This window comes from Lepidochelys kempii, chromosome 14 (genome assembly GCF_965140285.1).
Source record: "Lepidochelys kempii isolate rLepKem1 chromosome 14, rLepKem1.hap1, whole genome shotgun sequence".
Lineage (NCBI taxonomy): Eukaryota > Metazoa > Chordata > Testudines > Cheloniidae > Lepidochelys > Lepidochelys kempii.
The window spans coordinates 50,199,911-50,332,492 of record NC_136393.1 but is presented as its reverse complement, the minus strand read 5'-3'; the positions used below and the strand labels follow the sequence as shown (position 1 = coordinate 50,332,492).

The 132,582-nt window shown below is 64.1% G+C and overlaps 4 protein-coding genes across 4 annotated transcripts in view; 1 reads left to right on the top strand and 3 right to left on the bottom strand.

The window, feature by feature from the left end:
• Window positions 1–16,872: 16,872 nt before the first annotated feature.
• TNXB (tenascin XB) lies at window positions 16,873–106,847 on the top strand. The gene is given in 58 exon segments (XM_078848394.1): window positions 16,873–17,811; window positions 19,930–20,044; window positions 22,189–22,411; window positions 22,413–22,567; window positions 23,040–23,142; window positions 23,180–23,517; window positions 25,531–25,643; window positions 26,023–26,176; window positions 26,437–26,712; window positions 27,542–28,303; window positions 29,112–29,444; window positions 29,738–29,972; window positions 34,754–35,073; window positions 36,417–36,710; window positions 38,325–38,618; window positions 41,457–41,750; window positions 43,254–43,547; window positions 45,242–45,535; window positions 46,514–46,807; window positions 48,229–48,522; window positions 49,590–49,883; window positions 52,065–52,358; window positions 53,578–53,871; window positions 54,837–55,130; window positions 57,539–57,832; window positions 58,793–59,086; window positions 67,081–67,374; window positions 68,438–68,728; window positions 69,760–70,053; window positions 75,949–76,242; window positions 76,964–77,257; window positions 78,123–78,416; window positions 79,459–79,752; window positions 80,721–81,014; window positions 82,408–82,701; window positions 83,693–83,986; window positions 85,079–85,372; window positions 87,653–88,063; window positions 88,881–89,168; window positions 90,612–90,902; window positions 91,811–92,104; window positions 93,775–94,068; window positions 96,247–96,534; window positions 97,076–97,363; window positions 97,973–98,278; window positions 98,878–99,195; window positions 100,384–100,506; window positions 100,943–101,086; window positions 101,563–101,682; window positions 102,019–102,162; window positions 102,505–102,635; window positions 102,846–102,978; window positions 103,393–103,478; window positions 103,480–103,545; window positions 103,652–103,748; window positions 104,860–105,021; window positions 105,670–105,833; window positions 106,269–106,847. Coding segments are annotated over 58 exon segments (15,348 nt in total). The 3' UTR covers window positions 106,350–106,847.
• Window positions 106,848–109,522: 2,675 nt separating this feature from the next.
• On the bottom strand, window positions 109,523–118,394 carry CYP21A2 (cytochrome P450 family 21 subfamily A member 2). The gene is made up of 11 exons (XM_078848393.1): window positions 118,310–118,394; window positions 117,807–117,896; window positions 117,371–117,525; window positions 116,668–116,763; window positions 116,156–116,263; window positions 114,863–114,949; window positions 114,435–114,490; window positions 114,270–114,387; window positions 110,991–111,160; window positions 110,433–110,536; window positions 109,523–110,292 (listed from the first exon to the last, which is right to left on the bottom strand). Exons 1-11 carry the CDS (start codon window positions 118,392–118,394, stop codon window positions 110,012–110,014), a joined length of 1,350 nt encoding a protein of 449 aa, XP_078704519.1. The 3' UTR covers window positions 109,523–110,011.
• A 3,682-nt stretch (window positions 118,395–122,076) lies between these two features.
• CENPA (centromere protein A) lies at window positions 122,077–130,648 on the bottom strand (the record flags this gene model as incomplete). Its single annotated transcript, XM_078848452.1, has 4 exons — window positions 122,077–122,788; window positions 123,088–123,165; window positions 129,692–129,795; window positions 130,450–130,648. Coding segments are annotated over 4 exons (516 nt in total), but the record flags the coding sequence as incomplete, so codon positions are not given.
• Window positions 130,649–132,032: 1,384 nt separating this feature from the next.
• The window catches only part of LOC140904581 (proteasome subunit beta type-7-like), a 4,922-nt gene continuing 4,372 nt past the window's right edge, over window positions 132,033–132,582 (bottom strand). Inside the window, exon 8 of the mRNA XM_073327009.2 lies at window positions 132,033–132,232. Within this exon, the coding sequence (XP_073183110.2) occupies window positions 132,121–132,232 (112 nt within the window). The 3' untranslated portion in view covers window positions 132,033–132,120. The remainder of the gene's footprint in view (window positions 132,233–132,582) is intronic.

Sequence of the window (132,582 nt, the reverse complement as noted above, 5' to 3'; positions counted from 1 at the left end):
TGCTAGGGGCTGGGCTGCGGGGGGGCGGGGGGGCAGCAGGGGGCTCTCCCCTGGCGGTCAGGGCTGCCCCATTGCCCCAGGGCGGCACTGGGGGGCTGGGCTGCGGGGGGCGGGGCAGCAGGGGGCTCTCCCCTGGCGGTCAGGGCTGCCCCATTCCCCCAGGGCAGCACTGGGGGGCTGTACCTCAGGGAGCGGGGAAGGGGCAGCAGGGGACACTGTGCCCTGGGCAGTCAGGGCTGCCCCGTTGCCCCAGGGCGGCGCGAGGGGGCTGTGCCGTGGGGAGCAGAGGGGTGACTCAGTGGCTGGGCGGCGAGCGCCGGGATGAGCTCAGGGTTGGAAGCGAAAGGAGCCCGTGAACTTTTGCAGCTGGGCCGGGCGATGGATCCCAGATGTGGCCCGGAGCCGGGCGGCGGGGTGGGGGGGGGAAGGAGACCAGCCCTTATCCTGGCTCTCCCTCACGCCCCTGGCCTCCTCCGCTGCTCCTGCTCCGTCCTCAGCACCAACCCCCAGCCAGGACTCCTGGGTTCCTCCCCGGCTCTGGGAGTCGAGTGTGGGCCAGGACTCCTGGGTTCTCTCCCAGCTCAGGGAGGGGAGTGGGGGCTGGTGGGTTAGAGCAGCGGGGCTGGGAGCCAGGATGCCTGGGTTCTCTCAGGGAGAGGAGTGGGGTCTAGTGGTTAGAGCAGGGGGAGACTGGGAGCCAGGACGCCTGGGTTCGCTCTGCATGGTGCGCTCCTCAGCAGTGCCCCCTACGGGCAGGCTCCCTGCACGCAGGGGCTCTTGGCCGGCCGGGCGTCCATCACCCAGGGCTGGGTTCCCTGGCCTGAGCCTGCTGGACCGTGCGGGGTTTGGGTGCAGGGCGGCCCGGCCCCCGCGGCTCCGGCCCCGTGATTTACGGCTGCTTCCCATGGAGACGGAATTCTTTTGCAAGGGAGAAAACAAACACACAGACACGCAAGAAACCTCCCTGGGGACCCCGCTCCAGCACATCGGCCTCGGCACCTGCTCGTGCCCGGCTAGACACCCCCACCCCGGGGTCGCTCCCTAGGGCCCCCCGACACGTGCTGACTCACGGTCTGATCAGAGGCTTCATCCAGCAAAACACGCAGATCTGACCCACTAGACCCCCTCCCTTCCCCGAGGCAGGAAGAGAGTCCTGGCTCCCAGCCCCCCCCCCCCCCCCCCCCCGGCCAGGGAAGAACACAGGAGTCCTGGATCCTGGCTCCCAGCCCCCCCGGCATGGTAGAACCCGGGAGTCCTGGCTCCCAGCCCCCCCGCCAGGGTAGAACCCAGGAGTCCTGGCTCCCAGCCCCCCCGCCAGGGTAGAACCCAGGAGTCCTGGCTCCCAGCCCCCCCGCCAGGGTAGAACCCAGGAGTCCTGGCTCCCAGCCCCCCCGCCAGGGTAGAACCCGGGAGTCCTGGCTCCCAGCCCCCCTGCCAGGGTAGAACCCGGGAGTCCTGGCTCCCAGCCCCCCTGCCAGGGTAGAACCCAGGAGTCCTGGCTCCCAGCCCCCCCGCCAGGGTAGAACCCAGGAGTCCTGGCTCCCAGCCCCCCCCGGCATGGTAGAACCCGGGAGTCCTGGCTCCCAGCCCCCCCGCCAGGGTAGAACCCGGGAGTCCTGGCTCCCAGCCCCCCTGCCAGGGTAGAACCCAGGAGTCCTGGCTCCCAGCCCCCCCGCCAGGGTAGAACCCAGGAGTCCTGGCTGCCTGGTCCCTGGCTCGGGCTGGATTCGGAGCCAGCCGAATTCTTCCATGTCATTAGAGAAACAACAACAGGGAGGGAGTGACCCTGGGGTGTGGGCCAAGCGTGAGTCACGTTCGCCCCCCTCGCCTCCGTCCATCCGTCCGTCCATCCAGGCCCCCTGTGGCTGCCAGGCCTCCCGCCGGCCAGAACAGCCTGTGATTCCAGATCTGCCCCCGGGGGCCGCTCGGAACGAGCCCTCGGGGGAGGCCAGGGCAGACGCGGGGGCTAGAGAGGGGGAAGGGCTGAATTTCCACCCAGCGACCCCCGCAGGAGACGCAAAGCCGGGACCTGTCCCCTCTGGGGGGCGCCGGCTCCCATCTGCCCCCAGGGCGGGGACTGGCTGGCTCGGGGGGGCGGGGAATGGGGCAGGGGCCTGTCTGTGTTGGTGCTGGCTGGTGGGGGGGGTCTCCGGGGGTGACGTCACTTGAGGGACAATACCTGAGCAGGTGACCTGAGCGGGGGGGGGGGGGGGACACCTTCTGCCCAGGAAGCTGGACAAAGGCTGGGGGAGAGGCTGGAGTGGGGGGGGGGCTGGGGGAGAGGCTGGAGTGGGCGGGGGGGGGCTGGGGGAGAGGCTGGAGTGGGGGGGGGCTGGAGGAGGGGCTGGAGGGGGTTCCAGTCTGGAGCTGGCTGTGGAAACGGGGCAGGGGAAGGCCCAGCACTGAGGTCCAGGCTCCCCCCCAAAATGGACCCAGCTGAGGGGTCCTGTTCTCTGCACCTACAAGCTCCGTGTCAGACCATGTCCCTGTCGTCTAATAACCCTTCTGTTTCCCCGGCGGGCTGAGAGTCCCGGGGAATCGCGGGAAGTGGGGGGTGCAGGCCCCTGACTGCCCCACACTCCGTGACACCAGACCCCTGCCTGGCCGCTCCCAACCAGGCATCCCCTCCCAGCCCCCATTAGCCCCCTGGGCCCCTCAGCCCCACATCTCCCTCACCCCCCAGGGCAGACTCGCCAGCTCGGCCTCCCGTCCTCCTTCAGCCTTTCCCGGGGTCGTTTGCCCGCTCGCTGGGCGCCGGGTCCCATCTCCGGGTCGCTCGTTTGTTCGCGGCCTTCACTCGGGGGCTCTTCAGTTCGGCCTTTCGCTGGGTCTCCCTTGGGGTGTCCTGACGCATGTCCCTCTGTCCTGCCCGCCTGGGGCCGGTTTGCCGCTTCCTTCCTTCCTTCCTTCCCTTCCTCCTTCCTTCCCTCCATCCTTCCTTCGTCCCCCAGCCTGGCACTGGCTTCTCGCTTCCTCCTGCCTTCCTTCCTTCCCTCCCTCCATCCTTCCCTCCTCTGTCCCCCCAGCCTGGGGCTGTCTTCCTCCTTCCTTCCTTCCTTCCTTCCTTCCTTCCCACCTTCCCTCCTTCATCCCCCAGCCTGGCGCTGGCTTCCCGCTTCCTCCTTCCTTCCTTCCCTCCATCCTTCCCTCCTTCCTTCCTGCCCTCCATCCTTCCCTCCTCTGTCCCCCCAGCCTGGGGCTGTCTTCCTCCTTCCTTCCTTCCTTCCTTCCTTCCTTCCCACCTTCCCTCCTTCATCCCCCAGCCTGGCGCTGGCTTCCCGCTTCCTCCTTCCTTCCTTCCCTCCATCCTTCCCTCCTTCCTTCCTGCCCTCCATCCTTCCCTCCTCTGTCCCCCCAGCCTGGGGCTGTCTTCCTCCTTCCTTCCTTCCTTCCTTCCTTCCTTCCTTCCTTCCCACCTTCCCTCCTTCGTCCCCCAGCCTGGCGCTGGCTTCCCGCTTCCTCCTTCCTTCCTTCCCTCCATCCTTCCCTCCTTCCTTCCTGCCCTCCATCCTTCCCTCCTCTGTCCCCCCAGCCTGGGGCTGTCTTCCTCCTTCCCTCCTTCCTTCCTTCCCACCTTCCCTCCTTCCTTCCTTTGTCCCCCAAGCCTGGAGCTGGCTTCTCGCTTCCTCCTTCCTCCGTCCCCCCAGCCTGGGGCTGCCTTCCTCCTTCCTTCCTTCCTTCCTTCCTTCCTTCCTTCCTCCGTCTCCCCAGCCTGGGGCTGCCTTCCTCCTTCCTTCCTTCCTTCCTCCATCTCCCCATCCTGGGGCTGCCTTCCTCCTTCCTTCCTTTGTCCCCCAGCCTGGAGCTGGCTTCCCGCTTCCTCCTTCCTTCCTTCCCTCACAGAAGATCAAAGTTGGAAGAGACCTCAGGAAGTCATCTAGTGCAACCCCCTGCTCAAAGCAGGACCGATCAGCAGGGAGGGGGGAGAGTTGACCTGGGAATGTGCCCTGGGGAGGGGAGACCTGAGAGCCTGTCACCTGAGCCAGGAGGGGGAGGGGGCCAGGTAACACCTCTGCCCCGGAAATGGTCAAAGGCTGCAGGAGGGAGCCTGCTGGGGGGGTTAGTTTTCAGTTTGGGGCTGGGGGGAGGAACGCAGGGAACCCCAGGGCTCCCCCAGAAGGACTTGACTGAGGGGTCCTGGGGGTACCCACAAGCTCTGTTTTGGACTGTGTTCCTGTTGTCCAATAAACCTTCTGTTTTACTGGCTGGCTGAGAGTCTCAGTGAATCCCTGGAAGAGGGGTGCAGGGCCTGGACTCCCCCACACTCCGTGACAACTGGTGGCAGCGGTGGGATGTACTGCACCCCGTGAACAGCGCTTCCTGCAGTAAGTGACTGGGGAACAGTAAAACGAAGGGGGATTGACGGGGACCAGGCGTGCTGAAGATTCAGAGAGAGACGGTTTCGGGGGGTGGTTAACCCCTGGGAGTGTGTGACCAGAGAGAAGGACTTTTGCCGTAACAGGGTCCCCCGGGGGATCGCAGCGAGCGGTCCCAGGGGTGGACGAGTCTGCAGCTCAACCCTGGCAAAGAGGTGGTGACCTCAAGAAGGACTGGCACACGAGGAGTTTTTCCTGGAAACCTGTCACGGAGTCCCTGGGCGATGCTCTGGAACTGCTCCCCATGAAGCCAGTCAGGACTCTGGGGTAGTCGCCTTTCTGTGAGCAGCCTGTCTGCAGGACACACAGCTCACACAGCTTCCCCCTTCCTGGGTCTGACCTCGGAGCATTCAGCCTCCTCTGCCCCTCTGTGCACTTCCCCCCAGCGAGTCCGCTCAGGCGGGGCTCCTGGGGAAGCCAGAGGGTCCTGCACCCCAACTTCGCAGTCAGACGGGACTCTCAGCCAGCCAGTAAAACAGAAGGTTTATTAGACGACAGGAACATGGTCTAACACAGAGCTTGCAGGTGCAGAGAACGGGACCCCTCAGCTGGGTCCATTTTGGGGGGCAGTGAGCCAGACAACCACGTCTGCCCTTCACTCCATGTCCCAGCCAGCCCCAAACTGAAACTCCCTCCAGCCCCTCCTCCTCTGGGCTTTGTCCCTTTCCCGGGCCAGGTGGTCACCTGATTCCTTTGTTCTCCAACCGTTCAGCTCTCACCTTGCAGGGGGGAAGGGCCCAGGCCATCAGTTGCCAGGAAACAGGGTGTCGGCCATTCTCTGTGTCCGGACTCCTGCACACATCGGCCCTCTAGGGCTCTGCAATGATCATACACCCTTACCCCACCCCCTAGATACTTAAGAACTGCCTAGGGGAAACTGAGGCACCCCCACACTATTCAGAGGAAACATTAAGAACAGTCCCACTTCGTCACAAAACCGTAGAAAGCTGCTCAGGCCTGCGAGTGGCCAGCAGGGAGATGTACGCTAAACGCCTGAAGAGCGACCTGGTGGAGCTGTGCAGGCAGAGGGGGCTGCGCATCGGGAGGTCCACCAAGGAACAGCTGATTGCCCAGTTGGAGGAGAGGGATCGCTTGGATGACCCGATCCCTGTCCCTGAGGGAAGCCGCCCGGCGGACGCAGCGTGGGCCCTGGGGCCTGACCGGGCTGGGAGGGGTCAGACTGCTGCCGAGGACCTCCGGAGACCCTTCCTACCTAGGCCTGGGGGAGGGGAGGGGTTGGGGGAAGCCCAGTGAATGCCGAGGGCACCCTGACCCCAGCACCCAGCAGGGGATCCTCCCGGCGGAGCTCCCCATCCCTGGAGCGGATGCGGCTGGAATGGGAGAGGGAGATGAAAATGAGGGAGCTGGAGGATCATGAAAAATGTCAACATGAGCAGGAGGAGAAGGAGAGGGAGCGTCAGGAGAAGGAGAAACAAAGACAGCATGAACTGGAGCTGGCCAGGCTGAGGAGCAGTGGGGCCCCGGCTGCGGTGAGTGCGGGGGGACCCAAGACTGCAAGGAGCTTTGATAAGTGCTTCCTGGCCCAGCGGAAGGAGGGGGAGGACATAGATAGCTTCCTGACGGCCTTTGAGAATGCCTGTGAGCTGCACAGGGTTGACCCTGCAGACAGGCTCCAGTTTCTCACCCCCTTACTGGACCCCAAAGCCGTGGAGGTGTACAGCCGGATGACAGGGCCGGAGGCAGGGGACTATGAACTGTTCAAACAGGCCCTGCTCCGTGAGTTTGGGCTGAGCCCCGAGATGTACCGGAGAAGGTTCCAGAGTCAGCGTAAAACGCCTGAGGTCACCTACCTACAACTGGTCAACCGGATGCAGGGATATGCCCGCAAGTGGACAGCTGGGGCCCGAGCTAAAGAGGACCTGCTGGACCTAATCGTACTGGAGCAACTGTATGAACAGTGCCCGTCCGACCTGAGGCTGTGGCTGGGGGACAAAAAGCTCGAGAACCCCCAGCACGCAGGGCAGCTGGCCGACGAGTTTGTGAACAGTCGGTCAGGGGGTAGCCGGGAGGAGCCCCAAAAGAACAGCCCCCCCCGATGCAGAGAGAGAGTCACCAGGGGGCCTCCCAGCGGGGAAATAGGGAGAACCCCCTCCCAAGGGGAACGCCTGGCGTCGGGCCCCTCCGACCCGCTCGAGGGGACCAACGTGACCTGAGCTGCTATCACTGTGGCCAGAGAGGCCACGTACGGTCCCAGTGCCCCGGGCTCAGGGACAAACTGAGCAGACCCAACCTACCCAGGGTTAACTGGGTAGGGACTCAGCTGGACGAGGGGCAGACGACCCAGGAAAGGGGGGCTGCCAGTTTACCACCTGCTCAGGAGGGAAGAGTGCCCCAGGCCAGCTCCGCCAGAGGGCTGGAGGCTCTGGACTCAGGGTGCTCGGTTTACAGGGTGGGCGCGGGGCTGTCCCTCCGGAGAGAGTGCCTTGTTCCCCTGGAGGTGGATGGGAGGAAGGTCAATGGATACTGGGATACGGGCGCGGAGGTGACGCTGGCCTGGCCCGAGGTGGTGGCCCCAGATCGGGTGGTGCCCAACACCTACCTGACCCTGACGGGGGTTGGCGGGACCTCATTTAAGGTGCCCGTGGCAAGGGTACACCTGAAATGGGGGGCCAAGGAGGGCCCCAAGGATGTGGGGGTACACCACCATTTGCCCACTGAAGTTTTGATGGGGGGAGACCTAGAGGACTGGCCAAGCAAGCCCAGACCGCCCTGGTTGTGACCCGTAGCCAGAGCCGGCGAGGGGCACTGCACCCTGACCTCGGGGAGGGTACCACACCGGAGGCGCAGGACCCTACTGTCACGGAGTGTGGGGGAGTCCAGGCCCTGCACCCCTCTTCCTGGGATCCACTGAGACTCTCAGCCAGCCAGTAAAACAGAAGGTTTATTGGACAACAGGAACAGTCCCAAACAGAGCTTGTGGGTACAACCAGGACCCCTCAATCACGTCCTTCTGGGGGAGCAGGGAGCTTAGACCCCAGCCCTGGGGTTCCCTGTGTTCCTCCACCCAGCCCCAAACTGAAACTAAACCCACCCAGCAGGTTCCCTGCTGCAGCCTCTGTTCACATTCCTGGGCAGAGGTGTCACCTCCCCCTCCCCCTCCTGGCTCAGGTGACAGGCTCTCAGGTCTCCCCTCCCCAGGGCACCTTCCCAGGTCAACACTCCCCCCTCCCTGCTGAGTCACATCCTCACAGGGGGATGGAGAGTTTTGCCGTGGCGTATATTGATGACATCTGTGTCTTTAGCCAGACCTGGGAGGACCACGTGTCCCAGGTTAGACAAGTGCTGGACCGACTCCAGGGGGCTGGGCTGATTGTAAAAGCGGAGAAGTGCAAGGTGGGGATGGCGGAAGTATCCTACCTGGGCCATCGGGTGGGGAGCGGCCGCCTAAAGCCGGAACCAGCCAAGGTGGAGGTGATCAGAGACTGGCCCGCTCCCCACACCAAAAAGCAGGTCCAAGCCTTTATTGGGATGGCAGGATACTACCGAAGATTTGTGCCCCACTTTAGTGCCATCGCGACCCCCATCACGGAGCTATGCAAGAAGGGGAAGCCAGACAAGGTGGTCTGGACCGAGCAGTGCCAGGAGGCTTTCCGGGCGCTGAAGGAGGCTCTGGTCAGTGGCCCAGTTCTGGCAAACCCAGACTTTGACAAGCCCTTTGTGGTGTTCACCGACGCCTCCGACACGGGACTGGGGGCGGTGTTAATGCAGGAGGATGAAAAGGGGGAGAGACACCCCATCGTGTACCTGAGCAAGAAGTTGCTACCCCGGGAGCAACACTACGCGGCCATCGAGAAGGAGTGCCTGGCCATGGTGTGGGCCCTCAAGAAACTAGAGCCCTATCTCTTCGGGCGACACTTCACCGTCTACACCGACCACTCTCCCCTGACCTGGCTGCACCAGATGAAAGGAGCCAACGCCAAGCTCCTGAGATGGAGCCTGCTCCTGCAGGATTACGACATGGACGTGGTCCACGTGAAGGGAAGTGCCAACCTGATAGCGGATGCGCTGTCCCGGAGAGGGGGCCCCGAACTTCCCCAGGTCACTGGTCAGCGTGACCCCGCTCAGTTCAGTCTCGAAGGGGGGAGAGATGTGACGATGTGACTCAGCAGGGAGGGGGGAGTGTTGACCTGGGAATGTGCCCTGGGGATGGGAGACCTGAGAGCCTGTCACCTGAGCCAGGAGGGGGAGGGGGAGGTGACACCTCCGCCCAGGAATGTGAACAGAGGCTGCAGCAGGGAACCTGCTGGGGGGGGGGGGGGTTGGTTTCAGTTTGGGGCTGGGTGGAGGAACACAGGGAACCCCAGGGCTGGGGTCTAAGCTCCCTGCTCCCCCAGAAGGACGTGATTGAGGGGTCCTGGTTGTACCCACAAGCTCTGTTTTTGGACTGTGTTCCTGTTGTCCAATAAACCTTCTGTTTTACTGGCTGGCTGAGAGTCTCAGTGGATCCCAGGAAGAGGGGTGCAGGGCCTGGACTCCCCCACACTCCATGACAAACCCCGACTAAATCATCCCAGCCAGGGCTTTGTCAAGCCTGACCTTAAAAACTTTTAGGGAAGGAGATTCCACCACCTCCCTATGTAACGCATTCCAGTGCTTCACCACCTTCCTAGTGAAAAAGTTTTCCCTAATATCCAACCTAAACCTCCCCCACTGCAACTTGAGACCATTACTCCTCGTCCTGTCCTCCTCTACCACTGAGAACAGTCTAGATCCATCCTCTTTGGAACCCCCTTTCAGGTAGTTGAAAGCAGCTATCAAATCCCCCCTCATTCTTCTCTTCCGCAGACTAAACAATCCCAGTTCCCTCAGCTTCTCCTCATAAGTCATGTGTTCCAGACCTCTAATCATTTTTGTTGCCCTTCGCTGGACTCTTTCCAATTTTTCCACATCCCTTCTGTAGTGGGGGGCCCAAAACTGGACACAGTACTCCAGATGAGGCCTCACCAATGTCGAATAGAGGGGAACAATCACGTCCCTCGATCTGCTCGCTATGCCCCTACTTATACACCCCAAAATGCCATTAGCCTTCTTGGCAGCAAGGGCACACTGCTGACTCATATCCAGCTTCTCGTCCACTGTCACCCCTAGGTCCTTTTCTGCAGAACTGCTGCCGAGCCATTCGGTCCCTAGTCTGTAGCGGTGCATTGGGTTCTTCCATCCTAAGTGCAGGACCCTGCACTTGTCCTTGTTGAACCTCATCAGATTTCTTTTGGCCCAATCCTCCAATTTGTCTAGGTCCTTCTGTATCCTATCCCTGCCCTCCAGCGTATCTACCACTCCTCCCAGTTTAGTATCATCTGCAAATTTGCTGAGAGTGCAATCCACACCATCCTCCAGATCATTTATGAAGATATTGAACAAAACCGGCCCCAGGACCAACCCCTGGGGCACTCCACTTGATACCGGCTGCCAACTAGACATGGAGCCATTGATCACTACCCATTGAGCCCGACAATCTAGCCAGCTTTCTACCCACCTTATAGTGCATTCATCCAGCCCATACTTCCTTAACTTGCTGGCAAGAATACTGTGGTAAGAATACCTTCTTCCTTCCTTCATCCCGCAGCCTGGCGCTGGCTTCCTGCTTCCTTCCTTCCTTCCTTCCTTCCTTCCTTCCTTCCTTCCTTCCTTTGCCTCCCAGCCTGGTGCTGGTTTCCGCTTCCTCCTTCCTTCCTTCCTTCCTTCCTTCCTTCCTTCCTTCCTTCCTTCCTCCCTCCCTCCCTCCTTCCTTCCTTCATTCCCTAGCCTGGCACTGGCTTCCTGCGTCTTCCTTCCTTCCTTCTCTCCTTCCGTCCTTCCTACCTTCCTTCTTTTCTTTCTCCGTTCCCCCAGCCTGGTGCTGGCTTCCCGCTTTCTCCTTCCTTCCTCTTTCTTTCACTGGCTTTTCCCTTGTTTTTTTGTTCGTGTGTCCCCCCCCCCCCCCGCCCCGGAGGTGACCTCACCCTTTTCCCTGTCAATGACTAAACCAGACCCGGGGGCCGAGCACGACACCCCCCGCCCCTCGTGGGACAAGACAATGGAAAATCTGACCCCCCCTCCCCATCCAGCAGGACCACTGAGCCAGGAGCCGTCGGATGTCTCAGCCCAGAGCTACTGACGGCTCCGTGCTGCCAGGGCCCGCGCCAGCCCCGGGGTCGGGGCCAGGGCCTGGGCGGGACGGCGTTTTATTATTCTGTTTATTTCCTCGCTCCCCCTGAGTCAGCACCGACCTCACTCCCCTGCACAGGGACAGGGGGGCACTGTGTGTGTCTGGGGGGAGCCCACGGCTCATCTGGAAGGGGCTGCGGGTCAGGAGTGAGGGGCACCGGCAGAGCTGGGGGGTCAGGGCCGGTCTGACAGGGGTGCGGGTCGGGGTGAGGGGCACCGGTAGGGCTGGGGGGCAGGGCAGGGCTCACAGGGGTGCGGGTCGGGGTGAGGGGCACCGGCAGGGCTGGGGGGGCACGGCAGGGCTCACAGGGGTGCGGGTCGAGGTGAGGGGCACCGGCAGGGCTGGGGGGGCAGGGCTGGGCTAGCAGGGGGCTGTGGGTTGGGAGTGAGGGGCACCGACAGGGCTGGGGGGGGCAGGGCTGGGCTGACAGGGGTGCGGGTCGGGGTGAGGGGCACCAGCAGGGCTGGGGAGGCAGGGCTGGGCTGGCAGGGGGCTGCGGGTCAGGAGTGAGGGGCACCGGCAGGGCTGGGGGGGCACGGCAGGGCTCACAGGGGTGCGGGTCGAGGTGAGGGGCACCGGCAGGGCTGGGGGGGCAGGGCTGGGCTAGCAGGGGGCTGTGGGTTGGGAGTGAGGGGCACCAGCAGGGCTGGGGAGGCAGGGCTGGGCTGGCAGGGGGCTGCGGGTCAGGAGTGAGGGGCACCGGCAGGGCTGGGGGGGCACGGCAGGGCTCACAGGGGTGCGGGTCGAGGTGAGGGGCACCGGCAGGGCTGGGGGGGCAGGGCTGGGCTAGCAGGGGGCTGTGGGTTGGGAGTGAGGGGCACCGGCAGGGCTGGGGGGGCACGGCAGGGCTCACAGGGGTGCGGGTCGAGGTGAGGGGCACCGGCAGGGCTGGGGGGGCAGGACAGGGCTCACAGGGGTGCGGGTCGGGGTGAGGGGCACCGGCAGGGCTGGGGAGGGCAGGGCAGGGCTCACAGGGGTGCGGGTCAGGGTGAGGGGCACCGGCAGGGCTGGGGGGGCAGGGCAGGGCTCACAGGGGTGCGGGTCGGGGTGAGGGGCACCGGCAGGGCTGGGGGGGCAGGGCAGGGCTCACAGGGGTGCGGGTCGGGGTGAGGGGCACCGGCAGGGCTGGGGGGGCAGGGCAGGGCTCACAGGGGTGCGGGTCGGGGTGGGGGCACCGGCAGGGCTGGGGGGGCAGGGTGGGGCTCACAGGGGTGCGGGTCGGGGTAGGGGGCACCGGCAGGGCTGGGGGGGGCAGGGCGGGGCTCACAGGGGTGCGGGTCGGGGTGGGGGGCACCTGTGTTTGTGTGTCACACTGATCAGCAGGGCTGCCCCGTTGGTTGTGTTACACAGACAGACCCCGTCGTGGGGGCCGGGGGGGGGCCGTGCACTGGCCCTGAAGGGAGCCCCGGCAGTGGGGGGCCTGTCTCTGCCCGCACCCTCCGGCTGCGCCCCGAGCCCCCCGCCGGCCGGGTTGCCTCATCGCTCTGCTATGGCATCTGGATGCTCCAACATCTGTCGCTGTGATGCAGATGTTTGGTTGCCGGGGCGACGGCCGGAGGATGGGTAAACAAGTGCGGGAACTTTCCTTCCGTCCTGACCCCCTTCCGTCCCCGTCCAGCGAAAAAACAGCGCGGGGGGGGGGCCCTGGGTTCTGTCCCAGCTCGGGGTGGGGAGTGAGGTCTGGGGGGTTAGAGCAGGGGGGCTGGGAGCCAGGACGCCTGGGTTCTCTCCCCAGCTCGGGGTGGGGAGTGAGGTCTGGGGGGTTAGAGCAGGGGGGCTGGGAGCCAGGACGCCTGGGTTCTCTCCCCAGCTCGGGGTGGGGAGTGAGGTCTGGGGGGTTAGAGCAGGGGGGCTGGGAGCCAGGACGCCTGGGTTCTCTCCCCAGCTCGGGGTGGGGAGTGAGGTCTGGGGGGTTAGAGCAGGGGGGCTGGGAGCCAGGACGCCTGGGTTCTGTCCCAGCTCGGGGTGGGGAGTGAGGTCTGGGGGGTTAGAGCAGGGGGGCTGGGAGCCAGGACGCCTGGGTTCTCTCCCCAGCTCGGGGTGGGGAGTGAGGTCTGGGGGGTTAGAGCAGGGGGGCTTGTAGGCAGGACTCCTGGGTTCTCTCCCCAGCTCTGGGAGGGGAGTGGGGTCTGGTGGGTTAGAGCAGGGGGGATGGGAGCCAGGATGCCTGGGTTCTCTTCCCAGTTCTGGGAGGGGAGTGGGGCCTGGTGGTTAGAGCAGGGGGAGCCAGGACTCCTGGGGTCTGTTCCCTCTAGGCTGCCTGGCCTGGAGCTGGTGCCCATCATTGGCGGCTGGGCCCACGGCTCCGGAATTGCCCCGTGTTTGTGCTGATGGCCCCAGGGGTGATGGCCGGAGACGGGCGCTTGTTTCCAAGCTGTTCGGTGTCTCGGACCAAGCGCCAGGAAACTGTGAGGTGACTCTGGCTCACTCGCTGCCACGCTGGGCAGCCGGGGGAGGGGCAGGGGCCTGGCACAGCCTCTGGCCCTGCCTCAGTTTCTCTGTCTGCAGCATGGGCACGATACCGATACGAATGGGACACGGGGCTTTCCCCCTCCAGGGAACGCTGGCTCCAATCCGGCCTTGCTGCTGGGGATCTGCCGAGTCCTGTCAAACTAATAATTATTAAATCATTGTGACAGATTTCTTCTGTTCCTTCCGCTGATGTATCAGACAGGGAGCCAGGACTCCTGGGTTCTCTCCCGGCTCTGGGAGGGGAGTGGGGCCTGGTGGTGAGAGCAGGGGGGGGCTGGAGCCAGGACTCCTGGGTTCTCTGAGCTTGGGGGATGGGGTCCCATAGGCAGAGCAGGCTCCCAGCCCTACACGTTCTAGGTGGCAGATGCGTTACCTGACCTCAGGGTCCTGCCCCCTCTTGGCCCATAGAGGGCGCCCCGGGCCTTGGAAGCCTGCTGAGAGCTGGGACCCAGAGAAGTGTGGGGGAGATCCCAGGGCAGGGAACGTCTGCACCAGCTTGCCCCCAACCAGCTCCCCTGGTGCCCCACAGCCCCGGCCACCCCCCAGCTCCGCCGGTGCCCCTCACTCCCGACCCGCAGCCCGCTGCTAGCCCAGCCCTGGGTCCCCCCACATGCCGGTGCCCCTCACTCCCACCCCACAGCCCCTGCTAGCCCAGACATGGGCTCCCTCCAGCTCCGCCGGTGCCCCTCACTCCCGACCCGCAGCCGCAGCTCGCCCAGCCCTGGGTTCCCCCCCCACGTTGATGCAGAGACCGATCCTTGTACTTTCTCACACTCTCCCCCCCCCGGGGGGCTCATTAATGTATTTTTATCCATGAGCTCAGCCGGCTGCACGTCCAGCAGCCGCCAGCCCAGCTGGACCCGTGTTCCGACCCGGGGGGGGGCGGCTCTGACCTCTCTGCCCTGCCCCCACTGATCTCCCAGAGACCCTGCCCCTATCCCTGCCCCCCCTCCCCCCGCAGGGGTTTGGGATGTGTCTCCCCCCCACTGGTTTAAGAAGGCTAAGGTCATTCCCTTCGAGTCCCCCAAATCCCTCCCCCATCCCAGCCCCCGATTCCTCCCCAGCTAAGGTGATGTGGGGGGCGGGGGGGTCACGGCCGCTTCAGTGGGTTTGTTTTTATATCTCTGCTCCCACGCTGGGGGTCTCTGGTCAGGTGACTCATTACAAGGTGTGACAAAGTGGGGAATTTTCTTAGTGTTCTGCAGGCATACGGTGCGTGCCTCAGTTTCCCCGTGTGCTGCGTGTGTAATGACGGGGGCGGGGGGGTTGTTGTTGCAGGGGACCAGGTGTGACCTCGCCTGGCAGCCAGGATCCCAGACACCGGCCTGGAGATGGGGGACCCAGCGACTGGTGACCGGGAGGCCCCCCCGCCCCCCAGCTCGGGAGCAGCCGGTTCTGGCCAGTGGGAGGACAATGGGCTGAGGTGACCTGGTTACCGGGGACGGAAGACAAAGGGTGGGGGAGGGGATATCGGATGATCAGCGAGGTGGGGCGGCTGGGCCGGGGAGACAGAGCAGCCAGAGCCCCCCTGGGTGTGGGACAGACCTAGATGCGCTGGGCTGAGGGGGGCCAGGCCTGAGGCCTGGAGAGTTTCCTGTGGTGGGTTCAGACGCTCAATAAACCCCCCTGGGTGACGCTGGCTGAGAGTCGTTGCGGGCTGGATATGGGGGTGGGGGGTTGCTCCCTCTGGGGGTGGGGCCCCGGGGGCCCCAAGCAAGGGGACTCCCTGAGAGGCCCCCGGCAGAGCCAGGTGGCTGGAGGCTCAGAGGTGCGGTCCTAGGAGGTGGCAGGGCCCAGGGTTGAACCCCAGAAGGCGAGCGGCCCCACGAGAAGGGCTGGCATCCTGAAGGGGGGGGTCCTGGGGCCATCTGGAGCTGAGGCACACGGGGCCTGGGGGCCCGGGACACGAGGGTCTCACACTGTTTATATGGGCCCCTCGTCCGTATCTTGGCCCCACTCGGCTCGGGGCACCCCCTGTTCCTCTCTCGTCCTCATGCTCGCTGCCCCAGGCCTTCCCTGCTGTCCTTGGCCCTGGGCCACCCGGCGCACAGAGCCCCGTGTGTCTGCCCGGCCCAGCCCGGCCAAAGCAAACGCCGCGGAGCCGCGGCCAGATTCCGGGAACCCCTGGCACCGGGGCTGGGATACGGAGCTGCCGCGGCATCACTGGGGCCTTTCAGCCCTCGTGGGGGGCGCACCCCACGGCGGGCGGGTGGGGGATGGGGACTGGAGTCAAGCAGGCTGGAGGAGATTCCGGGCTCCGAGCTCCCACCCCAACCCTGTTATTAAATTGCAGCTGCCTCTGGGTGGGGGACGGCAGCCCCTTAGCCTCCTAGAGCAACGCTGCTCCCTGCAGCACGATCCCCCTGCTGAGCCCCCCGCAGCATGACACCCCCTGCCGAGCCCCCCCTTGCAGCATGACACCCCCTGCTGAGCCCCCCAATATGACACCTCCTGCCCAGCCCCCCCTTGCAGCATGACACCCCCTGCTGAGCCCCCCAACATGACACCCCCTGCCGAGCCCCCCCTTGCAGCATGACACCTCCTGCCGAGCCTCCCCTTCCCCCGCAGCACAAGCCCCTGACCCGCAGCCCCCTGCCCTCCCCAGCTCTGCCGGTGCCCCTCACCCCCAACCCGCAGCCCCCTGCTAGCCCAGCCCTGGGCTCCCCACAGCCCTGCTGGTGCCCCTCGCTCCTGACCGTTGAACTGTGGTTGGCAAGGCTAATGCCATGGAATGAAGGCGGCTGTGGGTTGCCGTGGGGGGTCCTGGGCCTTTTCCCTCTGTGGGTTGGCCGAGGCCGCTGTGGTCAGGCAGCCGAGGGTAAACTGGCTGAAGCCCGCGTCCACCCTGACTCTGGGAGGACGGGGTCATGGGGCCGTTCACCCCAGGGGGCACCAGCTCAGGTGCAGGGTGGGGACTGGCTGGCTCAGGGGGCAGAGAATGGGGCCCGGGGCCTGTCCCCTCTGTGGGGCACTGGCTCCAATTAGTGGAACAAGTTTGCTGGGTCTCAGGTTGGTTTGTAGCCGGGGCAAACGCCCCAGTCCCCACCCGGGCCCGAGGGCCCCCTGCAGAGGGGTGGGTGGTTCGTGGCCATTCATAACCTCCCCAGGTTTCCAGACGCCTTGGAAGGGGGCTTTGTGCAAGGGGGGACCCCCTGCCCCTCATCAGGCTCCCCCTGCTCCGGAGGGATTGTTGGGGGTCCCTCGGGTTGCTGAGCCGGACTCTGAGACAGGGCGAGGAGGGGCCATGCGGGTGTCGGCTGGGGGGAGACTCCTGCCCTGGGACGAGGTGCGGAGGGTGACGGGGGGAGGGAGATGGAGCGAAGGAAGCTGGACACTCAGGAGGCAGCGCCAGGGAGAGATGGAGACTCCTGGACCCGCTGGCCGCTCTCCTCGGCCCAGACACCTCCAGCCCCCCGGCCTAGTCTGAGCTGGGGCCTGCCCCCTGGTCCCCCTGCCAGACCCCAGATGTTGGGGAGGTGGGAGAAAGGCCCGGGGTGGGCGTCTGGTGTGTGCGGGAGGAGGCTGCTCCCGGATATTAGAGAGACCCGGTGGGGGCCAAAATAGCTGTTATTGGACCCACTTGTGCTGGGGGGAGGGGAGGGCCTGGAGCCGCCTGGCTGGGGTCATGTCCCCCCCCCCAGCCCCCTGCCCGGACTGGGCCCAGCAAGCCCAGCTGGGAGACAGGAGAAGGTGGCGGGGGGTCCCAGCCGGGCCGGGGGAGGCTCGGGGCGGGACCGGCCAGCGGGGCGGCCCGTGGCGGGGCGGGGCAGGTTCGGGCGGACGCTGACCCGGTCCGGCCATGACATCACCCCCCCCCGCCCCCCAGCGCAGGGAGCGAGGGGACGAACCGTGTGTATGAAAGTGCGAGCGGCCGCCCCGGCCACACCCGCCCCCGCCACCCAGCCCGGCCCGGCCCGGCCCCGGGGCGCAGAGCGCAGCGCGGACAGACCCGAGCGCAGCGCGCAGAGCCCGGAGCCCCCGGCCCGGAGCGCAGAGACCCCGGCCCGGAGCGCAGCGCGGAGCCCCCGGCCCGGAGCGCAGAGACCCCGGCCCGGAGCGCAGGGCGGAGCCCCCGGCCCGGAGCGCAGCGCAGAGCCCCCGGAGCCCCCGGCCCGGAGCGCAGAGACCCCGGCCCGGAGCGCAGCGCAGAGCCCCCGGAGCCCCCAGCCCGGAGCGCAGAGACCCCGGCCCGGAGCGCAGCGCGGAGCCCCCGGCCCGGAGCGCAGAGACCCCGGCCCGGAGCGCAGCGCGGAGCCCCCGGCCCGGAGCGCAGAGACCCCGGCCCGGAGCGCAGGGCGGAGCCCCCGGCCCGGAGCGCAGCGCAGAGCCCCCGGAGCCCCCGGCCCGGAGCGCAGAGACCCCGGCCCGGAGCGCAGCGCAGAGCCCCCGGAGCCCCCAGCCCGGAGCGCAGAGACCCCGGAGCCCCCGGCCCGGAGCGCAGCGCGGAGCCCCCGGCCCGGAGCGCAGAGACCCCGGCCCGGAGCGCAGGGCGGAGCCCCCGGCCCGGAGCGCAGCGCAGAGCCCCCGGAGCCCCCGGCCCGGAGCGCAGAGACCCCGGCCCGGAGCGCAGCGCGGAGCCCCCGGAGCCCCCAGCCCGGAGCGCAGAGACCCCGGCCCGGAGCGCAGCGCGGTGCCCCCAGCCCGGAGCGCAGCGCGGAGCCCCCGGAGCCCCCGGCCCGGAGCGCAGCGCGGAGACCCCGGCCCGGAGCCCCCACCCTTAGCGCAGCGCGGAGCCCCCGGAGCCCCCAGCCCGGAGCAGCAGCGTCTCCCCTGCAGCCGCCGCCCCGCTCCCAGGTAGGGCCCCGCGCCCCAAGGGCCGGGCACCGAGGGGGCAGCAGGTGGGGTGGTGGCGGCGGCGGAGGGGGGGGTTGCAGGGAGTTTGGAAAGTGCCCGAGCGAGAGGCTCCCCGGGCCCCGCAACAGCTGTGTGTGTGTGGGGGGGGAATGGATGGGGGGCGGGAAGTGGGGATAGACAGAAATGGATGGACGGAGAGCGGGGCGGGGGGTAGGTGGATACAGAGAGATGGGTGGGTAGAGGGATGGTTGGGGGGATGGATGGAGATAGGGAGGGATGGAGATAACGATGGGGATGGAGGATGGAGATAGGGATGGAGGGAGGGAGGGGGATAGAGGGATGGAGGATGGATGGTGGGAGGGATGGAGGATGGAGATAGGGAGGGACGGGTGGAGGGATGGAGGATGGAGGGATAGAGAATGGAGATAGGGAAGGATGGAGGATGGAGGGACGGAAGGAGGGATGGAGATGGGGGGATGGAGGGTGGAGATAGGGAGGGATGGAGGGATGGAAGGAGGGATGGAGATATGGAGATATGGAGGGATGGAGGATGGAGATAGGGAAGGATGGAGGAGGGAGGGAGGGAGGGATGGAGGATGAAGATAGGAAAGGATGGGGGATGGAGGGACAGAAGGAGGGATGGAGATGGGGGGGATGGAGGTGGCTGGATCTATTGATGGAGGGATGGAGATAGGGAGGGATGGAGGATGGAGGGATGGAGGATGGAGATAGGGAAGGATGGAGGATGGAGATATGGAGGATGGAGGGATGGTGGGACAGAAGGAGGGAAGGAGATATGGGAGGATGGATGGAGGATGGAGGGATGGAAGGAGGGATGGAGATTTGGAAGGATGGAGGGATGGAGATAGGAAAAGATGGGGGATGGAGGGACAGAAGGAGGGATGGAGATAGGGAGGGACAGAGGATGGAGATAGGGAAGGATGGAGGGATGGATGGAGATATGGAGGGATGGAGATTTGGAAGGATGGAGGGATGGAGATGGCTGGATCCATTGGTGGAGGGAGGGATGAGGAGTGCATCGATGGGGCCAGTGCGACATGATGAAGCTGGGGGAGCCGGGTGCCACAGGGAATGACCCATTGGTAACCCCTAACCCCCCCAGCACTGACCCACCCCCGCCCCCGTCACTGCCTGAGCAAAGGCAGGTGCTGGGGGGCTAGTCCCCAGCAAGCCCCATGGTACCCCACCATACCAAACTCCTGTATCTCCCCCACCCCTGTAGCCCCCACCGCTGGTGCCCCCTCCCCCTCCGGCCTGACGACCCTCCCGTCCCAGCACAGTGGCCCTGCGCCCCCCAATGTAGGGGTCCGGGGGGTGAGAATATTGGGGTCGGGAATGGAGAGTGGTAGGGAGGGCAGGGGGAGCCAGAGCCCCGAGGGAGGGGGCTGCGGGCGGGAGGACAGAGGCCTGTGTGTGTCGGGGTTGGGGGCAGGAGGGTGCCCAGGCAGGTGGGTTGGTGGGTCCCACAGATGAGCAGAGACCCGGCCGTGAGGCCAAAGACATGGGGGGAGAGGGTGACGAGCCCTGGTTCCCCAGGGGGGAAAGGCCCTGTGTCCCCCCACACCCACCGCTGAGCCAGTCCCTGACCTGGGGCCGGGTGGGAGCCCCCTAGAGGGGACAGACCCCTGCCCCATTCCCGCCCCCTGAGCAGCCAGTCCCCCCAACCCCCATCTCCCACCCCCGCAGCCGGGCCAGGCTGGGATCTGGGTGGGACCCTTATCTCCTCACGCAGGAATTTCCCCGGCCGTCAGCAACTTGCTGGGAGGGAGCCAGGCTGGGGTTGGAACCTGCCGGGATCTTCTCCAGGGGCTGCCAGGGCCACACACCCCACAGCACCCCCGGTCTGCCCCCCAGCCTCTCCCCCATGCCACCAGGGGGCTGCAGGAGGGAGGAGACCCGGGGGCAGGGCTGGGACCCCCCAGCACAGCAACCCCCAGAGTCTGGGAGGGGAGTGGGGTCTAGTGGGTTGGGGGGCTGGGAGCCAGGACTCCTGGGTTCTCTCCCAGCTCAGGGAGGGGAGTGGGGGCTGGTGGTTAGAGCGGGGGAGTGCTGGGAGCCAGGACTCCGGGGTTCCGTCCCCGTGTCTGGCGGTTGCAGGAACATGAAAGGAGCAGTGAGGGGTGTACAAGGCCCAAGAAGCAGCAGCCCCCGGGGGAGCCCAGGGGAAGTCCGAGCGGTTATGGGAAAGCCGTGAGGATCTTGGGCTGCAGCTGTAAAAATAACAAGCCACAGAGGTTTGTGCAGAGCTCAGGAAGGCCGGGCTGAGTGTGAATGGCCACTGGCTCGGCCGCAGAAACCCCACAGCCTGGCCAACAATATTCTCATTATGGGGAGGGGAAACTGAGGCACAGAACAGCACTAGAACCCAGGAGTCCTGGGCTCCCAGCCCCACATCCCATGCTAACCACTAGACCCCACTCTCCTCCCAGGAGTCCAGAACACAAAGGCCACTCTTCTTAAACCAGCTATTTCTTAATAGTGGGGGTTCCCGGGGGGGTGGGATATTGCGGGGGGGGCAGGGCTGTGTCTCGATGCCGGGGGTCCCAGTGGCTGGGACACGGGATGGGGAAGGGGCTGTGTCCTGGGGTTGGGGGTCCCAGCAGCTGGGACATGGGAGGGATGGGGCCGTGTCCTGGGGCTGGGGGTCCTGGCAGCTGGGATATGGGGAGGGGATGGGGCTGTGTCCCAGGGCTGGGGGTCCCAGCAGCTGGGATATGGGGAGGGGATGGGGCTGTGTCCCAGGGCTGGGAGTCCCGGCAGCTGGGACATGGGGGGGACGGGGCCATGTCCCAGGGCTGGGGGTCCTGGCAGCTGGGATATGGGGAGGGGATGGGGCCGTGTCCCAGGGCTGGGGGTCCCGGCAGCTGGGATATGGGGAGGGGATGGGGCTGTGTCCCAGGGCTGGGAGTCCCGGCGGCTGGGACATGGGGGGGACGGGGCCATGTCCCAGGGGCTGGGGGTCCTGGCAGCTGGGATATGGGGAGGGGATGGGGCCGTGTCCCGGGGCTGGGGGTCCCGGCAGCTGGGATATGGAGAGGGGATGGGGCTGTGTCCCAGGGCTGGGAGTCCCGGCAGCTGGGATATGGGGGGGGACGGGGCCATGTCCCAGGGCTGGGGGTCCTGGCAGCTGGGATATGGGGAGGGGATGGGGCTGTGTCCCGGGGCTGGGGGTCCCGGCGGCTGGGATATGGGGAGGGGATGGGGCCATGTCCCGGGGCTGGGGGTCCCGGTGGCTGGGACATGGGGGGGACGGGGCCATGTCCCGGGGCTGGGGGTCCCGGCGGCTGGGACATGGGGGGGGACGGGGCCGTGTCCCGGGGTCGGGGTCCCCAGGCCTGCAGTCTGGCGCTGCTCCGGCCCAGCGTGGGACGCGTCCGCTCTCTCTGCTACCCCGGCTCGTATCTCTCGCCCCCGGCGCCCTGCCAAGCTCCGGCTCTTGGACCGGCCCCTGGCCCGGCTCCAGGCACATTTTTGCTGCATGAATCCGGGTTGTTGTCACAGGAGCCGGCACCGGGGGGCGTTGGGCTCCCCACACCTGCCCCACAGCCATGCAGCTCTGGCTGGCCAGCCACCCGGGGGTCCCAGCGCCGGATCCTGCCCCTGCCCCCAAAGCGCAGCACGGGCCAAGCAGCCCCCGACCTGAACCCTGGGCCTGGCGTCCCACCGGGACCGGTCCTGCCACGGCACCTGCCTCCAGATCGCGGGTGGGGTGGGGGGCCCTGTCTCGGTGCTGGGGGTCCTGGGGGCTGGGAGGTGGGGCGGGGGGGGCTGTCTCGGTGCCGGGGGTCCCAGGGGCTGGGAGCTGGGGCGGGGGGGCCTGTCTCGGTGCGGGGATCCCAGGGGCTGGGAGGTGGGGCAGGGGGCCTGTCTCCGTGCCGGGGGTCCCGGGGGCTGGGAGCTGGGGCGGGGGGGGGCTGTCTCGGTGCCAGGGGTCCCGGGGGCTGGGAGGTGGGGCGGGGGGGGCCTGTCTCCTTGCCGGGGGTCCCGGGGGCTGGGAGCTGGGGCGGGGGGGGGGCTGTCTCGGTGCGGGGATCCCGGGGGCTGGGAGGTGGGGCGGGGGGGGGCCTGTCTCGGTGCCGGGGCTCCCAGGACTGGATTTGGGTCGCGGTTTGGTTGTTTCTCCCCCTTTGGCTCCTGGGGGTGTGAAGTTGGTTTCTGGCCGGAGTGTGAATTGGGCGCTAGAGGGGAAGGGTCTTGGGGGGGTTCCTGGGGGGGTCCCTGGGGGGGGTCCCTGCACCCCCGTCACTAACTGCCTGCCCCTCCCCCACAGGTGGGCGCCCCTCGGGCCGTGCCATGGGGCCCTGGCTGCTGCTGCTGGCCCTGGTGCAGGGGGGCCCCTCCCCCCCCCGGGCACAGGGCTCCGGGCCCCCCACCCCCGCCGGGCCCCCGCCAACGCCACCGTCTTCTCCCACATCTACAGCATCCGCCGGGGGGCGGGTGAGGGGGCCGGGGGGGCGGGGCCTGAGACCCCACAGGAGGTGCTGGCCCCCCCCAGCCAGCAGCAGCCCCCCCGGCTCTACGAGCACACGCTGGAGGGGGACGAGCAGGTGGTCTTCACCCACCGCATCAACCTGCCCCCCCCCGGCCTGCGACTGCGAGGGGGGGGGCGACGGCGGGGCCCTGCGGGAGGCGCTGAGCCGGCTGCGGGCCCTGGAGGCCCAGGTCCAGGCCCTGCGGGAGCAGTGTGGGGCCAAGGGCTGCTGCCCCTCCTCCGCCACCGCCCAGGCCGGCACAGGTGAGGTTGGGGGGCTGATGGGGACCGGGGGGAGGGGCTGATGGAGGATATGGGGGGCGGGGTGATGGAGAAGGGGGCAAGGGCAGGGACGCCAGGAGGGAGGGGCTGATGGGAAGGGGGTGTGGCCATCAGGAGGGGGGGCATGGGGAGGGGGGGACACAAGGAGGAGCATGGGGCAGAGTCAGAGGAGGGGGCCGGGTGTCCAACAGGGGCAGGGCCAGTGTGGGATGGGGCGGGGCCATAGAAAGGGGTGGGGACCTGGAGAGGGGTGGAGGGTGGAGCAGTGGGAGGGGCAACAGAGGGAGGTGGGGCCAAAGGAGCAGCGAGGGCGTCAAAAAGGGGTGGAGCAAGGAAGCCGCCGAGGGGCGGGGCCAGGAGTGGGGGGCAGGGCCGAGGCAGGCGGCGCCCCCCAGTGGGCAGCAGGCGGGTTGCAGTTTCACCCCAGCCCCGTCTCCCTCCCTCCCCGCCCCAGGCCAGACGGACACCCAGAGCCTCTGCAGCCGGCAGGGCACCTTCGACCTGGCCACCTGCGGCTGCGTGTGCCAGCCGGGCTGGGGCGGCCCCACCTGTGCCGAGCCGCAGTGCCCGGGGGGCTGCGGGGGCCGGGGCGAGTGCCGGGCCGGGCGCTGCACCTGCCCCCCCGGCTTCGCCGGCCCCCCGCTGCGAGACGCCCGTCTGCGCCGACGACTGCAACGACCAGGGCCGCTGCCAGGCCGGGCGCTGCGTCTGCTTCCCCGGCTACTCGGGGCCGGCCTGCGAGACGCCCGACTGCCCCGGGGACTGCCGGGGGCGCGGGCGCTGCCAGGCCGGGCGCTGCGTCTGCAGAGCCGGCTACACCGGCCCAGACTGCGGCACCCGGGGCTGCCCCGGGGACTGCGGGGGGCACGGGGAGTGCCGGCTCGGGGACTGCCACTGCCAGGAGGGCTACGCCGGCGAGGACTGCACCATAGGTACGGCCACCCTGCCCCCAATGCCCTGGGCCGCCCCCACCGCCCAGCCCACAATGCCCTGGGCCGTCGCGGACACCCTACCCACAGTGCCCTGGGCCGCCCCCACCGCCCGGCCCACAGTGCCCTGGGCCGTCGCGCACACCCTACCCACAGTGCCCTGGGCCGCCCCCACCGCCCAGCCCACAATGCCCTGGGCCGTCGCGGACACCCTACCCACAGTGCCCTGGGCCGCCCCCACCGCCCGGCCCACAGTGCCCTGGGCCGTCGCGCACACCCTATCCACAGTGCCCTGGGCCGCCCCCACCACCCTGCCCACGGTGCCCTGGGCCACCCCCACCGCCCTACCCACAGTGCCCTGGGCCGCCCCCACCACCCTGCCCACAATGCCCTGGGCCACCCCCACCGCCCTGCCCACAGTGCCCTGGGCCGTCGCGGACACCCTACCCACAGTGCCCTGGGCCACCCCCACCACCCTGCCCACGGTGCCCTGGGCCGCCCCCACCGCCCGGCCCACAGTGCCCTGGGCCACCCCATCCGCCCTACCCACAATGCCCTGGGCCACCCCCACCACCCTGCCCACAGTGCCCTGGGCCGTCGCGCACACCCTACCCACAGTGCCCTGGGCCACCCCATCCGCCCTACCCACAGTGCCCTGGGCCACCCCAACCGCCCTGCCCACAATGCCCTGGGCCGTCGCGGACACCCTACCCACAGTGCCCTGGGCCGTCGCAGACACCCTACCCACAGTGCCCTGGGCTGCCCCCACCGCCCTGCCCACAATGCCCTGGGCTGTCGCGGACACCCTACCCACAGTGCCCTGGGCCACCCCCACCACCCTGCCCACAATGCTCTGGGCCATCACGGACACCCTACCCACAGTGCCCTGGGCCGTCGCGGACACCCTACCCACAGTGCCCTGGGCTGCCCCCACCGCCCTGCCCACAATGCCCTGGGCTGTCGCGGACACCCTACCCACAGTGCCCTGGGCCACCCCATCCGCCCTGCCCACAATGCCCTGGGCTGTCGTGGCCACCCTACCCACAATGCCCTGGGCTGCCCCCACCACCCTACCCACAATGCCCTGGGCCGCCCCGGCCGCCCTACCCACAATGCCCTGGGCCGCCCCGGCCGCCCTACCCACAGTGCCCTGGGCCGTTGTGGCCACCCTACCCACAGTGTCCTGGACCGCCCTGGCCACCCTACCCACAATCCCCCTCTGTGCCCCACCCCTTACTCACAATCCCCCTCTGTGTCCTGCCCCCCAACCCACAATCCCCCTCTGTGCCTGCTCCCCACGTCCCTGGGCATCCCTCCCTGAGGCAGGGTCGGGGGCGCCCTGTCCTTGACCTCCCCCCATGTGGGGCAGCGCTGGGCACCGAGCTGAAGGGCCTTTGTGCTGCCTAATCCTCTCCTGACCCATGGCCAAGGCGGGGGGGAGCTCCCCCCAGATCTATATGGCAGCTGGTGCCCCCTTGCCTGGGACGTCCCGTCCCAGGGCACAGAGACCCCCTGTTAGGAGCCGCCCATCCCACAGCCGGGCAGGCCAAGATCAGCCTTGGCACCGCGCCCCCTCCGGCTCCGGTTCCCCCATAGAATCGGCCCCATTCATCCCGGCCGGGGGGCGCGGTGCCGGGGGGGCAGGGATGTGAGCCGCGCTTGTTCCCCAAGGTGTTTGCTTTCCATCCCCGCCCAGGATGGGACAGAGATCAAAGGCCCTGGCTGGATGGAGAGGGGAGGCCCTGGGTGCAGACCGGCACACAGGGCCTTTTCCCTCTATGGGGCAGGGGGAGGGGGCAGCTGTCTTGGGGGGCAGGGGCCTGGGACACAGGGCCTGTCCCCTCTAGGGGGCGCCAGCCCCGATCTGGCCCCAGGGCAGGGGACTCGCTGGTTCAGGGGGGCAAGGAATGGGAGACGGGGCCTGGCCCCTCCAGGGGGCGCCAGCCGCAGGGTGGGGGTCTGGCTGGCTGGGGGCAGGGAAGGGGGTTCGGGGCACTCACCCCTGTCCCCCCGCAGAGATCCCGGCCGTGATGCTGCGTGTGGGGCGCCGGGACGAGGGCTCCTTCCGCCTGCAATGGACTCGCCCCAAGACCCACGTGGATGGATATGAAATTCACCTCGTCCCCACGGTAATGGGGTCCCAGGGGGGGTGTCAATCATCCCCTCCCCCCACTGCAGGGGGGCTGGTCCCGGATCTGGGCCTTGGAGGGCAGGGGATGTCAGTGGGGGAGGAGGGTGTGTGACCCCCCAGCCCCCGCCCTGGGGAGCCTCACTTCTGGGAGGGGGCATTGGAAGGAAGGTGGGAAGAGGGGGTGGGGGGTCTGGATGGGGTGGGGGAGCACGGGGGGGTGCAGACAGAGGCTGGGGGGACCCCCATCCCCTGACCCATCTGACCCCCAGCAGCGCCGTGACTCCGTAGGGTTTGGGGGCCTGGGATGGGGGAGGTGCCTGAGAGGGCGGGGGGGCTGCGTCCCCCAGCCCCTGACCCCCCCCCTTTATCCCCCCCAGGGTGACCCCGAGGGCGCCGAGTCCCTGCAGCTGCCCGGCTCGGCCACGTCCTTCGAGCGCTCGGGGCTGGGCCCAGGCCAGGAGTTCAGCGTCACCGTCCGAGCCCAGCGGGCCCAGCGCCTCGGGCCCCCCGCCACCCAGAGCGTCCGCACCCGTAAGTGGCGGGAGGGACGCCGCTGGGGGGCTGTTGGGGGGAGCTCTGGGGGGCAGGAGCTTTGGGGGCTGTGATGGGAGCCCTTTGGGATGGGGCTCTTTGGGATGGGGGCCCAGTGGGGGGAGGGGGCAGTAAGGAGGGGGATTCTCTGGACTGGGAGCGCCGTGGGGGGAGGGGATGCTGGGGGGAAGTTTAGGAGGCAGGGGGGTTCTCTGGGGAGGGGGCCCCCCTTCCGCACTCTCACCCCTCTCCCCCTCCAGGGATCGACGCGCCCCGCGACCTGCGCCCCACGGGGGCCACGGCCACCTCGCTGAGCCTGCGCTGGGAGCCCCCGGCCGCCCGGCCCGACGGATACACCCTGCTCTACGGCCCGGCGGGGCGGGACAGCACCGAGCCCCCCACCCGCCTGGCCCTGCCCCCCGACCGCACCGCCCTCACCCTGACCGGCCTCCGCGGCACCACCCAGTACACCCTCACCCTGACCGCCCACCGCGGCCCAGAGCAGAGCCCTCCCGCCACCACCCACGCCAGCACCGGTGGGTCCCACGGGCCCGGGAGCGGGGCAGGGGATGGGGAGGGGGGAGAGAAGGGAAAGACGGAAATGAGAGAGGAGGACGCGTGAAGGGGGGAAAGCAGCAAGGACTGGAGTGTGGGAGCGGCGCGGAGAGACGAGCGTGTCCGTCCGTCCGTCCGTCCGTCCGTCCATCCATCCATCCATCCATCCATCCATCCATCCTTCCACCCACCTGTTCGTCCATCCATCCATCCATCCATCCACCTGTCTGTCTATCTGTCCATCCACCTGTCCGTCCGTCCATCCCTCCATCCCTCCAATCGTCTGCCCAGTTGGTCGTCCATCGTCTGTCCGCCCGTGTGTCTATAAGGGAGCCAGACGTTTCTCCTTCTCTTCTCCCCACTCCTCCGCTCAGGGTTTTTCTTTCCCTCTCTCCCACAGCGAGTGATTTCTTCATTCTGCCCAGAGTGGGGCTGCCCGGGAGCCCGGTCGGAGCCAGCGCCTTCCCCTCCCGCCCCCCACTCACCACCCGTCTCCCCCTCCATTTAGGATCCGCAGGTCACGGAGCCAAGCGGCCACGGGGGGGTCGGACTAACCCAGTTCTCTTCCCTTCTCTCTTCTTCGCAGCTAGCTCACAGGCACCGGACGGGGAGCACGGGGCATTTCCCCTCCAGCAGGTGCCGTCTCCCCCCAGGGCAGGGACTGGCTGGCTCAGGGGGGTGAGGAATGGGGCACGGGGCCTTTCCCCTCTAGGGGGCACCGGCTCTGATCCACCCCAGGGCGGGGGACTGGCTGGCTCAGGGGGGCAGGGAATGGGATCCCCTAATTGCACCAATATTTGCTCCTGGCAGCGCCGATGCCCACCCTGCCCCCGCCTGGCCGGCCGCACCCAGAGCCCACGCGCCCCCCAGTGCCCCGTCTCCGGCCGCCTGGCCCCGCGGGGAAGCCGGGCCCCCGTCCCGTCCCAGCCAACGCCTCCTCGGTCCCCAGCCCGCTCTTCTTCCGGACCATGACGCAGAACCTCACGGCCAAGCTGTCCCGGTACAACGGGACCCTGCTTCAGCGCCTGGAGAGCTACCTCCGTGCCACACGCTACCCGCTCCGCGGCAACCAAACCATCGCCACCGTGGCCAAGGCCATCTACCGCTACCTGGTGCAGAGGAAGTCCCTGGAGGAACAGGAGATGGTCTACGTGGGGCTGGGCCAGCATTCGAAGGAGCTCGGGGCCATGGCACCCCCGCAAGGGCACCCCATGGAGCAGCCCACGGGGCCCCCCGGCCGCTTCCAGATAGCCGGGGAGGTGGGCAGCATCTTCTCGGCGGGCTCCCCCGGCTCGGACGCGGGGCCCAGGGGCCACGCCAAGCCGGCGGTGGTGGCCCGCTCCCCCGGCACCATTGTGGTCTCGCTGGAGGGCATGCGTGGCCACGCGGAGCGCGTGGTGGTCCGCCACTGGCGGGCGGGCGACGGCGGAGGAGCGGGGGAGCTGGCGGTTCCCGGCGACGCCGCGGCGGTTCGCCTCCAGGGCCTGGCGCCCGGCACCACCTACCAGGTGGAGATCCACGGCCTGGTCCAGGGGCGGCTGTCCAAGTCCTATTCCTTTGTCGCCTCCACAGGTAGTCCGACGCGGGGGCTCGCCTGCTCTGGCTCAGTAACCCCACCGGCCACGGCGCCCGCCACGCGCCCGCCTTGGCTGTTCACCGATGCCCCCCGCTGGTGCTAAGCCGCTCGGTTCTGCCCTCCTCTCTCCCGCAGGCTGCTGGCTTCTGCCCACGGGCCTGGCATGGCCATCGGACGGGGCGACTCCACCCTCCCCTCCCTCCGTCCCCTTCCCGCCCTCTCTCTCCTCCGGCATTAACCCCACCCTTTCTCCTGCAGCTGGTTTGGCTTCCACCCGCTCCCGGCCTCACGCCACGGACTCAACAGGGAATGGGGCACGGGGCCTGTGCCCTCCAGGGGGCGCCGGCTCCCATCTGCCCCCAGGGTGGGGACTGGCTGGCTCAGGGGGGCGGGGAATGGGGCTCGGGGCCTGTGCCCTCTAGGGGGCGCCGGCTCCCATCTGCCCCCAGGGCGAGGACTGGCTGGCTCAGGGGGGCGGGTAATGGGGCACGGGGTCTTTCCCCTCTGGGGGGTGTGGGATCCCATCAGGCCCCAGGGCGAGGACTGGCTGGCTCAGGGGGGTGGGGAATGGGGCACGGGGTCTTTCCCCTCTGGGGGGTGTGGGATCCCATCTGCCCCCAGGGCGAGGACTGGCTGGCTCAGGGGGGCGGGTAATGGGGCACGGGGTCTTTCCCCTCTGGGGGGTGTGGGATCCCATCAGGCCCCAGGGCGAGGACTGGCTGGCTCAGGGGGGCGGGGAATGGGGCACGGGGTCTTTCCCCTCTGGGGGGTGCCCTTTCACCCTTTCATGCCCCCCCCCCCCAGCTCCAGAGGCATCCGGCACCGAGCAGCCCCCAGAGACCTCCATGCCCAGCCTCTCCCGCCCTGGGCCACCCCCAGGGGACCTGACCGTGACAGACGTCTCCCCCGACCGGTTCCGCGTCACCTGGACGGCCACGACTGGCCCCTTCCAGCACTTCCTGCTGCGGTACCGGGAGCCCGGCTCCGTGGTGCCCCCCAGGCAGACCCAGGTGCCTGGGGGGAAGAGGAGTGTGATCGTCACCCAGCTGAGCCCCGGCACCGAGTACGAGGTGGAGCTGCGAGGGGTGGCACCTGACGGGACCATCTCAGAGCCCATCACCACCAGCGTGTGGACAGGTAACACCCCCGCCCCTTACTCTAGCCAGCCCTCCTCTGCCGGATCCTTCACCTCGTCCTTACAGCGAGGCTGTGCAGGGCTATATGGATGCCTTGGAGAACCCAGGAGTCCTGGCTCCTAGGTCCCCCACCCTGCTCTACCCACTAGCCCCCGGTCCCCTCTCAGGGCCGGGGAATGAACCCAGGGGTCCTGGCTCCCAGCCCCCCCTGCTCTAACCATCAGACTCCCCTTCCCTCCCCTCCCAGAGAGCCCAGGCATCCTGACGGCGGTACGCTCTCTCTCTTTCTCGCAGCACGCCTTGGCGGGGGCCCCGGGCCAAACGAGCTGGGGGCCCTGGGGGTCAGGAACGTGACCAGAGATGGGTTTGGGCTGCAGTGGAGGGCGTGGAAGGGCCTGTTCCAGTCCTTCCTGCTGCGCTACGAAGATGCGGCCGGGCGCATGGGGCCCCAGGAGGCCGAGGTGCCGGGGGACCAGCGGGCGACCCGCGTCGGGGGGCTGCAGCCTGGCACCGAGTACAACGTCACACTGTATGGGGTGCACCGCGGCCAGCTCTCACCCCCGCTCCGAGCCAGAGTCCGGACAGGTACCGCCGGCCCCTGTGCGGCTCACGCCTCAGCTCTGTGCCCTGCCCACTCTAAGTCCCAGCTCGGTACTTGCCCACCAGCCTGCTCTCCTTCCTCAGTGTTCGGGGGCAATGCCCAGGAGCCTCCCGGCCCCCCTGCCCTAACCCACCAGCCCCCACTCCCCTCCCAGAGCCGGGCAGAGAACCCAGGCGTCCTGGCTCCCAGCCCCCTGCTCTAACCCACCAGCCCCCACTCCCCTCCCAGAGCCGGGCAGAGAACCCAGGCGTCCTGGCTCCCAGCCCCCCTGCCCTAACCCACCAGCCCCCACTCCCCTCCCAGAGCCGGGCAGAGAACCCAGGCGTCCTGGCTCCCAGCCCCCTGCCCTAACCCACCAGCCCCCACTCCCCTCCCAGAGCCGGGCAGAGAACCCAGGCGTCCTGGCTCCCAGCCCCCTGCTCTAACCCACTAACCCCAACTCCCCTCTCAGAGCCAGGCAGAGAACCCAGGAGTCCTGGCTCCCAGCCCCCCCCTCCTCTAACCCATCAGCCCCCACTCCCCTCCCAGAGCCGGGCAGAGAACCCAGGAGTCCTGGCTCCCGACCCCCCTGCCCTAACCCACCAGCCCCCACTCCCCTCCCAGAGCCGGGCAGAGAACCCAGGAGTCCTGGCTCCCGACCCCCCTGCCCTAACCCACCAGCCCCCACTCCCCTCCCAGAGCCGGGCAGAGAACCCAGGCGTCCTGGCTCCCAGCCCCCCTGCTCTAACCCACCAGCCCCCACTCCCCTCCCAGAGCCGGGCAGAGAACCCAGGAGTCCTGGCTCCCAGCCCCCCTGCTCTAACCCACCAGCCCCCACTCCCCTCCCAGAGCCGGGCAGAGAACCCAGGAGTCCTGGCTCCCAGCCCCCCTGCTCTAACCCACCAGCCCCCACTCCCCTCCCAGAGCCGGGCAGAGAACCCAGGAGTCCTGGCTCCCAGCCCCCCTGCTCTAACCCACCAGCCCCCACTCCCCTCCCAGAGCCGGGCAGAGAACCCAGGAGTCCTGGCTCCCAGCCCCCCTGCTCTAACACACCAGCCCCCACTCCCCTCCCAGAGCCGGGCAGAGAACCCAGGAGTCCTGGCTCCCAGCCCCCTGCTCTAACCCACTAACCCCAACTCCCCTCTCAGAGCCAGGCAGAGAACCCAGGAGTCCTGGCTCCCAGCCCCCCCTCCTCTAACCCATCAGCCCCCACTCCCCTCCCAGAGCCGGGCAGAGAACCCAGGAGTCCTGGCTCCCGACCCCCCTGCCCTAACCCACCAGCCCCCACTCCCCTCCCAGAGCCGGGCAGAGAACCCAGGAGTCCTGGCTCCCGACCCCCCTGCCCTAACCCACCAGCCCCCACTCCCCTCCCAGAGCCGGGCAGAGAACCCAGGCGTCCTGGCTCCCAGCCCCCCTGCCCTAACCCACCAGCCCCCACTCCCCTCCCAGAGCCGGGCAGAGAACCCAGGAGTCCTGGCTCCCAGCCCCCCTGCTCTAACCCACCAGCCCACACTCACCTCCCAGAGCCGGGCAGAGAACCCAGGAGTCCTGGCTCCCAGCCCCCCTGCTCTAACCCACCAGCCCCCACTCCCCTCCCAGAGCCGGGCAGAGAACCCAGGAGTCCTGGCTCCCAGCCCCCCTGCCCTAACCCACCAGCCCCCACTCCCCTCCCAGAGCCAGGCAGAGAACCCAGGCGTCCTGGCTCCCAGCCCCCTGCTCTAACCCACTAACCCCAACTCCCCTCTCAGAGCCAGGCAGAGAACCCAGGAGTCCTGGCTCCCAGCCCCCCCTCCTCTAACCCATCAGCCCCCACTCCCCTCCCAGAGCCGGGCAGAGAACCCAGGAGTCCTGGCTCCCGGCCCCCCTGCCCTAACCCACCAGCCCCCACTCCCCTCCCAGAGCCGGGCAGAGAACCCAGGAGTCCTGGCTCCCAGCCCCCCTGCTCTAACCCACCAGCCCCCACTCCCCTCCCAGAGCCGGGCAGAGAACCCAGGAGTCCTGGCTCCCAGCCCCCCTGCTCTAACCCACCAGCCCACACTCACCTCCCAGAGCCGGGCAGAGAACCCAGGAGTCCTGGCTCCCAGCCCCCCTGCCCTAACCCACCAGCCCCCACTCCCCTCCCAGAGCCGGGCAGAGAACTCAGGAGTCCTGGCTCCCGACCCCCCTGCCCTAACCCACCAGCCCCCACTCCCCTCCCAGAGCCGGGCAGAGAACCCAGGAGTCCTGGCTCCCAGCCCCCCTGCCCTAACCCACCAGCCCCCACTCCCCTCCCAGAGCCGGGCAGAGAACTCAGGAGTCCTGGCTCCCGGCCCCCCTGCCCTAACCCACCAGCCCCCACTCCCCTCCCAGAGCCGGGCAGAGAACCCAGGAGTCCTGGCTCCCAGTCCCCCTGCCCTAACCCACCAGCCCCCACTCCCCTCCCAGAGCCGGGCAGAGAACTCAGGAGTCCTGGCTCCCGACCCCCTGCTCTAACCCACTAACCCCAACTCCCCTCTCAGAGCCAGGCAGAGAACCCAGGAGTCCTGGCTCCCAGCCCCCCCTCCTCTAACCCATCAGCCCCCACTCCCCTCCCAGAGCCAGGCAGAGAACCCAGGAGTCCTGGCTCCCAGCCCCCCTGCTCTAACCCACCAGCCCCCACTCACCTCCCAGAGCCAGGCAGAGAACCCAGGAGTCCTGGCTCCCAGCCCCCCTGCTCTAACCCACCAGCCCCCACTCACCTCCCAGAGCCGGGCAGAGAACCCAGGAGTCCTGGCTCCCAGCCCCCCTGCTCTAACCCACCAGCCCCCACTCACCTCCCAGAGCCGGGCAGAGAACCCAGGAGTCCTGGCTCCCAGCCCCCCTGCCCTAACCCACCAGCCCCCACTCCTCTCCCAGAGCCGGGCAGAGAACCCAGGAGTCCTGGCTCCCAGCCCCCCTGCCCTAACCCACCAGCCCCCACTCCCCTCCCAGAGCCGGGCAGAGAACCCAGGAGTCCTGGCTCCCGACCCCCCTGCCCTAACCCACCAGCCCCCACTCCCCTCCCAGAGCCGGGCAGAGAACCCAGGAGTCCTGGCTCCCAGCCCCCCTGCTCTAACCCACCAGCCCCCACTCCCCTCCCAGAGCCGGGCAGAGAACTCAGGAGTCCTGGCTCCCGACCCCCCTGCCCTAACCCACTAGCCCCCACTCCCCTCCCAGAGCCAGGCAGAGAACCCAGGCGTCCTGGCTCCCAGCCCCCTGCTCTAACCCACTAACCCCAACTCCCCTCTCAGAGCCAGGCAGAGAACCCAGGAGTCCTGGCTCCCAGCCCCCCCTCCTCTAACCCATCAGCCCCCACTCCCCTCCCAGAGCCAGGCAGAGAACCCAGGAGTCCTGGCTCCCAGCCCCCCTGCTCTAACCCACCAGCCCCCACTCACCTCCCAGAGCCAGGCAGAGAACCCAGGAGTCCTGGCTCCCAGCCCCCCTGCTCTAACCCACCAGCCCCCACTCCCCTCCCAGAGCCAGGCAGAGAACCCAGGCGTCCTGGCTCCCAGCCCCCCCTGCTCTAACCCACTAACCCCAACTCCCCTCTCAGAGCCAGGCAGAGAACCCAGGAGTCCTGGCTCCCAGCCCCCCCTCCTCTAACCCACCAGCCCCCACTCCCCTCCCAGAGCCAGGCAGAGAACCCAGGAGTCCTGGCTCCCGACCCCCTGCTCTAACCCACCAGCCCCCACTCCCCTCCCAGAGCCGGGCAGAGAACCCAGGAGTCCTGGCTCCCGACCCCCTGCTCTAACCCACCAGCCCCCATTCATCTCCCAGAGCCAGACAGAGAACCCAGGAGTCCTGGCTCCCAGTCCCCCTGCTCTAACCCACCAGCCCCCATTCATCTCCCAGAGCCAGACAGAGAACCCAGGAGTCCTGGGTCCCAGCCCCCCTGCTCTAACCCACCAGCCCCCATTCATCTCCCAGAGCCAGACAGAGAACCCAGGAGTCCTGGCTCCCAGCCCCCCTGCTCTAACCCACCAGCCCCCATTCATCTCCCAGAGCCAGACAGAGAACCCAGGAGTCCTGGCTCCCAGCCCCCCTGCTCTAACCCACCAGCCCCCATTCATCTCCCAGAGCCAGACAGAGAACCCAGGAGTCCTGGCTCCCAGCCCCCCTGCTCTAACCCACCAGCCCACACTCACCTCCCCAAGCTGGGAGAGAACTCAGGAGTCCTGGCTCCCGGCCCCCCTGCCCTAACCCACCAGCCCCCACTCCCCTTCAACGAGGCAGGGAGGGAGCAAGGAGCGGCCCCCGTAGGAAAACAGAAAGAAGGTGGCAGAGAAAGGGAGGTGTGTGCCGATGGACGGAGGGTGAAGGGAAGAAAGGGACAAAGGAAAGAAACAGAAGAAGGGAAACGAGTGAAGGGACTGGGGGGGGTGGTGACCGCAGGCGACGGTGACAGTAGGAAGCGCGACAGACTAAAGAGAAACGTGCTGGGGGAAAGGGGAGACCGGCTGACAGCGTGGAGGAGAGGAAGAAGGAGACAGCGACAAGGGACAGTGGCCGGGAAGGGCAGGAGCCTGAGGGAGGGACGGGCCGTGACCGGAAGCAAGGCGCGGTGGGAGTGTGGCAGGGAGAAAGGAAAAGGGACGAATCGCTCACGGCAGTGATGTGGGGAGAGAACCAAAGTGATGGCATGGGAAAGATGGCAAACAGACGCGGGGCAGATACACTCAGCGATCCCACCCCACTTCTCCACTCCCCTTCCCCTACCCCACACCCTGACCCAGAACTGATGGGACCATCCCTCCTGCCCTCTCCCTGCCAGCACCAGCAGATCCCACCCCCCAGCCCAGCCTGGGGGAGCTCTTGGCCTCCGACGTCACCCACGACTCCGCCCTGCTCTCCTGGACCGTCCAGGCCGGGACCTTCGACTCCTTCCTCCTCCAGTACAAGGACGCGGAGGGAAAACCCCAGGCGCTGCCCGTGGACGGGGGATCCCGCACGGTCACCATCACCAAGCTGGCCCCTTCCCGCAGATACAAGTTCAACCTCTACGGCATCTCCGGCCGCAAGCGCCTTGGTCCCGTGTCCACCGACACCGTCACAGGTCAGTGGCTGGACCCGGGGCACCGGCCCCTTCCCCTTGTGCCCCTTTTGCTTTGCAGTGTGGTGGGGACACTGACCACTGGACCTTCCCAAGAAGATGTTTCCAAGGAAATGAGAGAGGAGGATGAGCAAAGGAGGGAAAGCAGCAAGGATTGGAGTGTGGAAGCAGCATGGAGGGACGAGAGCATCCGTCCATCCATCCATCCATCCACCTGTCCACTCATCCGTCCATCCCCAAGTCCATCTGTCAGTCCAGTGGTCCGTCCGTCCATAACTAGACTGCTGGCCATTCAATGGATAGAGAGAAGAAAGTAGATAGGGATGGGTGGATGGATGGATAGACAGACAGACAGACAGCTGGATCAATATGCATGGGACAGGTTGAGTGACTGGAATGATGTGTATGGGAACAGATGGATGAACAGATAGTTAGATGGATGAGTGTCTACATGGGTGGATGGATTGATGGAGGGGATGGCCATCGATGGAGAGATAGAGGAATGGGGATGGGTGAATGGACTGATGGAAGGGTGGATACATGTGGATGGAACGACAGAAGGGTGGGTACATATGTATGGATGTGGATGGATAGATGGATGGAAGGGTTGGTACATATGTATTGGAGGGGATGGATGGACGCACAGAAGGAAGGGTGGGTAGATATGTATGGGGGAGGATGGATAGATGGATGGACGGAAGGGTGGGTAGATATGTATGGGGGTGGATGGATGGATGGATGGACAGAAGGGTGGGTAGATATGAATGGGGGTGGATGGGGGTTTTGGGGGATACACGGGTAGATGTGTATGTGTAATCCTTCCACCAGGGGGTTCCAGCAGCCACAAGGGCTGGGTTGGGTGTGGTGATGCATGCATGGACGGGTGGATGGATGGGTGCGTACAGGGATGGATGGAGGAGTGGTTGGAGATGGATGGGTGTCAATGGGGATCTATCCATTGATGTTGGTGGCTTTGGTTCACCCCCTTCTCTCTCTCCCTCATTTGTTCTTCCTTCCCCCTCTCTCCTCCCGTCTCAGCCCAACTCTCACCGTGGTTTGTGCCGGTTGATCTGGGCCGACCCCTCCATGGAGGCGGGGTGGCTGCAGGGAACCCGGGGATGTGGGATCCTCTTTGCAGACATGCCCCGTTCATCTGTCTCTCCCCAGCTCTCCTTCCCAGCAGCAGGATCCAGCTGTGTCCTGGGGCTACTCTCTAGGGCTCCCTGCACCCTCATCCCACTAATCTTCTCTGCTGATCCCCTTTGGCTAGGAACAGCCCGGCCCCACAAAGACCTGGTGAGCCGCCCTCCACCCCAGTAATGCCCTTACCCTCCTCTTTGTTCCAGCCGCGGTGCCACGGAAGGAGGAACCCGCCCCCCAGCCCAGCCTGGTGGAGCTCTCGGCCTCCGACGTCACCCACAACTCCGCCCTGCTCTCCTGGACCGTCCAGTCCGGGGACTTCGACTCCTTCCTCCTTCAGTACAAGGATGCGGAGGGCAACCCCCAGGCGCTGCCCGTGGATGGGGGATCTCGCACCGTCACCGTCACCAACCTGGCCCCCTCCCGCCGATACAAGTTCAACCTCTACGGCATCTCCGGCCGCAAGCGCCTCGGCCCCGTCTCCACCGACACCGTCACAGGTAAGCAGCTGTTCTGGGGGAACGGCTCCATCCCCTTCGGCCCCCCTTGCTTTCCAGTGTGACGTGGACGCCGAACACTGGGCCAGGAGGTTCCCAAGAAGATGCTTCGAAGCCTCCTGCCTCCACTACCAGATTACCGGCCATTCAATACATTCAATGGAGAGTGGATAGGCATGGGGGTGGATGGATGGATGGATGGATATACAGACAGACAGCTGGATGGGTGTGCATGGGGCAGGCTGAGTGACTGGAATGATGTGTATGGAAACAGATGGATGAACAGATAAGTACATGGATGGGTGTCTACAGGGGTGGATGGAGGGATGGAGGGGATAGTCATCGATGGGTAGAGAGAGGAATGGATTTGTATGGGGATGGATGGATGGATGGATGGGCAGATGGGCAGATATGTATGGGGATGGATGGATGGACAGCCAGATGGAAGTCTGGGTAGAGATGTATGAGGGTAGATGGATGGATGGATGGGTGTGTATACATGGGGGTGAACGGGTGGAAGGACAGATGGAAGGGTGGGTAGATATGTATGGGGGTGGATGGATGGACAGACAGACGGAAGGGTGGGTAAATATGTATGGGGCTGGAAGGGGGTTTTGGGGGAAGCACGGGTAGACATGTATGGGGGAGGATGGATGGATGGACGGAAGGGTGGGTAGATATGAATGGGGCTGGAAGGGGGTTTTGGGGGAAGCACGGGTAGACATGTATGGGGGAGGATGGATGGATGGACGGAAGGGTGGGTAGATATGAATGGGGGTGGATGGGGGTTTGGGGGGAAGCACGGGTAGACATGTATGGGGGTGGATGGATGGATGGACGGAAGGGTGGGTAGATATGAATGGGGGTGGATGGGGGTTTGGGGGGAAGCACGGGTAGACATGTATGGGGGAGGATGGATGGATGGACGGAAGGGTGGGTACATTTGTATGGGGGTGGATGGGGGTTTTGGGGGAAGCACGGGTAGACATGTATGGGGGTGGATGGATGGATGGACGGAAGGGTGGGTAGATATGAATGGGGGTGGATGGGGGTTTTGGGGGATACACGGGTAGATGTGTATGTGTATCCCTTCCGCCAGGTAGTTCCAGCAGCCACAAGGGCTGGGTTGGGTGTGGTGATGCATGCATGGACGGGTGGATGGATGGGTGCGTACAGGGATGGATGGAGGAGTGGTTGGGTATGGATGGATGTCAAAGGGGATCTTTCCATTGATGTTTGTGGCTTTGGTTCACCCCCTTCTCTTTCTCCCTGGTTTGTTCTTCCTTTCCCCTCTCTCCTCCCGTCTCAGCCCAACTCTCATTGAGGTTTGTGCCGGTTGATCTGGGCCGACCCCTTCATGGAGGCGGGGTGGCTGCAGGGAACCCGGGGATGTGGGATCCTCTTTGCAGACATGCCCTGTCCATCTGTCTCTCCCCAGCTCTTCTTCCCAGCAGCAGGATCCAGCTGTGTCCTGGGGCTACTCTCTAGGGCTCCCTGCACCCTCATCCCACTAATCTTCTCTGCTGATCCCCTTTGGCTAGGAACAGCCCGGCCCCACAAAGACCTGGTGAGCCGCCCTCCACCCCAGTAATGCCCTTACCCTCCTCTTTGTTCCAGCCGCGGTGCCACGGAAGGAGGAACCCGCCCCCCAGCCCAGCCTGGTGGAGCTCTCGGCCTCCGACGTCACCCACAACTCCGCCCTGCTCTCCTGGACCGTCCAGTCCGGGGACTTCGACTCCTTCCTCCTTCAGTACAAGGATGCGGAGGGCAACCCCCAGGCGCTGCCCGTGGATGGGGGATCTCGCACCGTCACCGTCGCCAACCTGGCCCCCTCCCGCCGATACAAGTTCAACCTCTACGGCATCTCCGGCCGCAAGCGCCTCGGCCCCGTCTCCACCGACACCGTCACAGGTAAGCAGCTGTTCTGGGGGAACGGCTCCATCCCCTTCGGCCCCCCTTGCTTTCCAGTGTGACGTGGACGCCGAACACTGGGCCAGGAGGTTCCCAAGAAGATGCTTCGAAGCCTCCTGCCTCCACTACCAGATTACCGGCCATTCAATACATTCAATGGAGAGTGGATAGGCACGGGGGTGGATGGATGGATGGATGGATATACAGACAGACAGCTGGATGGGTGTGCATGGGGCAGGCTGAGTGACTGGAATGATGTGTATGGAAACAGATGGATGAACAGATAAGTACATGGATGGGTGTCTACAGGGGTGGATGGAGGGATGGAGGGGATGGTCACCGATGGGTAGAGAGAGGAATGGATTCGTATGGGGATGGATGGATGGACGGGCAGGTGGGAAGATATGTATGGGGATGGATGGATGGACAGACAGACGGAAGTCTGGGTAGAGATGTTGGCAGCCGGTGTCAAGTGGAGTGCCCCAAGGGTCGGTCCTGGGGCCGGTTTTGTTCCATATCTTCATAAATGATCTGGAGGATGGTGTGGATTGCACTCTCAGCAAATTTGCGGATGATACTAAACTGGGAGGAGTGGTAGATACGCTGGAGGGCAGGGATAGGATACAGAGGGACCTAGACAAATTGGAGGATTGGGCCAAAAGAAATCTGATGAGGTTCAATAAGGATAAGTGCAGGGTCCTGCACTTAGGACGGAAGAATCCAATGCACCGCTACAGACTAGGGACCGAATGGCTAGGCAGCAGTTCTGCAGAAAAGGACCTAGGGGTGACAGTGGACGAGAAGCTGGATAGGAGTCAGCAGTGTGCCCTTGTTGCCAAGAAGGCCAATGGCATTTTGGGATGTATAAGTAGGGGCATAGTGAGCAGATCGAGGGACGTGATTGTCCCCCTCTATTCGACATTGGTGGGGCCTCCTCTGGAGTACTGTGTCCAGTTTTGGGCCCCACACTACAAGAAGGATGTAGATAAATTGGAAAGAGTCCAGCGAAGGGCAACCAAAATGATTAGGGGTCTGGAACACATGACTTATGAGGAGAAGCTGAGGGAACTGGGATTGTTTAGTCTGCGGAAGAGAAGAATGAGGGGGGATTTGATAGCTGCTTTCAACTACCTGAAAGGGGGTTCCAGAGAGGATGGTTCTAGACTATTCTCAGTGGTGGAAGAGGACAGGACAAGGAGTAATGGTCTCAAGTTGCAGTGGGGGAGGTTTAGGTTGGATATTAGGAAAAACTTTTTCACTAGGAGGGTGGTGAAACACTGGAATGCGTTGCCTAGGGAGGTGGTGGAATCTCCTTCCTTAGAAGTTTTTAAGGACAGGCTTGACAAAGCCCTAGCTGGGATGATTTAATTGGGGATGGGTCCTGCTTTTGAGCAGGGGGTTGGACTAGATGACCTCCTCAGGTCCCTTCCAACCCTGATATTCTATGATTCTATGTATGAGGGTAGATGGATGGATGGATGGGTGTGTATACATGGGGGTGAACGGGTGGAAGGACAGACGGAAGGGTGGGTAGATATGTATGGGGATGGATAGAAACCGAGGCAGACGGAAGGGTGGGTAGATATGTATGGGGGTGGATGGATGGACAGACAGACGGAAGGGTGGGTAAATCTGTATGAGGCTGGAAGGGGGTTTTGGGGGAAGCATGGGTAGACATGTATGGGGGAGGATGGATGGATGGACGGAAGGGTGGGTACATTTGTATGGGGGTGGATGGTGGTTTTGGGGGAAGCACAGGTAGACATGTATGGGGGTGGATGGATGGATGGACGGAAGGGTGGGTACATTTGTATGGGGGTGGATGGGGGTTTTGGGGGAAGCAGGGGTAGACATGTATGGGGGAGGATGGATGGATGGACGGAAGGGTGGGTAGATATGAATGGGGGTGGATGGGGGTTTTGGGGGATGCACGGGTAGACATGTATGGGGGAGGATGGATGGATGGACGGAAGGGTGGGTAGATGTGTATGGGGGAGGACGGATGGATGGACGGAAGGGTGGGTAGATATGAATGGGGGTGGATGGATGGATGGACGGAAGGGTGGGTAGATGTGTATGGGGGAGGATGGATGGATGGACAGAAGGGTGGGTAGATGTGTATGGGGGTGGATGGATGGATGGACGGAAGGGTGGGTAGATGTGTATGGGGGTGGATGGATGGATGGATGGGCGGAAGGGTGGGTATATGTGTATGGGGGAGGATGGATGGATGGACGGAAGGGTGGGTAGATATGAATGGGGGTGGATGGGGGTTTGGGGGGATACACGGGTAGATGTGTATGTGTATCCCTTCCACCAGGTAGTTCCAGCAGCCACAAGGGCTGGGTTGGGTGTGGTGATGCATGCATGGACGGGTGGATGGATGGCTGCGTACAGGGATGGATGGAGGAGTGGTTGGGGATGGATGGGTGTCAATGCGGAACTTTCCATTGATGTTGGTGGCTTTGGTTCACCCCCTTCTCTTTCTCCCTCATTTGTTCTTCCTTCCCCCTCTCTCCTCCCGTCTCAGCCCAACTCTCACCGTGGTTTGTGCCGGTTGATCTGGGCCGACCCCTCCATGGAGGCAGGGTGGCTGCAGGGTACCTGGAGATGTGGGATCCTCTTTGCAGAGTTGCCCCGTTCATCTGTCTGTCCCCAGCTCTCCTTCCCAGCAGCAGGATCCAGCTGTGTCCTGGGGCTACTCTCTAGGGCTCCCTGCACCCTCATCCCACTAATCTTCTCTGCTGATCCCCTTTGGCTAGGAACAGCTCGGCCCCACAAAGACCTGGTGAGCCGCCCTCCACCCCAGCAATGCCCTTACCCTCCTCTTTGTTCCAGCCGCGGTGCCACGGGAGGAGGAACCCGCCCCCCAGCCCAGCCTGGGGGAGCTCTCGGCCTCCGACGTCACCCACAACTCCGCCCTGCTCTCCTGGACCGTCCAGTCCGGGGACTTCGACTCCTTCCTCCTCCAGTACAAGGATGCGGAGGGCAACCCCCAGGCGCTGCCCGTGGATGGGGGATCTCGCACTGTCACCGTCACCAACCTGGCCCCCTCCCGCCGATACAAGTTCAACCTCTACGGCATCTCCGGCCGCAAGCGCCTCGGCCACATCTCCACCGACGCCGTCACAGGTCAGCGGCTGCTCCGGGGGCGCGGCTCTGTCCCCTTCGGCCCTCTTTGGTTTCCAGTGTGACGTGGACGCCGAACACTGGGCCAGGAGGTTCCCAAGAAGATGCTTCGAAGCCTCCTGCCTCCACTACTAGATTACCGGCCATTCAGTGGATAGAGAGGAGAGTGGATAGGCACGGGGGTGGATAGATGGATGGATGGATAGACAGACAGACAGCTGCATGGGTGTGGATGGGACAGGTTGAGTGACTGGAATGATGTGTATGGGAACAGATGGATGAACAGATAAGTACATGGATGTGTGTCTACAGGATTGGATGGAGGGATGGAGGGGATGGTCATCGATGGGTAGATAGAGGAATGGATATGTATGGGGGCGGCAAGGATGGATGGACGGGCAGGTGGGCAGATATGTATGGGGATGGATGAATGGATGGACAGAAAGCTGGGTAGATATGTAGCGGGGTGGATTCAGGTATGGACTGACAGAAGAGTGGGTAGTTATGTATGGAGGTGGATGGACGGACAGACAGATGGCAGGGTGCATAGATATGTATGGGGGTGGATGGATGGATGGAGGGACGGACAGACAGAAAGGTGGGCACATATGTATGGGGGTGGATGGGCGTTTTGGGGGAAGCACGGGTAGATATGTATGGGGTGGATGGACGGACAAACGGAAGGGTTGGTAGATATGTATGGGAGTGGATGGATGGATGGTGGGACGGACAGACGGAAGGGTGGGTACATATGTATGGGGGTGGATGGGGGTTTGGGGGGAAGCACGGGTAGACATGTATGGGGGAGGATGGATGGATGGACGGAAGGGTGGGTAGATATGAATGGGGGTGGATGGGGGTTTGGGGGGAAGCACGGGTAGACATGTATGGGGGAGGATGGATGGATGGACGGAAGGGTGGGTAGATATGAATGGGGGTGGATGGGGGTTTTGGGGGATGCACGGGTAGAGGTGTATGTGTATCCCTTCTGCCAGGTAGTTCCAGCAGCCACAAGGGCTGGGTTGGGTGTGGTGATGCATGCATGGACGGGTGGATGGATGGGTGCGTACAGGGATGGATGGAGGAGTGGTTGGGGATGGATAGGTGTCAAAGGGGATCTTCCCATTGATGGTGGTGGCTTTGGTTCACCCCCTTCTCTTTCTCTCTCATTTGTTCTTCCTTCCCCCACTCTCCTCCCATTTGAGCTCAGCTCTCACCGTGGTTTGTGCCGGTTGATCTGGGCCGACGTCTCCATGGACGCCTTCAGGGAACCCGGGGATGTGGGATTCTTTTTGCAGAGATGCCCCGTTCATCTGTCTCTCCCCAGCTCTCCTTCCCAGCAGCAGGATCCAGCTGTGTCCTGGGGCTGGTCTCGAGAGCTCCCTGCACCCTCATCCCACTAATCTTCTCTGCTGATCCTCTTTGGCTAGGAACAGTCCGGCCCACCAAGGACCTGGTGAGCCGCCCTCTTCCCCAACCATGCCCTTACCCTCCTCTTTGTTTCAGCTGCTGAGCCACGGGAGGAGGAACCCGCCTCCGAGCCGAGCCTGGGGGAGCTCTCGGCCTCCAACATCACCCACGACTCCATCCCGCTCTCCTGGACCGTCCAGTCCGGGGACTTCGACTCCTTCCTCCTCCAGTACAAGGATGCGGAGGGCAAACCCCAGGCGCTGCCCGTGGATGGGGGATCTCGCACCGTCACCATCGCCAACCTGGCCCCTTCCCACCGATACAAGTTCAAACTCTACGGCATCTCCGGCCGCAAGCGCCTCGGCCCCGTCTCCACCGACGCTGTCACAGGTGAGTGGCTGCTCCGGGGGCGCCGGCTCTGTCCCCTTCGGCCCCCTTTACTTTCCAGTGTGACGTGGATGCTGAACACTGGGCCAGGACATTCCCAAGAAGATGCTTCGAAGCCTCCTGGTTAGAGAAGAGAGTGGATAGAGAGGAGAGTGGATAGGCATGGGGATGGATGGATGGATGGATGGATGGATGGATGGATGGATGGATGGATGGATGGATGGATGGATGGATGGATATACAGACAGACAGCTGGATGGGTGTGCATGGGACAGGTTGAGTGACTGGAATGATGTGTATGTAAACAGATGGATGAACAGATAGGTACATGAATGGGTGTCTACAGGGGTGGATGGAGGGATGGAGGGGATGGTCATCAATGGGTAGAGAGAGGAATGGATTCGTATGGGGATGGATGGATGGATGGGCAGGTGGGAAGATATGTATGGGGGTGGATGGAGGGATGGATAGAAGGCTGGTGTCACGGAGTCCCTGGGCGATGCTCGGGAACTGCTCCCTACGAAGCTGGGCAGGACTCTGGGGAAGTCTCCTCCCTGTGAGCAGCCTGTCTGCAGGACACATAGCTCACCCGGCTTCCACCTTCCTGGGTCTGACCCCGGAGCATTCAGCCTCCTCTGCCCCTCCGTGCGCTTCCCACAGCCAGTCCGCCCAGGCGGGGTCCTGGGGAAGCCAGAGGGTCCTGCCCCCCAACTCCGCAGTGAGACGTGACTCTCAGCCAGCCAGTAAAACAGAGGTTTATTAGACGACAGGAACATGGTCTAACACAGAGCTTGTAGGTGCAGAGAACAGGACCCCTCAGCTGGGTCCATTTTGGGGGGCAGTGAGCCAGCCAGCCAGCCCCAAACTGAAACTCCCTCCAGCCCCCCTCCTCTGGGCTTTGTCCCTTTCCCGGGCCAGGAGGGCGCCGGATTCCTTTGTTCTCCAACCCTTTCGCTCTCACCTTGCAGGGGGGAAGGGCCCAGGCCATCAGTTGCCAGGAAACAGGGTGTCGGCCATTCTCTGTGTCCAGACCCCTGCAGACACCTGCCCTCTAGGGCTCTGCAACGATCATACACCCTTATCCCATCCCCTAGAGACTTAAGAACTGCCTAGGGGAAACTGAGGCACCCCCACAATATTCAGAGGAAACATTAAGGACAGTCCCGCTTCGTCACACCTGGGTAGAGATGTATGGGGGTGGATGGATGGATGGAAAGGTGGGTAGATATGTGTGGGATGGATCGGTGTGTATAGGAACAGATGGAGGAGTGGTTGGGGATGGATGGGTGTCAGCGGGGATCTTTCCATTGATGCTGGAGGCTTTGGTTCACCCACTTCTCTTTCTCTCTCATTTGTTCTTCCTTCCCCCCTCTCCTCCCGTCTGAGCTCAACTCTCACTGAGGTTTGTACTGATCGCTCTGGGCCAACCAGTCCATGGAGGTGGGCTGGCTGCGGGGAACCCGGAAAAGTGGGGTCCTTTTTCCACACATGCCCCATCCATCTTTCTGTCCCTAGCTCTCCTTTCCAGGAACAGGAACCAGCTGTGTCCTGGGGACGGTCCTTGGGGCTCCCTGCACCTTGTCCCTGCTAATCCTCTCTACAGATCCCCTCTGGCTAGGAATTACCGAGCCCCTCATGGCCCCAGTGAGCCATTTCCCATCCCATCCGCGTTCTTCACCCCGCTCTCTCTGTTCCAGCCGCGGCACCGCGGGAGGAGGAACCCGCCCCCCAACCCAGCCTGGGGGAGCTCTCGGCCTCCGACATCACCCACGACTCCGCCCTGCTCTCCTGGACAGTCCAGGCCGGGGACTTCGACTCCTTCCTCCTCCAGTACAAGGACGTGGAGGGCAACCCCCAGGCGCTGCCCATGGACGGGGGATCTCGCACGGTCACCGTTGCCAACCTGGCCCCCTCCCGCCGTTACAAGTTCAACCTCTACGGCATCTCTGGCCGCAAGCGCCTAGGCCCCGTCTCCACCGATGCCGTCACAGGTCAGCAGCTGGACCCGGGGCGCCGGCTCTGTCCCCTCCCGCCCCCTTTGCTTTGCAGTGTCAGGGATGCCGACCACAGGGCCAGGCCTCCAAGCCCCCGGCCTCCACAAGCTGGGTTCCGGTCATTCAGTGCCATTTTGTTGCCCAATCACTTAGTTTTGTGAGATCTCTTTGAAGTTCTTCACAGTCTGCTTTGGTCGTAACTATCTTGAACAGGTTAGTATCGTCTGCAAACTTTGCCACCTCACTGTTTACCCCTTTTCCAGATCATTTATGAATAAGTTGAACAGGAATGGTCCTAGGACTGACCCTTGGGGAACACCACTAGTTACCCCTCTCCATTCTGAAAATTGACCCTTTATTCCTACCCTTTGTTCCCTGTCTTTTAAGCAGTTCTCAAGCCATGAAAGGATCTTCAGCAATAAGGACAGGGTGTGTAAGTTGATAGATGTATGGATGGATGGACATATGGTATGGGGGTGGATGGATGAGTTGGTATGTATGGAGATGGAGGGATGGATGGATGGGTGTATATGCAGATAATGGAGGAGTGCTTGGGGATGATTTTGTGTCAGTGGGGATCTTTCCACTGACGGTGACTTTGGTTCACCCCATTCTCTTTCTCTCTCATTTGTTCTTCCTTCCCTCTCTCTCCTCTTTTGTCTCAGCTCAGCTCTCACCGTGGTTTGTGCTGGTTGCTCTCGCCCAACCCCTCCACGGAGGCGGGGTGGCCGCCGGGAACCTGGGAATGTGGGATCATCTTTGCAGACATGCCCCATCCATCTCTCTGTCTCCAAATCTCCTTCCCAGCAGCAGGATCTGGATGTGTCCTGGGGCTGGTCTGTGGTTTCCCTGCACCTTCCCCCCCACTAATCCTCTCTGCAGATCCCATTAGGCTAGGAATAACCCGGCCCCATAAGGACCTGGAGAGCTGACTCTACACCGGCTGCACCCTTCACCCCCTTCTCTCTGTTCCAGCCGCGGCGCCGCGGGAGAAGGAACCCGCCTCCCAGCCCAGCCTGGGGGAGCTCTCAGCCTCCAATGTCACCCACGACTCCATCCTGCTCTCCTGGACCGTCCAGGCCGGGCACTTTGACTCCTTCCTCCTCCAGTACAAGGACGCGGAGGGCAAACCCCAGGCGCTGCCCGTGGACAGGGGATCCCGCACGGTCACCGTCACCAACCTGGCCCCCTCCCGCCGATACAAGTTCAACCTCTACGGCATCTCCGGCCGCAAGCGCCTTGGCCCCGTCTCCACCGACGCCGTCACAGGTCAGCGGCTGGACCCAGGGGTGCCAGCTCCGTCCCCTCCTGCCCCCTTTGCTTTCCAGTGTCAGAGACGCCGTCCACTGGGCCGAGCCCTTCTCAGAAAGACACTTCCAATCCTCCAGCCTCCACAAGCAGATTGCCGGCCATTCAATGGGTAGAGAGAGGAGTGTGGATGGGGATGGATGCGTGGATGGATGGATGGATAGACAGACAGCTGGATGGATGTGTGTAGGACAGATTGAGTGAATGGATAAGAACATAAGAATGGCCCTACTGGGTCAGACCAAGGTCCATCTAGCCCAGAATCCTGTCCTCTGACAGTGACCAATGCCAGGTGCCCCAGAGGGAATGGACAAAACAGGGAATCACCAAGTGATCCATCCCCTGTCGCCCATTTCAGCTTCTGGTAAACAGAGGCTAGGGACACCATCCCTGCCCATCCTGGCTAATAGCCATTGATGGACCTAGCCTCCATGAATTGATAGATGTGTATGGGGTGGATGGATGAATTAATAGGTAGATGGATGGCTGTCTATGATGGTGGATAGAGATGGATGGATGTACGGATGGAGGGGATGGTAATGGATGGATAGATAGAAGAATGGATATATATGGGGATGGACAGATGAGTGGGTGGGTGGGTGGATGTGTAGGGGGATGGATGGATGGATGGATGGATGGACGGGCAGGTGAGCGGATGCATAGGGGAATGGATGGACAGACAGACTGGTGCGTGTGTGTATGGCAAGTGGTGGATGGACGGATGGACAGAAGGCTGGGTGGACGGGTCTGGTGATGGATGAATGGACGTACAGACGGTAGAGTGGTTGGATGGGTGTTTTGGGGGATTCATGGGTACCTGTATTTTTGTAACTCTGTGGCTAGGTTGCATTATCAGCTACAAGGACAGGGTCGGTGAGGTGATAGATGCATGGATGGAGGAACGTATGGTATAGCGATGGACCGATGGATGGATGGATGGATGTGTATGGGGATGGAGGAATGGATGGAGGAGTGTCTGGGGCTGCATGGGTGTCATCCGTTGACATTGGTGGCTTTGGTTCACCTCCTTTTCTTTCTGTCTCGTTTCTGTTTCCTTCCCTCTGTCTCAACTCAGCTCTCACCGAGGTTTGTGCCGGTCACTCTCTGTTGAACCCTCCCACGGAGGTGGGGTGGCTGCAGGGAACCTGGGAATGTGGGATCCTCTTTGCAGACATGCCCCGTTCCTCTGTCTGTCCCCAGCTCTCCTTCCCAGCAGCAGGATCCGGCTGTGTCCTGGGACAAGTCCTTGGGGCTCCCTGCACCCTCCCCCCACTAATCCTTCCTGCAGATTCCCTCTGGCTAGAAATAACCTGGCCCCCCAAGGTCCCAGTGAGCCATCCCCCACCCTGGCTTTCCCCTTCACCCCCCTCTCTCTGTTCCAGCCACAGCACCACGGAAGGAGGAACCTGCCCCCCAGCCCAGCCTGGGGGAGCTCTCGGCCTCCAATGTCACCCACGACTCCGCCCTGCTCTCCTGGACCGTCCAGGCCGGCGACTTCGACTCCTTCCTCCTCCAGTACAAGGACGCGGAGGGCAAACCCCAGGCACTGACTGTGGATGGCGGATCTCGCACGGTCACCGTCGGCAACTTGGCCCCCTCCCGCCGATACAAGTTCAACCTCTACGGCATCTCCGGCCGCAAGCGCCTCGGCCCCGTCTCCACCGACGCCGTCACAGGTGAGCAGGGTGACACTGACGCCAACCACGGGGCCGAGACATTTACAAGAAGATGCTTCCAGGTCTCCAGCATCCAGAAATAGAAAGCCGGCCATTCAATGTGTAGAGAGAGGAGTGTGGATGGGGATGGATGGATGGACGTCTATGGGGCAGGTTGAGTGAATGGACAGATGCGTATGGGGATGGATGAATGAATACAAAGGTAGATGAATGGCTGTCTACAGGGGTGGATGGATAGATGGATGAGTGGGTGTGCGGATATGAATGGGGATGGCTGTCTGGAGGGTGGATGGATGTGCATGCGGATGATGGATGGACAGACTTACAGATAGAAAGGGGGGCAGATGTGTACACGGGTGGATGGACAGAAGTATGAGTGGATGTGTTTGTGAATGAATGGATGGATGGATGGAAGGATGGATGGATGGACGTACAGACGGTAGGGTGGGTCAATGTGTGTGGGCATTGATGGGTGTTTTAGGGGATTCAGTGGTAGATGTGTCTGTGTAACTCTGTGGCTAGGTCGTATTGTCAGCAAGAAAGGCTAGGTGGGTAAGGTGAATGATGCATGGATGGATAGACCTACGGTGTAGTGATGGATGGATGTGTATGGTGATGGATGGAGGGATGGATGAGGAATGTCCGGAGATGGATGGGTGTCAATGGGGATCTTTCCATTGACGTTGGTGACTTTGGTTCACCCCCTTCTCTTTCTCTGTTGTTTGTTCTTCCTTCCCCCTCTCTCCTCCTGTCTCAGCTCAGCCGTCACCATGGTATGTGCCGGTCACTCTGGGCCAACCCTGTGACGGAGGCAGGATGGCTGTGGGGAACCGGGGAACGTGGGATGCTCTTTGCAGACATGCCCCGTCCGTCTATCTGTCCCCAGCTCTCCTTCCCAGCAGGAGGATCCGGCTGTGTCCTGGGGCCGGTCTGTGGGTTCCCTGCACCCTCCCCCGCTAATCCTCTCTGCAGATCCCCTCTGGCCTAGGAATAATGAAGGCCCACAAGGACCGAGTGAGCTGCCTCCCACCCTGGCTGCGCCCTTCATCCCCCTCTCTCTGTTCCAGCCGCGGCGCCGCGGGAGAAGGAACCCACCCTCCAGCCCAGCCTGGGGGAGCTCTCGGCCTCCGACGTCACCCACGACTCCGCCCTGCTCTCCTGGACCATCCAGGCCGGGGACTTTGACTCCTTCCTCCTCCAGTACAAGGACGCGGAGGGTAAACCCCAGGCGCTGCCCGTGGACGGGGGATCCCGCACGGTCACGGTCACCAACCTGGCCCCCTCCCGCCGATACAAGTTCAACCTCTATGGCATCTCCGGCCGCAAGCGCCTCGGCCCCGTCTCCACCGACACCGTCACAGGTCAGCGGCTGCTCCCGGGGGTGCTGGCCCCTTCCCTCCCGCCCCCTTTGCTTTGCAGCGTGACATGGACGCCAAACACTGGGCTGGGACATTCACAGGAAGATTCTTCCAAACCTCCAACCTCCAGAAGCAGACTGCGGGCATTTAGTGGGTAGAGAGAAAAGTGTGGATGGGGATGGGTGGGTGGATGGGTGGATGTCTATGGGGCAGGTTGAGTGAATGGACAGATGTGTATGGGGACAGATGGATGAATACAAAGGTAGGTGAATGGCTGTCGGCAGGGGTGGATGGATGGATGGAGGGGATGGTCGGATAGATAGAGGAGTAGATGTGTATGGGGATGGATGGGTGGATGGGCAGGTGGGCGGATGTTTATGGGGATGGAGGGACGGACAGGCAGGTGGGTGGATGTTTATGGAGATGGACGGAGGGACAGGCAGGTGGGCGGATGTGTATGGGGATGGATGTCTGTTTTTGGAGATGCACGCATTGAGGTGTACGTGTATGTACGTGTAACCCTTTTGGCAGGTGATACTGGCAGCCATAAGGACTGTGTTGCATATGGTGATGGATGCATAGGTGGCTGGACAGACAGGTGGTATGGTGATAGACAAATGGATGAGTGTGTATGGGGATGGATGGGGGTGTGTGCGGAGGAATGGATGGAGTGCTTCGATTTGGTTGGATGGATGGATAGAGGGATTGATGAATGGAGGGAATGGTAATGGATGGATAGAAAGAGAAATGTGGATATATAGAGAGGGATGGAGGGATAGAAGGGTGGGTGAATGTGTTTGTGGAAGGATGGATGGATGGATGGATGGATGGTAGGGTGGATGGATGTGTGTGGCGATGGATGGGTATTTTAGGGGATGCATTTGTAGATGTGTATGTGTGTCAAGGTTCCTTCCCCATACTGAACTCTAGGGTACAGATGTGGGGACCTGCATGAAAGACCCCCTAAGCTTATTCTTACCAGCTTAGGTTAAAAACTTCCCCAAGGTACAAACTTTGCCTTGTCCTTGAACCCTATGCTGCCACCACCAAGCAAGTTAAACAAAGAACAGGGAAAGAGCCCACTTGGAGACGTCTTCCCCCAAAATATCCCCCCAAGCCCTACACCCCTTTCCTGGGGAAGACTTGAGAATAATATCCTAACCAACTGGTCATCAAAATCATCAAAGACCCAAACCCCTGGATCTTGGAACAATGGACAAATCAGTCAGGTTCTTAAAAGAAGGATTTTATTAAAAAAAAAAGAAAGGTAAAAATCATCCCTGTAAAATCAGGATGGAAAATACTTCACAGGGTATTCAGATTCAAAACACAGAGGATCCCCCTCTGGGCAAAACCTTAAAGTTACAGAAAACGGGAATAAACCTCCCTCTTAACCCAGGGAAAATTCACATAAAACAAAAGATAAACTAATCTGCCTTGCCTGGCTTACCTCTACTGGTTGCAATATCGGAAACTTGGGTTAGGATGGGTTGGAGAAGATGGATTTCTGTCTGGCCTCTCTCAGTCCCAAGAGAGAACAACCCTGTAAACAAAGAGCACAAACAAAAGCCTCCCCCCACACCCCAAGATCTGAAAGTATCTTGTCCCCTTATTGGTCCTTTGGGTCAGGTGCCAGCCAGGTTAGCTGAGCTTCTCAACCCTTTACAGGTAACAGGATGTTGCCTCTGGCCAGGAGGGATTTTATAGCACTGTATACAGGAAGGTGGCTACAGATGTGTCTGTGTAACTCTGTGGCTAGGTCACATTGTCAGCAAGAAAGACTGGGTGGGTAAGGTGATAAATGCATGGATGGATGGACGTATGGTGTAGTGAGGAATGGATGGAGGGATGGAGGGATGGGTGCGTATGGTGATGGAGGGACGGGTGCATATGGTGATGGGGAAATGGATGGAGGAGCATCTGGGGCTGGATGGGTGTCAATGGGGATCTTTCCATTGATGGTGGCTTTGGATCACCCCCTTCTCTTTCTCCTTCCCAGCAGATCCAGCTGTGTCCAGCTGTGTCCTGGGGTCTGTCCTGGGGCCGGTCCCTTGGGCTCCCTGCACCCTTCCTCCGCTAATCCTCTCTGCAGATCCCATCTGGCCTAGGAATAACCCCACCCTCCAGGACCCAGCGAGCTGCTCTTGCTGGCCCTGCCCTTCACCCCCCCTTTCTCTGTTCCAGCCGCAGCACCACGGAAGGAGGAACCCGCCCCCCAGCCCAGCCTGGGGGAGCTCTCGGCCTCCGACGTCACCCACGACTCCGCCCTGCTCTCCTGGACCGTCCAGGCTGGGAACTTCGACTCCTTCCTCCTCCAGTACAAGGACGCGGAGGGCAAACCCCAGGCGCTGCCCGTGGACGGGGGATCCCGCACGGTCACCGTCACCAACCTGGCCCCCTCCCGCCGATACAAGTTCAACCTCTACGGCATCTCCGGCCGCAAGCGCCTCAGCCCCGTCTCCACCGACGCCGTCACAGGTCAGCAGCTGGACCCGGGGCGCCGGCTCCGTCCCCTCCCGCCCCCTTTGCTTTGCAGTGTCAGGGATGCCGACCACTGGGCCAGGACCTTCCCAGTAAGACACTTCCAAGCCTCCAGCCTCCACAAGCAGATTGCCAGCCACTCAATGGGTAGAGTGAAGAGTGTGGATGGGGATGGATGGATAGACAGACCGCTGTATGGATGTGCATGGGGCAGGTTGAGTGAATGGATAGATGTGTATAGGGATGGATGGATGAATTAACAGGATGTCTTTGTGGGTGGATAGAGATGGATGGATGGAGGGGATGGTAATGGGTCAATAGAAAGAAGAATGGATATATATTGGGATGGTCAAATGGATGGGGGGGGTAGGCAGATGTGTAGCTGATGGTTCGACAGTCGGACTGGTGGGCAGGCGTGCATGGCGACTGGTGAATGGATGCGTACCTGGGTGGATGTGTATGGGGATGGACAGAAGGACAGACTGGTGGATGGATGTTTATGGGGATCGATGGATGGACGTACAGATGGTACGGTGGGTGGATGTGTAAGGGGATGGATGGATGGATGTACAGACGGTAGGGTGGATGGATGTTTATGAGGATCGATGGATGGACGTACAGATGGTAGGGTGGGTGGGTGTGTGTGGGAATGGATGGGTGTTTTGGGAGTTTGATTTATAGATGTGTATGTATAACTCTGTGGCTAGGTCGCATTGTCAACCAGAAGGGCCGGATGGGTAAGGTGATAGATGCATGGATGGATGGATGGATGGTACAGTGGTGGATGGAGGGAGGGATGTGTATAGCGATGGAGGGATGGATGGAGGAGTGTCTGGAGCTGGATGGGTGTCAATGGGGATCTTTCCGTTGATGGTGGTGGTTTTGGTTCACCCCCTTCCCTCTCTCTCATTTGTTCTTCCTTCCCCCTCTCTCCTCCCGTCTCAGCTCAGCTCTGCCTGTGGTTTGTGCCAGTCACTCTGGGCCGACCCCTCCATGGGGAGGGATGGCTGCGGAGGACCCAGGAATGTGGGATCCTCTTTGCAGACATTCCCCGTCCATCTGTCTGTGTCCTGGGGCCAGTCTGTGGGGCTCCCTGCACCCTCTCCACGCTAATCCTCTCTGCTGATCCCCTCTGGCCTAGGAATAACCTGGCCCCCAAGGACCCAACGAGCTGCTCCTGCTAGCCATGCCCTTCACCCCCCTCTCTCTGTTCCAGCCGCGGCACCGCGGGAGGAGGAACCTGCCCCCCAGCCCAGCCTGGGGGAGCTCTCGGCCTCCAATGTCACCCACGACTCTGCCCTGCTCTCCTGGACCGTGGAGGAGGGGACCTTCGACTCCTTCCTCCTCCAGTACAAGGATGCGGAGGGCAACCCCCAGGCGCTGCCCGTGGGCGGGGCATCCCGCACGATCACTGTCGCTAACCTGACACCTTCCCGCCGATACAAGTTCAACCTCTACGGCATCTCTGGCCGCAAGCGCCTCGGCCCCATCTCCACCGACGCCGTCACAGGTCAGCAGCTAGACCCGGGGTACCAGCCCCTTTCCCACCCCCTTTGCTTTGCAGTGTCAGAAACGCCGACCACTGGGCCAGGACCTTCCCAGGAAGACACTTCCAATCCTCCAGCCTCCATAAGCAGATTGCCGGCCACTCAATGGGTAGAGAGATGAGTGTGGATGGGGATGGATGGATAGATGGATAGACAGACAACTGGATCAATGTGTCGTGGGCAGGTTAATTGAATGGATAGATTTGTATGGGGATGGATGGATGGATGGATGGATGGAGACGATGGTAATGAATCGATAGAGGAATGGACATATATGGGGGTGGACGGATACACGGTAGGGTGGGTGGCTTTGTGTGGGTATGGATGGAAGGGTGGACATACAGACGGTAAGGTGGGTGGATGTGTGTGGGGATGGATGGGTATTTTGGGGGATTCATGGGTAGATGTGTGGCCAGGTGGCATTGTGAGCAATGGGACACGGTGAGTATGATGATAGATGCGTGGCTGGATGGGTGTATGATATGGTGATCAATGGCTGTATAGGTTTGGGTTGGGCTGGATGGGTGTCAGTGAGGATCTTTCCATTGACGGAGGCTTTGGTTCACCCCCTTCTCTCTTGCTGTCATTTGTTCTTCCTTCCCCCTCTCTCCTCCCATCTCAGCTCAGCTCTCCCCGAGTTTTGTGCCGGTCGCTCTGGGCCGACCCCTCCACGGAGGCGGGATGGCCGCGGGGAACCTTGGAATGCAGGACTCTCTTTGGAGACATGCCCCGTGCATCTGTCTGTCCCCAGGTCTCCATCCCAGCAGCAGGATCCAGCTGTGTCCTGGGGCCGGTCCCTGGGGCTCTCTGCCCCCTCCCCTGCTAATTCTCTCTGCTGATCCCCTCTGGCTGGCAATAACCGGCTCCCCCAAGGACCCGGCAAGTGTTCCTGCTGGCCATGCGCTTCACCCCCCTCTCTCTGTTCCAGCCGCGGCGCCGCGGGAGGAGGAACCCGCCCCCCAGCCCAGCCTGGGGGAGCTCTCGGCCTCCAACGTCACCCACGACTCCGCCCTGCTCTCCTGGACCGTCCAAGCCGGGACCTTCGACTCCTTCCTCCTCCAGTACAAGGACGCGGAGGGCAAACCCCAGGCGCTGCCCGTGGACGGGAGATCCCGCATGGTCACCGTCTCCAACCTGGCCCCTTCCCGCCGATACAAGTTCAACCTCTACGGCATCTCCGGCCGCAAGCGCCTCGGCCACATCTCCACCGACGCCGTCACAGGTCAGCAGCTGCTCCCGGGCACTGGCCCCTTCCCCACCCACCCCCCTTTGTTTTGCAGTGTGGCAGGGCTGCTGGCCACTAGGCTAGGACCTTCCTGGGATGACGCTTCCCAGTCTGCAGCTTCCATGACCTGTCTATGTCCATTCAACAGATGGAGAGAGAGCTCTGTTCACATGGCTGGACAGAGCGGTGTTGGTGGGTGGGTGGGTGGATAGAGGGTGTGGATGGATGGGTGGATATGTGTTGTGAAAGATCGAGGGATAGCTGTGTATGGGGATGGATTGGTAGATGGATGGATGGATGGATGTGTGTTGAGACGAAAGGAGGGATAGCTGTGTATGGGGATGGATGGATGGATGGATGGATGGATGTGTGTTGGGACGAAGGGAGGGATAGCTGTGTATGGGGATGGATTGGTAGATGGATGGATGGGTGGATGGGTGGGTAGATGGGTGGGTAGATGGATGGGTGGGTGGATTGGTAGATGGATGGGTGGGTGGATGGATGGATGGATGGGTGGATGGGTGGGTGGATTGGTAGATGGATGGGTGGGTGGGTGGGTGGATGGATGGATGGATGGATGGATTGGTGGATGGATGGATGGGTGGATTGGTAGATGGATGGATGGATGGATGGATTGGTAGATGGATGGATGGATGGATGGATTGGTAGATGGATGGGTGGGTGGATTGGTAGATGGATGGATGGATGGATTGGTAGATGGATGGATTGGTGGATGGATGGATGGATGGGTGGATGGATTGGTGGATGGATGGATGGATTGGTGGATGGATGGATGGATGGATGGATGGATTGGTGGATGGATGGATGGATGGATGGATGGATGGATTGGTGGATGGATGGGTGGGTGGATGGATGGATTGGTGGATGGATGGATGGATGGATGGATGGATGGATGGATGGATTGGTAGATGGATGGGTGGGTGGATGGATGGATTGGTAGATGGATGGATGGATGGATGGATGGATTGGTAGATGGATGGGTGGATGGATGGATTGGTAGATGGATGGGTGGATGGATGGATTCGTAGATGGGTGGATGGATTGGTAGATGGGTGGATGGATGGATGGATGGATTGGTAGATGGATGGGTAGATGGATGGGTGGGTGGGTGGATGGATGGATTGGTAGATGGATGGGTGGGTGTGGATGGATGGATGGATGGATGGATGGATGGATTGGTGGATGGGTGGGTGGGTGGATGTGTGTTGGGACGAAGGGAGGGATAGCTGTGTATGGGGATGGATTGGTAGATGGATGGATGGATGGATGGATTGGTAGATGGATGGGTGGGTGGATGGATGGATGGGTGGGTGGATGGATGGATGGGTGGGTGGGTGGGTGGATGGGTGGGTGGGTGGGTGGATGGATGGATGGATTGGTGGGTGGGTGGATGGATTGGTAGATGGGTGGGTTGATGGGTGGGTGGATGGGAAACGAATATTAATTTTCGGCGCTTCAGGTGGGGTTGGTACCTTTGCTATCCAGGTGATGTATTACAATAAGCCCAGTATGAGGCCTTTATAAAAATACTCTATGATCAAAGTTTAGGGAAATGAGGTGGGGGCTGTTGGTGGTGAATCGGGGGGAGAGATAGCTCAGTGGTTTGAGCATTGGCCTGCTAAACCGAGGGTTGTGAGTTCAATCCTTGAGGGGGCCATTTAGGGATCTGGGGCAACTATGGGGGATTGGTCCTGCTTTGAGCAGGGGGTTGGACTAGATGACCACTTGAGGTCTCTTCCAACCCTGATATTCTATGATTCTGTGATTCTATGTGTGTTGGGACGAAGGGAGGGATAGCTGTGTATGGGGATGGATTGGTAGATGGATGGATTGGTAGATGGATGGGTGGGTGGGTGGGTGGGTGGATGTGTGTTGGGATGAAGGGAGGGATAGCTGTGTATGGGGATGGATTGGTAGATGCATGGATGGATGGATGGATGGTACAGTGGTGGATGGAGGGAGGGATGTGTATAGCGATGGAGGGATGGATGGAGGAGTGTCTGGAGCTGTATGGGTGTCAATGGGGATCTTTCCGTTGATGGTGGTGGTTTTGGTTCACCCCCTTCCTTCTCTCTCATTTGTTCTTCCTTCCCCCTCTCTCCTCCCGTCTCAGCTCAGCTCTGCCTGTGGTTTGTGCCAGTCACTCTGGGCCGACCCCTCCATGGGGAGGGATGGCTGCAGAGGACCCAGGAATGTGGGATCCTCTTTGCAGACATGCCCCGTCCATCTGTCTGTGTCCTGGGGCCAGTCTGTGGGGCGCCCTGCACCCTCTCCACGCTAATCCTCTCTGCTGATCCCCTCTGGCCTAGGAATAACCTGGCCCCCAAGGACCCAACGAGCTGCTCCTGCTAGCCATGCCCTTCACCCCCCTCTCTCTGTTCCAGCCGCGGCACCGCGGGAGGAGGAACCTGCCCCCCAGCCCAGCCTGGGGGAGCTCTCGGCCTCCAACGTCACCCACGACTCTGCCCTGCTCTCCTGGACCGTGGAGGAGGGGACCTTCGACTCCTTCCTCCTCCAGTACAAGGACGCGGAGGGCAACCTCCAGGCACTGCCCGTGGGCGGGGCATCCCGCACGATCACTGTCGCTAACCTGACACCTTCCCGCCGATACAAGTTCAACCTCTACGGCATCTCTGGCCGCAAGCGCCTTGGCCCCGTCTCCACCGACGCCGTCACAGGTCAGCAGCTGGACCCGGGGTACCAGCCCCTTTCCCACCCCCTTTGCTTTGCAGTGTCAGAAACGCCGACCACTGGGCCAGGACCTTCCCAGGAAGACACTTTCAATCCTCCAGCCTCCATAAGCAGATTGCCGGCCACTCAATGGGTAGAGAGACGAGTGTGGATGGGGATGGATGGATAGATGGATAGACAGACAACTGGATCAATGTGTCGTGGGCAGGTTAATTGAACGGATAGATTTGTATGGGGATGGATGGATGGATGGATGGAGACGATGGTAATGAATGGATAGAGGAATGGACATATATGGGGGTGGACGGATAGACGGTAGGGTGGGTGGATTTGTGTGGGTATGGATGGAAGGGTGGACATACAGATGGTAAGGTGGGTGGATGTGTGTGGGGATGGATGGGTATTTTGGGGGATTCATGGGTAGATGTGTGGCCAGGTGGCATTGTGAGCAATGGGACACGGTGAGTATGATGATAGATGCGTGGCTGGATGGGTGTATGATATGGTGATCAATGGCTGTATAGGTTTGGGTTGGGCTGGATGGGTGTCAGTGAGGATCTTTCCATTGACGGAGGCTTTGGTTCACCCCCTTCTCTCTTGCTGTCATTTGTTCTTCCTTCCCCCTCTCTCCTCCCATCTCAGCTCAGCTCTCACTGAGTTTTGTGCTGGTCGCTCTGGGCCGACCCCTCCACGGAGGCGGGATGGCCGCGGGGAACCTTGGAATGCAGGACTCTCTTTGGAGACATGCCCCGTGCCTCTGTCTGTCCCCAGGTCTCCTTCCCAGCAGCAGGATCCGCTGTGTCCTGGGGCCGGTCCCTGGGGCTCCCTGCACCCTCCCCTGCTAATTCTCTCTGCTGATCCCCTGTGGCTGGCAATAACCAGCTCCCCCAAGGACCCGGCAAGTGTTCCTGCTGGCCATGCGCTTCACCCCCCTCTCTCTGTTCCAGCCGCGGCACCGCGGGAGGAGGAACCCGCCCCCCAGCCCAGCCTGGGGGAGCTCTCGGCCTCCAATGTCACCCACGACTCCGCCCTGCTCTCCTGGACCATCCAAGCCGGGACCTTCGACTCTTTCCTCCTCCAGTACAAGGACGCGGAGGGCAAACCCCAGGCGCTGCCCGTGGATGGGGAATCCCGCATGGTCACCGTCTCCAACCTGGCCCCTTCCCGCCGATACAAGTTCAACCTCTACGGCATCTCCGGCCGCAAGCGCCTCGGCCACATCTCCACCGACGCCGTCACAGGTCAGCAGCTGCTCCCGGGCACTGGCCCCTTCCCCACCCACCCCCCTTTGTTTTGCAGTGTGGCAGGGCTGCTGGCCACTAGGCTAGGACCTTCCTGGGATGACGCTTCCCAGTCTGCAGCTTCCATGACCTGTCTATGTCCATTCAACAGATGGAGAGAGAGAGAAGGTTATGTGTTCACATGGCTGGACAGAGCGGTGTTGGTGGGTGGGTGGATGGTGTCACGGAGTCCCCGGGCGATGCTCTGGAACTGCTCCCCATGAAGCCAGTCAGGACTCTGGGGTAGTCGCCTTCCTGTGAGCAGCCTGTCTTCAGGACACACAGCTCACACAGCTTCCACCTTCCTGGGTCTGACCTCGGAGCATTCAGCATCCTCTGCCCCTCCGTGTGCTTCCCCACAGCGAGTCCGCTCAGGCAGGGCTCCTGGGGAAGCCAGAGGGTCCTGCACCCCAACTTCGCAGTCAGACGGGACTCTCAGCCAGCCAGTAAAACAGAAGGTTTATTAGACGACAGGAACATGGTCTAAAACAGAGCTTGCAGGTGCAGAGAACGGGACCCCTCAGCTGGGTCCATTTTGGGGGGCAGTGAGCCAGACAACCCCGTCTGCACTTCACTCCATGTCCCAGCCAGCCCCAAACTGAAACTCCCTCCAGCCCCTCCTCCTCTGGGCTTTGTTCCTTTCCCGGGCCAGGAGGTCACCTGATTCCTTTGTTCTCCAACCCTTTAGCTCTCACCTTGCAAGGGGGGGAAGGGCCCAGGCCATCAGTTGCCAGGAAATAGGGTGTCGGCCATTCTCTGTGTCCAGACCCCTGCACACACCTGCCCTCTAGGGCTCTGCAATGATCATACACCCTTACCCCACCACCTAGATACTTAAGAACTGCATAGGGGAAACTGAGGCACCCCCACAATATTCGGAGGAAACATTAAGAACAGACCCACTTCGTCACAGATGGATAGAGGGTGTGGATGGATGGGTGGATATGTGTTGAGAAAGATCGAGGGATAGCTGTGTATGGGGATGGATTGGTAGATGGATGGATGGATGGATGGATGGATGGATGGATGTGTGTTGGGACGAAGGGAAGGATAGCTGTGTATGGGGATGGATTGGTAGATGGATGGATAGATGGATGGATGGATTGGTAGATGGATGGATGGGTGGGTGGGTGGGTGGGTGGGTGGATGTGTGTTGGGACGAAGGGAGGGATAGCTGTGTATGGGGATGGATTGGTAGATGGATGGATGGATGGATGGATTGGTAGATGGATGGATGGATGGATTGGTGGATGGATGGATGGATGGATGGATTGGTAGATGGATGGATGGATGGATGGGTGGGTGGGTGGATGGATGGATGGATGGATGGATGGGTGTGTGTTGAGAAGAAAGGAGGGATAGCTGTGTATGGGGATGGATTGGTAGATGGATGGATGGATGGGTGTGTGGATTGGTAGATGGATGGATGGATGGATGTGTGTTGGGACGAAGGGAGGGATAGCTGTGTATGGGGATGGATTGGTAGATGGATGGATGGATGGGTGGATGTGTGTTGGGACGAAGGGAGGGATAGCTGTGTATGGGGATGGATTGGTAGATGGGTGGATGGATGGGTGGATGTGTGTTGGGACGAAGGGAGGGATAGCTGTGTATGGGGATGGATTGGTAGATGGGTGGATGGATGGATGGATTGGTAGATGGATGGATGGATGGATTGGTAGATGGATGGATGGATGGATGGATTGGTAGATGGATGGGTGGATGGATGGATTGGTAGATGGATGGATGGATGGATGGATGTGTGTTGGGACGAAGGGAGGGATAGCTGTGTATGGGGATGGATTGGTAGATGGATGGATGGATGGATGGATTGGTAGATGGATGGATGGATGGATGAATGGATTGGTAGATGGATGGGTGGATGGATGGATGGATTGGTAGATGGGTGGATGGGTGTGTGGATTGGTAGATGGGTGGGTGGGTGGGTGGGTGGATGTGTGTTGGGACGAAGGGAGGGATAGCTGTGTATGGGGATGGATTGGTAGATGGATGGATGGATGGATGGATTGGTAGATGGATGGGTGGGTGGATGGATGGATGGATAGATGGGTGGATGTGTGTTGGGATGAAGGGAGGGATAGCTGTTTATGGGGATGAATTGGTAGATGGATGGATGGATGGATGGATTGGTAGATGGATGGGTGGGTGGATGGATGGATGGATGGATGGATGGATGGGTGGATGTGTGTTGGGACGAAGGGAGGGATAGCTGTTTATGGGGATGGATTGGTAGATGGATGGGTGGGTGGATTGGTAGATGGATGGATGGATGGATGGATTGGTGGATGGGTGGGTGGATTGGTAGATGGATGGATGGATGGATGGATGGATTGGTAGATGGATGGGTGGGTGGATGGATGGATGGGTGGATGGATTGGTAGATGGGTGGGTGGATGGATGGATTGGTAGATGGATGGATGGATGGGTGGATGTGTGTTGGGACGAAGGGAGGGATAGCTGTGTATGGGGATGGATTGGTAGATGGATGGATGGATGGATTGGTAGATGGATGGATGGATGGGTGGATGTGTGTTGGGACGAAGGGAGGGATAGCTGTGTATGGGGATGGATTGGTAGATGGATGGATGGGTGGATGGATGGATGGATGGATGGGTGGATGTGTGTTGGGACGAAGGGAGGGATAGCTGTGTATGGGGATGGATTGGTAGATGGATGGATGGATGGATTGGTAGACGGATGGATGGATGGGTGGATGTGTGTTGGGACGAAGGGAGGGATAGCTGTGTATGGGGATGGATGGATGGATGGATGGATGGATGGATGGATGGGTGGATGGGTGGATGGGTGGATGTGTGTTGGGACGAAGGGAGGGATAGCTGTGTATGGGGATCGATTGGTAGATGGATGGATGGATGGATTGGTAGATGGATGGATGGATGGGTGGATGTGTGTTGGGACGAAGGGAGGGATAGCTGTGTATGGGGATGGATTGGTAGATGGATGGATGGATGGATGGATTGGTAGATGGATGGATGGATGGATTGGTAGATGGATGGATGGATGGGTGGATGTGTGTTGGGACGAAGGGAGGGATAGCTGTGTATGAGGATGGATGGACAATGCGTGAGGCTGTGAGTCTGTCACGGAGGTCATGGATGTCATGGATTCCATGACCTCTGTGACTTCTGCAGCGGGCAGCAGCAGCACTCTGGATGTGTGGGAGGGGGCTAGGGAAGAGGGATGCAGGGGGGCACTTACCTTGGGATGGGGGGCTCCCCGGCTCCCACTGGCATGGCTCTGCAGCTCCTAGGCAGCGGAGAGGTCTGGGGGCTCCACGCACTGCCCATGCTCACAGGCCCCTCCCCTGCACCTCCCACTGGTTGCGGTTCCCGGCCAATGGGAGCTGCGCAGCCGGCGCTTGTGGCGGGAGCAGAGCGCGGAGCCCCCTGGACCCTCCGCCGCCTAGGAGCTGCAGGGACACCCGGAGCCGGGAGCCGGGAGCCTGCGAGCCCCACCAACCCTCCCCTCACAGCACCAGCAGGGGTCCCGGGCCACACGCTGCTGCCTGCTCCCACCCAGCACCAGCACCGGACCACCCCCCCAGAAAAACACCTGCAGCCCCACGCCCAAGTTTTAGTTAGGGGTACATAGTAAAAGTCATGGACAGGTCACCAGCCGTGTGTTTTTGTTTAATGCCCATGACCTGTCCATGACTAAAATGTAGCCTTAACAATGGGTAATTTTGGCATGGGTGGATGGCTGTGTGCTATGGGGTGTATGGGGAGGGACTGGTAGACGGGTGGATGGCTGTGTGTTTTGGGGTGTATGGGGACGGACAGGTAGACGGGTGGATGGCTGTGTGCTATGGGGTGTATGGGGAGGGACTGGTAGACGGGTGGATGGCTGTGTATTATGGGGTGTATGGGGAGGGACAGGTAGACGGGTGGATGGCTGTGTGTTATGGGGTGTATGGGGAGGGACAGGTAGACGGGTGGATGGCTGTGTGTTTTGGGGTGTATGGGGACGGACTGGTAGACGGGTGGATGGCTGTGTGCTATGGGGTGTATGGGGAGGGACTGGTAGACGGGTGGATGGCTGTGTGTTTTGGGGTGTATGGGGAGGGACAGGTAGACGGGTGGATGGCTGTGTGCTATGGGGTGTATGGGGAGGGACAGGTAGACGGGTGGATGGCTGTGTGTTTTGGGGTGTATGGGGAGGGACAGGTAGACGGGTGGATGGCTGTGTGTTATGGGGTGTATGGGGAGGGACTGGTAGACGGGTGGATGGCTGTGTGCTATGGGGTGTATGGGGAGGGACTGGTAGACGGGTGGATGGCTGTGTGTTTTGGGGTGTATGGGGACGGACTGGTAGACGGGTGGATGGCTGTGTGCTATGGGGTGTATGGGGAGGGACTGGTAGACGGGTGGATGGCTGTGTGTTATGGGGTGTATGGGGAGGGACTGGTAGACGGGTGGATGGCTGTGTGTTTTGGGGTGTATGGGGAGGGACAGGTAGACGGGTGGATGGCTGTGTGCTATGGGGTGTATGGGGAGGGACTGGTAGACGGGTGGATGGCTGTGTGCTATGGGGTGTATGGGGAGGGACAGGTAGACGGGTGGATGGCTGTGTGTTTTGGGGTGTATGGGGACGGACTGGTAGACGGGTGGATGGCTGTGTGCTATGGGGTGTATGGGGAGGGACTGGTAGACGGGTGGATGGCTGTGTGTTATGGGGTGTATGGGGAGGGACAGGTAGACGGGTGGATGGCTGTGTGTTATGGGGTGTATGGGGAGGGACAGGTAGATGGGTGGATGGCTGTGTGTTATGGGGTGTATGGGGAGGGACAGGTAGACGGGTGGATGGCTGTGTGTTTTGGGGTGTATGGGGAGGGACAGGTAGATGGGTGGATGGCTGTGTGTTATGGGGTGTATGGGGACGGACTGGTAGACGGGTGGATGGCTGTGTGTTTTGGGGTGTATGGGGAGGGACAGGTAGACGGGTGGATGGCTGTGTGTTTTGGGGTGTATGGGGACGGACTGGTAGACGGGTGGATGGCTGTGTGTTATGGGGTGTATGGGGAGGGACTGGTAGACGGGTGGATGGCTGTGTGTTATGGGGTGTATGGGGAGGGACTGGTAGACGGGTGGATGGCTGTGTGTTTTGGGGTGTATGGGGAGGGACAGGTAGATGGGTGGATGGCTGTGTGTTATGGGGTGTATGGGGAGGGACAGGTAGACGGGTGGATGGCTGTGTGTTTTGGGGTGTATGGGGAGGGACAGGTAGACGGGTGGATGGCTGTGTGTTTTGGGGTGTATGGGGAGGGACAGGTAGACGGGTGGATGGCTGTGTGCTATGGGGTGTATGGGGAGGGACAGGTAGACGGGTGGATGGCTGTGTGTTATGGGGTGTATGGGGAGGGACAGGTAGACGGGTGGATGGCTGTGTGTTATGGGGTGTATGGGGAGGGACAGGTAGACGGGTGGATGGCTGTGTGTTTTGGGGTGTATGGGGAGGGACAGGTAGACGGGTGGATGGCTGTGTGTTATGGGGTGTATGGGGAGGGACAGGTAGACGGGTGGATGGCTGTGTGTTTTGGGGTGTATGGGGAGGGACAGGTAGATGGGTGGATGGCTGTGTGTTATGGGGTGTATGGGGAGGGACAGGTAGACGGGTGGATGGCTGTGTGTTATGGGGTGTATGGGGAGGGACAGGTAGACGGGTGGATGGCTGTGTGTTATGGGGTGTATGGGGAGGGACAGGTAGATGGGTGGATGGCTGTGTGTTATGGGGTGTATGGGGAGGGACAGGTAGACGGGTGGATGGCTGTGTGTTATGGGGTGTATGGGGAGGGACAGGTAGATGGGTGGATGGCTGTGTGTTTTGGGGTGTATGGGGAGGGACAGGTAGATGGGTGGATGGCTGTGTGTTATGGGGTGTATGGGGAGGGACAGGTAGATGGGTGGATGGCTGTGTGTTTTGGGGTGTATGGGGACGGACTGGTAGACGGGTGGATGGCTGTGTGTTTTGGGCTGTATTGGGACGGACTGGTAGACGGGTGCATGGATCTGCTTGCGGATCGGTGGCAGGGTGGAAGGGTGCGTGGGGATGGATGACATCGATGGTGAGACGCGGGGGATAAATGGAGAGGAATCGCTGAATGTGTGGACGCACAGATCGATGGACGGATGCCTGGCTGTATGTGGATGAGTGCCCAGGTGCCGGATTACTCCTTGCCCTGGCGGGTGCTCAACCCCTGCTCCACCCCAGGCCCCACCCCCACTCCACCCCTTCCTCCAAATCCCCACCCCGCCTTTTTCCACCCGTGTTCTGCCCCGTCCCACCTCTTCCTGCCAGGTCCACCCCCTCCCCTGAGCCTGCCCCATCCCCGCTCCTCCCCCTCTGCGGAACAGCTGATCACAGCGGGTGGGAGGCGCTGGGAGGGAGCGGGAGGAGCTGGCTGCTGGTGGGTGCTGAGCTCCCTCCGTGGGGCTGGATGGGTGTCAATGGGGATCTTTCCACTGATGTTTGCGGCTTTGGTTCACCCCCTTCGCTCTCTCTCTCATTTGTTCTTCCTTCCCCCTCTCCCCCCCCAGCTCAGCTCTCACTATGATTTGTGCTGGAAAGACCCCCCTGTAACGAAGGTGCCCGTGGGAGCCAGCTGAGGTCACTCAATCAGGGTGAACTGCAAACAGACTGGGGCAGGCGAACCCCAAACCCTGGTGGATATTCCACTGCCGAGATTTACCCAGCCAGGCCAAAGCAGCCTCTGTCTGACCTCCCACGGGGACCCAGGAGTCCAACAACGCAGTGCCCTTACAGTGCCTGGCCTCCGGCCGCCGTCCAGACACACATCAAACATAGGATGATAAATTCTGAAAATCTTCTCACCGTATAAAGGAAAAGGTCCTTCCAATCCCAAAGGATCAGCCACACACCCAAGTCAAATGATAGCTTTGATCTTACCCAGAATACCTGTTTCTCGCCAATTCTTATTAGCTAAACTAAAATGTATTAAAAAAGAAAAGGGCGTTGGTTGAAAGATCAATATCCAGACAGACTTGAGTTCAGTTCTTGAGGTCCAGAGTCACAGCAGAGATAAGTTTGTAGTGGCCAAGTTCTTTGGACTATAACCTGTGGCCTATTTCTAAATGTCCAAGTTCAGGGTGACTCCAGTCAGCGACTGGGGATCTCAATCCTTATGGATCTGGGTTTCCCCTTCTTGAACCCCAAAGCGGATCTGAGATGAAGGAGGATCGGGTCCCGGGGTCTTTATACATTTCCTGCAGCCTTTTGGCCTGAGAAAAGAATCGGCTTAAATTTCCTCCTCCCAAACATCCTGGCAATTAGCCCAGGGTCATTTCTCCATTAAACAGTTCAGACACAGGTTATCACAACCTTCCCAGAGACATAGAGACAATCTTACTAGTTCCCTCCAGTGTCTTCCTAAATATTAATACGCCTTTTTGATCTTTGGATCAAAGCCACAGCCATAGACAAGACTTGTTTGCTGACGTCACAAGACCTGAGCACGCAGCTCCCCTTCTCTCTCTAACCATGCCAGCTGCATTGCAAACCTCTCTTCATTTCCAGATCTTCCTAACCAGTCTTTACAGTTTAGCCCTGGGTCACGTCAGTCTGTGAGTTAATAACTCTTTCTGGCCCTGTCACCCATCAATGAGATATGATATTGCACTCATAACATCACACCCTCCGTGGGGCGGGATGACCCTGGGGAACCCGGGAATGTGGGATCCTCTTTGCAGACATACCCCGTCCGTCTCTCTGTCCCCAGCTCCCCTTCCCAGCTTCAGGATCCAGCTGTGTCCTGGGGCTGGTCACTGGGGCTCCCTGCCCCCTCCCCCACTAATCATCTCCGCAGATCCCCTCTGGCTCAGAATAACCCGGCCCCACATGAACCCGGAAAGCTGCCCCCAACCCTGGATGTGACCTTCACCTCTCTCTCTCTGTTCCAGCCGCAGCGCTGCGGGAGAAGGAACCCGCCTCCGAGCCGAGCCTGGGGGAGCTCTCGGCCTCCAACGTCACCCACGACTCCGCCCTGCTCTCCTGGACCGTCCAGGCCGGGGACTTCGACTCCTTCCTCCTCCAGTACAAGGATGCGGAGGGTAAACCCCAGGCGCTGCCCGTGGATGGGGGATCCCGCACGGTCACCGTCGCCAACCTGGCCCCCTCCCGCCGATACAAGTTCAACCTCTACGGCATCTCCGGCCGCAAGCGCCTCGGCCCCGTCTCCACCGACGCCGTCACAGGTCAGCGGCTGCTCCCAGGGGTGCCGGCCTCTTCCCCACCCGCCCCCTTTGCTTTGCAGCGTGGTGGTAACGCCGACCACAGGGCCGGGACATTCGCAGGAAGTTGCTTCCAATCCTCCAGCCTCCCCCAGACAGATTGTCGCCCATTCAACAGCTAGAGAGAGGAAGATGGATGGATGGAGGAGTTGTGTGGAGGGATGGATCAATGGACAGAGGGGTGTGTATTGGGATGGATGGATGGAGGGGACAGTCGGATAGATAGAGGAATGGATGCAGATGTGGATGGATGGGCAGACAAGCAGGTGGGTGAGGTGTATGAGGACAGATGGAGGAAAGGGGTGAAGGGTGCGTGGAGGCGTACGGGGATGGACAGCTGTTTTGGGAGATGCACACGTAGAGGTGTATTTGTATGTACGTGTAACCCTTCTGCCTGGTGATACTGGCAGCCATAATACCTCTGTTGCACATGGGGATGGATGCAGAGATACTTGGACAGAGGGAGGGTTTGGTGATAGATGGGTATGGAGCTGCGTACGGGGATGGAGGGAGGGATGGATGGAGGGATGGATGGATGGATAGGTGTACGTGCAGAGGGATGGAAGAAGAAGTGTTCTGGGATGGATGGACTGATGTGTGTATCTGGGGCTGGATGGGTGTCAATGGGGATCTCTATTGACATTGGTGGCTTTGGTTCACTCCCTTCCCTGTCTCTCTCAATAGTTCTTCTTTCCCTCTCTCTCCTCCCATCTCCGCTCAGCTCTCACCGTGGTTTGTGCCGGTCGCTCTCACCTGACCCCTCCACGGAAGCGGAGTGGTTGTGGGGAACCCGGGAATGTGGGATCCTCTTTGCAGACATGCACCATCTGTCTGTCTGTCCCCAGCTCTGCTTCCCAGCAGCAGGATCCAGCTCTGTCCTGGGAACAGTCCCTGGGGCTCCCTGCACCCTCCCCTCACTAATTGTCTCTGCAGGTCCCATCTCGCTTGGAATAACTTGGGCCCCCAAGGACCCAGTGAGCCACCCCCAACCCTGGCTGTGACCTTCTCCCCCCTCTCTCTGTTCCAGCTGTGACAGGGGAGGAGGAACCCGCCCCCCAGCCCAGCCTGGGGGAGCTCTCGGCCTCTGACGTCACCCACAACTCCATCCTGCTCTCCTGGACCGTGGAGGAGGGGACCTTCGACTCCTTCCTCCTCCAGTATAAGGACGTGGAGGGCAAACCCCAGGCGCTGCCCGTGGACGGGGGATCCCGCACGGTCACCGTCGCCAACCTGGCCCCCTCCCGCAGATACAAGTTCAACCTCTACGGCATCTCCGGCCGCAAGCGCCTCGGCCCCGTCTCCGCCGACGCCGTCACAGGTCAGCGGCTGCTCCCGGGAGTGCCGGCTCCGTCCCCTCCCGCCCCCTTTGCTTTGCAGAGTGGTGGTGATGCTGGCCCCCAGGCTAAGAACTTCCCAAAAAGATGCTTCCAAGCCTCCAGCCTCCACCACCAGACTACCAGCCATTCAAGGTCTGGAGAGAAGAGAATTGATAGGCACGGATGGATGGATGGAGGGAGGGAGGGGTGGATGGAGGGATGGAGGGATAAACTGGTGGATTGATGTGCACGGGGCAGGTTGAGTGAATGGATAGATGTGTATGGGGATGGATGGAAGGATGGAATTGGTGGCCACGGATGGATAGATGGAGGAATGGCTGTGGATGGGGATGGATAGACAGATGGGTGGGTGGACGGATGTGCATGGGGATGGAGGGCTATTTATGGGGATGCATAGGTAGACATGTGTGTACGTGTAACCTTCTGCCAGTTAGTACTGGGAGCCAAAAGGCTGTTATGTATAGTGATGGATGGATGGTTGGACAGACAGATGGTTTGGTGATCGACTAACGGATGGGTGTGTATGGGGGGGGTGGATGAGGGGAGGGATGGATGGAGTGTATGGGTGTGTACAAGGATGGATAGATGGGTGTATATTGGGAGTGATGGATGGAGGGGTGGGTTTGGCAATGAATGGGTGTCAGTGGGGATCTTTCCATTGACAGTGGTGGCATTGGTTCAACCCCTTCTCTTTCTCTCTCATTTCTTCTTCCTTCCCTCACCGAGGTTTGTGCCGGTTGCTCTGGGCCAACCCCTCCACGGAGACGGAGTGGCCACGGGGAATGTGGGATCCTCTTTGCAGACATGCCCCATCTGTCGGTCTGTCCCCAGCTCTCCTGCCCAGCAGCAGGATCCAGTTGTGTCCTAGGGCTAGTCCCTGGGACTCCCTTCGCCCTCCCAACAATAATTCCTCTCCTCAGGTCCCCTCTGATTAGGAATAATCCGGGCCTCAAGGACCCAGTGAGCCTCCCCCACCCTGGCTGCACCCTTCACCCCCCTCTCTCTGTTCCAGCCGCAGCGCTGCGGGAGAAGGATCCTGCCTCCGAGCCGAGCCTGGGGGAGCTCTCGGCCTCCAACGTCACCCACGACTCTGCCCTGCTCTCCTGGACTGTCCAGTCCGGGGACTTTGACTCCTTCCTCCTCCAGTACAAGGACGCGGAGGGCAACCCCCAGGCGCTGCCTGTGGACGGGGGATCCCGCACGGTCACCGTCGCCAACCTGGCCCTCTCCCGCCGATACAAGTTCAACCTCTACGGCATCTCCGGCCGCAAGCGCCTCGGCCCCGTCTCCACCGACGCCGTCACAGGTCAGCGGCTGCTCCCGGGGCACCGGCTCCGTCCCCTCCCACCCCCTTTGCTTTCCAGTGTCAGAGGCACTGACCCCTGGGCCGGGACCTTCCAGGGAAGATGCCTTCAATCCTCCAGCTTTAACAAGCAGATTGCTGGTCAGAGAGAGTGTGGGTGGGTGGATGGATGGATGGATAGACGGGTGGGTGGGTGGGTGGGTGGGGGTGTGCATGGGGCAGGTTGAGTGAATGGATAGATGTGTGTGGGGATGGATCGCTGAATGAATAGGTAGATGGATGACTGTCTATAGGGGTGGATGAAGATGTATGAATAGATAGAGGATTGGATATTTATGGAGATGGAAGGATGGACGGACGGACGGAAGGATAGGTGGGAAGGCAGATGTGAATTAGAATGGACGGGGGGAAGGGTGAGGAGGTGTATGGGGACGGATGGAGGGACGGGGGAAGGGTGGGCGGAGGTGTATGGGGATGGATGGAGGGACGGGGAAGGGTGGGCGGAGGTGTATGGGGACGGATGGAGGGACGGGGGAAGGGTGGGCGGAGGTGTATGGGGACTGGGGGAAGGGTGGGCGGAGGTGTATGGGGACGGATGGAGGGACGGGGAAGGGTGGGCGGAGGTGTATGGGGACTGGGGGAAGGGTGGGCGGAGGTGTATGGGGACGGATGGAGGGACGGGGGAAGGGTGGGCGGAGGTGTATGGGGACGGATGGAGGGACGGGGGAAGGGTGGGCGGAGGTGTATGGGGACGGATGGAGGGACGGGGGAAGGGTGGGCGGAGGTGTATGGGGACTGGGGGAAGGGTGGGCGGAGGTGTATGGGGACGGATGGAGGGACGGGGGAAGGGTGGGCGGAGGTGTATGGGGACGGATGGAGGGACGGGGGAAGGGTGGGCGGAGGTGTATGGGGACGGATGGAGGGACGGGGGAAGGGTGGGCGGAGGTGTATGGGGACGGATGGAGGGACGGGGAAGGGTGGGCGGAGGTGTATGGGGACTGGGGGAAGGGTGGGCGGAGGTGTATGGGGACGGATGGAGGGACGGGGAAGGGTGGGCGGAGGTGTATGGGGACGGATGGAGGGACGGGGGAAGGGTGGGCGGAGGTGTATGGGGACGGATGGAGGGACGGGGAAGGGTGGGCGGAGGTGTATGGGGACGGATGGAGGGACGGGGGAAGGGTGGGCGGAGGTGTATGGGGACGGATGGAGGGACGGGGGAGCGGAGGTGTACGGGGACGGATGGAGGGACGAGGGAAGGGTGGGCGGAGGTGTATGGGGACGGATGGAGGGACGGGGAAGGGTGGGCGGAGGTGTATGGGGACGGATGGAGGGACGGGGAAGGGTGGGCGGAGGTGTATGGGGACGGATGGAGGGACGGGGAAGGGTGGGCGGAGGTGTATGGGGACGGATGGAGGGACGGGGGAGCGGAGGTGTATGGGGACGGATGGAGGGACGGGGGAAGGGTGGGCGGAGGTGTATGGGGACTGGGGGAAGGGTGGGCGGAGGTGTATGGGGACGGATGGAGGGACAGGGGAAGGGTGGGCGGAGGTGTATGGGGACGGATGGAGGGACGGGGGAGCGGAGGTGTATGGGGACGGATGGAGGGACGGGGGAAGGGTGGGCGGAGGTGTATGGGGACGGATGGAGGGACGGGGAAGGGTGGGCGGAGGTGTATGGGGACGGATGGAGGGACGGGGGAAGGGTGGGCGGAGGTGTATGGGGACGGATGGAGGGACGGGGAAGGGTGGGCGGAGGTGTATGGGGACGGATGGAGGGACGGGGGAAGGGTGGGCGGAGGTGTATGGGGACGGATGGAGGGACGGGGAAGGGTGGGCGGAGGTGTATGGGGACGGATGGAGGGACGGGGGAAGGGTGGGCGGAGGTGTATGGGGACGGATGGAGGGACGGGGAAGGGTGGGCGGAGGTGTATGGGGACGGATGGAGGGACGGGGAAGGGTGGGCGGAGGTGTATGGGGACGGATGGAGGGACGGGGAAGGGTGGGCGGAGGTGTATGGGGACGGATGGAGGGACGGGGGAAGGGTGGGCGGAGGTGTATGGGGACGGATGGAGGGACGGGGAAGGGTGGGCGGAGGTGTATGGGGACGGATGGAGGGACGGGGAAGGGTGGGCGGAGGTGTATGGGGACGGATGGAGGGACGGGGAAGGGTGGGCGGAGGTGTATGGGGACGGATGGAGGGACGGGGAAGGGTGGGCGGAGGTGTATGGGGACGGATGGAGGGACGGGGGAAGGGTGGGCGGAGGTGTATGGGGACGGATGGAGGGACGGGGAAGGGTGGGCGGAGGTGTATGGGGACGGATGGAGGGACGGGGGAAGGGTGGGCGGAGGTGTATGGGGACGGATGGAGGGACGGGGAAGGGTGGGCGGAGGTGTATGGGGACGGATGGAGGGACGGGGAAGGGTGGGCGGAGGTGTATGGGGACGGATGGAGGGACGGGGAAGGGTGGGCGGAGGTGTATGGGGACGGATGGAGGGACGGGGAAGGGTGGGCGGAGGTGTATGGGGACGGATGGAGGGACGGGGAAGGGTGGGCGGAGGTGTATGGGGACGGATGGAGGGACGGGGAAGGGTGGGCGGAGGTGTATGGGGACGGATGGAGGGACGGGGGAAGGGTGGGCGGAGGTGTATGGGGACGGATGGAGGGACGGGGGAAGGGTGGGCGGAGGTGTATGGGGACTGGGGGAAGGGTGGGCGGAGGTGTATGGGGACGGATGGAGGGACGGGGGAAGGGTGGGCGGAGGTGTATGGGGACTGGGGGAAGGGTGGGCGGAGGTGTATGGGGACGGATGGAGGGACGGGGAAGGGTGGGCGGAGGTGTATGGGGACTGGGGGAAGGGTGGGCGGAGGTGTATGGGGACGGATGGAGGGACGGGGGAAGGGTGGGCGGAGGTGTATGGGGACGGATGGAGGGACGGGGGAAGGGTGGGCGGAGGTGTATGGGGACGGATGGAGGGACGGGGGAAGGGTGGGCGGAGGTGTATGGGGACTGGGGGAAGGGTGGGCGGAGGTGTATGGGGACGGATGGAGGGACGGGGGAAGGGTGGGCGGAGGTGTATGGGGACGGATGGAGGGACGGGGGAGCGGAGGTGTACGGGGACGGATGGAGGGACGAGGGAAGGGTGGGCGGAGGTGTATGGGGACGGATGGAGGGACGGGGGAGCGGAGGTGTATGGGGACGGATGGAGGGACGGGGGAAGGGTGGGCGGAGGTGTATGGGGACTGGGGGAAGGGTGGGCGGAGGTGTATGGGGACGGATGGAGGGACGGGGGAAGGGTGGGCGGAGGTGTATGGGGACTGGGGGAAGGGTGGGCGGAGGTGTATGGGGACGGATGGAGGGACGGGGGAAGGGTGGGCGGAGGTGTATGGGGACGGATGGAGGGACGGGGGAGCGGAGGTGTATGGGGACGGATGGAGGGACGGGGGAAGGGTGGGCGGAGGTGTATGGGGACGGATGGAGGGACGGGGAAGGGTGGGCGGAGGTGTATGGGGACGGATGGAGGGACGGGGGAAGGGTGGGCGGAGGTGTATGGGGACGGATGGAGGGACGGGGAAGGGTGGGCGGAGGTGTATGGGGACGGATGGAGGGACGGGGGAAGGGTGGGCGGAGGTGTATGGGGACGGATGGAGGGACGGGGAAGGGTGGGCGGAGGTGTATGGGGACGGATGGAGGGACGGGGGAAGGGTGGGCGGAGGTGTATGGGGACGGATGGAGGGACGGGGGAAGGGTGGGCGGAGGTGTATGGGGACGGATGGAGGGACGGGGAAGGGTGGGCGGAGGTGTATGGGGACGGATGGAGGGACGGGGGAAGGGTGGGCGGAGGTGTATGGGGACGGATGGAGGGACGGGGAAGGGTGGGCGGAGGTGTATGGGGACGGATGGAGGGACGGGGGAAGGGTGGGCGGAGGTGTATGGGGACGGATGGAGGGACGGGGGAGCGGAGGTGTACGGGGACGGATGGAGGGACGAGGGAAGGGTGGGCGGAGGTGTATGGGGACGGATGGAGGGACGGGGGAGCGGAGGTGTATGGGGACGGATGGAGGGACGGGGGAAGGGTGGGCGGAGGTGTATGGGGACGGATGGAGGGACGGGGGAAGGGTGGGCGGAGGTGTATGGGGACTGGGGGAAGGGTGGGCGGAGGTGTATGGGGACGGATGGAGGGACGGGGGAAGGGTGGGCGGAGGTGTATGGGGACGGATGGAGGGACGGGGGAGCGGAGGTGTATGGGGACGGATGGAGGGACGGGGGAAGGGTGGGCGGAGGTGTATGGGGACGGATGGAGGGACGGGGAAGGGTGGGCGGAGGTGTATGGGGACGGATGGAGGGACGGGGGAAGGGTGGGCGGAGGTGTATGGGGACGGATGGAGGGACGGGGAAGGGTGGGCGGAGGTGTATGGGGACGGATGGAGGGACGGGGGAAGGGTGGGCGGAGGTGTATGGGGACGGATGGAGGGACGGGGAAGGGTGGGCGGAGGTGTATGGGGACGGATGGAGGGACGGGGGAAGGGTGGGCGGAGGTGTATGGGGACGGATGGAGGGACGGGGAAGGGTGGGCGGAGGTGTATGGGGACGGATGGAGGGACGGGGAAGGGTGGGCGGAGGTGTATGGGGACGGATGGAGGGACGGGGGAAGGGTGGGCGGAGGTGTATGGGGACGGATGGAGGGACGGGGGAAGGGTGGGCGGAGGTGTATGGGGACGGATGGAGGGACGGGGAAGGGTGGGCGGAGGTGTATGGAGACGGATGGAGGGACGGGGGAAGGGTGGGCGGAGGTGTATGGGGACGGATGGAGGGACGGGGGAAGGGTGGGCGGAGGTGTATGGGGACTGGGGGAAGGGTGGGCGGAGGTGTATGGGGACGGATGGAGGGACGGGGGAAGGGTGGGCGGAGGTGTATGGGGACGGATGGAGGGACGGGGGAGCGGAGGTGTACGGGGACGGATGGAGGGACGAGGGAAGGGTGGGCGGAGGTGTATGGGGACGGATGGAGGGACGGGGAAGGGTGGGCGGAGGTGTATGGGGACGGATGGAGGGACGGGGAAGGGTGGGCGGAGGTGTATGGGGACGGATGGAGGGACGGGGAAGGGTGGGCGGAGGTGTATGGGGACGGATGGAGGGACGGGGGAAGGGTGGGCGGAGGTGTATGGGGACGGATGGAGGGACGGGGAAGGGTGGGCGGAGGTGTATGGGGACGGATGGAGGGACGGGGGAAGGGTGGGCGGAGGTGTATGGGGACGGATGGAGGGACGGGGGAAGGGTGGGCGGAGGTGTATGGGGATGTGTGTGGGGAAGGATGGGTGTTTTGGGGGATTCACCGGTAGTTGTATGCGTGTGACTCTGTGGCCAGCTGCCGTTGTCAGAAACAAGGCCCGGATGGTTGTGGTGATGAATGCATGGATGGACGGGTAGACGGACGGATGGTATGGTGATGGATGGATGTGTATGGGGATGGAGGAGTTTCTGGGGGTGGATGGGTGTCAATGGGGATCTTTACAGTGATGTTGGTGGGTTTGGTTCACCCCCTTCTCTTTCTCTCTCATTTGTTCTTCCTTCCCCCTCTCTCCTCCCGTCTGAGCTCAGCTCTCACCGAGGTTTGTGCCGGTCGCTCTGGGCCGACCCCTCCATGGGGTGGGATCGCCGCGGTGAACTCGGGAATGTGGGATCCTCTTTATAGACTTTCACCATCCGCCTGTCTGCAATTCTACTTCCCAGAAGCAGGATCCATCCGTGTCCTGGGACTGGTCCCTTAGTATCCCTGCACCCTCCCCCTGCTAATTCTCTCTGCAGATCCCCTCTGGCCTAGGAATAACCCAGACCCTGAAGGATCCGGTGAGCCCTGCCCACCCCGGCTGCGCTCTTCACCCCCCTCTCTCTGTTCCAGCTGCAGCGCCGCGGGAGGAAGAACCCGCCCCCCAGCCCAGCCTGGGGGAGCTCTCGGCCTCCGACGTCACCCACGACTCCGCCCTGCTCTCCTGGACCGTCCAGGCCGGGGACTTCGACTCCTTCCTCCTCCAGTACAAGGACGCGGAGGGTAAACCCCAGGCGCTGCCCGTGGACGGGGGATCCCGCACGGTCACCGTCGCCAACCTGGCCCCCTCCCGCCGATACAAGTTCAACCTCTACGGCATCTCCAGCCATAAGCGCCTCGGCCCCGTCTCCACCGACGCCGTCACAGGTCAGCGGCTGCCCCCGGGGGTGCCGAGCCCCTTCCCCTCGTACCCCGCTTTGCCCTGCAGCACAGTAACGGTGCTGGCCATCGCGAAGACGTTCTTCTCTTCCATCTTCTCTTCGTGGTCTCTCTCCATTGCACAGGAGCTTGGGGGATCAAGATGCTGCTTCCAGCCCATGTTCCTCTGTCCCGCTTGTCTGAGTCTGCCCCAGTCCCCCTTCCTTGGACTGTCTATGGACCTCTTTATGGGGCCTACACATGACTGTGTACTCCTCCGTCCATCTCCAGCATGTGGCCACACCTCCATCCATCCATCCCCAGCATCCATCCATCTATCCATCCCCAACATGTACCCACACCTCCATCCATCCCCAGCATCCATCCATCCATCTCCAACTTGTACCCTCACCTGCATCCATCCATCCGTCCATCCCCAGCATCCATCTATCGCTAACTTGTAGCCACACCTCCATCCAACCCCAGCATCCATCCATCCATCCATCTCTCCCATTCAGGATACACTCAGGGTCACCCAGGCCCCCTCTCGAGGTCCCATCTCTCCTTTTTGCTCCCTTTCGACCTCCCCGCTTAACTTTTCACCCCCTGCAGAGTCCCTGGGTAACGGGGCATGAGCCCCAGCACGCCCTGCCCCTGCTCTCTCTGGTTCATTGTCCCCGCTTGGACTCAGCGAGTGGCCATGCCCCTCACCCCCCAATCTCTCTTCCAGCCATGGCACCGCGGGAGGAGGGAGTCGGGACGCAGCTCCGCCTGGGGGAGCTCTCGGTGGCCAACGCAGCCCACAACTCTCTTGACCTTTTCTGGACCGTGGAGGTGGGGACCTTCGACTCCTTCATCCTCCAGTACCGGGACGCAGAGGGCAACCCCCGGGCGCTGCCCGTGGACGGTGCCCTGCGCTCCCTCCATCTCCATGACCTGGCCCCCTCCCGCAGATACAAGTTCAACCTCTACGGCATCTCCGGCCGCAAGCGCCTCGGCCCCGTCTCCACCGACGCCGTCACAGGTCAGCGGCTGAGCCCAGGTGCCTGGGTCTCCTCGGCCTCTCTGGCTCCTCGAGCGTCACGTCTCTCTCCGGAGCCGCTTGTGCCCGTGTCCTTGCTCACAGCACGGGCGTACACCATGTGTCTGTCTGTGCTGAGAGCCACCCGGCCGCCAGCCCATCCCCAGGGTCCTGGGGCTGCGTCCTCCTCCTCCTCCCACGCTCCGTCTATCTCCTGTGCCTAGTTCTCTGCCTCCTTCCACCTTCTCTCTCTTTCTGCCTTCAGCTTCTCCCAATGCCAGGCAACCGGCTCTTTCTTCCTCCTTCTGTCCATCCAATGCCCTTCTTTTATCTCCTTCACTCTCCTGCTTCTACCCTCCGGCTGGTCTGTGCCTTTCTTTCTGCCTCCCCCTTCTTTCTCTCTTTGTCTGTCATCTGTGAGTCCAGGGATCCTCCCCTTCTCTCCCCTTTCCGTGATCGATCTACTCCTCATTTCTCTTTCTCCTCCACTTTCACTCTCTGTCCGTCTGCGCCATCCAGTTCTCTCCTTTCCTTCCTCTACGCTGTTTAGTCAACGTTCCTTCCCCATCATTCTTCTGTTTCCTCCCTTTCATGCTTTCATTCTCCCCTTCCCGATCTCTCTCACGCTGTCTCCCCACTTCCCTTGGATTCTTCCCTCTACTTTTCTTCCTCTTTCTTCCTTTGCTGCTTCCCCCCTTTTCTCTCTTCCGTTTCCTCGAACGTTTCCCCTCCTTCCTCATTCATTTTTTCTTTTGGTCGGTTTTGAGTCTATTTTTTTTCTCCACTCTTCTGCTTTCTCTTCCCTCCAATTGTTGCCTTTTATCCCAGACAGTGATCTGCCCCCTTCACCCCCCTCTCTCTGTTCCAGCCGCGGCACCGCAAGAGGAGGAACCCGCCCCCCAGCCCAGCCTGGGGGAGCTCTCGGCCTCCAACGTCACCCACGACTCCGCCCTGCTCTCCTGGACCGTCCAGGCCGGGACCTTCGACTCCTTCGTCCTCCAGTACAAGGACGTGGAGGGCAACCCCCAGGCGCTGCCCGTGGACGGGGGATCCCGCACGGTCACGGTCACCAACCTGGCCCCCTCCTGCCGATACAAGTTCAACCTCTACGGTATCTCCGATCGCAAGCGCCTTGGCCCCGTCTCCACCGACGCCGTCACAGGTCAGCGGCTGCTCCCGGGGTGCCGGCTCCTTCTCCTTGTATCCCGCTTTGCTTTGCAGTGCGGTGGGGACATTAGCCAGTGCTCCAGGGCCATCTCAGGAAGACACTTCTAAGCCTCAGATGTCCAAGACTAGGCTACTGATCATTCAACAGATGAGAGTGTGGGGGGTGGATGGATGGATGGATGGATAGAGGGGGTGTGTGGATAGATGGATAGAGGGGGTGGATGGATGGTTGGAGGGTTGTATTGGGGGATGGATGGACAGCTATATTGGGGGATGGATGGATGGATGGAGGGGGGGTATCAGAGAATTGACAGAATGATAGATGGATGGAGGGGGTGTGTGGATGGATGGGGGTGTGGATGGATGGACGGCTGTATTGGGGGATGGATGGATGGATGGATGGAGGGGGGTGTGGATGCATGGAGGGCTGTATCAGAGAACGGAGGGAATGATGGATGGGTCGAAGGATGGATGTGTTTGACAAGATGGAAGGATGGGTGTGCGGGGGATGAATAGCTGGTAGGAGGACATGTGGAAAGGGATGGGTAGACACTGGGTATTTATGGAGATGGATGGATATGAATGAAAAAGGATGGGGATTGAGGCGTGTGTATACGGCTGGATGGGTGTCAATGGGGATCTTTCCATTGACATTGGAGGCTTTGGTTCACCCCCTTCTCTCTCTCACTCACTTGTTCTTCCTTCCCCCTCTCTCCTCCCATCTCAGCTCAGCTCTGCTCGTGGTTTGTGCCGGTCACTCTGGGCCGACCCCTCCATGGAGGCGGGATGGCTGCGGGGAACCCAGGAATGTGGGATCCTCTTTGCAGACATCCCCCGTCCGTCTGTCTGTCTCCAGCTCTCCTTCCCAGCAGCAGGATCCGACTGTGTCCTGGGGCTGGTCTGTGGGGCTCCCTGCCCCCTCCCTCCGCTAATCCTCTCTGCTGATCCCCTCTGCCTAGGAATTACCTGGCCCCCAAGGACTCAGTGAGCCTCCCTCTACCCCAGCCGCGCCCTTCACCCCCCTCTCTCTGTTCCAGCCGCGGCGCCGCGGGTTGAGGAACCCGCCCCCCAGCCCAGCCTGGGGGAGCTCTCGGCCTCCGATGTCACCCATGACTCCGCCCTGCTCTCCTGGACCGTCCAGGCTGGGGACTTCGACTCCTTCCTCCTTCAGTACAAGGACGCGAAGGGCAAACCTCAGGCGCTGCCCGTGGATGGGGGATCCCGCACGGTCACCGTCACCAACCTGGCCCCCTCCCGCCGATACAAGTTCAACCTCTACGGCATCTCCGGCCGCAAGCGCCTCGGCCCCGTCTCCACCGACGCCGTCACAGGTCAGCGGCTGGACCCGGGGGTGCTGGTCCCTTCCCCACCCGCCCCCTTTGCTTTGCTGCCAGCCGGGATCTTCCTGGGAAAACACGTCCCAGACTCCAACCTCCACAATCCACCTACCAGCCATTCAATGGGTGGAGGAGTTTGGATGGGAATGGAGGGGTGGCTAGACAGCTGGATTGATGTGCATGGAGCAGACTGACTGACTGGAGCCATGTGCTTGGGGTGCATGGATCAATGAGTGAATAGATAGATGGATGGCTGTCTATGGGGAGATGGAGGGATGAATGGACGGATGGAGGGGATGGTCATGGATGGATAGATGGATGAATGGATGTCTATGGGGATTGGTGGGGATGGATAGAGATGAATGGATGGATGGGTAGGTGGATGAATGGATGGATGTGTAGACGGGTGGCTGTCTGGGGGCATGGATGGGGATAAAGGGGATGGTCACGGCTGGACAGATAGATGAATGGGTGTGTATGAGGACGGAGGGATGTTTGGAGAAGTGGTTGGGGCTAGACGGGTATGGGCGTTTCTGGGGCTGGATGGGTGTAAATGGGGATCTTTCCATTGATGGTGGTGGCTTTGGTTCACCCCCTTCTCTTTCTCTGTCATTTGTTCTTCCTTCCCTCTCTCTCCTCCCCTCTCAGCTCAGCTCTTACCATGGTTTGTGCTGGTCACTCTGGGCCGACCCCTCCATGGAGGCGGGATGGCCCCGGGAACCCAGGTGGGAATGTGGGATCCTCCTTGCAGACATGCCACATCTGTCTGTCTGTCCCCAGCTCTCCTTCCCGGAAGCAGGATCCAGCTGTGTCCTGGGGCTGGTCCCTGGGGCTCCCTGCACCCTCTGTCCGCTAATCCTATCCACTGGTCCCCTCTCGTTTGGAATAAAGCAGCCCCCCAAGGACACAGAGAGCCACCACATATCCCGGCTGCACCCTTCACCCCCCTCTCTCTGTTCCAGCCGCAGCACCGAGGGAGGAGGAACCCGCCCCCCAGCCCAGCCTGGGGGAGCTCTCGGCCTCTGACGTCACCCACGACTCCATCCCGCTCTCCTGGACCGTGGAGGAGGGGACCTTCGACTCCTTCCTCCTCCAGTACAAGGACGCAGAGGGCAACCCCCAGGCGCTGCCCGTGGACGGGGGATCCCGCACGGTCACCGTCGCCAACCTGGCCCCCTCCCGCCGTTACAAGTTCAACCTCTACGGCATCTCCGGCCGCAAGCGCCTCGGCCCCGTCTCCACCGACGCCGTCACAGGTCAGCAGCTGCTCCCGGGGGTGCTGGCCCCTTCCCCACCCGCCCCCTTTGCTTTGCTGCCAGCCAGGACCTCCTGGGAAGATGCTTCCAAGTCTCCAACCTCCACAACCCGTCTACCAGCCGTTCAACAGATAGAGGACTTTGGATGGGGATGGCTGAGTGGATAGACAGACGGATTGATGTCCATGGAGCAGACTGAACGAATGGATCAATATGTATGGGGTGACTGGATCAATGATTGTATGGATAGATGGATGGCTGTCTATGGGGATGGATGGATGGATGGATGGATGGATAGTGTGGCAAGAAGGCCGATGTTTATATGGTGGGTTCTGCGCTTTTCTTGGAGAGGGGCTAAGATGTCACCCCTTGCCCCTGCTCTTGGGTGCTGAGGGCCCCGCTACTAGGCCGGGAAGGCGGTAGAGGAGGGAAATGGGGGAGGGAAACTTGCTCCTCCCTCTAAGCCCCAGCCCCAGCCCCTCTCAGCCCTTGCGGGTTTCTTACCCTCATCCCCCTTAGGTGGGGTTACCCTCGGCCCTTAGATGCTGGGGGGAAGGGAGTCTCCCTGTCCTGCTGGGGCAGGGTCTCCCTTACTTCAGTTCTCAGGTCTTCCAAATCTCTCAACGCTCCTCCAAGCTCCAGTCCTCTCTCCTTCCTCCTCCTCCTCTGACTGCCTGAAGCAGGGGGTTTTATTAGGTTTTTGACAGGGTTTAATTGACCTCAGGTGCTCCAATTAATCTGTAGCCACCCTCCCTCGTCTACAGGGAACCAGGCCTCAATTAGCCTAGGGCTTATATATCTCCCCTCGACCACTCCCCCACTGCTTCCTGGCCCCCCCGTATCACAATAGATAGGTAGATGGATGGCTGTCTAAGGGTATGGATGATATGGGATGGGGACGGGGATGAATGAATAAATAAATAAATGAATGCGTGTGTATGAGGATGGAGGGATGTTTCGAGGAGTGGTTGGGGATGGATGGGTATCAATGGGGATCTTCCCATTGATGCTGGAGGCTTTGGTTCACCCCCTTCTCTTTCTCTCTCGTTTGTTCTTCCTTCCCCCTCTCTCCTCCCGTCTCAGCTCAGCTCTGCCCATGGTTTGTGCCGGTCACTCTGGGCCAACCCCTCCATGGAGGCGGGATGGCCGCGGAGAATGTGGAAATGTGGGATCCTCTTTGCAGATTTGCCCCGTCCGTCTGTCTGTCCCCAGCTCTCCTTCGCAGCAGCAGGGTCTGGCTGTGTCCTGGGGCCGATACCTGGGGCTCCCTGCACCCTCCCTCTGCTAATCCTCTCTCCAGATCCCCTCTGCCCAGGAATATCGCCGCCCCCAAGGACCTGGCAAACCACCCTGCACCCCAACCACATCCTTCACCCCCCTCTCTCTGTTCCAGCCGCGGCACCGCGGGAGGAGGAACCCGCCCCCCAGCCCAGCCTGGGGGAGCTCTCGGCCTCCGATGTCACCCACGACTCCATCCTGCTCTCCTGGACCGTCCAGGCCGGGGACTTTGACTCCTTCCTCCTCCAGTACAAGGACACGGAGGGCAAACCCCAGGCACTGCCCGTGGACGGGGGATCCCGCACGGTCACGGTCACCAACCTGGCCCCCTCCCGAAGATACAAGTTCAACCTCTACGGCATCTCCGGCCGCAAGCGCCTTGGCCCCATCTCCACCGACGCCGTCACAGGTCAGCGGCTGGACCCGGGGCACCAGGTCCTTCCCCTCCCGCCCCCTTTGCTTTGCAGTGTGGTGGGGACAACAGCTGCCAGCAGGGACCTTCCTGGGAAGACACGTCCTAGACTCCCACCTCCACGTCCCATCGACTGGCCACTCAACAGATGGAAGCATATGGTTTGGTGGATAGACAGACAGGCACCTGGATCGATGTGTTTGGAGCAGTTTGACTGAATGGATCGATGTCTGTGGGGTGCATGGATCAGTGAGTGAATAGACAGGTGGATGGCTGTGGGTGGGGATGGATGGATGGATAGATAGATCAATTGAGGGCTGTCTAAGGGTATGGATGGTGTTGGATGGGGATGGTATGGATGGATAAATAGATGAATGGGTGTGTATGAAGATGCAGGGCTGGATGGAGAAGTGTCTGGAGCTGGATGCCTGTCTATGGGGATTGGTGGAGATGGTGAATGGATGGATGTGTAGATGGGTGGCTGTCTAGGGACATAGATGGGGATGGAGGAGATGGTCATGGATGGACAGATAGATGAATGGGTGTGTATGAAGTTGGAGGGATGGAGGCGTGTGTATGGGGCTGGATGGGTATCAATCGGGATCTTTCCATTGATGTTGGTGGCTTTGGTTCACCCCCTTCTCTTTCTCCCTCATTTGTTCTTCCTTCCCCCCTCTCCTCCCGTCTGAGCTCAGCTCTGCCCATGGTTTGTGCTGGTCACTCTGGGCCAACCCCTCCACGGAGGTGTGATGGCTGCGGGGAAAGTGGGATCCTCTTTGCAGACATGCCCCGTCTGTCTGTCTGTCCCCAGCTCTCCTTCCCAACAGGAGGATCCGGCTGTGTCCTGGGGCCGGTCTCTGGTGCTCCCTGCACCCTCCCCCCGCTAATCCTCTCTACAGATCCCCTTTGGCTAGGAATTACCCGGCCCCACCAAGGACCTAGCGAGCTGCCCTGCCCGCCGTCCTTCACCCCCCTCTCTCTGTTCCAGCCGTGGCACCGCGGGAGGAGGAACCCGCCTCCCAGCCCAGCCTGGGGGAGCTCTCAGCCTCCGACGTCACCCATGACTCCGCCCTGCTCTCCTGGACTGTCCAAGTTGGGACCTTCGACTCCTTCCTCCTCCAGTACAAGGACGCGGAGGGCAAACCCCAGGCGCTGCCCGTGAATGGAGAATCTCACACGGTCACCATCACCAACCTGGCCCCCTCCCGCCGATACAAGTTCAACCTCTACGGCATCTCCGGCCGCAAGCGCCTCGGCCCCGTCTCCACCGATGCTGTCACAGGTCAGCGGCTGCTCTGGGGGTGCCGGCTCCATCCCCTCCTGCCCCCTTTGCTTTGCAGCATGGTGGGGACAAGAGCTGCCATTTGGGACCTTCCTGAGAAGATGCTTCCCAGACTCCAACCTCCACAACTCGTCTACCGGCCATTCAATGGGTGGAGGAGTTTGGATGGGGATAGATGGGTGGATAGACAGACAGATGGATCGAAGTGCATGGAGCAGACTGAATTTATGGATCGATGTGTATGGGATGCATGGATAAATGAATAGATGGATGACTATGTATGGGGATGGGTGAGGATGGATGGATGGGGATGGATGGAGATGGATGGATGAGGATGGGGATGGATGGATAGGTAGATGGAACAATGGTTTTCTAAGGGTATAGATGGTGTTGGATGGTGAAGGTGATGGATGGATAAATAGATAAATTAGTGTGTATGAGGGTGGAGAGATGGATAGAGGCATGTCGGGGGCTGGATGGCTGTCTATGGGGATTAATGTAGATGGCTGGATGGATGAATAGCTGGATGGATGAATGGATGGATGGATAGGTAGATGAATGGCTGTCTATGGGTATAGATGGGGATGGAGGGGATGGTCACGGATGGACAGATAGATGAATGGTTGTATATGAGGATGGATGCATGGAGGGAGGAGTGTCTGGGGCTGGATAGGTGTGACTGGGGATCTTTCCATTGACATTGGTGGTTTTGGTTCACCCCCTTCTCTTTCTCTCTCATTTCTTCTTCCTTCCCCCTCTCTCCTCCCATCTCAGCTCAGCTGTCACTGAGGTTTGTGCCAGTCGCTCTGGGCCCACCCCTCGCGGGAAGCGGGATGGCCTTGGGGAACCTGGGAATGTGGGATCCTCCTTGCAGACATGCCACATCTGTCTGTCTGTCTGTGTGTCCCCAGCTCTCCTTCCTGGAAGCGGGATCCAGCTGTGTCCTGGGGCCAGTCGCGGGGCTCCCTGAAATCTCCCACCGCTAATCCTCTCTTCAGGTCCCATCTCGCTTGGAATAACCCAGCACCCCAAGGACCCAGCGAGCTGCCCCCTACCCTGGCCGCACCCTTCACCCCCCTCTCTCTGTTCCAGCCGCGGCACCGCGGGAGGAGGAACCCGCCCCCCAGCCCAGCCTGGGGGAGCTCTCGGCCTCTGACGTCACCCACGACTCCATCCCGCTCTCCTGGACCCTGGAGGAGGGGACCTTCGACTCCTTCCTCCTCCAGTACAAGGACGCGGAGGGCAAACCCCAGGCGCTGCCCGTGGACGGGGGATCCCGCACGGTCACCGTCGCCAACCTGGCCCCCTCCCGCCGATACAAGTTCAACCTCTACGGCATCTCCGGCCACAAGCGCCTCGGCCCCGTCTCCACCGACGCCGTCACAGGTCAGCGGCTGCTCCCGGGGGTGCCGGCTCCTTCCCCTCCTGCCCTCTTTGCTTTGCAGTGTCAGGGACGCCGTCCGCTGGGCCAGGACCTTCCTAGGAAGATACTTTCCAGACTCCACCTCCATGACCCAGTTATTAGCCATCCATGGATGGAGAGGGGGTCGTGGGGGGAAGAATGGGGGGGCGTTTGGACGGATAGAGAGGGGGTCGTGGGGGGAAGAATGGGGGGTCGGGTGGATGGATAGAGATGCCAGTTAATATGTACGGGAAGGATGGATGCAGAGTTGGGTTGGTTTGCGTTGGATGTGTACGGGGAAGGATCTACAGGTGTCCCCAGGGATGGACGGATGGGTGTGTGTGGGGATGGGGGGATGGTGGGAGGGGTGGATGGAGGAGTGTGTGGGGATGGATAGGTGTCAGTGGGGATCTTTCTACTGGTGTTAGTGGCTTTGGGTCACCCCCTTTCTTTCCGGGAATATGGCGAGGTGTGTGCTCCCTGAGTGGCATGCCGGGTAATCACCATGTGTGACGTTCCTCAGGGTGCAGCCTGGACCCCTGGATTCCCTTCAGCCACCAGCCTGGGCTGCCTTTTACACTGCTTTGCTGTGAACAACCACTAGCGTGTAAAGTCACTCCCAGCTGAATGCAAGACTGCTGTGCCCAGCCACCCGTGAATAGATACAGGGTGACACCCGCGTGTCCCTCCATCCCAGCCTTGCCCCCAGAATGTGCGTCTCATGCCATTCTATAATCCACGGGACGGTACAAGCTCAGACATCATCCGCCGTTGCCCCAGCCCCATTGACCTGGGCAGGGAGTCTCCCAAACACTTCAGGCAAACACGCTGGTTTAGACAAGACAATAAAACAAGTTTTTTAACTAGATTTCAGGTGATTAGAAAGGGTAGGGCATAAAAGTCAGAACTGGTTACAAAAGAAATAAAGAAATAAACACGCAAGCTAATTCCTCAACTTTGCCAAGCTCAATAGGATTTGAAGTAACTGGTTTTCTCGCCACACCAGATGCCGCAGCCAGTTCACAGGTAGGATTCCCTTTCAGACTGGGACCAGTCCCCTTTGTTCAGTATTCTTCAGGTGTGCGTTGATGTGATGAGCAGAGAGCTGTAAGGTGGAGAGGCTAGGGACATTTCCCTCCCTTCTTATATGCCCGTCCTTTGTGCTGGAAAGATCTTCTCTGGGTCATGGGGGCCGGCAGTTCCATTACCTATGTGAGCTCCAAACTATCCTTCATTTGAATTGTAAATTTCTTTTTTACACCTCTCCCCTTGCTGGAGAATGTCCGATTAAGTAAGCGACAGCCCACTTGACTGTGTTGATGCCTGTCTGGGGTTGCCAGTGTGTCTTTGGCTCTGAAAAATGGGTTTGTTGGCATTACCCAGAACTGCAACATGTTTCAATAACAATCATACATAGCTTTACACACAGTGCTGTTATACACAGCTTAACAGGACAATGATGTCCAGCAGATTATGAGTTTTCAAATGATACCTCACAAGGCATCCTTTGTACAAAATATATCATAACTGTATAAAGGTGTGAACATGGGGTACAGGGTGTCACAGGAGGGTTACTAACCTCAGCTGGCTCTTTATTCAGGCAGCTCACGGCTAAACGTCCCAGCCCTGTGCTTGCAGACTGATGTCCCGGCATCCCCGCCACACCCTTCCCTCCTGCAACTGGTCTGCACCTGCCAGGTTCCAGGCAGGGTTACTGGAGGATAAGGCCAGAAGGGACCGGGCTGATTGTCCCGTCTGACCCTTGTACACCACAGGCCAGAGAATGTCCCCCAGTTCCCTCCGTACTGAGCCCAGACACTGAGGCTTGGCTAACGCGTGTCCTAGCGAGGCAGCCGGGTTGGGTCTGCAGCTGTGCGGAGGTGGAGAGGACATGGCTTCCCAGGGAAGAGCAATTCCCCACACTGGGGAGCGTGGGCCAAATTTCTGAGTGGGGTTCGTCTGCGTTTGTGTCCAGCCCCTGGGTCATGTTCTGCGCGTCTCTGCTGGGTTACAGAGCCTGGCGGAGCCTGGGGGGTTGTCGCGGCTTTTCTCCCCGAGGGGTCACAATTTGAGGCAACCCTCAGTCGTCTCTCCAAGGGGCTGAACAGCCTGAGCTCTCTGACCGTGGGGGCTGGGGGCCCTTTGGGTTCACGCGCTAGGAGATGTGTCAGCCCAGAGCACCTCGGACCAGCCCGCAGGATGTCTGGGTGGGACGGGATGGGGGTCTTCCCCAATGCTTTGCATCCACAGGCTGTTCCCATCAGTCCCGGTGCCCCCCGACCCCATCACCCAGCTCTCCCTGACGCTTCTGCCCCCTATTTCCCCTCTGCGGCGAGTCCCCAAGGAATCGTTCATCGAATCCGCACCCAACTTTGTTCCAGCTGCGGGGCCACGGGAGGAGGAACCCGCCCTCCAGCCCAGCCTGGGGGAGCTCTCGGCCTCCGACGTCACCCACGACTCCGCCCTGATCTCCTGGACCGTAGAGGAGGGGACCTTTGACTCCTTCCTCCTCCAGTACAAGGATGCGGAGGGCAAACCCCAGGCGCTGCCCGTGGACGGGGGATCCCGCTCGGTCACCGTCGCCAACCTGGCCCCCTCCCGCCGATACAAGTTCAACCTCTACGGCATCTCCGGCCGCAAGCGCCTCGGCCCCGTCTCCACCGACGCCGTCACAGGTCAGCGGCTGCTCCAAGGGCGCCGGCTCCGTCCCCTCCCGCCCCCTTTGCTTTCCAGGGTCAGGAGCGCCGGCCACTGGGCCAGGACCTTCTAAGGAAGACACTTGTGAGCCTCAGGCATCTACGACCCTGGCTGCCGACCCTTCAGCAGATAGAGAGTGGGGTGTGTGCGGATGGATGGATAGAGGGGCGTCTCCAGGAATGGAAGAAATGATTCATAGATAGATGGATGGGTGTGTTTGAAAGGATGGCGGGACGAATGGCTGCATAGAAGGATGTGTGTGAATGGATGGATGGACCTTGGGCCTTCATGGGAACGGATGGATGGGAAGGGAATGGCTGGCTGGGTAGATGGGTATGTATGGGGATGAAAGGATGGAGGAGTATCTAGGTCCGCATGGGTGTCAATGGGGATTTTTCCATTGATGTTGGAGGCTTTGGTTCACCCTTTTCTCTTTCTTTCTCATTTGTTCTTCCTTTCCCCTTCTCTCCTCCCGCCTCAACTCAGCTCTCACCGAAGTTTGCGCCGGTTGCCCTGGGCCGACCCCTCCATGGAGGCGGGATGACTGCGGGAAACTCAGGAATGTGGGATCCTCTTTGCAGACATGCCCCGTCCGTCTGTCCCCAGCTCTCCTTCCCAGCAGCAGGATCCGTCACTGTCCCGGGGAGGGGCCCTAGGGCTCCCTGCACCCTCCCCTCACTAATTGTCTCTGCAGATCCCCTCTCACTGGGAATAACCTGGCTTCCCAAGGATGCAGTGAGCCGCCCCCTGACCCTGGCCACACCCTTCACCCCCCTCTCTCTGTTCCCACCACAGCACCACAGGAAGAGGAACCTGCCCCCCAGCCCAGCCTGGGGGAGCTCTCGGCCTCCGACGTCACCCACGACTCCGCCCTGATCTCCTGGACCATGGAGGAGGGGACCTTCGACTCCTTCCTCCTCCAGTACAAGGATGCGGAGGGCAAACCCCAGGCGCTGCCCGTGGACGGGGGATCTCACACGGTCACCGTCACCAACCTGGCCCCCTCCCGCCGATACAAGTTCAACCTCTACGGCATCTCCGGCCGCAAGCGCCTTGGCCCCATCTCCACCGATGCCGTCACAGGTCAGCGGCTGCTCTGGGGGTGCCGGCCTCTTCCCCTCCTGCCCCCTTTGCTTTGCAGTGTGTGGGGACAGCGGCTGCCAGCCGGGACCTTCCTGGGAAGACACGTCCCAGACTCCAACCTCCACAACCCGCCTACCGGCCATTCAGTGGGTGGAGGAGTGTGGATGGAGGTGAATGGGTGGATTGACAGACAGACAGATAGATCAGTGTGTATGAAGCAGACTGAATTAATAGATAGATGACTATGGGGTTAATGAATGAATGAATGAATGAATGAATGAATGAATGAATGAATGAATGAATGAATGAAGATACATGGATGGCTGTTTATAGGGATCAGTGGGGATGGATGGATGGGGAAGGTCATGAATGGATGGATGGATGAATGTGTATGGGGAGGGAGGGAGGGATGGATGGATGGATGGATGGCTGAGCAGATGGATGATGTCTACTGGTAAGGGTGGGAATGGATGGATTGATGGTCATGGATTGATAGATGAAGGGATGGGGATGGATGGATAAGGAAATGGATGGATGGGGATGGATGGAAAAGGAGATGGATGGATGGATGGATGGATAAGGAGATGGATGGATGGGGATGGATGGATGGATGGATGTGGATGGGGTTGGATGGGGATGGAGCTGATGGATAGATGAATGGATGGAGGGGATGGATGTGGATGGATAGGGATGGAGCAGCTGGATAGATGAATGGATGCGTATGGGGAGGGATGGATAAGGAGATGAATGGATGCATATGGAGATGGATGGATGGAGATGGATCGATGAGTGGGGATGGAATGGATGGATAGATGAATGGATGCATATGGGGATGGATGGAGTTTACGGAATTGGATGGGTGTGTTGGGAGATTCACGGCAGAGGTGTGCGTGTCTGGGTAACCCTTCTGCAGGGGGCAGCTACAAGGGCTATGCTGGGTAAGGTCATGGATGCCAGGATAGATGGATGTGACTAGCCATGGGTGATGGATGGATGGGGGAGCGTATGAAGATGGTATGGTCATTTCTGGGGCTGGATAGGTGCCAGTGAGAATGTTTCCATTGGTGTTGGTGGCTTTGATCCACCCCCTTCTCTTTCTCTCTCACTTGTTCTTGCTTCCCCCTCTCTCCTCCCATCTCAGCTCAGCTCTCACCGAGGTTTCTGCTGGTTGCTCTGGGCTGACCGCTCCATGGAGGCGGGATGGCCGTGGGGAGCCCAGGAATGTGGGATCCTCTTTCCAGATATGCCCCATCCATCTGTCCCCAGCTCTCCTTCCCAGAAGGAGGATCCGGCTGTGTCCTGGGGTCGGTCTCTGGTGCTCCCTGCACCCTCCCCCAACCAATCCTCCCTACAGATCCCCTTTGGCTAGGAATTACCCGGCCCCACCAAGGACCTAGCGAGCTGCCCTGCCCGCCGTCCTTCACCCCCCTCCCTCTCTTCCAGCCGCGGTGCCGCGGGAGGAGGAACCTGCCCCCCAACCCAGCCTGGGGGAGCTCTCGGCCTCCGACATCACCCATGACTCCGCCCTGCTCTCCTGGACCGTGGAGGGGACCTTTGACTCTTTCCTCCTCCAGTACAAGGACGCGGAGGGCAAACCCCAGGTGCTGCCCAACGACGGGGCATCCCGCAGGGTCACCATCAACAACCTGGCCCCCTCCCGCCGATACAAGTTCAACCTCTACGGCATCTCTGGCCGCAAGCGCCTCGGCCCCGTCTCCACCGACGCCGTCACAGGTCAGCAGCTGGACCCGGGGTACCAGCCCCTTTCCCACCCCGCTTTGTTTTGCAGTGTCAGAAACGCCGACCACTGGGTCAGGACCTTCCCAGGAAGACACTTCCAATCCTCCAGCCTCCATAAGCAGATTGCCGGCCACTCAATGGGTAGAGAGAGGAGTGTGGATGGGGATGGATGGATAGATGGATAGACAGACAACTGGATCAATGTGTCTTGGGCAGGTTAATTGAATGGATAGATTTGTATGGGGATGGATGGATGGATGGATGGAGACGATGGTAATGAATGGATAGAGAATGGACATATATGGGGGTAGACATACAGACGGTAAGGTGGGTGGATGTGTGTGGGGATGGATGGGTATTTTGGGGGATTCATGGGTAGATGTGTGGCCAGGTGGCATTGTGAGCAATGGGACACGGTGAGTATGATGATAGATGCGTGGCTGGATGGCTGTATGATATGGTGATCGATGGCTGTATAGGTTTGTGTTGGGCTGGATGGGTGTCAGTGAGGATCTTTCCATTGACGGAGGCTTTGGTTCACCCCCTTCTCTCTTGCTGTCATTTGTTCTTCCTTCCCCCTCTCTCCTCCCATCTCAGCTAAGCTCTCACTGAGTTTTGTGCCGGTCGCTCTGGGCCGACCCCTCCACGGAGGCGGGATGGCCGCGGGGAACCTTGGAATGCAGGACTCTCTTTGGAGACATGCCCCGTGCGTCTGTCTGTCCCCAGGTCTCCTTCCTAGCAGCAGGATCCGCTGTGTCCTGAGGCCGGTCCCTGGGGCTCCCTGCGCCCTCCCCTGCTAATTCTCTCTGCTGATCCCCTCTGGCTGGCAATAACCAGCTCCCCCAAGGACCCGGCAAGTGTTCCTGCTGGCCATGCGCTTCACCCCCCTCTCTCTGTTCCAGCCGCGGCACCGCGGGAGGAGGAACCCGCCCCCCAGCCCAGCCTGGGGGAGCTCTCGGCCTCCGACGTCACCCACGACTCTGCCCTGCTCTCCTGGACCGTCCAAGCCGGGACCTTCGACTCTTTCCTCCTCCAGTACAAGGACGCGGAGGGCAAACCCCAGGCGCTGCCCGTGGACGGGGAATCCCGCACGGTCACCGTCTCCAACCTGGCCCCCTCCCGCCGATACAAGTTCAACCTCTACGGCATCTCCGGCCACAAGCGCCTCGGCCCCGTCTCCACCGACGCCGTCACAGGTCAGCGGCTGCTCCCGGGTGTGCTGACCCCGTCCCCTCCCGCCCCCTTTGCTTTGCAGCGCGGTGAGGACAAGAGCTGGCATTTGGGACCTTCCTGGGAAGAGGCTTCGCAGACTCCAACCTCCACAACCCTCCTCCCGGCCATTCAGTGGGTGGAGGAGTGTGGATGGATGGACAGAGGGATCGATGTGTGTCGGGCTGACGGAGTGAATGCGTCACTGTGTATGGGCTGGTGTCACGGACTCCCAGGTCGTGCCCACTCTTGGCCCTGTGTGGTCCGTGGAGGGAACCCCCTTCAGTGAGACAGCCCTTCGGGGTCCAGCCCCTCCTCTCTTCGGGGTCCAGCCCCTCCACGTCCTGGTACCGCACCTCTCTGAGCCTTAGCACCCCTGTCTCTGCTGTGGGCCCCCTCAGGGAGTCCCCTCGCTCTGGACCCCCGGGCCTCCACCCCCCCCAAAGGGGATGATGCCCCCCTGTTCTCTAGACCGGAGCAACTCTCAGCCAGCGTAAAACAGGAGGGTTTATTGAGCGTCTGAACCCAGCACAGGAAACTCTCCGGCCTCAGGCCTGGCCTCCCTCAGCCCAGTGCATCCCAGTCTCCCCTGCATCCAGGGGGGCTCTGCCTGCTCCCCCTCTCCAGCCCAGAGACCCCCTGCTTCCCAGCTGGGCAGCTGATATCACTGGCCCCAACAGCTCCTCCCCTGTCCTTTGTCCTCTGTCCTCCATCCCAGGTAAACTGGACGCTGGGGCCCTCTCTCCTCCGTCCTTTGTTCCCTCTGGCTGGAACCGGCTGGTCAGGTCACCGGGGTCTCTCCGCAGCCCACTGTCCTCCCACTGGCCAGAACCGGCTGATGGCCAAGCTGGGGTGGGCGTCTTGGTCACCAGTTGTTAGGGTTCCCCATCTCCTGGCCATTGTCTGGTGGTCCCGGCTGCCAGGCAAGGTCACACCTGGTCCTCGGCAACAACAACCCCCTCCCACCGCCTTGTTAAACATGCAGCACACAGGGAAACTGAGGCACGCACACGCTATTCATGTAAAACACGACAAACATCCCCAAGTTCGTCACAGGTGCACGGATGAATGAATGGATGAATGAATGGAGAGCTGGACGGCTCTCTGTGGAGACTGGTGGGGATGGATGGATAGATTGGTAGATGGATGGATGTCTACGAGGATGGATGGATAGGTAGGTGGATGGATTTGGATGGGGATGGATGGATGGGGGAGCATATGCAGATGGTGGTAAGGATGTTTCTGGGGATGCATGGGTGTCAGCGGGGATCTTTCCACTGATGTTGGAGGCTTTAGTTCATCCCTTTCTCTTTCTCTCTCGTTTGTTCTTCCTTCCGTCTCAGCTCATCGCTCACTGAGGTTTCTGCCGGTTGCTCTGGGCCAACCCCTCCATGGAGGTGGGATGGCCTCAGGAACCCAGATGGGAATGTGGGATCCTCTTTGCAGACATGCCCCGTCCATCCGTCTCTCCCCAGCTCTCCTTCCCAGCAGCAGGATCCGTCACTGTCCTGGGGCTGGTCTCTGGGGCACCCTGCACCCTCCCCACACCAATCCTCTCTGCTGAACCCCTCTAGCTGGCAGTAACAAGGCCCCCCAAGGTCCCAGTGGGCCACCCTCCACCCTGGCTTCCCCCTTCACCCCGCTCTCTCTGTTCCAGCCGCGGCATCGCGGGAGGAGGAACTCGCCCCCCAGCCCAGCCTGGGGGAGCTCTCGGCCTCCGACGTCACCCACGACTCCATCCCGCTCTCCTGGACCGTGGAGGAGGGGACCTTCGACTCCTTCCTCCTTCAGTACAAGGACGCGGAGGGCAACCCCCAGGCGCTGCCCGTGGACGGGGGATCCCGCACGGTCACCGTCGCCAACCTGGCCCCCTCCCGCCGATACAAGTTCAACCTCTACGGCATCTCCGGCCGCAAGCGCCTCGGCCCCGTCTCCACCGACGCCGTCACAGGTCAGCGGCTGCTCCGGGGGCTGCCGGCTCCGTCCCCTCCCACCCACTTTGCTTTGCAGCGTGGTGGGGACAAGAGCTGCCAGCCGGGACTTTCCTGGAAAGACCCTTCCCAGACTCCAACCTCCACAATCTGCCTACCAGCCATTCAATGTGTGGAGGAGTTTGGATGGGAATGGAGGGGTGTCTAGACAGCTGGATCGATGTGCATGGAGAAGACTGACTGACTGGAGCGATGTGCATGGATCAGTGAGTGAATAGATAGATGGATGGCTGTCGATCGGGATTGGTGGGGATGGATGGATGTGTAGATGGGTGGCTCTCTATGGGCATGGATGGGGATGGAGGGATAGTCATGGATGGACAGATAGATGAATGGGTGCATATGAGGATGGAGGGATGTTTGGAGGAGTGGTTGGGGCTGGATGGGTGTCATTGGGGATCTTTCCATTGACGCTGGAGGCTTTGGTTCATCTCCTTCTCTTTCTCTCTCATTTGTTCTTCCTTCCCCCCTCTCCTCCCGTCTGAGCTCAGCTCTCACTGAGATTTGTGCTGGTCGCTGTGGTCCGACCCCTCCACGGAGGCAGGGTGGCCGCAGGCAACTGCGGAATGCGGGATCCTCTTTGCAGACATGCCCCATCCGTCTGTCTCTCCCCAGCTCTCCTTCCCAGCAGCAGGACCCAGCTGTGTCCTGGGGCCGGTCCCTGAGGCTCCCTGCACCCTCCCCCCGCTAATCCTCTCTGCAGATCCCCTTTGGCTAGGAATTACCTGCCCCCCCAAGGACCCGGCAACCCACCCCAGCCTCCCACTTCACCCCCCTCTCTCTATTCCAGACGCAGCGTTGCGGGAGAAGGAACCCGCCCCCCAGCCCAGCCTGGGGGAGCTCTCGGCCTCCGACGTCACCCACGACTCCGCCCTGCTCTCCTGGACCGTCCAGTCCGGGGACTTCGACTCCTTCCTCCTCCAGTACAAGGACGCGGAGGGCAAACCCCAGGCGCTGCCCGTGGACGGGGGATCCCGCACGGTCACCGTCGCACACCTGGCCCCCTCCCGCCGATACAAGTTCAACCTCTACGGCATCTCCGGCCGAAAGCGCCTCGGCCCCGTCTCCACCGACGCCGTCACAGGTCAGCGGCTGGACCCGGGGCGCCGGCTCTGTCCCCTCCCGCCCCCTTTGCTTTGCAGTGGGTGGGGACAGCAGCTGCCAGCCGCTTCCCGGACTCCAACCTCCACCCCCCGTCTACCGGCCATTCAACAGATAGAGGAGTTTGGATGGGGATGGATGGGTGGATAGACAGACAGACAGATGGATCAATGTGCATGGATGAATGAATAGATAGATGGATGTCTGTGTATGGAAATCGAGGCGGAGGGATGGATGGATGGAGGGGATCTCATGGATGGATAGACTGATTAAGGTTCTGTATGGGGATGAATGGATGGAGGGAGGGGATGGTCATCAATGGATAGATAGACGAATACATGTCTAAGGGAAGAGATGGCAGGAGAGATGGAGAGATGAATGGATGTGTATGGGGATGGATGGCTAAGGGGATAGATGGATGGGGATGGGGATGGATGGAGTTTATGGATGGCTGTTTTGGGGGATGCACACGCAGAGGTGTGCGTGTCTGGGTAACCCCTCTGCAGGGGGCAGGTACAAGGGCTATGGTGGGTAAGGTCGTGGGTGCCTGGATAGATGGATGTGACTGGCCATGGATGGGTGGTTGGAGGGGAGCGTATGAAGATGGTGATATGGGTGTGTATGGGACTGGATGGGTGTCAATGGGGATTTTTCCATTGATGCTGGAGGCTTTAGTTCACCCCCTTCTCTTTCTCTCTCACTTGTTCTTCTTTCCCCCTCTCTCCTCCCATCTCAGCTCAGCTCTCACCGAGGTTTGGGCCGACCCCTCCACGGAGGCGGGGTGGCCGCGGGGAACCCAGGAATGCGGGATCCTCTTTGCAGACATGCCCCGTGCGTCTGTCTCTCCCCAGCTCTCCTACCCAGCAGAAGGATCCGGCTGTGTCCTGGGGCCGGTCTCTGGGGCTCCCTGCACCCTCCCTCTGCTAATCCTCCCTGTTGATCCCCTCTGGCTAGGAATTACCCGCCCCCAAGGACCCGGCAAACTGCCCCCAAACCCAGCCGCACCCTTCACCCCCCTCTCTCTGTTCCAGCCGCAGCACCACGGAAGGAGGAACCCGCCCCCCAACCCAGCCTGGGGGAGCTCTCGGCCTCCGACGTCACCCACGACTCCGCCCTGCTCTCCTGGACCGTCCAGTCCGGGGACTTCGACTCCTTCCTCCTCCAGTACAAGGACGCGGAGGGCAACCCCCAGGCGCTGCCCATGGACGGGGGATCCCGCACGGTCACCGTCGCACACCTGGCCCCCTCCCGCCGATACAAGTTCAACCTCTACGGCATCTCCGGCCGCAAGCGCCTCGGCCCCGTCTCCACCGACGCCGTCACAGGTCAGCGGCTGCCGGGAGGAGGTTCCCAGCCAGCGCCTGCCTCCTTCCTTCTCCCCCTGCAGGGTCTTTCCCAGGACCCACCTTCACTGATTTGCTTTTCCCCTGCCTTCCCACTCTCCCACCTCGCCTGTCCCTGCGCGGCGTTTCCTCCTCTGGGATCCTTCCCTCCTTGTCTCCCTTTGCCCCTTTCTTCTCTTGGGCATTTTTTCACTCCTCCTCTCTTCCCACCACCCCTCCGGCTGTCCCCTCCTCCACCAGGGCCCCTTCCACGTTCCTTCGCTCCCAACCACCCTCTTCCACATCCCTTTGCTTGGTGCAGTCATGGCACCAGAGGCCACATCCAAGGGGTCTTGCCTCTGTCAGCCACTTTGCTCCCCTATTTCCACCCCACAGAGGGGCCACTTGCCCCGGACATCAGAGGTGACACTGCCTGAGTTTGCAGAGAGCCTGATCCCATCGCTCTGCAGTGGGGGAAGCTGCCTCTGTTTGCCCCACAGGCTGTTACCTCACCCTTAACCCTCCCACTCTGCTCCAACCACAGCGCCGCGGGAGGAGGGAGCCGGGGTACGGCTCCGCCTGGGGCAGCTCTCGGCCTCTGACATCACCCATGACTCCCTCGATCTGTCCTGGACTGTGAAGGAAGGGACCTTCGACTCCTTCATCCTCCAGTACAGGGACACGGACGGCAACCCGCAGGCGCTGCCCGTGGACGGGGGATCCCGCACGGTCACCGTCGCCAACCTGGCCCCCTCCCGCCGATACAAGTTCAACCTCTACGGCATCTCCGGCCGCAAGCGCCTCGGCCCCGTCTCCACCGACGCCGTCACAGGTCAGCTATCAGCTCTCTCCTCCCACCTTCCCCACCCCCCCGGCAGGTGCATGATGGGATAGAATCGCCCCCTTCTCTACGTCCCTGTGCCTCGTGGGGCAGGGGGAGGGTCCGAGGGACGCGCTTTGAGACGGGAAAATGCCGACTCGCCTCTCGAAGCGCTGGCGAGGAAACAGGCTCGTATGGAGCCTTGGGCTCGGCGAGGGGACCTGGGACCCCTGGTCTGGGCCGCGTAGCCCTGGCCCTCGCCCCGGCCTGTGTTCGCGCTGGGCAGAACCAGCGGCGAGCTCATCCAGAAACAGCCTGTGTGGGTTTCACGTGAGCCAGGGACGGAGAGTCCGGCCTGGCCCGTGGGGATTGTCTGGCTGGCTAATTCCCCTCCCTGCTCTGTGCCGCCGGCCGCAATCGGCTCTGATCCACCCTCCTGCCCACGCCACGGCCCAGGGCCGGCTGGGTCTGGCGCGTCCCAGCAGCAGTCAGGCCACCTGCAAAGAGACTGGCCTCTCGGCCGCTTGCCAAAGTTTTGCAGCTTTCATCCCGATCCCAAACAGGGGTGGGGTCTGGAGACGTGGGGTCCGGGCCGGGTCTGAGCTGCTCCCCTCTCCCCAGGCCGGCAGGAGGAGGAAGACGAGGAGGAGGAGGAAGGTGCCTCGCAGCCCAAGCTGGGGGAGCTCTCGACCTCCGAGGTCACCAAAGACTCCGTCCGCCTCTCCTGGACCGTCCAGGCCGGGGCCTTCGACTCCTTCCTCCTCCAGTACCGGGACGGGGAGGGCAAACCCCAGGCGCTGCCCGCGGACGGGGCGTCCCGCACGCTCGTCGTGTCCGACCTGCTCCCCTCCCGCAAGTACAAGTTCAACCTCTACGGCGTCTCCGGCCCTAAGCGCCTCGGGCCTGTCTCCACCGACGCCGTCACAGGTCAGCGAGCCGGGGGGCCGGCCGGCCAGGGCCCCTCAACATCTTCCAGCCCCCTTCCTTCCGCAGGTCTTCCCTCCGTGGCCCAGCTGGGACCCTGGACTCCTGGGTTCTCTCCCAGCTCTGGGAGGGGAGTGGGGTGTGGTGGGTTAGAGCAGGGGGGCTGGAAGCCAGGACTCCTGGGTTCTCTCCCAGCTCTGCCTCTGACCTTCTGGGTGACCATGCAAAAAGCCCCATAACTGCCCCTTGCCTCAGTTTCCCCACCTGTAACACGGGGCTAACGATCCCATTGCGCCACTGACAAGCTGTGGCGACAGGCCCTTCCTCTTCTGGGCCTAACCCCTGCTCCTGACCCCCCATTCCTGTCCTCCCTCTGTCGCCCCCCGCCCCTCCCGGCAGTTAACCCTTTCCACTCTGCACCGGAGCCCCATGGGACAAAAGTAACTAACCTGCTCCCAGGGCTCCTGGCCAGGTGCATGATGGGATAGAGTTAACCCCTTCTTGCCTGGCCCCAGCCCCCCCCCCCCCGGTGCCATCTCCCCCAGGGACAATTAACCCTGTCCTGCCCTTGCAGGAGCCTAACCCCCCTCCTGCCCCCGCAGCCTTCCCGGAAGCCTCCAGCGTGACGCCCGCCCGGCTGGACCAGCTGCTCATCTCCGAGGTGACCCCGACCTCGCTGCGGCTGAGCTGGGACGCGCCCGAGGGCAACTTCGACACCTTCCTCATCCGGTACCGGGACGCGGGCCGGGGGCCCGGGCTGGGGCCGGCGCCCGCCCAGGAGGTGCCGGTGCCGGGGGCCCAGCGCTCGGCCGTGCTGCGGGGGCTGCGGCCCAGCACCGAATACGGCCTGGCAGTGTACGGCCTGCGGCAGGGCGAGGAGACGGCCAACGTCCACGGGGCCGCACAGACCAGCAGCCTCGGTACGGCCCCCGCTGCGGCACCGAGCCCAGCTGCCCCCTCGTCCCAGCACCCCGTGCTGCCCCCGCCCCACAGCCCAGCGCCCCTGTAACGAGGCTGGTTCTGGCGGGACCCCACGGAGAGGGGCCAATTCAGGACAAATCGCTCAGAGCGGGGCAGTCACAGCCCCGGCCTGGGGTTTCTGTGCACCCCGAGGCAAACCAAACCCGCCAGCCGGAGAGGACTTCGGTCTCACCCCACCGCTAACCACGAGTCACACGAGCAGTTCCCTTAGACACCCCAGTTTCCCCACCAGCGCCCCTCGTTATGGGGATGAGTGGTTATGAAAACCAATCCCCCAGAAAGAGAAAAGAGGTTCCCTCGATCCCAAAGGACCAAGCCCAGACCCAGGTCAATGTACAGGTCAGATCTCACCCCCGAATCACGCTGTGGCCAACGCTTTTGAATCTAAAATCTCGAGGTTTATTCGTAAAAGGAAAAGAAAGAGACGAGAGCAAGAGCTGGTGACATGGACTCACTGACATCCAGTAACGGCCAACCCCAGCGTCCGGCCCTTAGGCCTCTCCCCGCCTGCCGGGCTGAGTCCCCCGGCGTGTCCGCCGTGGGTCAGGGGTGTCGCTCATGGGCCACCCAGCAGGCTGGGCAGAGCTGACCCCCACTTGTCTGGGGTGTCCCCCAGGAGTAGAGCACCCGTGTGAACTGCAGACAGGCCAGAGCTAACGCCGGCATCTTTAAATACAACGTGACACCTGCACCCAGACGGCATAATCCCAACCGGCCAGCCTCACCCCCTCCGAGACACCGCATCCCACCCCTTTGCACAAGAGCTGGGGCCACGACGGGAGCTTGGTTGCAACCATGTTCTATACGGTCCCAGTTCAAGTCAGTAGCGTGACAGCCCCCTGCTGCCCCCTGCCCCATCCCTGGTGAGAGGGGGTAGCGGGGGTAGGACAGATGGAGGGTGTGGAGCCCGTGACAGACGGAGGGAGGGACAGGTGGATGGGTGAGCGCCAGGGGGTGACGGTGGGGGGCACTGGTGGGTCTCAGCCCCCTCGCCCGGCTGGGGGGGGGGACGGGGACGGGGCTTTGCAGGCTGGTGCTCTCCCCCCAGTGGTCATGCTGGGAAGGGGCCCCCCAGTTGGCTCCGCCTGAGGGCCCATGGGGCCCCCCTGACCCCCATGTCTCCCCAGAGCTGGAGAGCCCCCGGGACCTGCGCTTCAGCGATGTCCGTGAGACCTCGGTGGGGGTGACCTGGGGGGCCCCGTCCACCCATGTCGACCGCTACAAGGTGTCCTTCCAGCTGAGCAAAGGGGGTAAGTGCCCCACAGCACCCCCCTGCTCCCCCCCACAGCTCCCCTCGCTGGCCCCCCACAGCGCCCCCTGCTGCCCTCCCCAACACCCCAAACCGACTCCCCACAGTGCCCCTCGCTGGCCCCCCACAGTGCCCCCTGCTGCCCTCCCCAACACCCCAAACCAGTTCCTCCCAGTGCACCTCGCTGCCCCCCACAGTGTCCCAAACCGACCCCCCTCCACAGCGCCCATCACTGCTTCCACACTGTGGCCCCTGGCCCTCCCCCGCTGGCCCCTGCTGCACAGTGACCGCCCCCATAGCGCCCCACACTGAGCACCCCAAAATGCCCCCAGAGCCCCCAAGAACTGCCTGCAGAACAGCGCCCCCTACTGGCCCTGTGCCCTGGCCCCGACACATGGCCCCGCCCCCAGCGCGTCCTGACCCGCCTGTCGCCCCAGGGGAGCCGCAGAGCGTGATGGTCGCGGGCACCCGGCTGCAGACAACGCTCGAGGGGCTGATCCCCGGGGTCAGCTATGAGGTCAGCGTCATGGCCGTCCGGGGCTTCGAGGAGAGCGAGCCACTGGTGGGCTACGTCACCACAGGTAAGGGCCGGATGCCTGGGTCCCCTCCCCTGCTCCCGGGCCACTGGCCGGACGCCTGGGTCCCCTCCTCTGCCCCAGGGCCAGCGCCGGACACCTGGGTCTGCTCCCCTGCCCCGGGGCCAGCACCCCATGCCACCGGCCGGACGCCTGGGTCCCCTCCTCTGCCCCAGGGCCAGCGCCGGACACCTGGGTCTGCTCCCCTGCCCCGGGGCCAGCACCCCATGCCACCAGCCGGACGCCTGGGTCCCCTCCTCTGCCCCAGGGCCAGCGCCGGACACCTGGGTCTGCTCCCCTGCCTCGGGGCCAGCACTCCATGCCACCGGCCGGACGCCTGGGTCCCCTCCTCTGCCCCAGGGCCAGCGCCGGACACCTGGGTCTGCTCCCCTGCCCCGGGGCCAGCACCCCATGCCACCGGCCGGACGCCTGGGTCCCCTCAGCGGGGGCTGCCCCCCTGACGCTCCGCGCTCTCTCCGCAGTCCCCGACGGCCCCTCGGACCTGCGTGCCGTCAACGTCACCGAGGCCTCGGCCCTGCTGCGCTGGAACCCGCCCCGGGCCCCCGCCCAGAGCTACGAGCTGAGCTACGGACCCCCCGAAGGTGAGCGCGGGGGCAGGGCGTTGCTCCCCTCCCCCGGCCTGCACCCGGCTCTCGCTGGCTCCCCGCCCCGGCGGGTGGCTCCGTCCCCGGGGCCCTGGCGCCCTTCGCCCGCCTGCCCCGGGTCCGGGCGGCCGGCGCGGGCATCTCCGGGGCCCTGGGCCATCGGCTCCCTCTGGCCCGGTCGCCCCTCGCCCGGCCCGGCTCCTTCGGCCTCCCCACGCCGGCATTGCATCCACAGGGGGGGTGTTGGGGGCAGCTCAGACGTGGGGATCCCCAGCCCCCCCTCCGGACCCCTCCCCTCCAGCCTGCCCCCCCTCACCCCAGCTCTCCCCGCAGGCCCCGCGGTGACGGTGCGGCTCCCTGGGGCCCGGGCCGAGCACCCCCTGACCGGGCTGCGGCTGGACACCGAGTATCTGGTCAGCGTCCACGGGGTGACGGGGGGCAACCGCAGCTCCCCCGCCCATGCCACCTTCACCACCGGTATGGGGGGGTGCAGGGAGGGGGGCGGGGGTCACGGGGAGGGGTGGGGGAAGCAGTGAGGGGAGGGAGGCTGTCGGTGGGGGGAGGGGGTCATGGGGAGGGGTGGGGGAAGCAGTGAGGGGAGGGGGGCTGTCGGTGGGGGGAGGGGGTCATGGGGAGGGGTAGGGGATGTTGGTGGGGGGAGGGGGGTCATGGGGTGGGGTGGGGGATGTTGGTGGGGGGAGGGGGGTCACGGGGAGGGGTGGGGGAAGCAGTGAGGGGAGGGGGGCTGTCGGTGGGGGGAGGGGGGTCACAGGGAGGGGGGAGGTCGGGGGGTCCCTGTTTCACTCTCCCCTCCCCCAGGGCTGGATGCCCCCCGGGACCTGCAAGCCACTGACGTGACCCCCCGCAGCGCCCGGCTCTCCTGGACGCCCCCACGCGTCCCCCCCACCGGCTACCTGCTCAGCTACGAGACACCCTCTGGCCAAACGCAGGTACCCGGACCCCCAGCCCCCCCCAGCCCCCTGCCTGCTCAGCCCCCCCGTTCCCTCCCCAACCCTTGCCACAGCCCCCCCAACACCCCGCCCCACTCTCCACCCTCCCCCCCGGCTCCCCCCACATCCCGCCCCCAGCCCCATCGCTGCTCCCTGCCCCTCCCCCACCCCCTCCGGCCCATCACCCCCCCTCACTCCCTCTCCCCCCAGGAGATTCCCCTGGGCTCAGACGCGGCCTCCTACCAGCTGAGCAACCTGAGCCCGTCCAGCCGCTACCAGGTCCGGGTGCAGGCGATCCGGGGGGGCCTCCCCAGCGCCCCCATCGCCACCTCCTTCAACACCGGTGAGCCGCAGGACGCCTGGGTTCTAGCCTGGCTCGGGGGAGGGGGGGCTAGTGGGTGGTTACAGCCGGGGGGCTGGGAGCCAGGACTCTTGGGGTCTCTCCTGGCTCGGGGAGGGGAGTGGGGTCTAGTGGTTGGAGGGGGTGGGGCTGGGATCCCGGACTCCTGGGTTCTCTCCTGGCTCTGGGAGGGGAGTGGGGGCTGGTGGGTTAGAGCAGGGGGGGCTGGGATCCAGGACGCCTGGGTTCTATCCCAGCTCTGGGAGGGGAGTGGGGGCTGGTGGGTTAGAGCAGGGGGCTGGGAGCCAGGACGCCTGGGTTCTCTCCTGGCTCGGGGAAGGGAGCGGGGTCTAGTGGTTGGAGGGGGTGGGGCTGGGGTCCCGGACTCCTGGGTTCCATTCTCGCCTCTCCGCGCAGTCTGGCTGACCTACCCCTTCCCCCGGGACTGCGTGGAGGAGCAGCTGAACGGGCCGGGCCCCTCCCGCGAGGTGACCATCTACCTGGGGGGGCGACAGGCAGCGCCCCCTGCAGGTCTACTGCGACATGGAGACCGACGGGGGCGGCTGGCTGGTGAGTGCGGGGCCGGGGCAGCGCGGCCTGCGGGGGGGACACACCCGCCCCGGGGGGGGCAGCGGGGCCGAGCGTGTGTCTCTGACCCCCCCCCGCCTCCCCCCAGGTGTTCCAGCGCCGCATGGACGGCGAGACGGATTTCTGGCGCGACTGGCAGGCCTATGCCCAGGGCTTCGGGAACCGGTCCCGCGAGTTCTGGCTGGGTGAGGGAGAGAACCCAGGCGTCCGGGCGGCCCTGCGATCCCCCCCGACCCCCGCTCCCCCCCGAGCCGGGAGAGAACCCAGGCGTCCGGGCGGCCCTGCGATCCCCCGCTCCCCCCCGAGCCGGGAGAGAACCCAGGCGTCCGGGCGGCCCTGCGATCCCCCCCGACCCCCGCTCCCCCCCGAGCCGGGAGAGAACCCAGGCGTCCGGGCGGCCCTGCGATCCCCCCCGAGCCGGGAGAGAACCCAGGCGTCCGGGCGGCCCTGCGATCCCCCCCGAGCCGGGAGAGAACCCAGGCGTCCGGGCGGCCCTGCGATCCCCCCGACCCCCGCTCCCCCCCCCCGAGCCGGGAGAGAACCCAGGCGTCCGGGCGGCCCTGCGATCCCCCCCGACCCCCGCTCCCCCCTGAGCCGGGAGAGAACCCAGGCGTCCGGGCGGCCCTGCGATCCCCCCCGAGCCGGGAGAGAACCCAGGAGTCCGGGCGGCCCTGCGATCCCCCCCGACCCCCGCTCCCCCCCCCGAGCCGGGAGAGAACCCAGGCGTCCGGGCGGCCCTGCGATCCCCCCCGACCCCCGCTCCCCCCCGAGCCGGGAGAGAACCCAGGCGTCCGGGCGGCCCTGCGATCCCCCCCGAGCCGGGAGAGAACCCAGGCGTCCGGGCGGCCCTGCGATCCCCCCCGACCCCCGCTCCCCCCTGAGCCGGGAGAGAACCCAGGCGTCCGGGCGGCCCTGCGATCCCCCCCGAGCCGGGAGAGAACCCAGGCGTCCGGGCGGCCCTGCGATCCCCCCCGACCCCCGAGCCGGGAGAGAACCCAGGCGTCCGGGCGGCCCTGCGATCCCCCCCGAGCCGGGAGAGAACCCAGGCGTCCGGGCGGCCCTGCGATCCCCCCCCGACCCCCGCTCCCCCCCCCGAGCCGGGAGAGAACCCAGGCGTCCGGGCGGCCCTGCAATCCCCCCCGACCCCCGCTCCCCCCTGAGCCGGGAGAGAACCCAGGCGTCCGGGCGGCCCTGCGATCCCCCCCGACCCCCCGCTCCCCCCTGAGCCGGGAGAGAACCCAGGCGTCCGGGCGGCCCCGGCGCAGCAGGGAGAGAACCCAGGCGTCCTGCCCCCAGGTAACGACGCCCTGCACCAGCTGACGGCGGCCGGGGAGCAGGAGCTGCGGGTGGATCTTCGGGCCGGCGCCGAGGCCGCCTACGCCCGGTACCAGCGGTTCCGGGTCGACCCCCCCAGCGAGCATTACCGCCTCCACCTGGACGGCTACCGCGGCACGGCCGGTGAGGGGCAGGGGCGGCTGGGGGGGCGCTGGCGAAAGGGAGGCGGGGGTCGCCAATGGGGAAGGAAAGGGGGGGTCATGATGCGGGGTGCTGGCGGAGGGGGCAGAGGACGAGGATGGATGGGGGACAGCAGGGGGTTGCTATGTCGGGGTCAGTGGATTGGGGGGTCTGTGTCCCGGGGGGGCTGGGGGGCAGTGGGGGGGTTGCTATGTCAGGGGTCAGTGGATGGGGGGGTCTGTGTCCCGGGGGGGTGGGGGGGCAGTGGGGGGGTTGCTATGTCAGGGGTCAGTGGATGGGGGGTCCGTGTCCCGGGGGGGCTGGGGGGGCAGCAGGGGGTTGCTATGTTGGGGGGTCAGTGGATGGGGGGGTCTGTGTCCCGGGGGGGCTGGGGGGCAGTGGGGGTTGCTATGTTGGGGGGTCAGTGGATGGGGGGGTCCGTGTCCCGGGGGGGCTGGGGGGTCAGTGGATTGGGGGGTCTGTGTCCCGGGGGGTCTGGGGGGCAGTGGGGGTTGCTATGTTGGGGGGTCAGTGGATGGGGGGTCCGTGTCCCGGGGGGGCTGGGGGGGCAGCGGGGGGTCCCTGTCCCAGGGGTGGTTGGGGGAGGGGCGCTGTGCCCCCAGCCCCCCCTGACCCCCTGTCCCCCCCCAGGCGATGCGCTGAGCTACCACTCGGGCAGCGTCTTCTCGACCCGGGACCGGGACCCCAGCCGGCTGCTGACGCCCTGCGCGGTGTCCTACCGGGGGGCCTGGTGGTACCGGAATTGCCACTACGCCAACCTCAACGGGCTCTACGGCAGCGGCCGGGACCACCAGGTACGCCGCCCGGACGCCTGGGTTCTCTCCCCGCTGCGGGGGCGGGGCGGTGTCAGGATGCCTGGGTTCTCTCCCAGCTCTGGGGGCGGGGCGGTGTCAGGATGCCTGGGTTCTCTCCCGGCTGCGGGGGCGGGGCGGTGTCAGGACGCCTGGGTTCTCTCCTGGCTCTGGGGGCAGGGGCAATGTCGGGATGCCTGGGTTCTCTCCCAGCTCTGGAGGCGGGGGGGGGGGGGCTGGTGGGGAGAGCAGGGGGGGGGGCTGGGAGCCAGGACTCCTGGGTTGGCCCATCCCAGGGCAGGAAATTAACTCCTTCCCATCCAGCACGTCCAAGCCAGTTGGGAAACTGAGTCACGGATTGCATTTAGCACTATTACAGAAGTTGCCGAGGGGGCCAGTGCTGGGGGGTCTCTTACCCCCCATTTCTGCCCCCCCCAGGGCGTGAACTGGTTTAACTGGAAAGGCTTCGAGTTCTCCATCCCCTTCACCGAGATGAAGCTGCGGCCACGGCGGGGCTGAGCTGGACGGACGGACAGACGGACGCGGGAGGGAGGGAGAGCGAGCGAGCGAGCGAGACCGCAGCACTGCCGGGCGCCACCAGGGGAAGCCGGGGCATCACGAGGAGACCCCCCCCCCGGGGCCCTTCCACCCCCCCATGAGACTCCCCTCCCCCACAGAGCCCCAATGCTTAATTCCCTCCCCTCACCTAGCCCCTCCCACACACCCCTGGGGAGTCCCCTGCTCCCCACAGTGAAGGGGGGGGGTCTGTGCAGCAGGCCCAGCCCAAAGGGGGCACCCCAATCCAGCCTGGTGGGGGGGCGGGGCAGATGGAATCCAGGAGTCCTGACCCCCAGCTCCTCTGGGGCTCCCATCACCTCCCCACTCAGAAGCGGGGGCCTGTGGGGAGACAGGGGAGCGAGCGGTGACCCCATGGGTGGTGGAGCGACGGAGACAGATGGACCCAAAGCACCTTTATTCTGACTGAAACGGCCCAGATGGGCGAGGACGTTGGGGAGGGCAGAGTTAAGGGGGGTTGCGGGGAAATGGGGGGGGGCAGAGTTAAGGGGGGTTGCAGGGGGCTGTACAGAGTCTATTGAGTGATATAGTTTATATATTAAAAACACAGCTGAAATTGTTACAAAACCCCCCAGTGAGTGAGAAACTGTTGGGGCCAGGGACAGGTGTGGGGTGGAGGCTCCCCATGACCTGGAGAGATGCGGGGGGGGGATATAAGGGGCTTGGGGAGGGGTCCCTGGGGCACAGAGTACAATGCGGGGTTGGGGCTCACTGCAGTGGTGGGTCAGTGAGGGGTTCAGGACGGCAAGAGGGTCACCTGGGGTCACTGGCGGGATGGGGGTTGGGGCCGTGGGGAGGTGACTGGGAGTCCCGGGGGTTCAGGGAGATGTGACAGGATCCCTGGGGTGCTGCATGGCACCGCTGGGCCCCCTTCACGCTGCAGCCTGGGCTGGCTCTCACAGAGCTAGGCCAGTGAGCTGCAGCAAACCCTCCAGGTGCTGTGATCACTCAGCCCCATGGGGAGCCCCACACCTGGCGAGGTCGCATGAAGGCTCCCAGAGCCACCCCCAATTCGCACACAGAGAGAGGCCCCAGCCAGTCCCCCCCAGCCTTGCACCCCACAGCTGGGCCGGCCTCTCCTGGGCAGCAGCCTGGCCAGTGTGAGTTCATTACCCGCCCGCCCCCCCGGCTGTGGGGAGGACACGCCCCAGCCTTTGTACCGGAGCGGAGACCCCGAGCGCGCCGAGCAAACCCCCTGTTTTAGGGACAATAGAAACCAGGTTTATTCACGCCAGAGCGAGACGGGAGGCGATGAGCCGAAGGGCCGCGCTCGTTACCTAAGCGAACGCCCGGTGAGCGCACCGGCTACAGCTGACGGCTCCTCGCAGGCGGGCTTGGCTCACCCGTTCTCTCGCCCCACGGGACCCGGGCCTCTCCCTGCAGCCTGGGGCCAGTCTCCTCGGTCAGAGGCTTTGTCTGCCCAGGGGCCGCGTGGCCGGGGGAGAAGAAGGGCCATCGCATGAGGCCCCGTCCCCTCGTTTCTGCCCTGGGCCCCTGTGCCTACGACACTCGCCCGGACGTCCCGACGGGCTTTGCTGAGTCCCGGGGCCGGGCGATCCCCCGGCCTGGCCTCGTGCACCCGGGTCGCAGAGCAGCCCCGGCGCATGGGGCTCGGGCAGGCCTCAGGGTCGAGGAGCGCCCGCCTGGGGGTGGGTCGCCGCCGGTCCCAGTAGCCCCCCCACAGCAGCAGCTCACAGCTCCCTGCACCCCAACGCGGCCCACGTTGGGACAAGCCAGCGGGTCTCAGCAGCTCACGGGTTTCACACGACACCTCACACGGGCGCTGTGTGGGGACAGCGCAGCCCCGTGGGAATGAGGGAGACGGGGCCCAGGGCGCTGCTTTGAGGCGCAGGGGCTCACAGGAGGCTCAGCAGGGGTCCCAGGGGTGGCGGGGGGGTTAAGGGCAGCAGTGGGGGCTATGGGGTCACTGGGGGCTCGGGGAGGGGCCCCCGGGGCAGGACGCGGACGCGGACGCGGAAGGGCGGGCAGCACACCACGGTGCCGTACAGGCCCCGCAGGGACGGGAGGGCGCCGGGGGGGGCTATGGGGTCACTGTGGGCTCGGGGAGGGGCCCCCGGGGCAGGACGCAGACGCGGAAGGGCGGGCCGCGCACCACGGTGCCGTACAGGCCCCGCAGGGATGGGAGGGCACCGGGCGGGGGGCTATGGGGTCACTGGGGGCTCGGGGAGGGGCCCCCGGGGCAGGACGCGGAAGGGCGGGCAGCGCACCACGGTGCCGTAGAGGCCCCGCAGGGACGGGAGGGCGCCGGGGGGGGGCTATGGGGTCACTGGGGGCTCGGGGAGGGGCCCCTGGGGCAGGACGCGGACGCGGAAGAGCGGGCAGCGAACCACGGTGCCGTAGAGGCCCCGCAGGGACGGGAGGGCGCCGGGGGGGGGCTATGGGGTCACTGGGGGCTTGGGGAGGGGCCCCCGGGGCAGGACGCGGACGCGGAAGGGCGGGCAGCGCACCACGGTGCCGTACAGGCCCCGCAGGGACAGGAGGGCACCGGGGGGGGCTATGGGGTCACTGGGGGCTCGGGGAGGGGCCCCCGGGGCAGGACGCAGACGCGGAAGGGCGGGCCACGCACCACGGTGCCGTACAGGCCCCGCAGGGATGGGAGGGCACCGGGCGGGGGGCTATGGGGTCACTGGGGGCTCGGGGAGGGGTCCCCGGGGCAGGACGCGGACGCGGAAGGGCGGGCAGCGCACCACGGTGCCGTACAGGCCCTGCAGGGACAGGAGGGCACCAGGGGGGGGCTATGGGGTCACTGGGGGCTCGGGGAGGGGCCCCTGGGGCAGGACGCAGACGCGGAAGGGCGGGCAGCGCACCACGGTGCCGTATAGGCCCCACAGGGACGGGAGGGCACCAGGGGGGGGCTATGGGGTCACTGGGGGCTCGGGGAGGGGCCCCCGGGGCAGGACGCGGACGCGGAAGGGCGGGCCGCGCACCACGGTGCCGTATAGGCCCCACAGGGACAGGAGGGCGCCGGGGGGGGGCTATGGGGTCACTGGGGGCTCGGGGAGGGGCCCCCGGGGCAGGACGCAGACGCGGAAGGGCGGGCAGCGCACCACGGTGCCGTATAGGCCCCACAGGGACGGGAGGGCACCGGGGGGGGGGCTATGGGGTCACTGGGGGCTCGGGGAGGGGCCCCCGGGGCAGGACGCGGACGCGGAAGGGCGGGCCGCGCACCACGGTGCCGTACAGGCCCCGCAGGGACGGGAGGGCGCCGGGGGGGGCTATGGGGTCACTGGGGGCTCGGGGGGCTCGGGGAGGGGCCCCCGGGGCAGGACGCGGACGCGGAAGGGCGGGCAGCGCACCACGGTGCCGTACAGGCCCCGCAGGGACAGGAGGGCGCCGGGGGGGGGCTATGGGGTCACTGGGGGCTCGGGGAGGGGCCCCCGGGGCAGGACGCAGACGCGGAAGGGCGGGCAGCGCACCACGGTGCCGTATAGGCCCCGCAGGGACGGGAGGGCACCGGGGGGGGGGCTATGGGGTCACTGGGGGCTCGGGGAGGGGCCCCCGGGGCAGGACGCGGACGCGGAAGGGCGGGCCGCGCACCACGGTGCCGTACAGGCCCCGCAGGGACGGGAGGGCGCCGGGGGGGGCTATGGGGTCACTGGGGGCTCGGGGGGCTCGGGGAGGGGCCCCCGGGGCAGGACGCGGACACGGAAGGGCGGGCAGCGCACCACGGTGCCGTACAGGCCCCGCAGGGACGGGAGGGCGCCGGGCGCAGGCGGCTCCAGCCGGAACTCGCGCAGGACGTGCCCGAGGAAGACGAAGATCTCGGCCCGGGCCAGCGTCTCCCCCAGGCAGGCCCGAGCCCCACAGCTGAAGGGCAGCAGGTTGCGCTGGGCCAGCCGGGGGTTGTCCGCCTCCAGGAACCGCTCTGCGGGAGTGGGAGAGAGCCATCAGCCGGGACCCAGGTGTCCGGGCACCGCCCCCCATGAGAATCGGAGGCCCAGGTGTTCAGCCCCGTAGGTGGGGGAGTGGCCCAGGGGAAGCTGGGGGGCAAGGGGGGGGCCGTACCTGGCCTGAACTCCAGGGGGTGACTCCAGGTGCCCTTGTCGTGGTGGGCGGCGAAGAGGTTGGGGATCACGGTGGTTCCCTTGGGGATGCTGAAACCCAGGAGGCTGCAGAGACAAGCGGGGGTCAGATGGGAGAAGGAGCAGGTGCCTGGTGTCCACGTGGTGCTGTGGGGCAGGCTGTGGGGCAGGGCGGGGGAGGGGTACCTGGTGTCCCCCATGGTGCTGTGGGGGTGGGGGGTGGGGGCAGGGAGGCCAAGGGGTGGGGGGGGGGGAGGGGTACCAGGTGTCCCACGTGGTGCTGTGGGGCAGGGCGTGGGAGGGGTACCTGGTGTCCCCCATGGTGCTGTGGGGGCGGGGGATGGGGGCAGGGAGGCCAAGGGGCGGGGGGGGAGGGGTACCAGGTGTCCCACGTGGTGCTGTGGGGCAGGGCGGAGGATGGGGGCAGGGAAGCCGTGGGGCAGGGCGGGGATAGGGGCCGTGGGGCGGGGGAAGGGAGGGGTACTTGGTGTCCCACATGGAGCTGTGGGGCAGGCCGTGGGGCAGGGCGGGGGAGGGGTACCTGGTGTCCCGCGTGGTTCTGTGGGGCAGGGCGAGGGGCGCCACGGGGCGCAAACGCAGCGTCTCGGAGATGGTGGCGCTGAGCAGGGGCAGCCGGTCCCGGTCCCCATAGCTGGGGGGGCGCTCGGGGCCCAGCACCCGCTGCAGCTCCGCGTGGATCCCGTCCTGGACCTGTGGGGGGACCCCATGGACACTGACCCCCCCCATAGACACTGACCGCCCCCATCAGGGGTCACCCAGTGCTTTATGGGGGGGAGGCTCGTCCTGCCTGCTGTACAAATGGGGAAACGGAGGCAAGGAGAGATGGGACTTGGTCAAGGTCACCCACAGAGACCCCCACGAACGCCTCCCAAGACACAGAGGTTTGGGGCTCACCTGGGGGTGGTGCAGCAGGAAGGCCACAGCCCAGGTGAGCAGGGCGGCTGTGGAGGATCAGGGGGTACGGGGGGTTTGGGGGTACAGGGGGTTCGGGGCTCACCTGGGGGTGGTGCAGGAGGAAGGCCACAGCCCAGGTGAGCAGGGAGGCTGTGGAGGATCAGAGGGTATGGGGGGGTTTGGGGGTACGGGGGGTTCGGGGCTCACCTGGGGGTGGTGCAGCAGGAAGGCCACAGCCCAGGTGAGCAGGGCGGCTGTGGAGGATCAGGGGCTACGGGGGGTTTGGGGCTCACCTGGGGGTGGTGCAGGAGGAAGGCCACAGCCCAGGTGAGCAGGGCGGCTGTGGAGGATCAGGGGGTACGGGGGGTTCGGGGCTCACCTGGCGGTGGTGCAGGAGGAAGGCCACAGCCCAGGTGAGCAGGGCGGCTGTGGAGGATCAGGGGGTACGGGGGGGTTTGGGGGTACGGGGCTCACCTGGGGGTGGTGCAGGAGGAAGGCCACAGCCCAGGTGAGCAGGGCGGCTGTGGAGGATCAGGGGGTATGGGGGGGGTTGGGGGTACGGGGGGTTCGGGGCTCACCTGGGGGTGGTGCAGGAGGAAGGCCACAGCCCAGGTGAGCAGGGTGGCTGTGGAGGATCAGGGGGTACAGGGGGTTTTGGGGGTACGGGGGGTTCGGGGCTCACCTGGGGGTGGTGCAGGAGGAAGGCCACAGCCCAGGTGAGCAGGGCGGCTGTGGAGAATCAGTGGGTACGGGGGGGTTTGGGGGTACGGGGGGTTCGGGGCTCACCTGGGAGTGGTGCAGCAGGAAGGCCACAGCCCAGGTGAGCAGGGTGGCTGTGGAGAATCAGTGGGTACGGGGGGGTTTGGGGGTACGGGGGGTTCGGGGCTCACCTGGGGGTGGTGCAGGAGGAAGGCCACAGCCCAGGTGAGCAGGGCGGCTGTGGAGGATCAGGGGGTACGGGGGGGTTCGGAGCTCACCTGGGGGTGGTGCAGCAGGAAGGCCACAGCCCAGGTGAGCAGGGCGGCTGTGGAGGATCAGGGGGTATGGGGGGGTTCGGGGCTCACCTGGGGGTGGTGCAGCAGGAAGGCCACAGCCCAGGTGAGCAGGGCGGCTGTGGAGGATCAGGGGGTATGGGGGCGTTTGGGGGTACGGGGCTCACCTGGGGGTGGTGCAGGAGGAAGGCCACAGCCCAGGTGAGCAGGGCGGCTGTGGAGGATCAGGGGGTATGGGGGGGGTTGGGGGTACGGGGGGTTCGGGGCTCACCTGGGGGTGGTGCAGGAGGAAGGCCACAGCCCAGGTGAGCAGGGTGGCTGTGGAGGATCAGGGGGTACAGGGGGTTTTGGGGGTACGGGGGGTTCGGGGCTCACCTGGGGGTGGTGCAGGAGGAAGGCCACAGCCCAGGTGAGCAGGGCGGCTGTGGAGAATCAGTGGGTACGGGGGGGTTTGGGGGTACGGGGGGTTCGGGGCTCACCTGGGAGTGGTGCAGCAGGAAGGCCACAGCCCAGGTGAGCAGGGTGGCTGTGGAGAATCAGTGGGTACGGGGGGGTTTGGGGGTACGGGGGGTTCGGGGCTCACCTGGGGGTGGTGCAGGAGGAAGGCCACAGCCCAGGTGAGCAGGGCGGCTGTGGAGGATCAGGGGGTACGGGGGGGTTCGGAGCTCACCTGGGGGTGGTGCAGCAGGAAGGCCACAGCCCAGGTGAGCAGGGCGGCTGTGGAGGATCAGGGGGTATGGGGGGGTTCGGGGCTCACCTGGGGGTGGTGCAGCAGGAAGGCCACAGCCCAGGTGAGCAGGGCGGCTGTGGAGGATCAGGGGGTATGGGGGCGTTTGGGGGTACGGGGCTCACCTGGGGGTGGTGCAGGAGGAAGGCCACAGCCCAGGTGAGCAGGGCGGCTGTGGAGGATCAGGGGGTTCAGGGGGGTTCGGGGCTCACCTGGGGGTGGTGCAGCAGGAAGGCCACAGCCCAGGTGAGCAGGGCGGCTGTGGAGGATCAGGGTTATGGGGGGGTTTGGGGGTACGAGGGGTTCGGGGCTCACCTGGGGGTGGTGCAGGAGGAAGGCCACAGCCCAGGTGAGCAGGGCGGCTGTGGAGGATCAGGGGGTACGGGGGGTTCGGGGCTCACCTGGGGGTGGTGCAGGAGGAAGGCCACAGCCCAGGTGAGCAGGGCAGCTGTGGAGGATCAGGGGGTACGGGGGGGTTTGGGGGTACGGGGGGTTCGGGGCTCACCTGGGGGTGGTGCAGGAGGAAGGCCACAGCCCAGGTGAGCAGGGCGGCTGTGGAGGATCAGGGGGTACGGGGGGTTCGGGGCTCACCTGGGGGTGGTGCAGCAGGAAGGCCACAGCCCAGGTGAGCAGGGCGGCTGTGGAGGATCAGGGGGTACGGGGGGTTCGGGGCTCACCTGGGGGTGGTGCAGGAGGAAGGCCACAGCCCAGGTGAGCAGGGCGGCTGTGGAGGATCAGGGGGTACGGGGGGGTTTGGGGGTACGGGGGGTTCGGGGCTCACCTGGGGGTGGTGCAGGAGGAAGGCCACAGCCCAGGTGAGCAGGGCGGCTGTGGAGGATCAGGGGGTACGGGGGGGTTTGGGGGTACGGGGCTCACCTGGGGGTGGTGCAGCAGGAAGGCCACAGCCCAGGTGAGCAGGGCGGCTGTGGAGGATCAGGGGGTACGGGGGGTTGGGGGTACGGGGGGTTCGGGGCTCACGTGGGGGTGGTGCAGCAGGAAGGCCACAGCCCAGGTGAGCAGGGCGGCTGTGGAGGATCAGGGGGTACGGGGGGGTTTGGGGGTACGGGGGGTTCGGGGCTCACCTGGGGGTGGTGCAGCAGGAAGGCCACAGCCCAGGTGAGCAGGGCGGCTGTGGAGGATCAGGGGGTACGGGGGGGTTTGGGGGTACGGGGGGTTCGGGGCTCACCTGGGGGTGGTGCAGGAGGAAGGCCACAGCCCAGGTGAGCAGGGCGGCTGTGGTCTCGGTGCCCCCGATGAAGAGGTCGACGAGCGCCATGTGAACGTGCTCCGGGGTGAGCCCCCCCCTCGGCCGTGGGGTCCCCCCCGCCCCCCCGCCCCCCGCCGGTCCTGCAGCAGCTGCAGCATGTGATCCACCATGTCCCGGGCGCACTCGGGGCGCAGCGACTCCTGGGGGGACATGGGGGGGAGGGAAGGGAATGGGGACCCCCAAACCCCACACTAGGGACCCTCCCCCCCACCCCAGAGACCCTGCAGCCCGCCCCCCAAACCGCGCCCCGGGGACCCTCCACCCTGCTCCAGAGACACCCCCAGCCCGCCCCGCGAACCCTCCACCCTCTACCCCAGAGACCCCGACCCCATACACCACCCCGACTCCCACCCCTGCCCCAGAGACCCCCAACCCCCACCCCATACCCCGCCCCCAGGGAAACCCCCTCATCCTGGAGAACCCCCAGCCCCCCAGACAGTTTCATCCCCGGGGATCCCCCCTCCAGCCCCCGCGTCTCTCCCCCAAGTTTCCCCTCCCCCAGCCCCCCCCACCTGGTGCCGCTGGATCTGGGCCCGGACGAAGGCGTCTCGGAACTGCACCTGGCGCAGGAGCCGCCGCAGGGCCCCGCTGGGGAACACCTGGGGGGGACCCCGAGACTGAGACTCCGGCGCCCCCTGCTGGGCCCCCACAGCGGCCCCCCTCCCCGCCCCACAGCGCCCCCCGCAGCGACACCCCCCTCCCCTCCTCACAGCGCCCCCGCTCCCTGCTGGCCCCCCACAGCGCCCCTCTCCCCGCCCCACAGCGCCCCCTGCCGGCCCCCACAGCGACACCCCCCTCCCCTCCTCACAGCGCCCCCGCTCCCTGCTGGCCCCCGACAGCGCCCCTCTCCCCGCCCCACAGCGCCCCCTGCAGCTCCCCCGCCCCCACAGCGACACCCCCCCTCCCCTCCTCACAGCGCCCCCGCTCCCCGCCGGCCCCCCACAGCGCCCCTCTCTCCGCCCCACAGCGCCCCCCGCCGGCCCCCACAGCGACACCCCCCTCCCCGCCCAACAGCGCCCCCCGCAGCGACACCCCCCTCCCCTCCTCACAGCGCCCCCGCTCCCTGCTGGCCCCCCACAGCGCCCCTCTCCCCGCCCCACAGCGCCCCCTGCCGGCCCCCACAGCGACACCCCCCTCCCCTCCTCACAGCGCCCCCGCTCCCTGCTGGCCCCCGACAGCGCCCCTCTCCCCGCCCCACAGCGCCCCCTGCAGCTCCCCCGCCCCCACAGCGACACCCCCCCTCCTCTCCTCACAGCGCCCCCGCTCCCCGCCGGCCCCCCACAGCGCCCCTCTCTCCGCCCCACAGCGCCCCCCGCCGGCCCCCACAGCGACACCCCCCTCCCCGCCCAACAGCGCCCCCCGCAGCGACACCCCCCTCCCCTCCTCACAGCGCCCCCGCTCCCTGCTGGCCCCCGACAGCGCCCCTCTCCCCGCCCCACAGCGCCCCCTGCAGCTCCCCCGCCCCCACAGCGACACCCCCCCTCCCCTCCTCACAGCGCCCCCGCTCCCCGCTGGCCCCCCACAGCGACACCCCCCTCCCCGCCTCACAGCGCCCCCCGCAGCGACACCCCCCTCCCCTCCTCACAGCGCCCCCGCTCCCTGCTGGCCCCCGACAGCGCCCCTCTCTCCGCCCCACAGCGCCCCCCGCCGGCCCCCACAGCGACACCCCCCTCCCCTCCTCACAGCGCCCCCTGCAGCTCCGCACAGCGCCGCCCCCCCTCCGCCGGCCCCCCCAGCGTAACCCCCTCCCCCCACAGCGCCCCCCGCCGGCCCCCCCAGCGCCCCCCCACACCCCGCCCCCTCACCCTCAGCAGGGGCAGCGCGTCCAGCGCCCGCACGGCGCCCCGGCCCCACAGCGCCACCAGGTCCGTGATGCAGTCGTGGATGTCCCGGGTGGCGGCGGCGTCCGGCATCTGCGGGGAGGGAGCGGGACGGAGCCCCCCAAATCCCCCCCGGCCCAGGCTGGGCGCCAGGGGGCCCTGCCCCGTCTCCCCGGGTCCCCTAGGGGTGCGCTCCCTGCCCCGCCGCCCTGGATGCCTGGGTCCCAGGGGTACGGGGTCCCCTCCCCTCCCCTCCTCCAGGTCCTGGGAGCTGAGTCCCAATGGGGTGCTGTCCCGGACACCTGGGTCCCCTAGGGGTGCGCTCCCTGCCCCACCGTCCCGGATGCCTGGGTCCCCTAGGGGTGCGCTCCGTCCCTCACCTCCCCGGGCGCCTGGGTCACCTAGGGGTGCGCTCCCTGCTCCGCCGCTCCGGACACCTGGGTCCCCTAGGGGGGCACTCCCCGTCCCGGACACCTGGGTCCCGACCCCGGGCTCACCATGGGGCCGAAGGCCATAGCACAGATGGTACGACACGTCTGCAGCGAGAAATCTTGGGCCACGTCCACAGCGGCCCCCCCATAGCTACGGAAAACCTGGGGGGCAGAGAGAGGTAAAGGGGGTCCAACGCCCCCGGGGGCCCTGGGTCCAGGCCAAGGCGGATCCCCGGGGAGGGGGGAGTATGGGTGGGAAGTGAGATGTCATGGGGGTCCCTGTTGGGGGGTTTCCTTAGGGCGAGTGCCCACGGGAGGGGGAGGGGTGGGGGTTCCCAAGGGTGAAGGGGGGTCCCCATGGGAGGTGGCATTTCCCTGGGGTTAAGCAGGTCCCAGGGGCGGTCCCTGGGGTGAAGGGGGATCCCTGGGATGAAGAGGGTCCCTATGGGGGGTGGAAGCTCCCTGGGGTTAGGGGAGTCCCAGGGGGGTGCCCGGGGGTGAAGGGGTTCCCTGAGGGGTGTCTGGGATGAAGACGTTCCCTACGGGGGGGTGGGAGCTCCCTGGGGTTAGGGGGTCCCGGGGGGGCCCCTGGGGTGAGGGGCCGCCTGGGGTGAAGGGGGGTGGGAGTTCCCTGGGGTTAGGGGGGCCTGGGGGGCCCCTGGAGTGAGGGGGAGTGGGAGTTCCCTGGGATTAGGGGGTCCCGGGGGGGCCCCTGGGGTGAAGGGGGGTGGGAGTTCCCTGGGGTTAGGGGGTCCCGGGGGGCCCTCACCTGGCAGAGCGCGGCCGCCTGGGCCCCCAGCACCGGGTCCAGCTGGAGGCGCTGGGCGCGGGCCAGGGCCGAGTGAGCCACTTTGCGCTGCAGCCGCCAGCCGGGGGTGAAGTCACCCAGGGACAGATCGTGGCCCCCCAGGGAGATGAGATCCGCTGCAGGGGGGGAGGGGAGGGTTAGTGACCCGCTGGGAGAGACCCCCCCAGCCCCCGGGACCTGCCCCCATCCCGTCCCAGTATTAACTCTGGACCCTACTGATGGCAGGACCCAGGGGAGTCGGAGCTCCGGGAGCTGGAGAAGGGCTGATCCCCCCTAGATAGCTTCATGTACAGCCCCCCAGAGTCCTCTGGCAACACATCCCCCACCCTCACCCCACAGCCCCCCCAAACAGCCGCAGCCACCATCTCAACCCCCTCAGTCCCCAGCCCCCCATTACCAACGAAGCTGGAGGGGCGCCCGGCGAAATCGGACCATTTCTGGGTCAGCGCCTGGCGGATGGAGTCCACGCTGTTCAGCACCACCACGTCTGGGGGCACACGTGCCGGGGGGGTCAGCTGGGGTTTTAACCCTTCCCCCCCCCCGTCTCTAGCACAACTGGGGGGAGGCTGGGGTTAACAGGGGGACCCCGGCCAGGTCAGAGCAGGGAGGAAACAAGCTGGGGGCACCCGGCCAGGGCCCATGGGCAAAAGGGGGAGGCCATGGGGGGAGGGGCCCCTGGGCAGGACACATGGGGGAAGGGGGGCCCAGTGGGGAGAAGGAAGGAGGCGGGGGGGGGGCCTGGCCTGGGCACATGGGGAAAGGGGGGGCCTGCAGGGGAGGGGTCCAGCTGGGGAGGGGCCTGGGCGCATGGGGGGGAAGGAAGGGGGGCCCAGTGGGGGCAGGGCCAGGGCACAGGGGGGCCCCAGGGGGTTCCGGCAGGGGGGCCCCAGCCCCGCTGACCTTTGGCCCCGAAGCGGAGCCGGTAGACGGGCCCATAGCGCCGGGCGAGCTCCAGCAGGTGCAGGGGCAGCTCGGGGTGCAGCATGGGGGGCAGCCCCCCCACCAGGGGCAGGGCCCAGGGGCCAGGCAGGGCGCTCAAGCCGCCCCCCCCGCAGGCCCCCCGCCTGCCCCCCAGCACGGCCAGGGCCAGCAGCACCAGCAGCAGGAGCAGGGCGGCCGTCAGCATGGCTGGGGCCTTGGGGCGCGGGCGAGATATAAAGCCCCAGAGCCCCTCGTCACGGGGCCTTGGAGAGACAGGCGTGACGCAGGGGCCCCTCGCTCCCGCCCCCCGGTCCCCCTCGCTCCCGCCCCCCAGCTCCCCGCTCCCACGGTGCCTCTCACTCCCAATGCACAGCCCCCCCAGTGCCCATCACTCCCGACCCGCAGCCCGCCAGTGCCCCTCACTCCCGACCCGCAGCCCCCCAGTGCCCCTCACTCCTGACCTGCAGCCCCCCGCTCCGCTGCCACCCCTCACTCCCGACCTGCACCCCCCCAGTGCCCCTCACTCCCGACCTGCAGCCCCCCCAGTGCCCCTCACTCCTGACCTGCAGCCCCCCGCTCCGCTGCCACCCCTCACTCCCGACCCGCACCCCCCCAGTGCCCCTCACTCCCGACCCGCAGCCCCCCAGTGCCCCTCACTCCTGACCTGCAGCCCCCCGCTCCGCTGCCACCCCTCACTCCCGACCTGCACCCCCCCAGTGCCCCTCACTCCCGACCTGCAGCCCCCCCAGTGCCCCTCACTCCTGACCTGCAGCCCCCCGCTCCGCTGCCACCCCTCACTCCCGACCCGCACCCCCCCAGTGCCCCTCACTCCCGACCCGCAGCCCCCCAGTGCCCCTCACTCCTGACCTGCAGCCCCCCAGTGCCCCTCACTCCTGACCTGCAGCCCCCCGCTCCGCTGCCACCCCTCACTCCCGACCCGCAGCCCCCCCAGTGCCCCTCCCTCCCGACCCACAGCCCTCCGCTCCGCCGCCACCCCTCACTCCCGACCTGCAGCCCCCCCAGTGCCCCTCACTCCCAACCCGCAGCCCCCTGCTAGCCCAGCCCTGGGGCTCAGAAGTGACTTCTGGGTAACTTCAGTTTCATTAACTTGAGGTCAGAGCCCTGCAGTGGGCCGGGGTCTGGGGGTCCCACTGCCATAATACCAGGCGTGGGTCCCGGGCACTTTGCTGCGGGGAGCATTGAATAGGCAGAAACCAGCCTCTGGGAATTTTGGGAACCTACCAAATCTCTCGCTGGTTTGTTGGTGACCGATTGGCAGCCGCTCACTGCGCTCTGACGGGGCACGGCAGGGGTTCGAACCGGAGTCCCGGGGCGTTTACATGGCACGAGCAAGATGTGGTTTATTCTGGATCCACTCACGCCTAGGACCCGTTCCCTGCCCACAGCTGAGCAGCTGCTGGGGGGGCTCGCTCGAGCAGGATCGGAAGGATAAAAATGCAAGAAGCAATTTTTTTGGGGGGGTGGGTATTGGGGGGCAGGACAGGATTAAATAAACGACCCCCCGGCACGGGGCTTTGCCTGGGGTCCCTCTTCACACCCCATCAACACCTGTTCAATATCACCATTCAGCAGCCCCCTGCCCCACCCCAGAGCCAGTCGCATCCCAACACCGGGGGAGGGGGCTCCGTGTAACCAGCCCCCAGCCCCACCCCAGAGCCAGCCGCGCCCCAGCACCAGGCAAGGGGGCTCCCTGTAACCAGCCCGGGAAGCCCAGTCCCAACCTTGAGGCACTGTCAGCATAAATCATCCCAGCGCGTCACTCCCCACCCTTGACCCTGGGGGACCCCGGTCGCCATGGAAACAGCGGGGGGGGGTCCCATCCATCAGCAGGTGATGGGGCGGGGGGGGTCATGGACACACACACCCAGGGGGTTTCAAAATACTTGTTTAAATTGGGAGACAAAGAGGTCCAGAGGCAAAATGGCAGGGACGGGGGTGGGGGGATGGGTTCCAGGATCCCGTCCCCCAGCTGCTGCCCCCTCCCTGAGCAGGCTCCCCACCCCCCTCCTACCCACCCCACCCCAATACAGCAAAAAGGGGGAAACAGCGAGGTGGCAAAATTTACAGAGGATACGAAACTACTCCGGATAGTTCCGTGCCAGGGGACTGCGAAGAGCTGCAACGGGGTCCCCCAAACCCCGGTGACGGGGCAGCAGACGGGCAGGTGACTTTCCACGTTGCTAAATGCAAAGTGACGCAAGCTGGAAATCATCATCCCAACTCGACACATCAAATGACGGGGTCCGAATTAGCCGTTACCCCTCAAGAAAGAGCTTGGAGTCACCGTGGAGAGTTCTCGGAAATCATCCACTCAACGTGCAGCGGCAGCCACAACCCCGAACACAAAGCTGGGAACCACTGGGAAAGGGACAGATAATAGGACAGAAAATATCCCGCTGCCTCTCTAGAAATCCATGGGACGCCCACACCTTGAACACTGCGCGCAGATCTGGTCACCCCATCTCCGAAAAGATCTATTGGAATTGGAAAAAGTTCCACGAAAGGGCAACAACAATGATTAGGGGGATGGACCAGCCGCCCTATGAGGAGGGGTTGATAAGACTCTTTAATTAATGGGACTTTTCAGTTGGAAGAGAGACACCTAAGGGGGGACAGGATTGCGGTCTATACAGTCATGACGGGCGTGGAGAAAGTAGATAAGGAAGTCTTATGGACTCCCTCTCATAACACAGGAACCAGGGGTCACCCAATGAAATGAATCGGCCGCAGGTTTAAAACAAACAAAAGGAAGCATTTCTTCACAGATCGCACAGTCAACCTGTGGAACTCCTTGCCAGAGGATGTTGTGAAGGCCAAGACTATAACATGGTTCAAAAAAGAACTAGATCAGTTCATGGAGGACGGGTCTATGGATGGCTATTAGCCAGGATGGGCAGAGATGGTGTCCCTGGCCTCTGTTTGCCAGAAGCTGGGAATTGGCCGACCGGGGATGGATCCCTCGAGAACTGCCCTGTTCTGTTCATTCCCTCTGGGGCACCTGACAGTGGCCACTGTCGGCAGACAGGACACAGGGCTGGATAGGCCTTTGGTCTGACCCAGTGTGACCGTTCTCATGTTCTTTTAATTGTGACAAAGTGGGGGATTTTCTTAGCACAAGCACTTAGCATAAGCACAGTGTGTGCCTCAGTTTCCCTTCAGTGCTGCATGTGAGGAGGTAGGGGAAGGGGGCTTGTTGGTGCAGAGGGCCAGGCGTGACCTCGCCCTGCAGCTGGGACTCAGAGGCCCAGCCCCTCTGGGGAGCCGGGGGGGAACAACCGGCAGGAGAGAGGGGGCCCAGGTAACCTGTTTGCCAGGGGAAGACAAGGGGCGGAGGAGGGGCTGTTGGGGGAGGGGATATGGGGGCACGGCTGGAAGGAGGGGGCACTGGACAGGGGACAAGGAGCAGCCGGAGCCCCAGGGGCTGGGGCTCAGTTTGGGGCTGGGTGGTGGAACTTACTGGCTGGCTGAGAGGCCCAGGGAACCCCAGGAAGAGGGGTGCAGGGCCCAGACTCCCCCACCCTCCGTGACAAGGGGGTTGCTCCCTCTGGGAATGGGGGAGCAAGGGGACTCCCCGAGGGGCCCACCGCAGAGCCAGGCAGCTGGAGTCGGAGAGGTGGGGTCCCAGGAGGTGGCAGGGCCCATGGTTTAACCCCCGAGAGAGAGCAGCCCCCCCGAGAAGTCGCCCCAGGGAGCTGAGAGACAGGGGCGGGGGCTGGGAGTCCGGGACAAGTTCAAACCAACTTTATTGACATCACAGCAGCCGCTCTGTACAATACACACAACGCACCGGCCTGGCCCCCCCCCCCCCCCCGATCCAGGGGGCTCCCCCTGGGGCCCCCCTTCGCTGTGCCTCCCTCTCTCCACCGGGGGGTTGGGGGGGGTCGGCTCTGGGGCAGGAGAGAAGTTAATATCAGAGGTTAAAACCCTGTGCAGCCCCCCACCTCCCGGAGCTGGTAGGCCCAGGACTCCTGGGGTGCCCTGCCCCCAGGCTCAGACTGGGGGGACCCTGTGGGGGAGATCAGGGGATTAAAAAGAGCAGGGGAAGGGGGCTCAGATAAAACCTCCCTGGAGGATTGGGGTGAGATGGAGGCTGCGGGGGAGGGCTCAGGGACAGGTTGGGGCCCCAGGGAGGATTCCAGGGGGCCCCAGGGAGGATTCCAGGTCTGGTTCCTGCTCCGCCCAGCCTGTTGTGGACACCACCGATGCGCTGGGGGGTCGCAGGGCGGGTCCAGCCCCCCTCAGCCCAAGCCCTGGGGGCTGCACTGGGGCCCGGGGGGGCCCAGGGAGACTCAGGGGCCCCCCTCAGCCCAGGCCCTCCTGGATGCCGCGGATGCGCCGGGCCAGCTGGATGTCCTTGGGGAAGAGGGTGACGCGCTTGGCGTGGATGGAGCAGAGATACGAGTCCTCCAGCAGCCGCACCAGGAACGCCTCCGCTGCCTGGGGGTGGGGGGGGAGGTCAGGGGGAGCCCCCACAGCACCCCTGAGGGAGCCCCCACAGCCCCCCAAACAGCCGCCCTGAGGGATCCCTTACAGCCCCCCAAACAGCCCCAGAGACCCCTCGAGAGATCTCCGACAGCCCCCGAATCCGTCCCCTCCGGCACAGCCCAAAGCACGCCTCCCCCAGAACACTCCCCCCCCCAACTGCTGGGGCAGCCCTATGGACCCCGAGGCCCCCTACCCCCAGGACCCTCCTTCTCCAGCCCATTTCGACCCCCCCTACCCCCCCAGTCCCTCACCTCCTGCAGGGCCAGCAGGGCCATGGCCTGCCAGCGAAAGTCCACGCCCCGGGTGTACATCAGGCAGATCTCCCGCACCTGGGGGGAACGGCAGTGGGTGAGACCGGCTGGTGCAGTCCATGGGGCGGGTGTGTGTGGAGGGGGGGGGGGGGTTGCAAGGCCTGTGGGGCAGAGGGGGGCCCGGCGGGGCTCACCACACGGGAGAAGGGGGCAGGAGGGTCTCAGGGGGCAGAAGGGGGTCCGGAGGGGGTCCGGGGCAGCTCACCACGCGGGAGAAGGGAGCAGGGGGGTCCCAGGGGGCGGGGGGGGCCTGGGGGCAGGGGGAATCCCGGGGGGCAGGAGGGGCCGGGGGGGGCTCACCATGCAGGAAAAGGGGGCGGGGGTTCCCGGGGGGGCTCACCACGCGGGAAAAGGGGGCGGGGGTTCCCGGGGGGGCTCACCACGCGGGAAAAGGGGGCGGGGGTTCCCGGGGGGGCTCACCACGCGGGAGAAGGGGGCGGGGGGTCCCGGGGGGGCTCACCACGCGGGAGAAGGGGGCGGGGGTGTGACGATGTGACTCAGCAGGGAGGGGGGAGCGTTGACCTGGGAATGTGCCCTGGGGAGGGGAGACCTGAGAACCTGTCACCTGAGCCAGGAGGGGGAGGGGGAGGTGACACCTCTGCCCAGGAATGTGAACAGGGGCTGCAGCAGGGAACCTGCTGGGTGAGTTTAGTTTCAGTTTGGGGCTGGGTGGAGGAACACAGGGAACCCCAGGGCTGGGGTCTAAGCTCCCTGCTCCCCCAGAAGGACGTGATTGAGGGGTCCTGGTTGTACCCACAAGCTCTGTTTTTGGACTGTGTTCCTGTTGTCCAATAAACCTTCTGTTTTACTGGCTGGCTGAGAGTCTCAGTGGATCCCAGGAAGAGGGGTGCAGGGCCTGGACTCCCCCACACTCCGTGACAACTGGTGGCAGCGGTGGGATCTACTGCACCCCGTGAACGGCGCTTCCTGCAGTAAGTGACTGGGGAGCAGTAAAACGAAGGGGAATTGACGGGGACCAGGCGTGCTGAAGATTCAGAGAGAGACGGTTTCGGGGGGCGGTTAACCCCTGGGAATGTGTGACCAGAGAGAAAGACTTTTGCAGTAACAGGGTCCCCCGGGGGATTGCAGCGAGCGGTCCCAGGGGCGGAGGAATCTGCAGCTCGACCCTGGCAAAGAGTCGGTGACCTCAAGAAGGACTGGCACACGAGGGGCTTTTCCTGGAAACCGTGGGAAGCTGCCTGGCCTGCGAGTGGCCAGCAGGGAGATGTACGCTAAACGCCTGAAGAGCGACCTGGTGGAGCTGTGCAGGCAGAGGGGGCTGCGCATCGGGAGGTCCACCAAGGAACAGCTGATTGCCCAGTTGGAGGAGGGGGATCGCTTGGATGACCCGATCCCTGTCCCTGAGGGAAGCCGCCCGGCAGACGCAGCGTGGGCCCTGGGGCCTGACCGGGCTGGGAGGGGTCAGACTGCTGCTGAGGACATCCCGAGACCCTTCCTACCTATGTCCGGGGGAGGGGTTGGGGGAAGCCCGGCGAATACCGAGGGCACCCTGACCCCGGCACCCAGCAGGGGATCCTCCCGGCGGAGCTCCCCATCCCTGGAGCGGATGCGGCTGGAATGGGAGAGGGAGATGAAAATGAGGGAGCTGGAGGATCATGAAAAACAACGTCAACATGAGCAGGAGGAGAAGGAGAAACAACGTCAACATGAGCGTCAGGAGAAGGAGAAACAAAGACAGCATGAACTGGAGCTGGCCAGGCTGAGGAGCAGTGGGGCCCCGGCTGCGGCTGCGGTGAGTGTGGGGGGACCCAGGACGGCAAGGAACTTTGATAAGTGCTTCCTGGCCCAGCGGAAGGAGGGGGAGGACATAGATAGCTTCCTGACGGCCTTTGAGAATGCCTGTGAGCTGCACAGGGTTGACCCTGCAGACAGGCTCCAGTTTCTCACCCCCTTACTGGACCCCAAAGCCGTGGAGGTGTACAGCCGGATGACAGGGCCGGAGGCAGGGGACTATGAACTGTTCAAACAGGCCCTGCTCCGTGAGTTTGGGCTGACCCCCGAGATGTACCGGAGAAGGTTCCGGAGTCAGCGTAAAACGCCTGAGGTCACCTACCTACAACTGGCCAACCGGATGCAGGGGTATGCCCGCAAGTGGACAGCTGGGGCCCGAGCTAAAGAGGACCTGCTGGACCTAATCGTACTGGAGCAGCTGTATGAACAGTGCCCTTCCGACCTGAGGCTGTGGCTGGTGGACAAAAAGCTCGAGAACCCCCAGCACGCAGGGCAGCTGGCCGACGAGTTTGTGAACAGTCGGTCAGGGGGTAGCCGGGAGGAGTCCCAAAAGAACAGGCCCCCCCCGATGCAGAGAGAGAGTCACCAGGGGGCCTCCCAGCGGGGAAATAGGGAGAACCCCCTCCCAAGGGGAACGCCTGGCGTCGGGCCCCTCCGACCCGCTCAAGGGGACCAACGTGACCTGAGCTGCTATCACTGTGGCCAGAGAGGCCACGAACGGTCCCAGTGCCCCGGGCTCAGGGACAGACTGAGCAGACCCAACCTACCCAGGGTTAACTGGGTAGGGACCCAGCTGGACGAGGGGCAGACGACCCAGGAAAGGGGGCCTACCAGTTTACCACCTGCCCCGGAGGGAAGAGTACCCCAGGCCAGCTCCACCAGAGGGCTGGAGGCTCTGGACTCAGGGTGCTCAGTTTACAGGGTGGGCGCGGGGCTGTCCCTCCGGAGAGAGTGCCTTGTTCCCCTGGAGGTGGATGGGAGGAAGGTCAATGGATACTGGGATACGGGCGCGGAGGTGACGCTGGCCCGGCCCGAGGTGGTGGCCCCAGATCGGGTGGTGCCCAACACCTATCTGACCCTGACAGGGGTGGGCGGGACCCCATTTAAGGTGCCCGTGGCAAGGGTACACCTGAAATGGGGGGCCAAGGAGGGCCCCAAGGATGTGGGGGTACACCACCATTTGCCCACTGAAGTTTTGATGGGGGGAGACCTAGAGGACTGGCCAAGCAAGCCCCAGGCCGCCCTGGTTGTGACCCGTAGCCAGAGCCGGCGAGGGGCACTGCGCCCTGACCTCGGGGAGGGTATCACACCGGAGGCGCAGGACCCTACCCTGGTGGGGAGGGAGCGCCGAGGGGCACGGCTCAGAGAGGCTGAGGCCTCAGACCTGGCCACTGAGGGGGAACCGGGCCCCATCCCTTCCCCAGCCGCTGAGTTCCAGGCCGAGTTGAGGAAAGATCCCTCCTTGCGGAAGCTCAGGGACCTGGCCGACCTCAGTGTGGTACGGACCATGAGGAGAGGCTGCCAGGAGAGGTTCCTGTGGGAGAAGGGGTTCCTGTACCGAGAATGGGCTCCCACAAGGGAAGTAGAGTCCTGTGGGATCAGGAGGCAGCTGGTGGTCCCCCAGAAGTATCGCCGCAGGCTCCTGTACCTGGCCCATGACATCCCCCTCGCAGGGCACCAGGGAATCCGGCGCACCCGGCAGAGGTTGCTACAGAACTTTTACTGGCCCGGGGTCTTTACCACGGTCCGGCAGTATTGCCGATCCTGTGACCCTTGTCAGAGGGTGGGGAAGGCCCGGGACAAGGGGGAAAGCGGCTTTGAGACCTTTGCCCATCATAGAGGAGCCTTTCCAGAAGGTGGCCATGGACATCGTGGGGCCTCTCAGCAAGACGACCCGGTCGGGGAAGAAATACATTCTGGGGGTGGTAGATTTTGCCACCCGCTACCCCGAGGCAGTGCCCTTAGCTTCCATTGAAGCAGACACCGTGGCCGATGCGCTCCTGACCATTTTCAGCCGAGTGGGGTTCCCCAAGGAAGTCTTGACAGACCAAGGCTCCAACTTCATGTCGGCCCTGCTCCGGTGCTTGTGGGAGAAATGTGGGGTCCGGCACGACTGGGCCTCAGCTTATCACCCCCAGTCCAATGGGCTGGTGGAGAGGTTTAACGGGACGCTAAAGATGATGCTGAAAACCTTTATGAACCAGCACCCGCAGGACTGGGACAAGTACTTGCCTCACCTGCTGTTCGCGTACAGGGAGGTGCCCCAGGAGTCGACCGGATTTTCGCCTTTCGAACTGTTATATGGAAGGAGGGTGAGGGGCCCCCTGGACCTGATGAGAGACGAGTGGGAGGGGAAGGCCACTCCCGATGGAGAGTCAGTGGTGGAGAATGTCCTGATCTTCCGAGAGAGACTGGCTGAACTCATGGGCCTGGCCAGGGAGAATCTGGCCAGAGCCCAGAGGAAGCAGAAGGTCTGGTATGACCGCACAGCGCGGGCCCGTGCCTACGCCACCGGGGATCCGGTGATGGTTCTCATCCCAGTGAGAAAGAACAAACTACAGGCCGCCTGGGAGGGCCCTTTCAAGGTCGTCAAGCAGCTCAATGAGGTAAACTATGTGGTGGAGCTGTCAAACCGGGCGCACCACCGCCGGGTGTACCATGTGAATATGATGAAGCCATATTATGCCAGGGGGAATGTGGTGTTGGCCGTGTGTGGACAGTGGGAAGAGCAGGGAGATGACCCTTTAGTAGATCTATTCCCTGGGACCAGAGCTGGTTCCCCCCTGGAAACAATTCCCCTCTCGGATCAGCTAACCCCTGCCCAGCAAGCTGAGGTCAGGGAGGTGCTGCATCCGTACCGACAGCTGTTTTCCAACCAGCCTGGACGCACTAATCTGACTGTCCACCGGGTGCAGACAGGGTCGCACCCGCCGATAAGATGCTCCCCCTTCCGAGTCACAGGGAAAACTGCTCAGGACCTGGAAAGAGAGGTCCGGGACATGCTGGCTTTGGGGGTGATCCAGCCATCTGCCAGCCCTTGGGCCTCGCCGGTGGTGCTGGTCCCCAAAAAGGACGGGTCGGTCCGGTTCTGTGTGGACTATCGGAAGCTCAATGCCATCACTGTATCTGATGCCTACCCCATGCCCAGGCCGGACGAGCTCCTAGACAAGCTGGGAGGAGCTCGGTACCTTACCACCATGGACCTTACAAAGGGCTACTGGCAAGTGCCGCTGGATGCAGATGCCCGACTGAAATCGGCCTTTATCACCCCTCTGGGGCTCTATGAGTTCCTGACCCTGCCTTTCGGCCTCAAGGGAGCACCGGCCACCTTCCAGCGCCTGGTGGACCAGCTCCTGAGGGGGATGGAGAGTTTTGCCGTGGCGTATATTGATGACATCTGTGTCTTTAGCCAGACCTGGGAGGACCACGTGTCCCAGGTTAGACAAGTGCTGGACCGACTCCAGGGGGCTGGGCTGACTGTAAAAGCGGAGAAGTGCAAGGTGGGGATGGCGGAAGTATCTTACCTGGGCCATCGGGTGGGGAGCGGCCGCCTAAAGCCGGAACCAGCCAAGGTGGAGGTGATCAGAGACTGGCCCGCTCCCCACACCAAAAAGCAGGTCCAAGCCTTTATTGGGATGGCAGGATACTACCGAAGATTTGTGCCCCACTTTAGCGCCATCGCGACCCCCATCACGGAGCTATGCAAGACGGGGAAGCCAGACAAGGTGGTCTGGACCGAACAGTGCCAGGTGGCTTTCCGGGCGCTGAAGAAGGCTCTGGTCAGTGGCCCAGTTCTGGCAAACCCAGACTTTGACAAGCCCTTTGTGGTGTTCACCGACGCCTCAGACACGGGACTGGGGGCGGTCTTAATGCAGGAGGATGAAAAGGGGGAGAGACACCCCATCGTGTACCTGAGCAAGAAGTTGCTACCCCGGGAGCAACACTACGCGGCCATCGAGAAGGAGTGCCTGGCCATGGTGTGGGCCCTCAAGAAACTAGAGCCCTATCTCTTCGGGTGGCACTTCACCGTCTACACCGACCACTCTCCCCTGACCTGGCTGCACCAGATGAAAGGAGCCAACGCCAAACTCCTGAGATGGAGCCTGCTCCTGCAGGATTACGACATGGACGTGGTCCACGTGAAGGGAAGTGCCAACCTGATAGCGGATGCGCTGTCCCGGAGAGGGGGCCCCGAACTTCCCCAGGTCACTGGTCAGCGTGACCCCGCTCAGTTCAGTCTCAAAGGGGGGAGAGATGTGACGATGTGACTCAGCAGGGAGGGGGGAGTGTTGACCTGGGAATGTGCCCTGGGGATGGGAGACCTGAGAGCCTGTCACCTGAGCCAGGAGGGGGAGGGGGAGGTGACACCTCTGCCCAGGAATGTGAACAGGGGCTGCTGCAGGGAACCGGCTGGGTGGGTTTAGTTTCAGTTTGGGGCTGGGTGGAGGAACACAGGGAACCCCAGGGCTGGGGTCTAAGCTCCCTGCTCCCCCAGAAGGACTTGACTGAGGGGTCCTGGGTGTTCCTGTTGTCCAATAAACCTTCTGTTTTACTGGCTGGCTGAGAGTCTCAGTGGATCCCAGGAAGAGGGGTGCAGGGCCTGGACTCCCCCACACTCCGTGACAGGGGGGTCCCGGGGGCAGCAGAGGGGAGTTCCCGGGGGGGCTCACCACGCGGGAGAAGGGGGCGGGGGGTTCCCGGGGGGGCTCACCACGCGGGAGAAGGGGGCGGGGGGGTCCTGGGGGGGCTCACCACGCGGGAGAAGGGGGCGGGGGTTCCCGGGGGGGCTCACCACGCGGGAGAAGGGCAGTTTGCTGATCAGCAGGTTCGTGCTCTTCTGGAATTTGCGGATCTCCAGCAGCGCCCGCTGCCCGGGCCGGTACCGGCGCCGCAGCCCTGGGGAGCAACGGGGTTAGGGGGGTTGGGGCCGGCGCCGGCCCGGGGAGCAGGGGAGGCCCGAGGGGCCCGAGGACCCGGCGGCGGGGGGATCCCGGCGGGGGGGGGCGGGGAAGGTTCCGGGGGGGGGATCCCGGCGGGGGGGGGGGGCGGGGAAGGTTCCGGGGTGGGATCCCGGCGGGGGGGGGGCGGGGGAAGGTTCCGGGGGGGGATCCCGGCGGGGGGGGGGGGGGGGCGGGGAAGGTTCCGGGGGGGGATCCCGGCGGGGGGGGGGCGGGCGGGGATCCCGGCGGGGGGGGGCGGGGAACGTTCCGGGGGGGGGATCCCGGCGGGGGGGGGCGGGGGGAACGTTCCGGGGGGGGGATCCCGGCGGGGGGGGGGCGGGGAAGGTTCCGGGGGGGGGATCCCGGCGGGGGGGGGGCGGGCGGGGATCCCGGCGGGGGGGGCGGGGAAGGTTCCGGGGGGGGGATCCCAGCGGGGGGGGGCGGGCGGGGATCCCGGCGGGGGGGGGCGGGGAACGTTCCGGGGGGGATCCCGGCGGGGAAGGTTCCGGGGGGGGATCCCGGCGGGGGGGGGGGCGGGCTACGGGGGGGATCCCGGCGGGGGGGGGATCCCGGCGGGGGGGGGCCCGAGTGACGTGGCCCCGGCACTTACCGGGCGGGCGGCGGCGGCGCGGGGGGGGGCGGCTCGGGCCGGCGGGGGGAGCGGCGCGGGGGGGCGGCGGCCTTGCGGCGGGGAGCCGGGCCGCGGGGGGGAGCCGCGCTGCATGGCGGGGTCCGGCCTGGGGGAGAGAGACGGGGGGGGGGGGTGAGCGGGGAACCCAGGAGTCCGGGCCCCCAGCGCGGCAGCGATGACGTCACGACCTCCCCGCCGATGACGTCACAGCGGCCGACCGAGCACCCCGGGTCGTCCCCCCTCGGTGGTGACGTCACCAGCCCGCGCTCACACCCCCCTCCCCCGGCGCTGACGTTACCGCGGCGGCTGTGACGTAGGCGACTCCCCACGTCTCACCTGGCGGCGGCGGCCCCGCGTCTCTGGGATTCAAACCTCCCGCGGGCCCCGCCCCCTCTCATCACTTCCGGCGCGTCCCGAACTCCGGCCCCGCCCTCCCCGGAAACTCGCGAGCGCAGCCGCTCTGCGCCGCCGGCGGACCCGCCTCTATGGTCCCTCTGCCCGCGGGGCGGGGCGGGGCGGGGCGGGGCCCGGGGTCTGTCGCGAGCCGGACGTTGGGGCGGAGTCAGCGACGCGGCGACGTCACACACCCCGTTCGTTGGGCGCGAGCCGGGCCTTGCCCCGCCCCCCGGGCTCACCGGGCCCCGCCCACTCCTGTCTCCCTCCCCCCCGGCGCGTCACGTGCCCCGCCCGGCCCGCCCTGCGCCGGCCCGCGCCCCGCCCCCACAGCCCCGCCCCTCGGGGTCAGGGGTCACCGCGCGCCAATCAGAGCAAAGAGACCCGCTGAGCTGAGCCGCTTTATTGGGGGGGGGCGGTGCCCGGGGGGGCGGGATCTCGGCGGGGGGGGCGGTGCCCGGGGGGGGGGGTCGGGGTCTCGGCGGGGGGGCGGTGCCCGGGGGGCGGGGTCTCGGCGGGGGGGGCGGTGCCCGGGGGGCGGGGTCTCGGCGGGGGGGGCGGGGTCTCGGCGGGGGGGGCGGTGCCCGGGGGGGCGGGGTCTCGGCGGGGGGGCGGTGCCCGGGGGGCGGGGTCTCGGCGGGGGGGGCGGTGCCGGGGGGGCGGGGGTCTCGGCGGGGGGGCGGTGCCCGGGGGGGCGGGATCTCCGCGGGGGGGCGGTGCCCGGGGGGGCGGGGTCTCGGCGGGGGGGCGGTGCCCGGGGGGGGTCGGGGTCTCGGCGGGGGGAGCGGTGCCCGGGGGGGGGCGGGATCTCCGCGGGGGGGCGGTGCCCGGGGGGGCGGGATCTCCGCGGGGGGGGCGGTGCCCGGGGGGGCGGGGTCTCGGCGGGGGGGGCGGTGCCCCGGGGGGGGTCGGGGGTCTCGGCGGGGGAGCGGTGCCCGGGGGGGGCGGGATCTCCGCGGGGGGGCGGTGCCCGGGGGGGCGGGATCTCCGCGGGGGGGCGGTGCCCGGGGGGGCGGGATCTCCGCGGGGGGGCGGTGCCCGGGGGGGTCGGGGTCTCGGCGGGGGAGCGGTGCCCGGGGGGGGCGGGATCTCCGCGGGGGGGCGGTGCCCGGGGGGGCGGGATCTCCGCGGGGGGGGCGGTGCCCGGGGGGGGCGGGATCTCCGCGGGGGGGCGGTGCCCGGGGGGGGTCGGGGTCTCGGCGGGGGAGCGGTGCCCGGGGGGGGCGGGATCTCGGGGCCCCCCCGCGCCGGCCGCGCTCAGTCGACGTCCATCCCGGTCACCGTCTCGTCCAGCAGCTGGATCCGCAGGGGGGCGACGGCTTCGCTCAGCACCGCCGAGGTGCCGGCCCGGTACCGGTACCGGCCCTGCCTGCGGGGGTGGGAGTCAGCCAGCGCCCGGCCCGGCCCCCCCGCCCCGGACTCCTGGGTCCCCGCCCCGGCCCCCACGTCCCCCCCGCCCCGGACTCCTGGGTCCCCGCCCCGTCCGTCCCGACCCCGCCCTCTGCCCCGGACTCGTGGGTCCCCGCCCCGTCCGTCCCCGACCCCGCCCTCTGCCCCGGACTCCTGGGTCCCCGCCCCAGCCCCCACGTCCCCCCCGCCCCGGACTCCTGGGTCCCCGCCCCAGCCCCCACGTCCCCCCCCGCCCCGGACTCCTGGGTCCCCGCCCCGTCCGTCCCGACCCCCCCCCTCTGCCCCGGACTCCTGGGTCCCCGCCCCGTC

Coding starts and splice junctions, on each gene's coding strand:
- CYP21A2 (XM_078848393.1), bottom strand. CDS start 118,394: ATGCTGCACCCCGAGCTGCCCCTGCACCTGCTGGAGCTCGCCCGGCGC. Junction 114,950..116,155: donor ACGCGCTGCCCCTGCTGAGG/GTGAGGGGGCGG, acceptor GGTCCCCCCCAG/GTGTTCCCCAGCGGGGCCCT. Junction 114,491..114,862: donor CCCAGATCCAGCGGCACCAG/GTGGGGGGGGCT, acceptor ATGTCCCCCCAG/GAGTCGCTGCGCCCCGAGTG.